Below are 144179 nucleotides of genomic sequence, written 5' to 3' on the forward strand. Positions count from 1 at the left end.
ATCAATTTACCTGCCTTTCACTTAATAAAGTCCCGTTCTTTGTCCGGACCTGTCATGCTTCCTGTCTTGTGTATATAAGGTAGCAGACGGGAGGGGGAGTGCTGAAATCTTACAGAAGGGGAGGTGTAATATCGCTGGATGGCTCTGTGATGGGGAATATATAATGGGAGGATCTGTAATGGGAGGCTCTGTGATTGGAGGCTTTGTGATGGGGGTATCTGTAATGGGGGGCTTTGTGATGGGGGGTATCTGTAATGGGGGGCTTTGTGATGCGGGGTATCTGTAATGGGGGGCTCTGTGATGGGGAGTTTTGTGATGGGGGCTCTGTAATAGGGCATCTATGATTGAGGGGATCTGTTATGGGTGATCTGTGATGGGGGTATCTGCAATTGGGGGATCTTGGATGGGGGCTTTGTGATGGGGGGTATCTGTAATGGGGGCTCTGTGATGGGGGGGTCTGCAATGGGGGGGCTTTGTGATGGGGATCTGTGATGGGGGTATCTGTAATGGGGGCCCTGTGATGGGGGTCTGTAATGGGGGATCTGTGATGGGGTATCTGCAATTGGAGGATCTTGGATGGGGGCTTTGTGATGGGGTATCTGTAATGGGGGTCTGTGATGGGGGACTTTGTGATGAGGGATCTGTGATGGGGGTATCTTTAATAGGGGAGCCTTGTAATAGGGGATCTATGATTGGGGGTATCTGTAATGGGAGTCTGTGATGGGGGGCTCTATGATTTCGGGGATCCATGATGGGGTATCTGCAATTGAGGGCTCTGTGATGGGGATCTGTAATGGGGGGCTCTGTGATGGGGGCTATATGATGGGGGGCTCTGTGATAGAGAGGAGTCTGTGATTCAGGCTCTGTGATGGAGAGATCTGTGATGGGGGATTTGTGATAAGGGGTTTTGTGATGGGGCTGTGAGATTGGGGGAGTCTGTGATGGGGGCTCTGTGATGGAGAGGAGTCTGTGACAGGGGATCAGTGATGGAGATGGATTTGTGATGGTGAAGAGTCTAATGGGGGGATTTGTGATGGGGGACTCTGTGATAGAGAGGCATCTGTGATGAGGACTCTGTGATTGGGGCTTTGTGGGGCTTTGTGATAGGGGGATCTGTGATGGGGGCTTTGTGATGGCGGGATCTGTGATGGGGACTTTGTGATTGGGGGGAGTCTGTGATGGGGGGATCTGTGATGGGGAAGTCTGTGATGGAGAGAAGTCTGTGATGGGGGGAGTCTGTGATGGGAGGCTCTGTAATGGGGGGGGGGGGGGATCTGTGGTGGAGAGGAGCCTGTGAAGGGAAGGAGGGGTTCTGTGATGAGGGGAGTCTGTGATGAGGGGATTCTGTGAAATACTAATATGTTGATTAACATTGTTATTTATTTTATATATTGTATTGTTTTTTTTTCCTTTTTTTTTTGCACTAGAAATAAGAAGTGCAGTGTGCATAGGCATTTGTGCATATTTTTTTCAAACTATAGTCTGCCCCCCCAATAGTCTAAAGAGACCGTGAACTGGCCCCCTGTTTACAAAGTTTGAGGACCCCTACACTAGATGCATGGGATATCCATAAATATATATGGAAGGCTGCCTCAGAAACAGTGTGGAATCTAAAGTCCAGCCAACAAAACTGCACTACCTATGAGTAGGGATGAGCCGAACAACCCCCCCCCCCCCCCCCCTCGGTTCGCACGAGAACATCTGAACATGCAAAGTCTATGAGACACGAATGTGAAAAATCAAAAGTGCTAATTTTAAAGGCTTATATGCAAGTTTTTCCCTAAAAAGTGTTTGGAGACCTAGGTCCTGCCCCAGGGGACCTGTATCAATGCAAAAAAAAGTCCCCCCCCCCAGTCCATTACCAGGCTTTTTTGGTCTGGTATGGGTATTAAGGGTAACCCCGCATCCGAATTTTAAAAAAATGGTGTGGGGTGGCCCCCAGGCACTAAATACTCTGAAAAAAAGTATATATACTATACAGCCTGCCCTAAATACTCTGCAGAAAATTGGGCATTAGGTGTTGGTGGTGCCAGAACACTGTAACCCTTCACAATTACTCTTGTTGTGCGCAGGAACAGGCCCTGCTGTTAAATATTATTTCAAAAATTGTAATTACATGCCCCAGTTAAACAGGGGCAGAAACATTTGGCCTTGGGTGGTAGTGGTGGTGGTGCCACAACACTGCAAGCCCTCACAGTTACTCTTGGTGAGCACAGGAACGGGCCCTGCTGTGAAATATTTGAACAAAATTGTAATTACATGCCCCCATTAACCATTTAAGCCCCAGACCATTTTGCTGGCCAAAGACCAGAGCACTTTTTGTGATTCGGCACAGCGTCGCTTTAACTGACAAAATTGATGTCCTTTTTTTCCCCACAAATAGAGCTTTCTTTTGGTGGTATTTGATTATCCATGCAAATTTTTATTTTTTGCGCTATAAAAAAAGAGCGACAATTTTGAAAAAAAACTCAAAAATATATAAAAAAATTATTTTTTTCCTCAGTTTAGGCCGAAACATATTCTTCTACATATTTTTGGTAAAAAAAACGCAATAAGCGTTTATTGATTGGTTTGCGCAAAAGTTTACAAAATAGGGGATAGTTTTATGGCATTTTTATTAATAATTAATAATACTAGTAATGGCAGCGATCAGCGATTTTTATCATGACTACAACATTATGGCGGACACATCGGACATTTTTGACACATTTTTGGGACCATTGTCATTTATACCGGAATCAGTGCTATACAAATGCACTGATTCCTATGTAAATGAAACTGGCAGTGAAGGGGTTAACCACTCGGGGCCGGGTAGGGGTTAAGTATGTCCTGGGGAGTGATTCTAACTGTGGGGGGCGTGGCTACGTGTGATACGTCACTGATCTCTGCTCCCTGTCTGCTCCCGATCACAGGGAGCAGAGATCAGTGACACTGTCACTAGGCAGAATGGTAAGATGCTTGTTTACATTAGCATCTCCCTGTTCTTCCTCTCCGTGAGACAATCGTGGGCATCCGGCGATCAAATCCAAAGGGACCCTCGACCTGACTCACGGTGCTTTCTGCAGGCACGCGCCCGCAGGCCGCCTTTTAAAGGGCAACATACAGGTACGTTAGTTTGCCTGTACCAGCCCTTCTGCCGACGTATATCGGCGTGAGGCAGGCGGCAAGTGAGTGTGCTTGCATAGGCAGGAGGAGAAATCTGAAGAAGAGGTCACAGAGGAAGAAGAAGAGGAGGAGGTGGAGAAGAGAGCTGTGGCAGAATAACCACTAGCATTTTGAAGGCGTGGTGGCGGAACAAGCTCCAACAACACTGAACCCTGTCCTGCATCCTTCCCAGCTGCCAGCAGAGTTACCCAGTGTGCCGTGAATGAAAGGTAACGTCCCTGCCCATGCCTGCTAGACCATGACTCAGCGGTAATATGCACCTTACTGCTGACCACCCTGTCCAACAAGGCCAAAACATTGCCTTCCACATGTCGGTAGAGAGCCGGAATGGCCTGCCGTGAAAAGAAATGGCGTTTTGGAACCTGACACTGGAGGTACAGCAAATTGCACAAATTCACGAAAGGGGGCAGAGTCTACCAGCTGAAAAGGCAGCATTTGCAGTGCTAGCAATTTGGCCAAGCTAGCATTCAGATGCTAAGCATGTGGATGGCTGGGACTGAATTTCTTTTTTACGGTTTAGCAACTGGGGTAGGGAAATTTGCATGCTAAAATCAGATGGAGGTGAACTGATAGCAGATTGGCTGCAAGTACTTGGGACACCTATTGCTATACCTTCATTCCTGAGGATGAGGAGCAAGGAGAAGTCTGCCTTTTTCTTTGATGTGGGTCTTTCAAGTGCTGTTGCCAATAGACTGCATGGGAGGTCGTCATATGTCTGGTCAAGCATGTGGTGCCCAAGCGGCGGCTGTTCTGGCCACACTTGATCCACTTCAGACATAGGTTTTAACCACTTACCGCCCGCCCTATAGGGAATTGACGGCGGCAAAGTGGTTTCATAATCCTAACCGGACGTCATATGACGTGATTAGGATTATGAGCCGCTGCGCGCCCCCGGGGGCGCGCATCGCGGCGATCGTTGTTGCGGGGTGTCAGTCTGACACCCGGCAACTACGATCTCGGTAAAGAGTCTCCGACGGAGACTCTTTACCATGTGATCAGCCGTGTCCAATCACGGCTGATCACAGTGTAAATGGGAAGAGCCGGTGATCGGCTTTCCCTCACTCGCGTCTGTCAGACGCGAGTAGAGGAGAGCCGATCGGCTGCTCCTCTGACAGGGGGGGTCTGTGCTGATCGATTATCAGCACAGTCCCCCCGAGGATGCCCACACTGGACCACCAGGGACACCACTAGACCACCAGGGAAAAGGTAATAAAATCCATAATCCTCCCTAGACCACCAGGGATGCCAGTCAGCACAATGGGTGCCAATCAGTGCCCATAATGGATGCCAATCAGTGCCCACAATGGGTATCACTGATTGGCATGCATTATTGTTTGGCACTGATTGGCATCCATTACTATAACACCGATGCCGCCTATGAGTGCCCACCTGTGCCGCCTATGAGTGCCCACCTGTGCCGCCTGAGTGCCCACCTGTGTCGCCTATGAGTGCCCACCTGTGCCGCCTATGAGTGCCCACCTGTGCCGCCTATCCATGCCCACCTGTGCCACCTATCCATGCCCATCCGTGCCGCCCATCCATGCCGCCCATCCGTGCCAGCTATCAGTGCCAATTTGTGCCACCTATCAGTGTCCGTCCGTGTTGCCCATCCGTGTCGCCCATCCGTGTCGCCCATCAGTGCCGCCTATCAGTGCCACTTCATTGGTGCCACATTGGTGCCCATCAGTGCCACCTTATCAGTGCCCATCAGTGTAGCCCCATCAGTGCCCATCAGTGAAGGAGAAAACGTACTTATTTACAAAGTTTTGAAACTGAAACAAAAAAAAACATTTTTTTTTCAAAATTTTCAGTATTTTTTTATTTGTAGCGCAAAAAATAAAAACCGTAGAGGTGATCAAATACCACCAAAAGAAAGCTCTATTTGTGGGAAAAAATGATAAAAATTTCATTTGGGTACAGTGTAGCATGACCGCGCACTTGTCATTCAAAGTGCGACAGCGCTGAAAGCTCAAAATTGGTCTGGGCAGGAAGGTGTTTAAGTGCCCTGTATTGAAGTGGTTAAACAGCAACAGTGCGATCTTCTGCACACATGTCAAAAAAGGCCTTTTCAAAATCAGCGGGGAGTCAGCAACACCCTGCACCTGCGGAGCTCTGCGGTGTGAAGCAGTAGGGTGACTGCCCTTAAGCTGCCCCCTGGAGGACGTTCTGCCTTGTTGGAGTTGTGCCTCCTCCTCCTCTCTTCTATCAGGCACCCAAGTAGAGTCAGTGACCTCATCATCCCCTCCCTCCTCGTCACTGGAACAAACTTGGCAGTATGCTGCAGCTGAGGGAACATGATTGCCAGTTTCTTGTCCTTCTTGGTCACCCCCTCGCTCTATACTCACGTTACTCTCTTCCTCAACCTGGAAACCAACATCGGAGCCTTCTAATCACTGTGCATCCTCCATCAGCATGTACCCGACACTGTGGTCGAATAGTTCGAGGAACTCCTCCGTGCATGATGTTAGGGCTACGGAAGGAGTGACTGTGGACAAGGAGCCGGTGGAATAGGCCGCTTTGGCAGCTGCATTGGAAGGCAAACTACTCTGAGCTTGGGTGACAGGGGATGAGGAGGATGAGGACGGCTTTGTTATCCACTCCACCAACTCTTCTGCATGTTCTGGCTCAATAAAACAATAAAATAACCAGCAGCAGAATAAAAGGACAACCGTGCCCCACGGCCACCTGCAGCTTTTACTTTAAGCCCACATACAGTAAGTATCCTTTTATCTTAGCTGATGTTTTATATTTAAATTATATATCTATACTGTATATATATATAAAGCACCCTCTACCAATAGGTAGGTGCTAGTACGGTTTATTTTTATTAAGTTACCCAGCACAGGCAAATTTAGGCAGGCCTATGCTGCAAGCTAGGCCTGTCTGTTTTGATTTGGGGGCTGGGCGTGGTTAGAGTAGCAGTGGGTGTGAACACCTGCACTTCAGTTCTGAGGCGCCTCCCCTGCTTCCAGGGAGAATATTCTGGAAGAGGGGCTGGGCCTGGAAATGGAGTGGCAGGCAGCTAGTGTGTGACAACACTAAAGAAATTACACTTTGCTACAATAAAATGGCTGTGTGTTGAGTTATTATGAGGGGACAGCAAATTTACACTGTTATACAAGCTGTACACTCAATACTTTACATTGTAGCAAAGTGTCATTTCTTCAGTGTTGTCACACGAAAAGATATACCGTATATACTCGAGTATAAGCCGAGATTTTCAGCCTCTTTTTTGAGGCTGAAAGTGCCCCCTCGGCTTATACTCGAGTCACCGCTGTCTGACTGCTCGATCAGCGTATCGAGCAGACAGACGGCGGACATTAAAATTTAAAAGCCGCGCCTCCTTCTCCGCCTCCGCCTGTGATAGGCGGAACACTGAATTTCCCAGCAGTCAGTGTTCCACCTATCACGGACATCCGCTCATTCTCATACTACGGACGAGTATGAGAGGATGTCCGTGATAGGCGGAACACAGGCTGCTGGGAAAATGAGTGTTCCGCCTATCACAGGCGGAGGCGGAATTTTGAATTGTAGAATGGCCGCCGAGAAGAGCGGCGATCCATCGGCACGGCACGGGATGGAGGAGGCACGGGACGGAGGAGGCACGGCACGGGACGGAGGAGGCACGGGAAGGAGGAGGCACGGCACGGGACGGAGGAGGCACGGGACGGAGGAGGCACGGCACGGGTCGGAGGAGGCTCGGGACGACGGCGGCTCGGGACGGAGGCTTGGGACACAGGTAGGCTGGACACACACACAAGGCTGCACGGACACACACACACACACACACACACACACACACACACACACACACACACACACACACACAAGGCTGCACGGACACACACACACACACACACACACACAGGGATGGATGGATGGATGGATACACACACACACACACAGGGATGGATGGATGGATGGATACACACACACACACACACACACAGGGATGGATGGATGGATGAATACACACACACACACACACACACACAGGGATGGATGGATGGATGGATGGATACACACACAGGGATGGATGGACACACAGGGATGGACGGACACACACACAGGGATGGACAGCCATGTCTCACCCTCGGCTTATACACGAGTCAATAAGTTTTCCAGTTTTTTGGGGGTAAATTGGGGGCCTCGGCTTATATTCGGGTCGGCCTATACTCGAGTATATACGGTAATAAAATATTTACAAAAATGTGAGGGTATACTCACTTTTGTGAGATACTGTGTATGTATGTATGTATATATATATATATATATATATATATATATATATATATATATATATATATATATATATATATATATATATTGTGGCAGCAGGCAGGTAAAGTCACCTGGTTGTATCCAGGATGGTAAATATGTGTGTCCTAGATTCAGGCTTTATGCAGACTTTTACAATTAGAGGGGAAGAGTTAATGAGCCCAGCTGAAGTAAGTGGGCTCATTAAGACCTCTACAAAAAACCCCAGCATGCTTAGGGAGATGCTCCATCCTGGAACCAGTTTTGTGTGTATAGACTGGGGAGTCTGAGATCTGTTCTGTTCTGTGCGGTGAGTTAACGCCTGTGTGGCAAACCCCTACAATAGAGACAGGGATTGGGGCAGCACAAGGCTGCACCCAGTTGTTAGACAGGGAGTCTACGTGTGTAGTTAGAGGTCAAGCTGACCAGGATTTATTTTCTTGTTTTATTTTGTTTGGCTTTTATATGTATCACTGCATGTAGCCTAAATAAACCGGATCTTTTGTTTTTTGAACCTACACCGCTGTCTGCTGTGCCTGACTTTGTGTTGTGAACCCATCCAGGGGGTCACACACACCCGCTGCCGAGCTAACCCCTCACAGTTGGTGGAGAATGCGGGCACTTTTTTTTTTTTGTTAAGGCCAGCATGGAGGAGATACTGAGACAGCTGGCTCTAGCAAATGCAAACCAGCAACAAGCAAATGCAAATCAGCAGCAAAAAAATGCAGGTTTACAAAAGAGCCTTGCAGCCCAGCAGCAGATAAATGCAACTTTGCAGCAGAGTTTGGAAAATCAGCAGAAGGCTCACCAGCAGAGTTTGGAAGCTCAGCAACAAGCCCAGCAGCGATCTGAAGCCCGCTTCATAGACCTGTTGCAGAAGCAAGAGCAGAATTTTCAACAGAAAATAGAGACATTAATACAGCAACGTCCGCAGACCAATGAAGCAAGTGGTTACAATAATACCGCATCCTTTGGTGTGAGCCGTTTACTGACAAAAATGACTGGAGAGGATGATCCGGAGGTGTTTTTGACCACATTTGAAAGGACTGCTGAAAGGGAAAAGTGGCCTAAGGAGCAATGGGCTGGACTGGTGGCCCCTCTGTTAACTGGGGAATCGCAGAAAGCTTATTATGACCTAGAGCCTGACCAAGCAAAAGACTATGTGGTGCTAAAAGCAGAAATATTGGCACGGCTGGGTGTCACCCTGGCCGTCCGGGCTCAGCGTGTGCATAACTGGACTTTTCAGGTTGGAAAACCTCCCAGGTCTCAAATGTTTGATCTCATTCACCTGAGCAGGAAGTGGCTGCAGCCAGAGACTTTGACTGCACCAAACATTGTGGAACGTGTGGTTATGGATCGTTTCCTGAGAGCTCTTCCTACTGCCATCCAAAAATGGGTAAGCCATGGAGACCCAGAAAATGCAGATAAACTTGTGGATCTGGTTGAGAGGTACTTGGCTACAGAGAACCTGACCACCTCTTCCAGGGACTCACGGACTTTCCCCCCTAAGACCAGATCATCCCCAGTGACGGGTAAGATGACTCCAAGGGGTGAGGGTGGAGAGAGTGAGAGGGTGGGAGTTCTACCTAAGGTCTGGCGGGAGCAGCCCAGGAAGCCCATGCTGCAAGAGGCAGCGAAAAAGATTATTTGCTACCGCTGCCGGCAAGAGGGACATATTGCAGCCAATTGCCCAGTTGTGGATGAGCCTATGCAATGTGACTTTATAAGGGAGAGACGTCAGTCGCTGTTTGCGACAGTTGCATGCACTGCCATTCGGGGACCTGAGAGACATTTATGTAAAATGTGTATTAATGGTAGGCATGTTGATGTGTTGCTAGATTCAGGTAGCCTGGTAACATTGATAAAAGCTGAATTAGTTACTACAGAGGTCTCTGGGAAGAACAGGGTGGCTGTTATTTGTGTGCATGGGGACACCCGAGAGTATCCTGTAACTTCAGTGTTTTTTGAGACCCCCAAAGGTAACCTCTCTCATCAGGTGGGGTTAGTGTCTCACTTACCACATGATGCTATTGTGGGAAGGGATTTTCCAAAATTCTGGGAACTCTGGGATTGTCCTGAGCCCCCCACTGGTGCCCCTATAGACCAGGAAGATGACCAGAATTCCTCTGGGAGTGGTGAGGACTCTCCTGAATTTCCCTTGTCGGTATTGGCGGGGGAAACTCGAGAAACTGGGGAGGAGCCAACATCCTCAGTTGAAAACATGCCGTCTGTGGAGTTTTCGGACCTTGAGGTTCACAGGGAAAATTTTGCCACAGAACAGTTAAAAGACCCCACCCTAATAAAGGCACGGGAAAATGTGGTGAAAATAGATGGTGAGTTAGTGAACCCAGATAAGACTTGCACTTACCCGTACTTCACTGTGGGAAGGGACCTGCTGTATCGAGTGGCTCAAAGGGCAGAAGAAACCATTGAGCAACTTGTGGTGCCCAAACCTTACAGGAAGTTGGTGTTAGAATTGGCCCATGGGCACATTCTGGGAGGTCATCTGGGGACCGAAAAAAACAGAGAGAGGGTACTGCAGAGATTCTATTGGCCTGGGGTCATGAAGGAAACAGAAAATTATTGTTCCTCCTGCCCTATGTGTCAGAAGTCGGCACCTATGCCACATTTCCGTAACCCGCTGGTACCTCTTCCTATCATTGAGGTCCCCTTTGAAAGGATCGCAATGGATTTGGTAGGTCCGATAATGAAGTCCGCTAGGGGGCATCAGTACATTTTGGTTATATTGGACTATGCCACCCGTTATCCGTAAGCAATTCCTCTTCGAAATACCTCGGCCAAAACCATAGCCAAAGAGCTATCTATTGTTTTTAGCCGCGTGGGTATTTGTAAGGAACTGCTTACGGACCAAGGTACACCCTTTATGTCCCGGGTTATGAAAGAATTATGCAAGTTGTACAAAGTGAAGCAATTGCGTACATCTGTGTATCACCCCCAAACAGATGGGTTGGTTGAAAGATTCAACAAAACCCTAAAACAAATGTTAAAGAAGGTGGTGGATAGAGATGGAAAGAATTGGGATTGTCTAATACCCTATCTGATGTTTGCCATTAGGGAGGTACCCCAATCCTCTACGGGTTTCTCACCCTTCGAGTTGCTCTATGGGAGACACCCAAGAGGGCTGCTGGATATCGCCAAGGAAACTTGGGAAAATGAGAGTTCTCCTCACAGGAGTGTGATTGAGCATGTTGCCCTGATGCAAGATAGAATTGCACAGGTAATGCCAATTGTAAAGGAACATTTAACCAAAGCGCAGTTAGCACAGCAGAGAGTGTACAACCGTGGGGCCAAGACACGTACTTTTTCCCCGGGGGATAGGGTCTTGGTGCTAGTCCCTACGGTTGAAAGCAAATTTCTGGCCAAATGGCAAGGTCCATATGAAGTAATTGAAAAAATTTGTGAGGTGAACTACAGGGTTAGACAGCCAGGAAGGCGAAAGCCGGAGCAGATCTATCACGTCAATCTGCTGAAAGCCTGGAGGGATAGGGAATCCCTAGTCGCAGAGACTTTGTCACAAGTACAGCCTGATTGCTTAGTTCCTGAGGTTGGAATAGCAGACACCTTATCGAAACCCCAACAACAGGAGGTTAAAGAGTTTGTACTTCGTAACAAAGAGATTTTCTCTGAGCTTCCGGGACAAACATCTGGCGTAGAGCATGACATTATCACCCCGCCAGGAGAAAGGGTAAAACTAAAACCTTATAGAATACCAGAGGCCCGACGGGAGGCAATACGTGGGGAGGTTCAAAGGATGTTGGATTTGGGTGTGATAGAGGAGTCCCAGAGTGACTGGTCCAGTCCTATCGTACTAGTGCCCAAACCTGATGGGAGCTGGCGGTTTTGTAACGATTTTCGACAATTAAATAAAGTTACAAAATTTGACACCTACCCCATGCCGCGTATAGATGAGTTGATTGACCGGCTGGGAACAGCCCGATATATGACAACTCTTGATCTCACCAAAGGGTATTGGCAAATTCCCCTGGCCGAGTCGGCCAAGGAGAAAACTGCGTTTGTAACCCCAGATGGGGCATTCCAATATAAGAGAATGCCGTTTGGGTTACAGAATGCACCGGCAACATTCCAGCAGAAAATGGATAAGATTCTGAGGCCCCATCAGAAATATGCTGCAGCTTACCTGGATGATGTGATTATCCATAGCACAGACTGGGTCTCACATTTGCCAAAAGTACAAGCAGTCCTAGACTCTATCCGGGAAGCTGGGTTTACGGCCAATCCAAAGAAGTGTACCATTGGACAGGAGGAGGCCAAATATCTTGGGTACACTATTGGGAGGGGGGTGATAAAACCCCAAGTCAATAAAGTCGAGGCCATACAGAGTTGGCCACGTCCCAACAGCAAGAAACAGGTACGAGCCTTTCTGGGAATCGCTGGCTATTATCGACGATTCATTCCCCATTTTGCTTCTCAGGCTGTGCCCCTCACCAACCTGACAAAAGGGAAAGAGTCGGTTATGGTTAAATGGTCCCCAGAGGCTGAGGAAGCATTTCAGTCCTTAAAAACAGCCTTATGTAGCCAGCCAGTGTTGTACTCACCAGACTTCTCTAAGGACTTTGTTGTACAAACTGATGCATCAGACGTTGGGTTAGGAGCAGTGTTATCCCAGGTCTGGAACGGGGAAGAGCACCCAGTCATTTACCTCGGCAGGAAGTTAAAGTCCCATGAGGTAAATTACTCCACGATTGAGAAGGAATGTTTAGCAGTGAAGTGGGCTCTAGATTCCCTTCGGTACTATCTGCTAGGTAGGCACTTTGACCTGGTGACTGATCACGCTCCTTTAAAGTGGATGGCTCAGAACAAGGAGACCAATAGAAGGGTAAATAGGTGGTTCCTGGCCCTACAAGAATTTAACTTTACAGTTAAGCATCGCCCTGGTGTTAAAATGGGGAATGTGGATGCTTTGTCTCGGATGCATGCGTGTCTGACTGCTGGTGTTACAACCCCAAGGTTGAAACAAGAGGGGGGGGGGTATGTGGCAGCAGGCAGGTAAAGTCACCTGGTTGTATCCAGGATGGTAAATATGTGTGTCCTAGATTCAGGCTTTATGCAGACTTTTACAATTAGAGGGGAAGAGTTAATGAGCCCAGCTGAAGTAAGTGGGCTCATTAAGACCTCTACAAAAAACCCCAGCATGCTTAGGGAGATGCTCCATCCTGGAACCAGTTTTGTGTGTATAGACTGGGGAGTCTGAGATCTGTTCTGTTCTGTGCAGTGAGTTAATGCCTGTGTGGCAAACCCCTACAATAGAGACAGGGATTGGGGCAGCACAAGGCTGCACCCAGTTGTTAGACAGGGAGTCTACGTGTGTAGTTAGAGGTCAAGCTGACCAGGATTTATTTTCTTGTTTTATTTTGTTTGGCTTTTATATGTATCACTGCATGTAGCCTAAATAAACCGGATCTTTTGTTTTTTGAACCTACACCGCTGTCTGCTGTGCCTGACTTTGTGTTGTGAACCCATCCAGGGGGTCACACACCCGCTGCCGAGCTAACCCCTCACAATATATATATATATATATATATATACACACATATACATATATATATATATATATATATATATATATATATATATATATATATATATATATTGTGACAGTGCAGTTAGCAGTGAGCTGTTATGTCGCCCAGGATTGTCAATCAGGCAGGTTGAGCGGATCCAGGACGATTATATAGTTTTGGAGGAAAATGTGTGTGTCAGTTTTCTCTGAGGTTTGTAAAGTCCAGTTGGGGACCTGGAGACTGGAGATTTCGCAGCAATCTGGTTGGGAGGAAATCTCAAATCCTGGGACGAGGATTTAGGGCTAGCTGGGACAACATTATTTTTTTCAAGTGTGCGTGGGCATGATAGTAGAGTCAGGACCGGGGTTCTGGGCTCCACCCTCCCAAAGGGGTCCAGGCATGCAAGGGAGAAGTATGAATAGCTGCATGGTATATTTAGACAGAGGGCCCAAGCCTGTGGGCTGAGTAGCACAAAAGCTGAAAAAAAGGTACAGGGTTTGTACAGGAACTCTGTTATATGGCAAAGAGGGCTGAAGCCTAGAACCCGAGCAGCAGTTCTGCTAAAGAGCCAGGAGGCTCTGTATTTTCCATGTGTAGTACTGTGAAGTTGAAACCCCTGCGTTGGCAATCCTGGATGGATTTGATTTTCTTTATATTCAATAAAAGTGGTCTAAAAAGCCTTTAAACTGCATACCTGGCGCTATTACTCTTATATATATATATATATATATATATATATATATATATATATATATATATAGCATTTTTTCTCAGAGAATAGGTTCAGGAACTCCCCCTTTTGGGAGTTACCCATTGTCTTTGCCCCTACCTACCTCTGAGCACCAGTCCTTGGTTCCACCCCCTACCCACCTCCCAGTACTGCCCCTTTTAGAGAATACAGAACATTTGTGGTACTAAGTAATTTGTATGGAATTTGTAATTGATAATAAGAAAAGCAGTAAAATAACCCCCCCCTACAGCCAACAACAATAGATGCACCAGCAACAATAGATCCCCCCTGCAACAATGGATCACCTACAACAAAATGCCACCCAGCAACAATAGAACATCTAGCGGCCAGCTATAATAGACTGCTCGCTCAACAGTAAATCCCTCCCAGCGACAACTGACCCCCCAGCAACATAAGACCCACCCCAGCAACAATAGACCCCCCACCAGCAACATTAGACCTCCCCAGCAGCAATCAACCCTTCTGCAGAAATAGATCCCCTCCAGCAACAATAGATCCATCAGCAGCCAGCATCAATAGACACTGTAACACAACCCAGCACTCCTTGTCATTACATACATTCAGTGGTGGAGGTGCCGGAACTGTGTTCCCCTGCGTTCCCATTGAAAAAAGCCCTGTGTATGTATATATATATATATATATATATATATATATATATATATATATATATATATATATATATAAACTTTTCTGGCCCCAGGATCACCCCTAGTAAGGTCTTTATTTTGCTCCCTCCTAAACTCTTGGTCCTTTGCCACCAATTCTTAAATCAGTAGTGGTCACTTTAATGAATATAGGGGGCCTCAAGTTCAGGGGGCAACATAATAGTTATCATTTCCATGAATTTGTGTTGTAAAACAAATATCCAACCAAGCTTTACCATCAGCACAAGGTAACTTGTGCACTGCTGTGCGTGGATTGTGGTGCCATTCACTGTTACAGTGGCGAGCAATGCATCCGCACTGCACCATTACACCCTAGAGGAGGTTCTGCAGTATATGGCCAGTTGAAGAAAATTTGATAGAAAGGATTGCAATGTTTGTGTCCAGTAGTAAAATGTACTTATATCCAATGAACACATTTGCAACCACATTTTCATACAGCCTCATGCAATTGTTATAGATACAACTTGTGTGATCTTGCACATGTTCAACTTCCAGCTTTCTTGCATCTTGAGTGGTGATGGTAAACTGTAACGTTCCATGGATTATGTACAGAAAAATATGAACTAATGGGAAGGTGTTTAGGTACATTTCAGGGTGACACTTCTTTCAGATCCTGGAAATCATGATCAATCCTGAAAACTGAAATATTTGAATGTGACCTCATGTATGTATGGCCTGTAACAATGGACCAGACATGTCCTGAATTAAAGAGATATGGTGCTAATCTATTCAGCTCCAAGCGTTTGTGGTGGGCTGTGGCTGTCAATGATACCTGACGATTCCAGCCCTAAAGCCTGCCAGAGCTGCAGTCACTCAGCATGCTGGGATTCAGACCTGATTAGAGACTTGTAGCACAGAGGGCAGCTGTCAGTGTCAGGTCTAGCAGGGAGCAGAGCAATGCTCATTTCAGCACATCTTACTATTTATTTTTTTTAAGCTTTTTTCAACTTTATTTGTAGTGACACATAATGACACTTCATTCATGTGTCCACACAGCAATGCAGTGCATTATCCTGCAGTACGGTGACATGCAGTTCCATCCAGTGAAGTGAGGAGAAATGCAGACATGCTGCAATTTCAGAACTACACATCATGCAGTTCTCCTCTTCTCTTACGATCGAAGACTTTCTTACTGTCTGCTTGGGCCTTGGATACCGCCTCTTGTAAAACCTGGTTGTTATGACTGAGGAAGGTCACGGTGTCCTGGACTGCTGGAACTGGTGATTCTGGAAGAAAGTCAGTAAGAAAGGTTAAGTGAAACCTGTAATTGGCAAAAAAACGGGGACTGTACTGTGGCTGAGTGACTGGCGTTGTTGTATGCAAACTCCACAAGGGGCAGCAGAGACACCCAATCATCCTGGACAAAGGACGTGAAACATTTGATGTACTGCTCCAGGGTCTGATTGGTACGTTCAGTCTGTCCATTGGTCTGGGGGTGATAGGCAGATGACAGAGCCAGCTTGATCTTCAAACTCTCACACAGGGCCCTCCTGTTAGGTATCTGGTGGTGAGCCTGACTTGACGGAAGAAGACCTCTCTTACAGCTCTGGTTCAGGGACCACTGGAATGGAGACAGTGGTCCCGTGAGCGCAGCGGGGTAGGAGTGTGTGACTGGAAGCAGCAGCTGGGTCCTCCTGGATACTGGAACTGCAAGGCAGATGGTGGATAAGCAGACAGCGATCAGCAGACACAGGAGCAGCGGCAGCAGGAACAGGGTGCAGCACACTTGGACAGAATAGTCAGACAGGCCGGGTCACAACGGGTAATGCAGTCAGATATGTTCAGCAGGCAGAAGCAAGGTACAGGCAGGCAGGGGTTCTGCAACAGAGGTACAATCCAAAGCAAGGTCAAGCAGGCCGGGGTCAGGGCAGGAGAGGTCAAAAAGGTCAGTCGGAAGCCGGATCAGAGATACAAACAGCAGGCAGATTGCAGGAGATTCAGATACAGAGCTGCAGACAAACAGCACTGGGCAAGTGCAGCAGCCTTCCTTAAATAGGGCCACTGGCTAACGTGCACATGTGAGGATGGAGGAGATGCTGGCCCTTGATAATGATACATATGTTAAATTTACAACGCTATGGTCTGTCTGGCTCTGCTTCTCCACCTTTGACACCCTAATGAATAAGCTGTCGAGCCCGAAGAAAACTTCTTAATGCTCCCCAGCTCCCTCCCAACCCTTCCCACCATTCCCCCTTACCTTATGTCTAAATGTTCCCTCCTGACTAACTCCATTACCCCCCCCCCCATCTATTCCCTATTCTTCCCCCCTTTTCCACCTTTTTTTTTCTACTAGTCTTTCTTATGTTTATCGATTTTATGAATGGATGAGTGTGTCTATGCATTTGCATTGTTAATGATGTTGTATTATATTCTGTAGAATAACTGTATATTTAAACAAATGTATTTAAATAATTTTACCATAGTAAATTGTGTCCTGTATCCCAGATTGACACTTTTCATGATGTGATTTGTACTTAATAAACAATTTTAATCAAAGTATCTATTCAGTAACATGCCTCACTCAAAGTCCCACTTCCCTCTCTTTTTAAATGTTCAACACATATTAGGGATGGAGGCTTGCCACTGCTACTAAAGGTTGTATCATGTCGCATGTATACTCTAGTCTTTCCTTTTTTTTTCTTTTACTCAATACAACTTACAAGTATTAAATTTAAGTTGTAAACTCCGAGAACCGTTAACTACAATCATTTAATATACCAGAAGACGGCCTTTCTCCCAGGCTTTACCATACCAGACTCCTTGTATATATGAACCTGTAACCATCTATGGATTATGTTCTTCTCATGTTGTTCACTGTCTTTTATATGAAAACGTTAATAAACATATTTTCAACACTAAATCTCAAACAAATTGTGTCAGTGAGATATAATATACCCTGAATTGAGAACGTCAGTGGGATATAATAAACCTTGAATCGATGGTGTCCGTGGGATAAAATAAGTCCTGAATCAATGGTATAAGTGGGATAAAAAGAACCCGGAATTGATGGTGTCTGCAGGATATAATGAACCCTGAATTGATGGTGTCATTGGGATATAATGAACCCCAAATTGATGGTGTCAGTGGGATAAAAAGAACCCTGAATTTATGGTGTCTGCAGGATATAATGAACCCTGAATTTATGGTGTCTGCAGGATATAATGAACCTTGAATTCCTGGTGTCAGTGGGATATAATGAACCCCAAATTGATGGTATCAGTGGGATATAATGAACTTTGAATCAATGGTGTCAGTCAGATATAATAAACTCTGAATCAATGGTATCAGTGGGATATAATGAACCCTGAATTGATGCTGTCAGTAGTATATAATAAACATTGAATCCATGGTGTCAGTTAGATATAATAAATCCTGAATCTATGGTGTCAGTGGGATATTATGAACCCTGAATCTATGATATCAGTGGGATATAATGAACTCCGAATTTATGGTGTCTGTAGGATTGAATGAACCCTGAATTGATGGTGTCAGTGGGATATAATGAACCCCGAATTGATGGTATCAGTGGGATATAATGAACCCCGAATTGATGGTATCAGTGGGATCTAATAAACCCTGAATTGATGGTGTCAGTGGGATATAATAAACCCTGAATTGATGGTGTCAGTGGGATTTAATAAACCCTGAATTGATGGTGTCAGTGGGATATAATAAACTGGTGTCAGTGGGATAAAAGAAAATGTAACCCTGAATTGTTGCTGCTGCTCCTACTGACACCAAACGATTCTGGTGTCAATGGGGGTAATATGAACCCCAAATCGTTGTTGAGTTAGGCAAGTACACCATAGCTCCCAACTGTCCCTGATTTTAAGGGACTGTCCCTGATTTGGAGAAATGTCCCTCTGTCCCTCATCCCTCCTCATTTTGGTCTGATCTATATAGATGTATATAAAATGCATTTCTTGTCGCATCATGGCAGCATACACTGCTGTGACTCCGTCCCCACAACCTGATAGGACCACATAGCTATAAGATGACAATATGCCCCCCGCCCCGGAATTCTCTTACTTTTCCTCACCTAATGGGACCGCATGGATCATCACCCTCTTACCGCTTCGTCCCAGCCAGGTTCTAGCCTCTCCTGGGTGGAAGTCCTTACCGCCACAGCCTCTAAAGGAAGCTTAATGGAAGGAACCCCACTCTGGTGATCTCAGGGGTATGAATACTTTTTTCTCTGCAGCAGAACAAGAGCATTGCCTCTACAGCCATTGGAAGTAAGCCTTAAATAGGCTGAAGGCATACAATAAAAACTTGATCTATAAGCCTTAAATAGGCTTAGTACCTGCGGTGGTCTCCAGCTATTCCTCCTCTCCGTATCACTCTGTCTTCCATTGTCTGCCTCTTTAGGTGCCTTTAATGTTTTTTGCCTCATTAAGTTGTTTTTTTCTATGTTTTTCTCCTCTCCTGCTGGGCTCTGTAGTCCCACAGAGCGCCGGTGCTGTATCCTGGATGTTCTGCCGCTCTGCACATGCTCAGTGTGCAGTTTGGGCAGCCTGTGGCTCTCTTTCCAATTTCCAAGATGGCGCGAGCGGGACGTGACAGCGGCGACAATTTTAAAAGGGGAAAATGCCTTTTTTCACTGCTAATGCCTTTTTGCTTTAGCTAAAGTTTCTTTGACTGCTGCATCTGCAAATATCTACCCCAGTGTTGCTTCTCTGCCTTGGTAAGTATCTTCCCCTTTTTTTCCTTCTCTCTTAGGCTTCCTCTGTTCCCTATCTATGGAGACCACTGCTCCAGCAGACCACCGCCAGTCTAATAGGTAAGAGGGGAGGAGTTTGGTAAGTAGAGAAGATCGAAAAAGAGAGCAGGACACCACTAATGCTACCTAAATGGTTAGCCCCATCAGATCCGCAAGATCATCTGGATCGGGATGCAGAGATTCCTCGCATAGAAGAAGCCACTCTGGCCATAGGCGGGGCCATTCAGGCGGAAGAAGTCGCTCAGGGAAAGGGAGTCACAGGAGAAGTCGCTCCAGGTCTCGATCAAGGCGCAGCCATTCCTGCCGAAGGAGATCCCCTGACCAGAGGCGCCATTCGTCAGCATGCCACTCCCATCTATCCGAAAAATGCCTGCTGGGTATGCGGGGCCATAGCTCTTCCAGACAGATTGGCATGCCGCAGATGCTTTGAGGAAGCCACCAGGGAGAAAGGGCAAGAACACATAGAGCTCACGGAGTCCTCTGCCCCACGTATCGCTCCGGACACGGAATTATCTCTACAGGGTGCTTCGCCACCCCCCCCCCCCCCCCAAGTATTTCCAGAGAGCATGATTCCCCTTCAGATAAGGAAGAACTAGAGGCATCAGCGTGCTTTGACTTCTCCTTAATAGAGCCCTTCATTAAGTCAGTGAAGGAGGCCATCAACTGTGAGGAACCCAGGAGGCCCAACAAAAAGGGAGAAAATATTTCCCGAATCTGAAAAGAGAACCCGAAGCGTTCCCCTTCATTGATGAGCTAGAGGAGCTTATCAAGGACAAGTGGCAGAGACCCGAGAGGAAAGCAAGTCTTAACAACCGGCTTGTCAAGTAATATCCCCTAAAAGAGCCTAAAATTAAATCTCTAGTTTCTCCGCCAGTTGTGGATGCATCCCTCATGCATCTAGCCAGGCACGTTACGCTCCCTATGGAGGATGCTGTGTCATTCAAGGACGTCCTAGATAGGAAGATTGATACAGATCTCAAGAGAGCTTACCTAGCAGCAGGAGGCGCATGCAGGCCGGCAGTGGTACTTGCAGCTGTGGGTAAGGCTACTGCCAGTTGGTCAGTAAGCACGGAAAAGCTTGTGTCCGAGGGCGCAGACCAAGACCAGATAGTTAGGGCCCTGCAGGAGCTAAGCCTTGCAGGGGATTTTGTAGCAGAGGCGTCTGTGGATGCAATTAAGTCCGCATCCAGAGCTATGTTGTCCTCGGTGATGGCCAGACGAGCTCTCAAAACCTTGGAGGCACACCCTGCTTCCATGTCTAATTGTTGCCGCATCCCGTATGATGGCGAAAACCTCTTCGGCGCCAAATTGAACTCTGCTATTTCAAAGGTTACTGGCGGAAAATCAGGGCTTATACCCTCGGATAGAAGCCAAAGCTTCAGAGGCCTCCTCCCTTTAAGCGTAACTTCCTGGATAGGTACAGGGATGCCAAGTCCTACGGGCCTGGTAGGGAGTACAGGAGGAAATGGAAGGCCCCTCAGATGCCCTTCCTAAAATTCCAGAAGCCCAGGACCCGGCATCTACTGACCAGAAGTCCTTTTGAAGGTGCGTCCGCCCAGCCAGCAGTGGTGGGGGCAAGACTCTCAAGGTTCACGCTGGTCTGGGCGGAAATGATGAGACCCCTAGACTTTAGCCACCGTTCGTGTCGGGCACAGATGGTCATTCAGGGGACATCCCACGGGGACCATTTTTGCCCAACGAACCTCCCATCATCCCAGCAAAAGAGGTTAGCCTTGACCCAATATGTCCAGGATCTGCTCCAAAAGGATGCAATTATGGAGGTACCCCTATCTCAAAGTGGTCAGGAATCCTATCCTACTCTATTCCTAGTAAAGAAAAAATCAGGGGACCTGCGTCCGGTCCTGGATCTAAAAAACCTAAACCACTCTATCCGGGTAGAAGCATTCAAGATGGAGAGCCTCCAGTCTATCCTCCAGGCCATAAACCTGGGGGACTGGATGCTTTCCATAGATCTACAGGACGCTTACCTTCACATTCCTATCCATTCAGAATTCCAAAAGTTCCTCAGTTTTTCGGTAAACCACAAACACTTCCAATTCCGAAGCCTCCCGTTTGGAATTTCTACGGCTCCCAGGACCTTTACAAAGGTCCTTCTTCCCATCATCGCGCATCTGAGGGAGAGGGAGCTGCGAGTCCACCATTATTTGGATGACATTCTCCTCCTCTCAGACAGCCAGGAGTCGCTGTTACAACACCAGAAAATCCTTGTCTCCACTCTGCAGAGGGGACAGCTTGCCTCCAGCATCCCTGGAACTTCCACCTCGGGTATATCTTCCCTCTGACTCCCCTAATAGCGAGATTTCTCTTAAGACTCAAGAGATCGACAGCGTTGGTGATAGCAGTGATTCCCTTTTGGCCCAGGAGGCCATGGTTCACCACCCTTCTGAGCACGGTAGACCCACTTCCTCTGCCTCTGTCAGCTGACTTGCTCTCCCAGGGCCAGCTACTACATCCAGATCCGGGGAAGCTGCACTTGATGGCCTGGAGGCTGAGAGGGCTAGGTATATAGGTCAGGGCTGCTCCCAGAAGGTAATTGATACCCTGCTCCAAGCCAGAAAACCTACCACCAACTGCACCTACCGCAGGGTCTGGGAAAAGTTTGTGGCCTTTGCTCAGGACCTTGGCTGGGATCTATCCTCCCTTTTGGCTCCACTGATCCTAGAGTTCTTGCAGTCAGGCTTAGACAAAGGTCTTAGTTCTAGTACTCTGAAGGTTCAGGTGTCAGCTCTATCCGTCCTGACAGGGGTTAAATGGGCTTATGATCCCCTTGTCATGCAATTTCAGAAAGCCTGCCTTAAACTAAGACCTCCTAGGAAGCCTTCCTTTCCGACATGGGACCTATCGGTCATCTGAGAGCCCTTCTTTCCGTTGGAAAACATCTCCCTCTGGCACCTGACACTAAAAGTCGCTTTTCTGGTTGCAATTACATCAGCGAAAAGAGTTTCAGAGATGCAAGCATTACTGATTAAAGAGCCATATCTGATCATACACCCGGACAGGGTAGTTCTAAGCCTCTCGGATCGCTATATCCCAAAGATAGCATCCTCTTTCCACTTCAACCAGGAAATTAACTTGCCCGCTCTTAACACAGACCAGGGCGACCCTCATCCCCTGGATGTAAAAGGCAACATCCTAAAGTACCTTTCAGCGTCTGAATCTTTTAGAAGATCGGAGAACCTCTTCATCATTCCCTACGGCCTTAGGAGAGGTCAAGCAGCGTTAGCCCGAACCATTGCCTCCTTGTTGGTGAAGACCATTAGAAAAGCCTACTTGCTGAGTGAGCTGCAAATTCCTGAGGACTTGAGGGCTCATTCCACTAGAGCAGTGGCCACCTCCTGGGCAGCGTATTGTAGGGTCTCAGCGGAAACCATCTGCAGGGCGGCCACCTGGTCCTCCAGGAACACCTTTATCTCTCACTACAAGGTGGACTCGGCTCGGCTATCAACAGTAGAGTTTGGAAAGTCCATTATTCAAGCCAACTCTTCTATTCCTTGCTAATAAATGTTTACCTTTGCATCTCCCGCCCAGTATGCGAGTTAATCCCCAGAGTGTATGCTGCCATGATGGGACAGGAAACTGGAAAATTGTATACTTACCTTTCCGTAATTTTCCTTTCCTGTTGCATCTTCATGGCAGCATACAATATCCCACCCGCAAAGGTGATTCATATATAGAGAAAATACCGGGGCAGGGAGCGTATCCTCATCTTATAGCTATGTGGTCCTATCAGGTTGTGGGGGCAGAGTCACAACCCAGAGTGTATGCTGCCATGAAGATGCGACAGGAAAGGAAAATTACAGAAAGGTAAGTATACAATTTTCCGTTTTTTATTGTCTATCAAAAAGTGTTTTCCAGCACTAAACCTTTTATCTGCTTCGAAAATTGCTGCATTTGTAAATTTCAAAAGCCAATATAAAGGAATAGTAGTCATAAAAAAAGCACTTGTGGGTTTAACCAATCTTTTTTTTTTTCTTTGGTACAATTCCCCTTTAAGGGGGCGTGGCAGGGGTGTGTCCTATGTCTACATACTTTTGCTGATAGGTGTCACTCATTCCCATCTCAAAAAGTTGGGAGGTAGGTGTATACATTGCTGTGCTGATCTGGGGTGTATGATGACTGCTGGGTAGGTAATGACTCCAGTCAGCAGTGCAGAGGGGAGCACACTTTGGCACTCATCTCATACTCTGTACAGTGACTTGCTCATGATTCCAAGTCCTCATAAAGTTTGTTAAAGGAAAAAAAAAAAAAAAAAAAAAAAGACTTCCTCTGAATTCTTTGGAAAGTGTGTGACGTAGTCGGTAGCGCCGCCCCTTTCACCGCCAGTCTGCTCCCGGCCTGTGCAGCTTCAGTCGCTGTATGTATGCTCGGTTCGGGAGAGTGCCAGCGTAGCGGCGGCCGCAGCTCCTCGTACGCCTGGTCCCCGGTGTGTGGGTGTGAGAGCCGGGCCGTGCAGTGGGGGTGGCTCGGACGGTGCAGGGCCGGGGCCGCCAGTAAAGTCCAAGTGTACGGTGGCCCCGGACCTTCCAGTCCCTGTCTGCTGTCAGCCTCTGCCCGGGGCCCCCATTCGTTAGGTGAAGGCGCGGCATGTCTGCCTCCTCCGCTGACATGATTGAAACCCCTCCAGTGCTCAACTTCGAGGAGATCGACTACAAGGAGATCGAGGTGGAAGAGGTGAGATGGAGACACCGAAGTGCTATGGGGGACACTGAGCCTCTTCAAGTCACTTGTCACCACACTGTCATTGTACACTTCTATTAGTACGGTCATTATACACTTCCATGGATATTGTCATTGGAGACTTGCGCGCCCGTGGTCGTTGTCGCTGTAGACTTGCGCGCCCGTGGTCGCTGTAGACTTGCGCGCCCGTGGTCGCTGTAGACTTGCGCGGACATCGTTTTTAGACTTGGGCGGCCGTGGTCACTCCGAGGCTTGCGCGGACAATGTTTTTAGACTTGCGCGCCCGTGGTCGTTCCTAGACTTGCGCGCCCGTGGTCGTTCCTAGACTTGCGCGCCCGTGGTCGTTCCTAGACTTGCGCGGACATTGTTTTTAGACTTGCGCGCCCGTGGTCGCTCCTAGACTTGTTCAGCCGTTGTTTTTAGACTTGTGCAGACATTGTTTTTTAGACTTGCGCGGACATTGTTTTTAGACTTGTGCGCCCGTGGTCGCTCCTAGACTTGCGCGGACATTGTTTTTAGACTTGTGCGCCCGTGGTCGCTCCTAGACTTGCGCGGACATTTTTTTTAGACTTGTGCGCCCGTGGTCGCTCCTAGACTTGCGCGGACATTGTTTTTAGACTTGTGCGCCCGTGGTCGCTCCTAGACTTGCGCGCCCGTGGTCGCTCCAAGACTTGCGCGGACCTTGTTTTTAGACTTGGACAGCTGTTGGCGCTCTGGACTTGGGCGGCCGTCATTGCAGACTTCTATAAGTCGGAAAACTCGGCAAGGAGTTCAGTGTGAGCCTTGCTGGGCTTTGTGAACCAAGTAGGAACAGAACAACAGGCAGTTTGTCTCCTGTGCATTGCTGATTTGAGCTCTTTTGAAGTGTCTCTGGAGGAATAGTGGAATTTGAGCCTGTAATTTTACTTTGTATTGTGAGTAGAATTTATTGGTGTATAATAATAAAAAAAAAAAAAAAAAGGGTGGTGATTGTATTAGATTATGTGAGCCTCTTTCTATCCATCCATCCATGCGGGATCTTTTTGGAGCTGTGGAGGATTGTTGCAGTTTTAGGGGCTGTCTTGGTGGATTGTCCTAATAAGCTAGGCAAATATTGTTAATGAGTGAGATTCCAAATAATGGGTGAAGAGTGAACTCACCATTTACTGAAGACTCACAGTGTTTCTTGGAATTAGATTCAACTATACCTGCTTTTGGATTTTGTCGAAATTCCAGTATTTTTTTTTGTTTTTTTTTTCTCGTCTTTACAATTTTTTTCTATTTTTTTTTTGTTTTTTTTAATGTTTTAATCGCATGACTAGTGTGGATAGGACACTTGGGTTATTTATGAAAGGCAACTCCATTTTGCACTGCAAGTGCACTTGGAAGTGCAGTCGCTCTAAGATGGCCTTCACACTGCTGTGCCCATAGCGTCGGCGGTAAAACGCAGCTAAAAATACTGTCAGATTTGTGTCGCATTTCAGCCGCTAGCAGGACGCTTTTACCGCTTGCTAGCGGACGAGAAAGGGTTAAGACCTCCGGCAATAAGCCTCAATAGGGGCGTTTTGCAGGTGGTATAGCCACGCTGCCGCATTGATTTCAATGGGGAGCAGTGGTGGAGGGTGTAGGGTCACACCAATACTGATACTATTATCGGTGTCAACATCAAACATTTGCACGTGTACTTGTACTCCTGCAAATACTCCGATGCTTGACCCGATACCTCGACATTCAAGAACAATCAATGTGGAGGTGAGGAAGATCACTGATCTCCCTGCTGACAGCAGCTTCCCTTCTCCCTCCTGTGGCTTTCAGCTGCTTTATTGAAAGCCATACAGGCAGATTGGCGATTGTAACTTCCCCAATCTCCGCACCGATCAATCCTGACTGTCCACTGTGTCCTCTCCTGGTCTCCACCATTTTCATACACTCAAATTTCCCGTAAACGCCCTGGAATTTGTCAAACTTATGTATAACTCGAACCGTGGGCTCATCCATATATGCTAGTATGATATATGTATTTTGGAGAATTTGAAATACACCACCACTGCCTATGTTTGTGAGATATACAACTGATTCAATGGTTGCACTTTGGATATGTACTTATGGATGGATAACACCTGGTACGCACAATCAGGTTGTTTGTGGGGTTTTTTGTTTTTTATTTCGGGCTGAATGAAAAAACAGAAGAGCTTGGGAGGAACCACTATGCAATGTTAGTACAATCATCTTCCTGCTGAACTATTGTGTTCTGTCAGAGGGACAGCCCCCACCAAAACACACTGGTCAGCGCTCGCAGCCATTGGCTGATCGGCAGATGATTTTTCTGGCATGCCCCTTTGACAGAAGCTGGACACACAGGCCGAATGTCATCCGTTTTCTGTTGAATAGGCTGATATTCGGCCTGTGTGTACCTGGCTTAAAGGGGTTGTAAACCCTCAATGTTTTTCACCTTAATTCATTCTATGCATTAACCACTTAAGCCCTGGATCAATTTGCAGCCAAAGGACCAGGCCCCTTTTTGCGATTCGGCACTGCGTCGCTTTAACTGACAATTGCACGGTTGTGGGACAAAAAAATTGGCGTCCTTTTTTTTTTCCCCACAAATAGAGCTTTCTTTTGGTGGTATTTGATCACCTCTGCAGTTTTTTATTTTTTGCACTATAAACAAAGATAGAGCGGCAATTTTGAAAAAATGCAATATTTACTTTTTGCTATAATAAATATCCCCAAAAAATATATATATAAAAAAAAAAAATTTACTTAGTTTAGGCTGATACGTATTCTTCTACATGTTTTTGGTAAAAAAAAATAATAATCGCAATTAGTTTTCGTAAAAGTTATAGCGTTTACAACAGGGCTCGACAAACCCCAGGCACCAGGTCGCATTTGCAACAAGAATTAGCGACCTGGGGCAGCACGGCTGGGGTGTCCTGTCTCCGTGTGCACCCCCCGGCACGCGATTGCGTCGGGCTGTGCCGGCCGATAATTGAGGCCGCGACTTTGCTGCCTTCTGCAGTCCTGGAATCTGGCGCCCTCTGGTGGTGGCCGTTTTGCAATGGCCAGGAGCCCTTGCAAAGATTATGCTTCCTCACAACTTCCAGGTCTGTGTACGGATGGTTTCAAGTGTACAGAAATGCACACCAGTGACCGTGGGTGGTGTGGCAGAGGATGACGTTACACAAGACAGATAAGTGCACATGGGACGGCAGCAGTGAGGAGGCCGATAGTGGGGTCTTAAAAAAAACAAAAAAAAGATAAAAAAAAATACATTAAGTGTGAAGGTGGAGATACCCTATAAAATCTAAAAACAATAAAGAAAAAAAAAACTTAGCTCTGCTGCTCACCCGCAGCAGAGCTAAAGCTTTTTTTTTTTCTTCTTCATATACTTGGGGGGGGGGGGGGGGGCGGAGAAATTTGTAAAGAGTAGGGGGAAGGGAACAACTTATGAAGAGGTGAGAGCTGTGGAGGAAGTGGCGAGGGGGAAGATATGTGAAAATTGCTGGGAGGGCAATCGGCATAATACTGAGTTTCCACATAACAGGTTTTTGTCATTCTTTTCAGTCAACCTATAACCCTGATGGCATTACGTCAGGGTTATTTGCTGGCTGCTCTGCTGTAAGTTGGGGTTGGGGGGGTTAGATGGCTCAAATTACTTGCCTTGCCCTGGGCATTTCCAGCCCACGCTAGCCAAAAAAAAGACACCTAACTTTTTTAGCTGGCTCCTAGATTTAAAGTAAATTTGTCAAGCCCTGGTTTACAAAATAGGGGATAGTTTTATAGCATTTTTGTTAATATATATATATATTTTTTTTTACTAGTAATGATGCTGATCAGCGATTTTTTTATTGTGACTGCGACATTATGGCGGACACATCGGACATTTTTGACACGTTTTTGGGACCATTGTCATTTATACGGCAATCGGTGCTATGTAAATGACAGTGAAGGGGTTAACCACTAGGGGGCAGTGTAGGTGTTATGACATTATGTGTGTTTTTTTATTGTATGGGGGCGAGGCCTTGCATGTGACGTCACTGATCGTCCTTCCCTATAACAGGGAACAGTTTATCGGTGACTGCCACACAGGGAAGCACGGGGAGAGGTTTGTTTACACAGACCTCTCCTCGTTCTTCAGCTCTGTGACCCGATCGTGGGATAACAGCGGCGATCGGGTCCGCTGGTACCATGGTCACGGAGTACAGGACCGGGTTGGGAGCATGCCGTTGGTGGTGCGCTCCCGACCCACGGCTGGGCACTTTAAAAGCAACGTACAGGTACGTGCTTGTGCCCAGCCGTGCCATTCTGCCGACGTACATTGGCGTGGAGGAAGTGGTTAAGGTGAAAAACCTGTAGTGCAGAGGCCCCCCTTTTACTTGCCTGCACCCCGTTTGTTCCAGTGACAGGGGCGAGCACACCAGCTCCGGCCCCTGTCTCGGGTCCTCATTTGATAGATAGCGGGAGCCATTGTCAAATTCCGTGACATGGGGGGCGGGGCAGTCATGCTGTCTGTGTCAATCGACACAGCAGCAGGACTCGGGAGTGCACCTGCATGAGTGCCTCCATGGAAACCCTTGCACATAGGAGGCAAGTATAACATGTTTGTTTAAAAAAAACAAAAAAAACATGTCCTTTTACAACCACTTTAATGCAGAGATTGCTTCCTGTTGATTTACATATACGGTAAAGACTCACACATATATATGTTGTGATTACTGGATTTTCTGTATAATAGAGCAATATACTGCACATGCACCAGCTTAGGGGAAGATGACATTTCATGTGGTTTGTCACTATATCATTTAATAGTGATTGCAGATAATTCATGTAAATAAAAATGCTGAGCAGAAAGAGCAGTTCCTGGGGCCATTCCTCTGGGTAATGTTTTTATAATTTTTTTATATACATTTATTTTCCAAGGTTCATTGAGTCTACTTAAACAGGTTCTTTCCAATATTTATTTCTTAGTGAGAAGTAACTGTAGCTGTACATGGAGATATTCTATGCTTTCCTGTAGAAAAATAATTAATGGAAATGTTGCAGAGAAGAATAATTCATTACCTTGTGCCCTGGTATCTGCATAAAACAAGGCATCCCAGTGTCCCTGCGGAGTGATCAGAGCAAACAAATGTCAGATTTCTCTGACAGGGTTACCAGAACAGTTCATCGGGGAGGTGCAATTGAAGTGGTTTATTTCGGTTTCAGTTACTCTTTTGATGCTGTTGCATTCACAGACCTGAAGACAAACGGAGTATCTGGGGAGTGAATCCTAGAACGGTCAGGTTGATGACAGATTGTCACTAGTGTTGCAGTACAAGCGCTCTCACATAGGCTAGTTATTCATGGTCTCTATGGAACCCTCTGCAGATTTGGTGTGTCCATTGTAGGTTTCCTTAAAAAAGCCACATCTGCCTTTTGACATGTTATTTCCTGATACCCTCTGCATCAAGAGTGTTTGTATATTGGTAAACTTTTGATATACCTACTGTGTTTTATTAAAAACGTGCTGTGCATATGAATGTTATGGGTGTAATTTTACGTTAAATTTAGGAGGTAGTCAGTACCACTTCAGTGGAAGATTAAAATGTATCCATCATTGCAAGTCACTTTGAAGGAAACCATGTGAGTGAAATATGTAGGCAACCACTGCCACAGCATTTCTTACTGAAAATGCTGGTTGCTTGGCTGTCATGCATATTTAATAGTTTGAATTATCAAAACAGAGCATCTGTTTAGGATCATAACAAATATTTCGCTCAGTATTCCTCGCTTGACTGACTGCTTTTTTCAGTTCTGCGACTGTGTTGCAGCCAGAGACAACCAGATCGGTAGCACTGGCAGCCCATGACCTATTTATTTTAATCCTTAGATCATTTTTTTTTTTCTAGTTAGGGATCCTTTTTAATACTAGGCAAATTTTGTATATATGCCCCAGTTGGAGAAGAGTGCTGCCTGAACATTCAACAGCCAAATAGATCATATACTAGGATCAGAGGCTCTTGCACTGAACTTTTGAACATAAGTGGTGAAGGGGTATAAATTATTTCGTAGACGGGGTGTATCTATGTTCAGATTGTGGAATTTTAAAAGATTTTTTATTTTTTTTTGTACTGGGGGAGGGTGTGTGTATCGCATAAGTACAATATATACAATGTATATGTTGTATCTTCTGTGGTTTACTCCATTCTGACAGGAAAGAAATTTGCATGATTCCCCCATCAACAGTTCTGATAGGGGAATCCCTCCTGCCAAGACATTGTATTCTTAGAAAATGGTTATTGCTAGCGGCTCGATCGATCGATTTTTAACTTGGTACATTCTGCCTGCCCATACACAACAGGAATCTGCCGAGATTAGCTCTAGTTTTGAGTTTTTTTACCTTTTGTGGATTAAGTTGAAAAGTGTAAAGCTCTGTTATTAACAACATTTTTTCTCTTTACTAACAGGTAGTTGGAAGGGGAACCTTCGGTGTGGTCTGCAAAGCAAAATGGAGAGGAAAAGATGTGGCTATAAAGCAAATAGAAAGTGAATCTGAAAGAAAGGCCTTTATTGTAGAGGTAATGCACATGACAAATCATTTTATGTGAATCGGGAATTAAATGCAAAAATAAACCATTGATTTCTTCTGGGAATAAAAGTCTTTTTTGTGAATAGTGACTGTTCTTTTCAATGTTAAAGAGAAATTGGACCAATGTCACTATACATATACAATACCTGGCCAAGCTCCTGGAAGCTTGAAATGGCTGAAGTAGACACTGCTACTCCAGTGATCTCAATCTGCTTCCAGGTCCCACACCTAGCAGCTGCCCTGCTTACGTTCTGTACACAGGAAGTCGGCTTTCTCTGATTGTACCAGGTGAGGGGGACAGGGCAGTGATGTCATGCTCTCCACCTCGTCCCTTTAAAAAATGCTTTGCATTAATTCAGAGAATGCAATGTGATCTCTGAATAGTGCCTGTGCTGAGTGTCCAACCTCCTGTGTTCAGGACACAGCAGGGAAGAATGTGGAGGTCACTGGAGTAGCTAGTGTCTAGCTTCTAGGGACATCGGTCAGGTATGGTATGTGGATGGACCATGTAGCGATGTATAAAAATATGCATTACCTGAATAATGTTTTTGAACAACAATTTGTGTGTGTATAATACAAGCAATTTAGAAGCAGTATATGGCTCTGGTGGATCATGGGTGCATTGTCAGTCTCTCCTGCAGAATAGCTCTAGAGCTCTTTCAGCTCATACCTTGGTACAGGCTGTCGGTTTGAAAGTTGCAGGGTTTGTCAATGAACTACAAGGGAGCTCATCGTTGCTCTTGCATTTCATCGAACTACAAGCCACCTGCCACAGTGCAGACGAGACGTGTAGTTTTGTTCATTCACAGATTTCTGTGAATCAATGACATGGCTGTGTGTGGCTGTTTTCAAAATTTGACAGTGGGTGCAATGTCCATTATCATGTGAGGAGGACATGTGCTGTAGTGTGTTACACCCTAAATATGGGTGTGATGTGTAACATGCTCCAAAAAAGTGAACTTATTCTTTAAAACTTTGTGTGATTATTTTTCATTTACTTTTAGGCCTCTTTCACATGGAAGGCTGCTCTGCTGCTGTTAAAAGCATGTTTTGTTATTTTGAAATTCCAAGACTCCAGGCACAGCGATCACTTGCAGTTGTACATTGTGATTAGCTGCGTTTACATGTGGTTGCGCTGGAACATTCTTGCCATTTCTGATGTGCTTCCTGTTTTTTTTTTTCTTTCCTTTTGTTGCTTCTATCTGCAGGAGAAATAGTACACTGCGATTACCTGCCATTATGTACAGATGGCTGCAATAAATCGGTCCTGGGTGCAGTCAAATAGAATTTTTTTTTCTAACTGCCGGCAACTGCATTGTTTGGGTTTAGCTGAGGTAGATAACTTCATCTATCCACAGCCAAAAGCCCATGTGAAAGGGCCTTACACCTCTAGTGTACTTGTAGAATTTAAGATTTCATAAGTACAATGTTTCACTGAGTGTGTTTTTGTCTTTTAACCACTTCAGCCCCAGAAGGATTTGCCCCTCTTAGTGACCAGGCCATTGTTTCACGATAATGGCACTGCTTCAATTTTGTGGTCATGCAACGCTGTACCCAAACAAAATTGACACCTTTTTTGGCAGCTTTTGATCACCTCTGCCGTTGTGTTTTTTTTTTTTTTTTTTTTTTTGCACTATAAACAAAAAAAACGAAAATTAAAAAAAATACATTTTTTTTTAACTTTTTGCTATAATAAATAGCCTAAACTGAGGAAGAATTTTTTTTTTTTTTTATATATATATATATATTTTCGGATAATATATATTCTTCTAAATATTTTTGGTTACAAAAAATGCAATAAGCATATATTGATTGGTTTGCGCAAAAGTTGTAGAGTCTACAAAATAAGGAATCGATTTATAGAATTTTATTTATTTTACTAGTGATGCTGGTGATCTGCAATTTTTTGTGGGATTACGGCGGACAGATCGGACACTTTTGACACATTTTTGTGACCATTGACACTGATTACTGTGTAAATGTCACTAGTGGGGAAGGGGTTAACACTAGGGGGCAATCAAGGGGTTTAAATGTGTTCCCTTGTGACCGACTAGAGTAGGCGCCAGATCGCTGTTCCTAACTAGTAGGAACGGACGATCTGTCGGTCCTCTCAGAACACACACATCCCCATTCTGGTGCGCGTGGCTGGTGGACATCGCGCCCGCTATAGCTGTTTAAAGGGCCAATGTACAGATTTGCCCAGGAGAGTCGACCTGCCGCAGTATGATGGTGGCTGGTCAGCTAGTGGTTAAGAATGGTGTGGCTTTGCTATTTAGCACTTTTTACCATTTTTTCCATAACTTAAATTTTTGTTTCATTTCAGCTTCGACAGTTGTCACGTGTGAATCACCCAAATATTGTGAAGTTGTATGGAGCCTGCCTAAATCCTGTAAGTAATATTTATTTAAGGCTGTCTTCTTAAAATACTGCTATTGTTATAAGTGGACTTATGTGAGGTTTATGTCCCTCATCACCTTGGCTCCGGCCAAATGCACATATGCAGCCTTTCGCCAGGTGGGCCTTGGCACAGAGCTGCTGCATATTTGCGTTCATTAGTGTTTATAAATGACACAGTTACCGGCGGTTAACCGAAAGCTCTCGGTACTTGCGATCAGGAGCTTTCCAATCCTGTGACTGCCATGGCAGCAGATCACAGCGGTCACGTGATTGTAAACCCCACCCCACAATCCTAAACACCTTTTAAAGGGCCGGGAGGCAGCGGTTCCAAGGGGTTAAAGTGGTTGTAAACCTACCTACACCACTTTTACCTACAGGTAAACCTATAATAATGTTTACCAATAGGTACTGGAAATATCTCCTAAACTGTGCAGGTTTAGGAAATATTTGCCATATACAATTACGCAGACGTCATCAGTGCATGCGCACTGAAATCGCGGCTCGTGCCGTGACTGGCAGCTCTGACGCACATGCGACTCCAGCCAGTCACAGAGCCAGAGTCCACTGCCCTGGAAGGAAGAGGGGTGGAGATGGATGCAGCCACCACCAGGGACATCGCTGGATTTGTTTGCAGGTAAGTGGCACATAATGGGCTACTAGCCCATTATTTTACTTTGCAGGGGAAAAAAGAGGAACTAAAAACCCATCAGGGTTTATTTCCTCTTTAAGGGAGTTTCTGATAATGTATCTTCATTTCCTAGTCTAATGGGGCTTGTGTTGAGGGGCTTTTTATTTCCAAAGTTTCTTCATACAAGTCTATAAAAACACAAAATCCTCCCAAAGTAGGTCCAATACAGAGCATCATAAGGTAAATTGCAAAACAAATGCACCTGTCTATGAATTTTGCATCTCAGAATGGTCTCACTGATGTCAAATGCAAGATTGTGGATACAGCCAAATGCTTGTCAATACAGGCCTTTGTACCATTTATATACAGCTGCAGCCATGATATCATTTTCTTGATTGGGCAGTGAGCTTTCTTGTAAAAGTGAGCAGCTTTACAGATACCAGATCAGTTTTACAGGGGGGCAGAAGGGGCTCCCTGTCTCCAGTCTGGTGAGCCCTGTACTAATGCAACCAGTTGCATCAGATGCACTACACAGAGCGCAAGGAACTTTGTATTCCCCCTCTGTGACATCAAAAACCGGAAGCGGCAAGGATTTCATCACTTCTAGTTTTGGCTTGTAAAAGCATCTGAAAAAACCATCTGAGTTTGATCAGACGCTTTGGAGTCCAGAGCAGAGATATGGGATTTTAAAGATCCCAGATCTCTCCAAAAAGAGGACCTACTATCGCAAGGGATGTTGTTCATCCTTTGTGAAGCAATAAAGGTCATTAAAAAAAAAATTTAAGGTACAGAGTTAAAAATATAAATTATATTAAAACTTTTTTTTTAAAGTGCCACTATCCCCCTGTACTCGCAAATGCTGACGCACATGTAGGTCCCACATGTGAACAATGATCGCACCACACATGTGGTATCGTCGCAGACATCCGAGTGAGAGCAATAATTATAGCGCCAGTTCTCTAGCTCAAAACTGTTAACCTGTAAAGGCTTTTAAAGTGTCATCTATGCAAAACTTTAGGTACCATAGTTTGTGGCCATTCCACAAGCATACACAACTTTAAAGTATGACATTTTATTTATCTGTTTACTTGGCGTAACATCATCTTTAATATCTTGCCAAAAAATATTGGGTATTGTTTTCTATGCACTAAAATGAAAGAGTACTTTTTCTTGCAAACTGTGATAAACTGCTGTACAAATATTGTGCAACATAAAAAATTGCAACATATTCTTCCAGGCAGCTAGATCACACGGTCTCTGGCCATATTCATTATAGTAGTGAATCTGATTTTATTATCTTTTTTTTTTTTTTTTTTTTAAGCATTGCTGTTTAAAACACTGCTCTAGTGTACATAGAAACAAGGGCATTTATACGCATTGTAGAAATGTGTTTATTTTAAATGTAATCTTTTAAATACAAGTCTGAAAACATTAATACGATTATGGTTCCTGTTTACTTTAAAGTGGATGTAAACCCTCACATATACCCAGTGAAGTGAACAGCCTCAGATGTATCATCTCCCTACATAGGTTTTACATGTATATCTGCTGTCTTCAGCTTTATATATCCTCATAGGTAGAGACTTTCAGCTCAGTGCTAATCTATTTATAGTATCCTCTCAGGCTGATAACAGAAGAACAGAGCAGGAGAAAGCTATGGGACATAGTGCTTTGAAGAGAGATAACAAAACACTGCAGATATATGTGCCCAGCTCAAATTTCATGAATTTGGGTTTACATCCACTTTAACCACTTCCCGACCAGCGCACGACGATGTACGTCGACAGAATGGCACGGGCAGGCATATTGGCGTACATGTACATCCAATATTCGTTGCCGCCGTGCCATCGGGAGCGCGCCGCCGGCGGTGCGCTTCCGCGCTGGTCGGGACCCCCGTGAGTCCGGTCGCGGGACCCGCGGACTCGATCGCCGCGGGCATCCCCGCGATCGTCTCACGGAGCGGCCGAATGGAGGAAATGCTGTATAAACAACATTTTTCCATTCTGCCTAGCAACTAGTGACGCTGATCTCTGCTCCATGTGATTGGAGCAGAGATCAGTGTACACTAAATGAAAGCCCAACCCCCCCACAGTTAGTAACACACCCCTAGGAACACTTAACCCCTACACTGCCACCCACTGGTTAACCCTTTCACTGCCAGTGTCATTTACACAGGAATCACTGCATTTATATAGCAGTGATTACTGTATAAATGACAATGGTCCCAAAAATGTGTCAGAAATGTCCGATGGGTCCCCCACAATGTCGCAGTCACAATAAAAATCGCAGATCGCCGCCATTACTTTAAAAAAAAAAATAATAAAAAATTATTAATAAAAATGCTATAAAACTATCCATATTTTGTAAACGCTATAACTTTTGCGCAAACCAATCAATAATCGCTTATTGCGATTTTTTTTTTACCAAAAATATGTAGAAGAATACGTATCGGCCTAAACTGAGGGAAAAAAATGTTTTTTTATATATTTTTGGGGGATATTTATTATTACAAAAAGTAAAAAATAATGCGTTTTTTTTTCAAATTTATCGCTCTATTTTTGTTTATAGCGCAAAAAATAAAAACCGCAGGGGTGATCAAATACCACCAAAAGAAAGCTCTATTTGTGGGAAAAAAAGGACGTTAATTTTGTTTGGGAGCCACGTCGCACGACCGCGCAATTGTCAGTTAAAGCGACGCAGTGCCGAATCGCAAAAAGTGGTCTGGTCTTTGACCAGCAAATTGGTCCGGTCTGAAAGTGGTTAATGTACTAGCATATCTATTGCAGATCTTTCTATGTTTTAATCGCATTTTAATTGGGATGGTTTTGCTTGCCTACAGATTAACTCGGCCAATCGTGTGTGTGTGTGTCTGTCTGTTTTTTTTTTTCTTTTTTTTTTTTTTTTTTTTTTGTATTGCTGCATCCCTATATTTTTATCTCGCATGCTTGCGTTAATGTCCAGTATATTCCTATTTAGGTATATACTACAGTGTGTATATATAATAGCTATGTTCCAAGTATTTGGTTGTCAAGGCAACTTTAATGCATGCACTTTGAAAGCAATAAATAGGATTGGTTTCTGTCACCTGTTTTTTCAAAGCACTTGTAATATTTCATCTTTTTATATGTGAATTTTTATATATTCCAGATTATTGTAGAATGTGTACAAATAATGTACTTCTATGTTTTAGGTATGTCTTGTTATGGAATATGCTGAAGGGGGCTCACTGTATAATGGTGAGTAATGTGTGATTTAATTTTTTTTTCCCGCTTGACTAGAACATGTTACATTCGCTGGCATTTAATATAAAACTTTGGATGTACTTGGATATGATACATTTTCTCCAGATATGTTCTTGTAATTTATCATTTTAATATATACACTTTAAACTCTAGTGTACAGCCATGGCCAAAAGTTTTGAGAATTACACAAATATTAATTTTCATAAAGTCTGCTGCCTGAGTTATGATGGCAATTTGCATATACTCCAGAATGTTATGAAGAGTGATCAGATGAATTGCAATTAATTACAAAGTCCCTCTTTGCCATGAAAAATAACTTAATCCCATAAAATACATATTCACTGCATTTGTGAAGAAGGCTTCAGGGCACCCAAGAATGTTCAGCAAGCGCCAGGACTGTCTCCTACAGTTGATTCGGCTATGGCAGTGGTTCTCAACCCTGTCCTCAAGTACCCCCAACAGGCCATGTTTGCAGGTTTTCATTTATCTCGCACAGGTGCTTTAAATCCGAGTCAATGGCTTGGTATTTTGGACAGCTATTTTATCTAAGAAAACTCCCAAAACACGGCCTATTGGGAGTACTTGAGGACAGGGTTGAGAACCACTGAGCTATGGGATCAGGGCACCACCAGTGTAGTAGTAAACCACTGAAAAATAAAAACAAAAAAAAACAAAAAACTGCAAGACACTAGCATAATGTGCTTGTGTGCTTTGTATACTAGCACATTATAAAATACGAAGCCCCCCTAGTGGGACCCGGTCACCGCTGGGGGGAGGCTGACATGTTCCCTCTGCGTTTCTTCAAGGAGCTCTGAAGTTCCGTCGTGATATGCCAGGCTAACATGTAGGGTGATTATCTCCTAAACTAGGCAGGTTTAGGAGATATTCATTTTACCTACAGGTAAGTCTTTTGTAGGTAAAAATCTCCAAGTGGTTTAATGAGCCATAATTATACCAGGGCTCAAAATTTCAAGCCCTGGGCTACTAGCCGGGCTTCAAGAGTTACTCGCCACCGGTGAGCCATCCCAACCCCTACCCTGTCCCTAAACACGCCATTATAAAAATAAATATTAAAAACTTCTTTATCAATGCAGCCTCACCTGTGCCCCTCAACGCAGCCTGGGCAGAGGAATGCATGACTGGAGGATGAAGAGAGCCACAGAATCACAGAGCAGGATAGCACACTGTTACAGCTTGCATTACAATTGTCTCCACCCTGCTCGACACAGCCCCGCATCCCAGCATTGGAACGGCATTCTGTCACAGGCCCACGGGGTCAGGAGGAGGCGGGCTGTGTCAAGCAGAGTGGGGACAATTGCAATATATGTTGTAACAGCATGCTATCCTGCTCTGATCGCGCGGCTCTCCTCTTCCTCCATGCTGTCTTTACCCAAGGAGATCGCTGGGAGAACAGCCCTGCCTTGCAAGCCCTCATTTTCCACTCACAAAATACAAGTAGGCGAGTGGAAAATTTGAGGGCTGAGTATACCATGCTCTTTGACTTTATCGTAATATCTTGCATACTTATTTTGAGTGTGGTTTATTCTCTCGATTGATTATATTTAAAGCTGTATATTTAAAACCTTCCTATGACATATGGTAATCGTATACCTGGGAATCCCACCAGCAGAGTGGTTACTTGCCTACCTCTCCAGATTTCTTAAAGTGGAAGGCAAATCCAAACCTAACTAAGCTAAATCTACTCTCACCCCATTCTATGTTATCTACCCTGTAAAAGGAAAGATTTGTATACTTCTAAAGTCACTCTGGTTTGCCCTGAGATCTTCCAGCGTTGGCTTTAGTGAAGAGAAGAGATCGCTGACAACAGTTGCAGAGCCCGTGCAATGAAGTTACCCTTAGGCTTACTATTGAGCATCAGTTGTTGGGTTTGCCTCCTCTACACTGAAGCTGGTGCAGGAAACCATTCATATGACTGGACTGTAGCGACTTCAGAATAGGTAGGTATGGTCCCCTTTCCTTTACTGGTTAGGTAGAATAGGCTAAAATGGGTGAGAGTACATTTTAAGCTTAGTTAGGTTTGGACTTGCCTTCCACTTTATGCAGACTAATTCATATAGCATTTTTTTTTTAATTTTTATACATTTTGTGGGTGCTTTTACTGCAGCAAATGCACTGATAAGTGATCAAATTTACCACTATTTTACTGTTCATGGTATACCAAAATCACTGTTAGGTGAAGTAGTTTGCTTATCCACCCATGTCAAGGTTTAATCTGCTTGTGCAGTTACTTTCTGACCAGTTTGGTGCCAGTCTTAACTCTAACATTTAGCTGCAAAGAGGACTGTTACTGTCTGTCTTGAAGTACATAGCGTCAAGGTCATAGCTGTGCAGTCAGCAATTTTTAAGCTTCTTGCCGATTACATAGCTCTAGCTGTGTCTAAGCATAGGGTGTCAGACTGCTACACTGAGGCTGCTGCTTCCACACGGAATGCAACAGTCCTCTCTGCAGCTAAATGCCATGGGGAGTGGAGTTTGGACTAATGGAGAAGAGAAGTTTAACTACTTACAACAGTGTGACATTTAAATTTTAGCTTCTGTAAAAAAAAATAAAGAAGTGTTCATTGTATCTGGTTCCCTTTTTTTATTTTTTTAAACTGCAATAGGGTTTTTACAGATTATTCTGCCACTTGAAGCCTCAGACGGTCATTTAATAGAATCCCCTATAAATGAAGCTGTACTTGCTTAACCTGACACTTAGCAACTACTAGCATCACAGTCAACCTATGAAGCTTAACCACTTATTGACTGAAAGGTTTTTTCCCTTAATGACCAGGCCATTTTTTTGCGATACGGCACTGCTTCGCTGTAACTGACAATTGTGTGGCTGTGGGACGTGGTACCCAATGAATTTGTGTCCTTTTTTTTTCCCCACAAATAGAGCTTTCTATTGGTGGTATTTGATCAGCCCTGTGGTTTTTTATTTTTTACGCTATAAACAAAAAAAGAGCGTCAAAAAACGATATTTTTTACTTTTTGCTACAATAAATATTTCTTCCTTAGTTTAGGCCAATATGTATTCTTCTACATATATTTGGTAAAAAAAAAATAGCGCATGTTGATTGGTTTGCACAAAAGTTATAGCGTCTACAAAATAGGGGATAGATTTATGGCATTTTATTTTTTTTTTTTTTTACTAGTAATGGTGATGATCAGTGATTTTTAGCGGGACTGTGACATTGCGGCGGCCGTTTTGACACTTTTTTGGAACCAGTGACATTTTATGCAGTGATGAGTGCTATAAAAATGCACTGGTTGCTGTATAAATAACACTGGCAGGGAAGGGATTAACACTAGTGGTGATCAAGAGGTTAAATGTGTTTCTAACTGGTGGGGATGGACTGACTGGAGGAGGAGATCACTGTTCCTAATCACTAGGAACAGCAGATATCTCTCTACTCCCCTGTCAGAACAGGGATCTGTTTGTTTACATTGACAGATCCCTGTTCTGGCTCTCTGTGGAGTGATTGCGGGTGGCCGCTGTATCTTTTACACAAATCGAGGTACAGCTATGGCAAATTGCATAATAGAGCGAACCTGCCACAGTGTAATGATGGCGGCTGCTCGACAAGTGGTTCATTTGTTAAAATCTAAGTTCACATGTAGTACAGCAGGTAAATTTGTAGGTAGCATTTTTTACACTGCAGCCTGCAAAGCACTGCACCCGCGATCAGTGGATCGTGGGTGCAATGCCAGGCTCCAGTAGACACTCAGTACAGCTCTCTGCCTGTACCTCTCATATGGGCAGACAGAGACACAGGAAAAGTCGATGAACTATGAGGATGCTCATCAGCACTCTTGTAGTGCATTGAAAACTTCAAGCTGTCTGCCATGGTGTCAGACTGGACTTGTAGTTCATTTTTATGAATGACGCAGGTGTGTGCGCAGAACCGCGCAGTTTTTTAAATGTGACAGCAGGTGCAAGGAAAAGAACTCTGACAGCGGTTGGGGGTTCTGGGATGAGGGGGTAGAGATCAGCTGCTGCATAGTAACATGTTGCATGTTAAACCCTAAATGTGCGTGTAAACTGTTACAAGAGATAAACTTATCCTTTAAACACTACACCCTTTGAAAACATGTTACTTCAGTAATTCTCTGCTCTATAAGACAACTTTTTATAGCTTATCTGTGTATTGCAGTTAGGAAAGAGAACTGTTTAGTTGCTAATCAGTGCTGGATTAAATGCTTCAACACTGTCCCATGGCTTTGATAGTGCAACTCTTGAGTTATTGGGTTTTGTTGGATCAATAATCAGCATTGCATTATATGTTTCCTCTAGTATTTGATTGGTGCATGTAATTGAATAAACAAAGAAAAGTAGGCTTATACCAGTCACAGGTATTGCATATATTCTCTACAACTGATTTCTTACCCGTTTCTGCTTTACCATGCCTTGTTCTGCACTATGCCTTGTTGTGAGAGTAGCCATCCCTGCCAGTGACATTTATAGGGTTATCAATGGCTATTTGCTCTGACCGCTGTATAAATGTCAGTCGTCCCAAAATAGTGTCAAAAGTGTCCGATCTGTCCGCTGCAATGTCGCAGTCCTGTTAAAAATCACAGATCGCTGGCATTACTAATACATTTTTTTTAATAAAAATTACATAAATCATCCCCTATTTTGTAGACGCTATAACTTTTGCGCACACCAATCAATATACACTTATTACAATTTAACCAAAAATATATAGGAGAATACATATCGGCCTGAACTTTTTTTTTTTTTTTTTCTTTTATGGGATATTTATTATAGCAAAAACTACAAAATATTGTTTGGTTTTTTGTTTGTTTTTTGTTTTTTCAAAATTGTTAGCTTTTTTTTTTTTTTTTTTTGTTTATAGTGCAAAAAATGTAAATTGCAGAGGTGATCAAATGCCACTAAAAGAAAGTTCTATTTGTGGGGAAAAAAGGACATCATTTTTGTTTCGGTACAACATCGCACGACCACACAATTGTCGGTTAATGCGGCGCAGTGCCATACCATAAAAAAAAAAATGGCCTGGTTTGGAAGGGGGCAAATCTTTCCGGGGCTGAAGTGGTTAAGGAGACGAGACAATTCCAGACGAGAGGTAGATTTTTCAGGGTAACACTTAAAGCGGTGTTCTGGACGAAATATTACTTTTAAGATAAAAATACCCCTAGAATACTCATGTCTCGTGCAATGTAAGAAAGGTATGCTGTAAACTATGCCCAGTTTTCTATTTGTGCAGCATCGTTTACTTTGTGAAGTTCCTGCAGAGTGTGGCTATCTCCAGTGTGGGCATCTGAAGCTACAGTGTCCTCCTTCCTGGATTTCATGCACCCTGGCTACCCAGCATGCACCCACTGATCTTGTTCATGCACAGTGTGGTGCAAGCAATTACAGCTTGACATGGCACTGCTCCCGTAACATTTAACATTGGCATCTATGGGAAATCATGGTTAGCTTGACATGGCAATGCTCCCAAACCATATGTGACGGGAAACTTGTGGAGCCCCAAGAGGGGACCCAGGGCTACGAGGATACCATTGAGCAGAGTGCTGGGGGTGCAGTCAGGCAGGAATATGACGCAGACTCTGTCAGAAGATGAGTTCCAGCGGATGCAGATAAGGAGCCCCAGGGGGTGCAGCTATAGGGTGATGTCACTCCTAGCAGTGTAGCTGACATCATTTTGCGCCTGCAGACTTAGGTTGGAGAATGCAAATGACATCTTCTGTCTGTCATCCCCTTCTTGATATCGCATGCTGTACAGAGCCATGACGTACGGTGGCTCTGTATGGCATGCCATGACACTGTACAGCATGTTGAATGAAGAAATGGCTGCACACCACGACCAATTCTAAGATCCTTTTATTGGACATCCCAGAAGTGACACCACAGGACACCACAAGTTGCCTGGAAGATGCGTTTCACACAATACAAATTAGCTTAGTCATTACTGTACGGCATGCAATATCAGGAAGGGGATGACAGAAGATGTTTACATTCTCCATCCTCAGTCTGCACAAAATGTCAGCTACACTGCTAAGAGTGACACCACCCTATAGCTGCATTCCCCCCTCCCCCCTTGGCACTCCCCTGATCAGCGCTGATGGGGGGGGGGGGGCACTGGTGGGCAGCGCTGACAGGGTAGAGGGGGGAATTTCACTTGTAGCAGATGTTGAGGCATGCAAGAGCCGTTCAGTGTGTGAAACTGTCAGATAATCTTTACTCTTTACTAGGAGAAAGACCAGCTGTTGTAACTCAGCCGCGATGTCTGGGATGGACGGGACTGAGCATCTATCAAACACCAGCCAATGATTGGGCTGCTTAAAGTCAAAGTCATAAATGTAGCGGCCTGCCCAAAGCCCATCACATTGGCTGGTGTTTGATAGCTGTTCAATCCTGCCCGCCCATGACATCACTGCTGAGTTTTGACAGCTGGCCTTTCTCCCTGCAAGCAGTGACATTACCTTACAGTTTCACTTACTGAGTGGCTCTGGCAAGCCTCACGATCTCAATGCGAATTGGGCCCAGGCCACCCCGTGCACTCGCCTATGCTCTTAGTCGTGGGTCCACTTATGGTTCAGGAGCAGTGTCATGTCAAGCTGACCAAGATTTCCCATAGATGCCAATGTTAAGTTGTTGCGGGAGTGGTGCCATGTCAAGCTAAACAAGATTTTGTCCATTGCTTTCTGGGATTGAAGACGCACATCTCCCAGGAGCCAATGCAAACTGGAAATGACTTGCATTGCTACGGCCACTAAAGGAAGTGAAATTAGATATAGGCATAAATTAGGTAGGTTAAAGAGGGATTTCACTGGGAAAGAAAATTATTAAAAGCCAGCAGCTATAAATACTACAGCTGCTGACTTTTAATAAATGGACACTCACCTGTCCCAGGGTCCAGCGATGTCGGCAGCCAAGGCCGATCGATCTCTCGGCTGCTGCCGCCGCCGCCATTCTAGGTGAGGGAATCAGGAAGTGAAGCTTTGCGGCTTCACTTCCTGGTTAATATCAGTAATTAAGGGGCGCTCTGTTTCAGAGCGCCCTTAATTACTGATATTATCCAATAGGTGTTTTTTTTTTTTTTTTTTTCACTTTCTCAGGGAGCAGCTTTTTTGTTTGTATTTTTGTTTTTCTCACATGGCGCGGAATTTGCGCAATTGAAGTTTAACTGTTTTGTTCACTTCCCGGTTCCCTACTGCGCAGTCGCGCAGCGCAATAGGAATAATCCGTGCTGTCTCTTGGACCCATGTGTGTCCCAGCAGACATTGCGCCGGGACAGGAAGAGGCATAGACTCCCATGGGAGTCTATGCCCAGAAGTGGGTGCAAATACCTGTCTTAGACAGGTATCTGCACCCCCCTCCCCCCTGAAAGGTGCCAACTGTGTCACCAGAGGGGGGGAGGGTTCCGATGAGCGGGAGTTCCACTTTAGGGTGGAACCCCACTTTAACAGAGAAAAAAAAATTATAAATTGCCCTTACATTTTAAAGATGCATATCAGTGCTGTATGGCGAGGAGTGAAAAATGTGGGTGGAACTCCGCTTTAAGCACAATTGACATTTCTGAATCTTCCCTATAGCATATCTTCACTTTTTTTAAATTCAGGTCCTTCTGTAATTCGAGGTTCACGTCTGTGCGTGTGCTGTAGGTTTGTTTGCGTAGGCACAGCAACCTATTCATTTGAATGGGCTGCTGTACCTGCAGTAAACGCAGGGAAAAGGTTTCTGTGGTCACACAAACACATGGTGCGATTTTGCACATGAGAAAACTTGCTGCTCTTTCTAATGCATGGGAATGCGGTTAAGAATTGATAGAACCTCCTGTGCATCTGCTAAATAGCAGCATGTTTTGGCTGCCAGTGCTGGAACGCATGCAACTTACACACATTCCCCCACCTGCAGTCGTGTATATCTTGTTTAAATGGGCACTATTTGTTATAGTGTAATGTGCTGGTCTGTTCTTATGTTTCCATTTTGTTTTGCAGTTCTGCATGGTGCTGAGCCCCTGCCTTGCTACACAGCTGCTCATGCAATGAGTTGGTGTTTACAGTGTGCCCAAGGAGTGGCATATTTACATAGCATGAAGCCAAAGGCTCTTATTCACAGGGACCTTAAACCACCAAAGTAAGTTCATATTTGATTTTTGGCAACATTTTAGTTTTTTATATTGTATATTTAATAAATTTTAACTTTTAATGTGAACAATAAATAGAATAAAGCAAGGGGTTTGCTAGTTTTTGCTTCACGCACAGCGCACTTTAAAGTGTGTTCTTTCAGGTGTGTCTTGTCAAGAATAGAGCTGTGATTAGAGATCGGCAATCTCTGCGTGGCCTTTATTCTCTCATTTTGGTCCTGAAGCAAAAACCGAATAGGGTACAGCAGTGTTTCTCAACCGGGGTTCCTCGAATACCCAGGAGTTCTGCGGCAATCTACCCGTCAATCAGACAGCTGACGGGTAGCCAAAATGCAGAGTAGTGCAGGAAGCGGCTGTAATAAGACCCCTCTCATAATGCGATCCTTCCTGCCGGCCCCTCCTTTCCTCTCACCCACCCCAGGTGATGTCACATACAAGCACCTGGGGTGGACGGAAGGAAAGGAGGGGCTGACGGAAAAGATCGCGTTGAGAGGTCTTATTACAGCCGCTTCCCACGCTACTCTGCAATTGAAACTGCTGCTGCTGCCGCCCGTGCCCTACTGTGTGCCCGTGTCCTGTGCCCTGCTGTATACTGTGTCCTGTACCCTGCTGAATGCCAGTGCCCTGCTGTGTTCCCATGTCCTGTGCCCTGCTGTGTAGCTTGTGCCCTGCACCAGGTACCATGCTGTGTGCCCTGTACCATATTGCGTGTCCTGTACCCTGCTCTGTGCCCTGTAGATATTGTGTACCCTGCTATGTGCCCTGCTGTGCCTTTTTACCATGTTGTGTACTCTGTGTGCCCTGTAGCATGCTATGTGCCCTATACCCTGCTGTGTGCCCTGCACCACCCTGTATCATGTTGTGCGTCCTATACCCTGACTTGTACCATGTTTTTGGCCCTGTTGTTTGCCCTGTATAATGCAGGCCCTATGCCCTGCTGAATGAATGAAATACTTGTATAGCGCACAATGCGAACTGTATCGCCTCTAGGCGCTGTGGCGAGCTTTGATGAATGTCCCGTGTTCTGCTGTGTGCCCTATGATGTGCCCAATGTTCTGCTGTGTCCCCCAAAATGTGCCCTGCTGTCCTCCCTGTATTGTGTCCTGACCTCTGTACACTGCTTATCTCAAGTTAAACCCAGACTTGAGCATTTGTGCAGAAGAAAAACAGCACAAGTCTCACATAAAATAGGTAAGTTCTAATATTTCTATAATTTAATGCTATTCCTTAAAATAATTGTTGTCATATCACAGCTCGCTAATCACAGCAATGTTCCGGAGCTGTAGACCTGAACGCTATATTAGGGGTTCCCCTGAGATCTCAAACCTTTTGCCAGGGGTTCCTCGATGGTAAAAAGGTTGAGAAACACTGGGGTACAGGATGGAGAAAATCCATCTACATAAATCTTAAAGAGGAAGTAAACCCTGATGGGTTTACTTCCTCTATCATTCCCTGCAAAGCATAATGGACTACTATGCAGCGCATAGTAGCCCATTATGTGTCACTTACCTGACACAGGAGCCAGCGAAGTCACCGCTATCCCCTGTAGTCTGGCGCATCCATCTTCTCGGTGGGGTCTCGCAGCTCCGCCGCTGTCATTCGGCGAATCTGTCACTCCCGCGCATGGGAGCCGACACGCGCGGCATCTTCGTCATTGACGATGCGTTGCTGTCTACGGCGCATGCGCTGTAGACAGCGGTGCCTGTCTTCGGGCAAATGTCTCCTAAACCGTATAGGTTTAGGAGATATTTCTTGGACCTACAGGTAAGCCTTATTCTAGGCTTACCTGTAGGTCAAAGTGGTTTGTAGGGGTTTACAACCACTTTAAGTAAAATAACCATTTGTTTTGTTTTCTTAGTAATACGTTATGTTTTGTGACATACACAAGTTATAAACCTGTCGGCAGTATATATATTACTCAACATTGCACTATCCTGGCAATTATTTTTTTTCTCAATATATATCTTTTGCTCTGTGTGCCCACTGGGAAGTTTCGCACCCTCTACTTATCCTTGGGATCATTAGGCAGACCTAAAGGCAATCTTAAGTATACTTGCCTTGCCCTCAACCGTTTCCGTCTCTCATTTGACATCGTTACCTGTGAGCTAGTCATTGGCTGTTTTCATTTTTCAGCACGTGATGATGTCACTCCTACGCATGTGCAGGAGGCAATTATTCCAGCACATAGGGATAGCGCTGGCACTGTAAGCTGAGCTACACATACACAGCTCGGTTTACATTGTGAGCAATGACTAGACAGGTGCATTTTATTGCAGAAGAAACATTGTTTATCTCTTCTGTAATAAAAAGCCTATCTGCTCGCTATTTGCTACAGCATAACATTAGTCCAGCTTTAACATTGTGACATAAAAAAGAGGTAAGAGAGAAAGGGATGTGACCCCTGAGAGGGGGAAAAGCAGATCCCTCCACCTAGACAAAAGGGGGCATTTTAACCGTGCCAAACCAATGGGAGGACAGACAGAAAAAAACTAAACTCCATAAAAGATCATTTTTTATTCTTAAATTCCTTAAAAATCTAGTACCATCTTAAAAACAGATCAACAGAATATCCTGATTCAAATGCTGTGGCATAAACTAATGAACAGTCTGAAGTTGCCTATGCTTTACTAGAAGAGGGGTGAGGGGAAGTTTTCCAATGAGGACACGTGATCTGATTGCAGTTGTCCAAGAGGGCACTTCCCCTCAATTCTAGGGCATTTTCATATACTTTCTGTGGTGTCTCCAGGGCAGGAATTAACTGGTTTTGCCAAAAAACTAAATATTATAGGGACTTTACCTTTTCACACTAGTGTGTTGCAGTAATGTGCTTATTGTGTGTTGGTGCTTTGCAGTGCTATTCACTTTGAATGGCACCTCCATAAAGCACCTGTGTTGCAGCGTAAGGTAACATATCATGTGGTGGTGCACTCTGATCAAAAAAATGCTGCAGGTTTGATGTGCATTATTCAGCCCATTGAAATTACATAAATGTTACGTTTCAATGGGAAGCCTGAGCCTGGGATGATTCACAAAACTGCCTTAATGAAATTAACTTTATATGAGAGTTGGCTTCCCCTCCCTCCCCCCCTCAATCACACAGTCTCTGCTTCACATCAAAGCCCTACCTTTTGGCTCAAGCATCGGCAGTGAGCAAGAGGTGGAGAAGGTCTGGGGGAGCCGGAATGCCATCCTCTCCTGAATCCTGGGGGGTGGCCCTGAATGCCACCTGCCCTGGATCACTGCCATGAGTTGCCATTGTGCAAGTGGGCTGGCCACCAACACAATGAATGACGCCTCACATACTACCCTAGAGTGTCATTGGTTGGTATGATACTGGTGGCTGACCCACCCACAACTTAGCAACTCATAACACTGTTTCATGGCAAATTAAGCCCTATGTTTGCAGCATCCCAGGGCAACCCAGACGACGCCTCAATTAAGAAGCATTGCCCTAACATAATGTGCATTAATCGCGTCACAACTCAACTGATTGTGAAAGGCCCAATATGGGTTTTCGCTAAATACACTTGAATCTTGCTCTTCTATTGTGGCAAGTACATTTTAACTGTGCATTTTCAAACGACAGAAAATAAGAATTGTAAGTGAGAATTATTACAATAATGAGTTTATCTAAAGTACCGTTTTCAATACTGCAGTTTGCTCTTGGTGGCTGGAGGTACAGTTTTGAAGATATGTGACTTTGGTACAGCGTGTGATATTCAAACCCATATGACTAACAACAAAGGGAGTGCTGCATGGATGGCTCCTGAAGTCTTTGAAGGTAAAACATTGTTTGAATTTCCCACTACTGTGGATTTATTTGCAATGTGTTAGACTTGTTACATAAGTAGATTACCTTTTTTAAATGGTCAGATAAATATGCATAAATATTTACCACTTTGCAACCAGTAGTAAGGCTAGCCATAGATGTCTCGTTTTTGCAGATTCCCCCATCTACACATGGTAGATGGATGGAGGCATCCTCCTCGCTGTGCCAACGCTTTCCCTGTGCACACTTCTGTGTCCCTCTCAGACCTTTTTCATGTGCTCTTTCCCACACAGTGCCCTCCCCTTGTGTTCATGGGGGTTTCTTCCATAACCACCTCCCACCTGGCTAATGCACATTTAAAGCCGAATGGGAGCAGCACCGATGCAGATGGACATTCCACATCAGAGGCTTGTGCACAGTTCCTAGAGTGCACACCTGAAAGCCTGGTGATTAGATTCTGAGCATGAGAGAAGAGGGGAACTTTTACTGTTTGGCTTGGATTCTGAATATGAACCCGTGGACAGCAACAGTTCAGTAACTGGTCCGGAGGTGGAAAGGGCCCCAACAAAAAAAATGTGTTCTGAGGATCAGCAGGATCATAGCCCCAACAGTGCAGTACACTTTGATGAAAGACCATCCTGACAAACGTGTTGATGAGTCCCTCATCCAGTTTTGCTAGCAGGCCGGGCATAAATATTCCAAGTAAACTGGCCAGGTACGGTGTGAAGTTATACAAACTTTGTGAGAGGGCCACAGGGTACACATGTAACTTACGGGTTTATGAAGGACAGCCAGCTGGAGCCATCCCCCCGGAAACCCAACCTATATGGGAAGCAGTGGAACCTTGTATTAACCCTATTCCATCAGGGGAACCACCTCTGCATGGACAACCTTTACACCAGCTCGCTGAAAAGGGGGGAGTCGGACAGTTTAAGGGGGCATGTATGTCCATTCATTCATTCATTCATTCATTCATTCATGAAGACACATTAGTAGAAATCCAAGGAATGCAGTCTGGTCCAAAAACCTAATGCTATACCACGACTACAATCATTTCTTTTTCAGTGTAAAACTCCTGTATCCTCTCTCGTAGAGCTGCACAATTAATCATTAAAAAAAATTGTGATCTCGATTCACCCCCTCTGACGATCTCTCCTGCAGAGGTTGCCGATTCTTTCATATAAACAAGTGGGGAAACTATCTGCTGAAAAGAAAACATCTGGGCAGTCTGCAAAGTTTTTTTTTTTTTATTTTTTTTTTTTAACTTGCAACATTGTAACTAAGCTTCCTTAGATCAAAGGGATAGAACTTCTGTGTAAATAATCTGGGCAGACTGCCAAGTTTTCAACAACCTGTAAATGCAGGAAGTTTAACCACATAAAGTCTAAATCTTTTTCTGAAATTTCTTTAAGTTGAAATCAATATTTTTTTGCTAGAAAATTACTTGGAACCCCCAAACATTTATATATATTTTAGCAGAGACCCTAGGGAATAAAATGGCAATTGCTGCAATATTTTGTCGCACTGTATTTGCCCAGTGGTCTTTCAAATTTTTGGGGAAAAACTTCACTTCAATAAATAAAAACTAAACTAAAACGAAGTGGTAAAGTTAGCCCAATTATATTTGTTTTAATGTGAAAGATGATGTTTAGCCAGAATCGTGCAGCTCTAATCTATCGTCCACAAAAGGACTCATCGCCTTCCAACACTATCAAGAGGAGATTTTATAGCCCTTTTATATCAGGAAGGTCCTGCACATGCGCACATTCATTCTGGTTCAGAGAGCAGGCTGTATGAAAGGCACTTCCTCAATGTCACTGTTCCCAGTGTCCCTCCCAACCTGGGCTCTATATAGGAGACTGCTTCCATCACTACCTTACATACCTCGCTATGAGATTAGTGAAGGTATGGTGAAGATATTTCTTATGTGACTACCTGCTATTTCCCTGTATCCAGTGTCGCGTGTATGGAACATTTACATGTTGTGTTTTTTTTTTTTTTTTTTTTTTTTTTTTTTTTTCCAACTTCCTGGTCCAACCATTTTACCTGCATACTGGCCGTGCCTGCTGCCTGAACTGACCCTGGCCTGTTAATCGACCATGTTTTATGCTTGCCACCTGGGGGTGAGGCCCTGCCACTGTAGTAGTGGGGTTGAAGACAACACATGGTTCACACTTACACAGCGCAAGGGGCTCGAGAGTAGTGTTTCCAAGTGGGATAAAAGCTTTTGGTTTTCTTGAGGTTCTAATTCCTGAATCTGGTCTGGAGTCCAGCAGGTTCAAAGAACTTCAGGGGCTAAAGGTGTCCTTACCCCTGTGTCCAGTCTTACCTGACCGAGGTCCTAAGCCTGATTTTTCTGCCTCAACCAACCCTTTGGTTATGTGCTGACCATGTCACTACCTGTACTGACACTGACCTGTTTATGGACCATGACTCTGCCTGCTGCCTGGACCACTTCTTCTTTGCTTGCTTGCTGACCACCTCTGCCTGGCATTAGTACTGGTCCATCTGCACATTCCACTGTCTTTTGTCTATTTGCTGACCATGTCTCTGGCTGCTCCCTGTACTGACTCTGGTCTGTTTATGGACCATGTTCCTGCTCTCTACCTGGACCACCTCTGCCTGGCACCAGTACTGGCCCATCTGCACAGCCCACTAACTACATTCCTGCGAGACACCAATGCCACCCATGCTTTGCAGACAACTGCATTACTAAAACCACAGCTTACCCTTTGTTCAGCCTCCTGTGGCCAGTAAACATAGAATTTTGCTGTGGGGGCAGTCAGGTACCAGTTGGTTAGGCCTGTTTGGCTTTCAGGGACTGCTATAGGTGAAGTTGCACTGTGCTATTTTCACTGACCACCTGTACAGAGGCGCCTATTACAGTACAATAATTTCTGTACAGTGTAAGCTGATTTTTGTGATACAGAGGCTGCAATGTTAGATATGTAATCTGTCCAAATTTTAAAAAGGTCCTACACATGTGGTATCCCCATACTCAGTAGGGTTAGTAGAATGTGTTTTAGAGATGTAATTCTATGTATGTCCCTGATGTGTGTTAGAAATATAATATGAATTGACAACTTTGTGTTAAAAATGTTCATTTTCTTTGCATTTTTTTGCCACAAGTTTTTGGAAAATGTGGAATTTCTAAGACTCCCCATGTCCTTTAGAAAATACATTGGGTCTATTGCTTTCCAAAATATGGTCATTTTATGGGTGATTCCACTGTCCTGGTGCTCTAGGGCCTCCAAAATTGTCATACGAAGTCGGAAAATTTAATTTGTTTTTTTTCATCATACGCACCTCATATTTAAATTGCCCAGATTTGTAACTGGGGTGGCTTAGCAGTTTAATTTTAATGAATATCTTCATTAAATATAAATATTTAAATTAAATAAAACGAAATATTGGTGTGAGCTCGAACCTGAGCATTACCAATATAGCAGTAGGAACGTTTGAAAGCAACGGCAAAATTATTATTTTACTTTATGTGTATTAGATTCTTGGAACAACATAGCAGAATTGAGCTAATCAGCAGTAAGTGGTTTTAGACTTGCCTGGGATAAATATAGCTCCATACTCAGACAAAAAGTAAAGATTAGATGGACCACTGGATCCTTTTCTACTGTTAGCCTTCTATAGTTCTACGTCCATTAATCATGAATGTTGTGTGCTCAGTTGCTTTAATCTATCCACTGGCTAATGGCAGTTTTTTGGCTTTGTTTTGAATGCAATATGGCATACATTTTAAATCGCACAACTCCTAGTTAGTGCCTTTCCCCACTTGATTCTCTCTTTCAAGTGTCCCAGGTCAAGCAAAACCTAAAATGTTGTGCTGAATTATATGCTTTTCTTTTAGGTAGCAACTACAGTGAGAAATGTGATGTTTTTAGCTGGGGCATTATCCTTTGGGAAGTCATTACCAGGAGAAAACCTTTTGATGAAATTGGTGGCCCTGCCTTCCGTATTATGTGGGCAGTTCACAATGGTGAGTTGTATATATTATTCCCTTAAATATGGTACATGTTAAATAATTAGCTCTTATTATTGCTAGTTATTAAGATACATGAGAGATGTATGAGTTTCCAAAATTAACACCAGAATAAAATTGAACCTGTCGTGTGCACCGCAGTGTATAAACTGATACTGTTAAGGCCCCTTTCAGAAGGGGCAGACTCAGTCAAGCGGGTCCGCCTGCTTGGCAGGGGATCTGTCTGCTGACCCTGTTAAACAGGCAGACAGGTCCGTGGAATGCTTTGCTATGCAGAGTGGACATGGGCACAGCCTGCTCTTCTCTATGGGGCAGTCAGATGTAAATGGACCGCCTGCTGTTTCCATCCAACTATCATCTGATCCGCTGGATGGATGGCAAACCTATCCCCATCCTAAAACTCATGCAGTGTGTGGTAACTGCAAATGCATATATTGTTCCTTTGTGCCCGGGGTAGATACTGGATCTTGGTCCCAAATATTATAGAGACCAGAATCCATCCTTCTCTGTCATTCAGCCATTGAATAGTCTGTCACCAGGAAAAAGCTTTGGCAGCCCACAATTGAATGACTTGGTAGGCTTGGGAGCAAGGGTTGGTTCTACCTCAACTTGGTGGGAAGTCAAGCTGATGTATACAGCCTGGATTTAGGATCAAGATCTTCCCTAGGTGAAAAAAAACGTTTTTCCTAAAAAAAAAAAAAAAACTGAAATATGAAGTTTTGCTGCTTCTTCATCCCTCAAGGGCTAATCATTTGCTCTGTCCAAGGAAGTTGGGAGTTTTTCTGGAAAGGCGAGCAGTCAGTTGCTCCTAAAACTAAGTACACATCTATGTGTGCCAGGAACTCAAAGTCACGTGCTTCCTTGACGTTCCGCTCTTTTGCAGACACACGGCAGTGCCAATAAAAATTACGTCTTCAAGCACACAACAAACCATATGGTGCCATAGCACCATGTGGTTCGGTGTATTTTTGGAGAAGAGCCAGGGACTTTCTGTGTTTATTACATGCAGGGAACCTGCACTTTGGTCACATCTGTGAGCAAAAGAGAGGAAAATAATTTTCAGTGATTTCACAATGTACATTTTTTATCTGTTATTTTTTTAACTGTCTGCCTTTTTTTGTACATCACTCGGGGCACAAATGCTGCTGACTTTTATAGTTTGAACCATTAAGTTTACAGCTAATAGCAGTACTGTAGTCCCTTCTAGAACAAGGAGGTTTTATAAATTTGACAGGAAGGTAAACATCCTAAAAATTATATTATCTTGATAAAGTGTAAGCATATAGTAAACCATCCTCCCTAGCCCTCCTGAGCTAAATACACTAAGACTGGGTTCACACCTACAGGTGTGACCAAGCACAGGTTTGTTTTAGCGCAGGGCAATCTATTCATTTCAGTTGGATGCCATATGGGCAAGAAACACAAAAAAAAGTTCCTACTCCAAGCTGTGGCTTTTGTTTTAATCCACTTTGGCTGAAATCCTTTTCACTGTTGGCAGCACCTTCACAGTGAGCCCTCAGACTTATGAAAACTGTCTCAAGCGTCTGTCTAGTGAGGCAGCTCTATACAAGTCTGTGAGCATTGGGGCCAAAGGGGATAGAAACCTGCCTCAAACAGCAGATTTTTTTTTTTTTTTACAATTACTGATTGTGCTTTTACCCTTTCTCAGTTACAAATCAGTCTGGAAATATCGAAAACTATACACTCTGTGTTGCCTTTTCATTAGCCAATTGCATCTGGGCAATTTGGCAATGTTGACTCTATAGCATGGTATGCAAATAGCCACTAGTGGAAGATATACAACTAGGGGAAATTACAAATCAAGGTTTAAAACATGTTTCAGGTATATGTAATAGCTCAATGTACACTTACTGTCGTACTATATGATTTATTTTTAATGTAACGGCGATAGTACCATTTTGTTTTTTGTAGGTTGCCCATTACTGATATCTGAAGCCTGTGTTATTACCTGAAAAACACCTTCTTGTTACTGAAAGTACATTTATGCTTAAGAATCCTTTCACACCGGTGTCGTCGGTTCAGTTGCGTTTATTGCCAAGAAAAAAAAACTGATTACTGATTCTGGTTACTTCACTTTGCACATCGATCTTCAGTTCACTTTTTTTAAATGGAAAGACAACATCCGTTTACATACAATGGACCTGAACGGATGTGGATGTAGGCTGATGTAGTTGTATGATTACCCCTATACATCTGCAAGCCCATAGAAATGGCATAGCCTCCATTCACTTTTGGGTGTTTTTCTGCTCCTTTTTCCCTGTGCCTGACTACTCCTTACTGCACCTGACTACACAAAATCCCATTCTTTCCAATTGTCCCTTGTATGCTCTGTTGACCTATGCTATATGCCTTATGATTAAAAACTACATGAGCATATTTAAGTGTTTTTGATCCTATACGCTTTAATAGGAACGCCTGTTAAACATGCGATACGTACATTTTCACGCCCGAAGAATTGCTCTCCTCCTAAAGAATTGCTCTCCCCCTTGCCCAGCCCATATAAAGGATATATATCTTGATTGATATATTTGCAAAAATGCCTGTAATATGTCTGAAAGTCATGAATGCAGACTTGCCTGACTTTTTTTTTTTTTTTTTTTATCTGAAGAGGGCCAGATGAAAAACAGACCACCAGTGTGAAAAGGTCGTAAGCTTAGTTTGACTTTCAGTTCGATAAATATTTTCCAGGTGCATCAAACAAGTCAAGGTCTTTTTCTTTAAAGAGCATCCTAGGGCTGAGTTGAACAACCTGTCCCTGGTCCAGCATAGTGTAGAGAAAGCCCTTTGTTCTCTGTAAGAAAGCAGTGCTCTCTCTGAAGAGGTCTGAGCTAGAGCTCTCCAGTCAGCAAGGAAAATAATCTATCAATGGTGGGAGATGGACCTGGGTGGCGTGACAGACTAGAATTGGGGGGAGGTGTTGGCTACCTCTAAATCGGTATCCATCAAGCTGTCTGACCGCCTTACCCAGCTTTACATCCTGCACAGATTCTGCGTGACACCCATTCACCTCTCCAGGTACAGACCGGAACACAGTTCAGCATGTCCTAGGTGTGGGGACCCCAGGGGCACCTTCTATCACTTGCTATGGTCCTGCCCATCTATCTAAGGATACTGGTCACAGGTGGTCAAATTCCTTCATGATCGCATGGGCTCCCCTCTGAATTTTGTCCCCCCGCTAGTGTGTATTGAGCCTCCTCTGTACCTTTTGAGGAGAATAAATACCCAAACCTATTCCTACAAGAGTCATTATTTTTAGCCAGAATGCAAAAGCCAGGACCTGGATGAGAGACAGTGTCCAACAGTGGATCAGGGCTATCAACACCACCCTTCCCTATAGAAAAGTACTTTACTAGCACAGGGGCTGCCCAAAATAAATATCACTAAATTTGGGGCAGGTGGTTAGAAGATGCTTCCACCTGCACTGCTGAGGAATGATCCCCAATCTCATTTAGAAAATGTCTTCATTTAGTGTGTTCTGCAAGCTCTATGTCCCCCCAAGTGTGTTTTGCAGTCTCGTATGTTCAAACCGGTGGTACTTGTCAACTTGACCCTCAATGTTTTACATCCAGTATTTATATGTCAATGTTCTTGCTTTATGAATAGTGCCTGTTACATATGTATGGTTTATCTTTATTTTATGCTCAATAAAACTTTCTTTGATAAATTAAAGAAAAAAATACTATCAAAATGGCAGAGTTATAGGTCTGCCTCAGCATGTCGAACCTAAGCAAGAGACCATTACTTTCATACAGAGAATAAGGGTCATTCTCTGTAACATGCTGGCAGGAAATAGGCTTGTCTACTGTCAATGCTTTCTAATGAAAACTAACTGTAGGAATATGCACACTGTTGTTTTTGTTGCTGCACCTAGAAGGTATTTAACTCCTTTTAACTGAAAATTCAGTTGGGCTTTAAATGTGTTTTAATCCATTTGTTTAATTACTTTCATATGAATTCCCAGGTACTCGGCCACCTCTAATTAAAAATTTACCTAAGTCTATTGAAAGCTTAATGACTCGATGCTGGTCAAAAGATCCATCTCAGCGACCTTCAATGGAGGAGATTGTCAAGATAATGACACATCTTATGCAGGCAAGCTTTTCAGTCTACATTTTCTAGAAAAACAATCTGTGCAAGATCCATGTGGCCTCATTAAACCTTCCAGTTCAAGCCTAAAACTGTGTGCCATTAGGACACTAGTTTGAAGGGAAAGTATTTTCGGTGTTTGGATGAGCATATAAAAGAGGTTGGCGTGATGTAAATGTGTTTTTGTATTCCTGTGTATAAATTGTTAAAACAAAATGTGTTTGCTTGTGCGTGCTTGGGGGTAGCCACATTTTCTGATTTTACATATGTAGGTTCTCTTTTATGCTAAGAGTCAGTTTATTCAATCCAAGCAGTACATTTCCCATGCAGCTGATATTCTTTTTTTCAACAGTTGTAAAATTATATCTGAATATACGATACAGGAGGGACCGCAATAATATTAATCTTGGAAAACTTAAAATACACGACTTTTTCCGAAGCTACAACTTTACCAGTTATGCCCTGTACACACGGTCGGACATTCCGACTGCAAAATCCGTTGGATTTTTTTCTGCCGGATTTTGGCACAAACTTGTCTTGCGCACACACACGGTCGCACAAAGTTGCCGGAAAATACAATCGTTCAGAACGAGGTGACTTAGAACACATACGACAGGACTATAAAGAGGGCAGTAGCCAATAGCTTTTGTTTCGTAATTTATTCTGAGCATGCGTGGCACCGTTGGAATTGTCTACACACGATCGGAATTTAAACGATCTGATTTTGTTGTTGGAAAATGTTAGATCCTGCTCTCAAACTGTGTGTCGTAAATTCCGTCTGAGAAAGTCTCATGGAGCCCACACACAATCAAATTTTCCAACAATATCCAATCGCACATTTTCCGTCAAAATTACTTGTTTACAGAGTATGACAATGTAAAAATGGCTCAAACTAACAACATGGAAACTGGCAGATGTCAGGTTATGGTTTGTTGGAGCGTTTTAAGGCCAGTAAAAGAGTTCTTGAGTTCTACAAACTCAAACACTTTTAATACAACAGTTATGTATACTTGATCCCAGATCTTGATTTTTTATGTATGTGCTGTGAACTTGATCAAGGGTGGGAATGCACTAAACTGTCTTCATGTACTTGCTGATGTGTAATTTTTCAATAGAATAAAGAACATCATGAATATTTAAGTGACACACATGTCAGTTTTATACAATTACGTGGCAGAGTGGAATCTGCTAATAACATGCCCCTATTCTAGTGTGTACTGGGAGAACTACGCAGCTCGCCTATCCTAGTGTATATAAATGTTTGTCTTTGAATGTCAGTACATTTTGCACACAGGTAAGACTGTAAATGATACTAAGAGAAAGGGAGCAGAGGAGCAATGAATTTCTTTTGCTTTTCAACTTAAAAAGACTCTACTACTAGTATACAAGGGGTGAACACATAAGAATCCCTTCAACACAGGCTTATGCACAAAGTCAAGAAATCAATGTTCTACTACAAAAGGGACAACAAGACTTATTCATTGCTGACTAAAAACAGAAGCTGCCTCCTAAAAAATTCAGTTGTGTGAGACTCTGCTGTGTTGTACACCAGCATCTGTCAAAAATGGTGATTTTATTTAATGGCTATTATGAAAGGCCTTCTCTACTAGAATTTTGCAATATCTAAACTAATGTAACATTCTTAACATATCCACCAAAGCCCTTACTGCTATAAACACACTTCTAACTCTTAAACCTTGCGTCTTCCTGGGGCCCCAGGAAGACGTAAGGTATTATGAAACATGTAGGATGGTGCTTTGTGCTGATGCGATCACGCCACATGAGACCTCGATTCAAGGGTGTTTGACTGCTTTTTAGCTTTTTTTTGTACTTTTACCGTGTAGATGTATAATCGTGGTTGCTACTGCTTGTTTTATTAGCATTAAAGGCTTTCTGAATAAAAGTCTAACTCAAGTGCTGAAGGATCCAACAGATAAGAGATTGGAATTCCTGTTAAAATTCTCTTTTGCAGGTGCAGTGACTCAGCCTGCTGTCGCTGCAATAGGGTTTTGTCAATCCCTAAGGGACCAGTTTAAGCAGGCTCTTAAGCAGATCCCTGTTCAACAGGCCTGGTAATTGGCTGAGCTGCCAAGGGTGTTATGTTTTGCCATTGCTGCCATTCAGGATTCTATTCACCAAGCATCCCGCCTCACGCTTGTGCTAGTGCGCATGCGTAGGATCCTGTGGTTGAAAAATTGGTCAGCTGAGATACCTTGCAAGAGGCTCCTGACTGGATTTCCTTTTCATGGAGGTTGGCTATTTTGAAGATGATTTGGACAAATGCATCCAAAAAATATTCTGGTGGGAAAAGTACGCTTTTGCCAGTTAAGGGAAGGAATAAACGTCCTTCATTTAAACAGGCTCCTTCTCCTGGGCCAGGAGCATCCGCCTCTAGGCGGTTGCAACAGCCTCCGTTGTCAGGGTCAGGTCCAAGGACAGAAGAGGTCCTCAGTGCCATAAGATGGCTAGTACAAGTGGTCAGGTCAAAGAGAGATCCCTCCATTTTGCCTTTGCATGAGCCTGTTAGGGAAGATGGTGGCTTCATTCGAAGCTGTTCCCTATGCCCAGTTCCTTTCAAGACTGTTACAAAACAGTATCCTTGTTTGCTTGGAACAAAAAAGTCCAAGCTCTAGATTTGCCAATGTGGTTGTCCCCAAAGTTGTCCCAGAGCCTCAGTTGGTGGCTGGTAACTCGGAATCTGCTGAAAGGAAAGTCTATTTCATACCAGTTATCTGGAAAGTGGTAACCTCAGATGCCAGCCTTTGAGGTTGGGGAGCAATGCTAGAAGGGAAAACGGTGGTCCAAGACCCGAAAGTCTTGCACATCAACATCCTAGAGATTCAGGCAGCTCGCCTGGCTCTGAGGGCCTGGTCACCCAGGTTACAGGATTGTCCTGTCAGAATCCAATCCGACAATGCCAAAGCTGTGGCATATCTCAATCACCAAGGGGGCACCAAGAGTCATGCAGATCAGAGAGAAATTAATCATATTCTGCTTTGGGCAGAAAGAAATGTTCCATGACGATCGGCAGTTTTCATTCCGGGAGTAGAGAATTGGTAGGCAGACTACTTGAGTCACCAACAGTTGTTCCCGGGGGAATTGTCCTTGCACCCCGATATTTTTTGGGCTGTTTGCCAAGGATGGGGGATCCCGGACGTAGATCTTTTGGCATCCAGGTTCTACATGAAGTTATTCAACTTTGTGACCAGGACAAGGGATCCTCTCGCATGCGGGATAGATGCGTTGGTAAGCCCATAGGATCAGTTCTCACTGATTTATGCATTTCCCCCTATTCAGTTACTGCCATGACTTCTTTGCAGGATCAAGCTGGAAAAGAAGGCAGTAATTCTTGTAGCCCCAGCATGGCCCAGAAGGGTCTGGTATGCAGAGATTGTAAAGATGGCGGGGATCTGTTGACCATTCCACTACGTCCAGACCTATATTTGCAGGGTCCAATATTCCATCCTACCTTACAAACTCTAAATTTAACGGCTTGGCTATTGAAACCCACATTCTGAAGAAATGTGGACTATCCGGGTCGGTTATCACTACCTTGATTAACGCAAGGAAGCCTGCCTCCAGAGTCCTATACTAGAGTCTGGAAAGCTTATGTTTCCTGGTGTAAGTCCAAGGGTTGGCACCCTCGAAAATATAGCATAGGCAGAATTCTTGCCTTTCTACAATTAGGGGTAGAGATGAAGCTGGCCTTAAGTACTATTAGGGGACGAGTATCTTATCTGTCTTATTTATAAAACCACTTGCTTCATTCTTTGGTCTTTATACAAGGGGTAATGTGGATTAACCCGCCAGTTAAATCTCTCTTGAACCCTTGGGACTTAAACTTGGTTTTGTCAGTGTTGCAAAAACAGCCTTTTGAACCGATTTAGCGTACTCCCTTAGTCTTTCTGACATGAAAATTGTTTTTTCTAGTTGCTATATCCTCAGCAAGGAGGGTTTCGGAGTTGGGTGCTCTTTCCTGTAAAGAACCATATTTGATTATTCATGAGGATCGAGTTGTGTTGTGTCCTCATCCAGGTTTTCTGTCTAAGGTGGTCTCAGGTTTTCATCTAAACCAAGATGTTGTTCTTCCATCGTTTTTTCCAAAATCATGTTCTAAAGAAGAAAAGTCACTACATTGCTCTGATGTAGTGAGAGCAGTCAAAGTCTATTTAAAGACAACTGCTCCAGTTGCAAAGACTGACGTCTTGTTTGTGCTGACAGGCAGCGTCTAAATCCACTATTTCTAGGTAGATTAGGCAAGTTATAATTCAGGCCTATGGTTTAAAGGGTAGAATTCCACCTTTTCAAGTCGAGGCGCACTCTACCAGAGCGGTTAGTGCTTCTTGGGCAGTGCATGACCAGGCCTCCAGTGCTCAGATCTGTAAGGCCGCAACCTGGTCTTCAGTATATACGTTCACCAGATTTTATCAAGTGGATGTAAAAAGGCATGAGGATATCGCCTTTGGGCGCAGTGTGCTGCAGGCAGCAGTATAGGTTCTCAAGTCTGTTGGCACCCTTCGGGTTATTTTTTTGACCCCAGATCTCACATTAAAGAGGTTCTGTCCTGCTTTTTCCATTACAAGGGATGTTTTCATTTTTTGTAATAGGAATAAAAGTGATCCAAATTTTTATTTAAAAAAGTGTATTTTTTTCCAAAACAAATTGTGTTTGTAAGACCGCTGCACAAATATGGTGTGACATAGTATTGCGTCAACCACCATTTTATTCTCTAGGGTGTCTGAAATTTTTTTTGGGGGGGGGGGGGGGGGGGGGGTTCGAAGTCATTTTCTAGCAAAAAAAATTATTTTGACAGAGTGTCAAAAATAGGCTTGGTCCTTAAGTGTTAAAGGGAATGCTCCTAATCTCGGTTTGTTACCTGTATAAGACACCTGTCTATAAAAGCAATCAGATTACAATTTCTCCACCATGGCCAAACCAAAGAGCTGTCCAAGTATGTCAGGGACAAGATTGTAGACCTACACAAGGCTGGAATGGGCTACAAGAGCATTGCCAAGCAGCTTGGTGAGAGTGACAACAGTCGGTGGGATTATTCACAAATGGAAGAAACACAAAATAACTGTCAATCTCCCTCGGTCTTGGGCTCCATGCAAGATTTCACCTCGTGGAGTTACAATGGTCATGAGAACGGCGGGGGAATCGGCCTAGAACTACACAAGAGAATCTTGTCAATTATCTCAAGGCAGCTGGGACCATAGTCACCAAGAAAACAATTGGTAACACTACGCCATGAAGGACTAAAATCCTGCAGCACCCGCAAGATCCCTCTGCTCAAGAAAGCACATGTATAGGCCCCTCTAAAGTTTGCTAATGAACATCTGAATGAATTGCAGCTCAGAGGGGCCAAAAGACAGACTCGGGACAAATGTTCCCTCAATCGATAACATGCAATGTCAAGCTGCAGTTCCTAAAGCAGGCAGACTATTGGCATGCATAAAAAAAGGGATATACTCCAGGGATAAAACTCTAATTATGCCACTTTATATGTGGTTAGGTCACATCTGGAGTATGCTGTCCCGTTCTGGTTACTGGTCCTCAGAAGGGATGTGCTGGAGAGAGTCCAAAGAAAGGCAACAAAATTAGTAAGAGTACCTCGATTATGAGGGCTGGCTGCAGACACTAAATTTATTCTCGCTGGAGAAGCAACGTTTAAGGGGGGACATGATGGCAATCTACAAATACCTCAATGGGGATCTCAGAATAGAAAAAACTATTCAGTCTGAGGGAGTGTATGAGGGCATGGGGCCTCGCAGGCAGTGGTTTAACCTTAAACTGCACAGGGGGTTCTTCACTGTCAGGGCAACAAGGATGTGGAACTCTCTCCCACTATTGGTGGTGGCTGTGGGGAGTATGAATATTTTTAAAGACTCTTGGATGTAAATCTTAAAAAGCACAACATACAGGGATATGGGAAATTATTATAGACACTGACACAGGTTGAACTGTATGGACTAATGTCTTTTTTCAGCCTTACCTACTATGTAACTATGTATGATTTGGAGGAGAACTGGGTGAAAGTGTAGTGGTCAAATGAGACAAAAATCAAGCTCTTTGGCATCAACTTAATTTGCTGTGTTTAGAGGAGGAGAAATGCTGCCTATGACCTCAAGAACACCATCCCCACCGTAAAACATGGAGGTGGAAACATTAGAAAAAACGATCAAAAACAGCGCATCAAAGGGACTAGTAGATTGATGTGAAAAAGACTTTAAAATGTCATTTATTAAATGTAAAAAATAAACACAGACATCTGATCCCTGCAGGATCTCAAACACATAAAAAACACCAATCATAAAACGGACAGATGTTTGATAATGAAAAGCTCCTCAGATCTCTCAATTATAACTTTGGAAAGGTCAAGACCAAAGACCAATGTGCACAGCTTTCGAATGCCTAATGAATGCAATCAATCATCTGAAAGAACCCAAAAAGTCAGTGTAAACGAATGGAACAACGTTTCTAGGGACACTCACTTCATAGGTGTTCAATGGGCTGCAGAGCTGATGAGTCCAGTCTGATGACCGAGGGGGAGGTGTTTATTTCAGCTCCATCTGAAGCGTTCGGCTTGGAGGCAGAGGTGTAATGCTGCACGCTAGGTGGTAAGGATCAAGCTTAGTCACCAGATGATATCAGCTGTACACATAGGCAGCTTGGAGAACGCTGCACTGCCTGCAGTGCCGCTTGTCCGAGCGGCTGTGGATCACATGAGAGGCTTGTCACGTGGAAGGCTGTGAAGGGGAAGGTTGCTATGCCGACTCTCCTGCTTACAAAGCGCAGGAGCGCGAAACATGTAAGCAGGAGAGTCGGCATAGCAACCTTCCCCTTCACAGCCTTCCACGTGACAAGCCTCTCATGTGATCCACAGCCGCTCGGACAAGCGGCACTGCAGGCAGTGCAGCGTTCTCCAAGCTGCCTATGTGTACAGCTGATATCATCTGGTGACTAAGCTTGATCCTTACCACCTAGCGTGCAGCATTACACCTCTGCCTCCAAGCCGAACGCTTCAGATGGAGCTGAAATAAACACCTCCCCCTCGGTCATCAGACTGGACTCATCAGCTCTGCAGCCCATTGAACACCTATGAAGTGAGTGTCCCTAGAAACGTTGTTCCATTCGTTTACACTGACTTTTTGGGTTCTTTCAGATGATTGATTGCATTCATTAGGCATTCGAAAGCTGTGCACATTGGTCTTTGGTCTTGACCTTTCCAAAGTTATAATTGAGAGATCTGAGGAGCTTTTCATTATCAAACATCTGTCCGTTTTATGATTGGTGTTTTTTATGTGTTTGAGATCCTGCAGGGATCAGATGTCTGTGTTTATTTTTTACATTTAATAAATGACATTTTAAAGTCTTTTTCACATCAATCTACTAGTCCCTTTGATGCGCTGTTTTTGATCGTTTTTTCTGCTGCATCCATTTTTTGCCAAGTCCATAATGGGTTAACAGCCGCACATTGAGACCATCTACAGGACATTTATTTAAATAAACAAACATCCCACGAGATAGTCAAACGCTCTTAAAGAGACCATTCATTTGTGCGCCAACTTTATCTTGTTTTGTTTTAAGGTGGAAACATTATGCTTTGGGGATGTTTTTCTGCTAATGGGACAGGACAACTTTGCCGCACCAAAGGGACGATGGATTGGGCCATGTACCATCAAATCTTGGGAGAGAACCTCCTTTCTTCAGCCAGGGCATTAAAAATGGGTGGTGGATGGGTATTCCAGCATGACAATTACTCAAAACGCATGGCCAAGGCAACAAAAGAGGGGCTCAAAAAGAAACTCATTAAGGTCCTGGAGTGGCCTAGCCAGTCTCTAGACCTTAATCCTGTAGAAAATATGTGGAGGAAGTTGAAGGTTCAAATTACCAAATGTCAGCCTCTAAACTTGACTTGGAGATGATCTGCAAAGAGGAGTGGGACAAAATCCCCTCCTGAGATGTGTGCAAACCTGGTGGCCAATTTCAAGAAACGTCTGACCTCTGTGATCGCCAACAATGGTTTTGCCACCAAGTACCAAGTCATGTTTTGTGAAGGCTTCCAATCCTTTTTGAAATGCGTTTATCTGGAATTTTTTTGTTATTCAGTCTCACTGTTAAAATAAACCTACCATTAAAATTATAGACTGATCTTTTCTTTGTCAGTGGGCAAATGTACGAAATCAGCAGGGGGGGTCAAATACTTTTTCCCTCACTGTATTGGATTTTTTCTAATGTTCGTTCTTTTTTCCATTTTAGTATTTTCCTGGTGCTGATGAAGCTTTACAGTATCGATGCCAATATTCTGATGGTGGGCAGAGCAATTCTGCCACAAGTACAGGTTAGTGCTTTCTCCTCCTTACTACATCAGGTCATAAATAACAATTGAAAGGTTATTTTAAAACATGTAGACAACATGAATGTTAATGTGCATAGCAGTTAGAGATGTTTTCCCTGATGTTCTAACTTGACCTTAAATCCTAATGATGAGGCCCAATTGAACCAATATGTGGACATTTTAAGTAAGGTGCAACAGGACTGTTGGTATTTGGCATGAAAGTATTCCATTTGTTAAAATGTTTTCCACATACGTATGTGTTTAGAGAGTCTATGATGGTGCCCACTGTTACAAACATTAGGCTGAGACATTGAAAATCATGTCATTCTGAGCTGCAAGAGCCAACACTTCATATTAGGCTTACTAAAAGGCATATTTTAGTTTCAGCTGTTAGTGAAATAAACAAACTTTTTTTTTTTTTTTCTTCTATTAGAGATGATGTATTTATCTTTGTACTTCTCCACAGGGTCCTGCATTGATAATTCTACAAATACAAGCAATAAAAGTGATATTGACGACTTGCAGGTTAGTGCAAGCAATGATACAATTAAAAGAATAGAGTCCAAATTGGCATACTGGAACAATCAGTCCAAGCAAGGTGTAAGTATATCTGTTCACAGTATGTCTGCTTTATTTTTATGGAATATTTAACATGTTATCTCACTAAAACGTCTTCTTGAGAGCTCCTCCCAAGTGTACATGCACTGATTCGGACTAAATTTCATGTGTACATATTTTTCCTATGTGGTTAAGGACCTTTAAAAGGGTTAGTTCATCTTTGTCACTGAAAAGCTTATTTTTAGCAGCTCTTATTACCCCATTTTTCTGCCATCTTGCATTTTGTGACTCTTTAAAAAAAAAATACAGCTTGCAGAGCTTCTTTGTGCTTCCATGTCATCTGGGATTGTCGTTTTAGTGCCCTGATATGAAACTACATGTCCCAGAATTCAATGCATTTTTGTATTCTTGTATGGGAGGTACGTGAGGAGTGTGGAAGCTTCTTACTGTTAGGAAAAGATGAATGCTTTGATCCTGTGAAAGAGGGAGAAATAGTCTGAGTAGGCACAAACGGGGCCAGTGCAAGGATTTAGATCTATACAGGCAAAGGTTAATTTTGCCATCCTGCGAAAGCGCTGATCTTCGTACTGACCTCGCTCTTACCCCACTATTAGCTTGGAGGCTGTGTGTGCAAAAATAGCAAAACTGCACCTTCCAAGACCTCCTTACTAGGCCTCATGCACATTGGGGCTCCTGAGCAGGCATTTTATTACAGGCATATGACACACACACAGGTGTTTACAGGAGTATAAAGGCAGAAAAAATACTCCATCCCCTGTGTTCAGGGGAAGCGTGTCTAAATGCACCTAATGTACTAGGCACATTTTAGCACTTTAGTTTTAATAGGCAAAGTAAATGTAATATTCTGGCCAAAATGGATAGATGCCCAAGCGCTTGATGTGCATAAATGTGCCTGAACGCGTTTACAAAAATGCGGCTTAAGCATGTTTTTGAAGCTGCTTTACTACCAGGGGAAAAGTGTTTAGAAAAGCCCCAGTGTGTATAAAGCCTAAGTTCTTCTCCAGGCTTCCCATGTCTGGCTGGGAGGATGCTGCTGTCACTGAGAGCTCCTTAGATATAAAGGGGCTGTGCATGAAGCAGGTGTCCCCCCCCCCCCCTTGGGGAAAGAATGGAGCAGTTGCTCCAGGCAACCAATCAATAAATAATGTTGGTTGCTAGGGGCAACAGGTGCCCCCCTTCAGTCTTCCCAGCTCTGCACCAGGCTGATGCATATCCAGGCTAATTCCACCCTCTCTTGACTTGGGTCTGTGCACTGCTGCACAGGAAGCACCCCCTGCTTATCTGCATGCAGCCCCCAATCTCGGGCCAAAACTTGCTTGCCCCCCCCCCCCCGTGGAGTTTGTTAGGTAATGGTGCTGGTAGTCACATCCCTGGGCCTAGCTTAGGGAAATCATTCTGTATGGCTCAGCAGCTGCTGTCTCACGGAACCAGATTCCCTGGTGGATCTAGTGTGGGAGGAGCCCCGGGGGGCCTCTGGCTGCCCCACATCTACCCAAGACACATCAAGGAGAAAAAGTGGAGAGGATAGGGGTGGTGTAGCCGCCTAAATGCTCGCTGGTCGGTGGATGTCGTGCCTGGTAGGAGAGAGGGCACAGACACCATTGGGGAACCAAAGACTCCTATTTAAAAAATTTGAATCCCCAGCAAGTAGCTGGGGATTTGTTATTTTAAGGCTTCCTCCTCATACTGTTGCCCTAAGTAATCAGCAGGCAGGGTTAACATCCAAAGAGCATGTGCCGGGAAGAGGAGATGGCAGAGGTGCAAGATGGGTGGGGAAAGGCATAATAAGTTTTATGCAAGAAACATTCCATTGGTCCTAGCCATTAGCTGGGATAGAGCCAAATACACTGAGGGCATTTTTGAACTGCTATGCACTGAAAGTTTCTCTAATGCCTATGAAGGGGGATACATTTCTTCTAACCTAAAGGAGCCCCTTCATTAAAGTGCATTTTTTAGTTTAAATGTGAACTAACCCTTAAAGGCCCCCTTGACGAGAGCAGTCCAATCGGGTCTGCCTGTCTGTTTTTCAAGCGGACCCGATCGAACCCTCCATTCTCTTCTTTGGTGTGCCAGATGTAAACGGACTTGTGCCTGTTTACAGCCACCTACCTCCAATCAGATCCAGCAAAAACAAATGAAAGAGAATCTGTTCCCCTCTATCTGGCTGGACCAGAGGGCAGTCAGGTGTAAACACAGTCGATCCATTTACATCTGACTACCTATAGAGTAGAGTGGGCTGTGCCCATGTCCTCTCAGTATAAGCATCAGTGGACACAGCGGTGTCATCTGCCCACCCTGCTCAGCAGGGGATCAGCGGACACTGCTGATAACTGATCTGGCCCATGTGAAAGGAGCCTAAAAGTCAATCCAAGCTGGTTGGCGTTTAATAATATGAGTAAAGTCTTCCCTAAAAAAAAAAAAATTCAGGGGTCTTTTATGTCGCATCTATTTACTGTATTTTTTAAATTATTATTTATTAAATATCTTGTATTCTTTATCTTGTATTTTATATTGTATTCTTTCTCACTTGCCTAGCTAACTTGGGGTTTCTCTCCAAACATTTTCTCACAATAATTCCTATTTAGGGAGAACCAGGTCGCTTGAGTCTGCCACCCTCTCGAGGTAGCAGCGTTGAAAGTCTTTCTGATACTCGAGTTAAGCCACCTTCAATACTTACACCTGAGAGTAAAAGGAAGAGTCCGGACATGTCCGAATCGGAGCCAAGGATTTCTGCAGGCACAGGTAAATAGACAAGCAAATAAATACTAGATTCATAGCTTTGACTACTTTACGCAGGAAGAGTCTTTGCTTTTATATAGTAAAATCGTGCTTTGCTGTTGTGCTATGGTATCCATAACTTAGTAATGCTAGACATGTTATGCAACCATTTGACAGATACAGGGAAAGGTGCATTATTATATAAGGTTTAGTTGTAATTTGTTAGTATAGGAGGAAAGTGTTCCCAGTCATTTAGATCAGCTATGGCTGTTGCTTAGATCTCTACCTAAGTAGTAGCTAAGTACCTTTAGTAGCGAATATGAAATATTCAAATACATTTTATATTTACCAGATGAAAAAAGTAAATATTTTGTAACTATTTTTTTTAGCAGTAATTATAAAAAAGGAAAATGTAAACCTTTTCAGATTCCCATTCGATAAAGTAGTCAGTTTTCAAGCCAAATTGTATAATTAATACAATTTTATTTCTTGCAAAAGCATCTTTGCCCCCTGCTTCATTTGTTTTACATAGTCTGGTTTGAAAAAAAAGACACAAGTCCATCTAGTTCAACCAATAAAAGGAAAAAATTAGAATTTTTACAATCCCATATACACAATCCCATACCCTTAGTTGATCCTGAGGAAGGAAAAAAAACAGCAAAGCATTATCGAATTTGCTACAGCAGGGGATGAAATCCCCTCCTGATCCCTAAAAGGCAATCAGATATTCCCTGAATCAACTTTACCTATAAATGTTAATATACATGTGACGTAATTAGTTAAGTAACAGTAAAAATTGCTTGACTGAGCAACTGGAAATTTTAATCATCATGGATGTTTGGTTGACCAATGCTATATTTTAGTCTGAGGAATTCTTCGTAATGATGTGATGACCTTATCATCCTATTGTAAAATAGAGTGCTCTTTTTGTAACAGCTGTAATACCATCTTGTCCGTGTGCAGCAATATTTAACTAAACAGTCTGGAAACCTCTGGTTAAATGAAATGTGGTTATTTCAACCAGGGAAACAATGATAACACCCAGGTGTAATACAGCAGTGGGTTTGTATGGTTGGATGGTAGAACAGAACAAAACAAGTACTAAGCAAACTGTTTTATTATGGTACATGAAAAACATCTAATGAAAACTCACAAATAGAACACATAAAAGAGGAATAAAAATCGCAGTTAAAAACAGTGTGTCTAAGGCACATAACGACAATAATGGCAACCAACTAACTCTTAAGTGCCATTAATTTGCTATAAAAGATAAACCAACAGAGAAAAGCATTGGTGTAATAGCCGCATAATATCATGGCATAAATTCTGCAAAGTTCATAGAGAGGTGAAAATGGCAGCAGTGCAATGCTGCAAATAGCAGATATTTGCCAAGGTTTATACAACGGAGGAGTTGTACACAAAACTGGCAGCCTTATTCTTAGGAAAGTCTCAGGTTCTGTGGACCCTTTATCTTTTTCTACTGTGGATTATACATGTCTCACTATCAGAGTCCCTAATATAAAAAAAATCCCAGAGGTTGACTCGAACGCCTTTCGATATCTGAAATATTCATTCTGAGGGCTTGACCCATATTGTGTAAAGCAGTAGTCATCAGCCCTGTCCTCGGGGCCCACTAACAGGCCAGGTTTGCAAGATAACTGAAATAAATCACAGGTGTTATAATTTGCTGCTCAGTGATTGCAGTATTCTAGTCTGCATCTCCCTAAGGTTACACATAAAACCTGGCCTGTTAGTGGGCCCTGAGGACAGAGTTTGACCACTGATGTAAAGCAATTGCACAGTAAAAAAATTGCATTTTTAGAATACATTTATAAAATAAACTGTCAAACGCAGTCTATCAAAACTGAACATCTGATGAGAAAATAAGAGCGAAGGTTACCTTTAGTAAAGAAAAAAATAATTCTGAATTAGGATGTGTTGCTTAGTTCTTGGAAACTTAATTCAACTGCCAAAAACAAAAAGTGAAGGAGGTATCACCTCCTGAAATCTTGTTGTGAATGGGCAGGTATAAAAACTTTAACTTTTTATAAAAATTTTACTTTGTTGTTTTTGTGACTTTTGAAGTTTTATTCATATACATCACATCTTCCAGTTAAGGTAGTCCATAGATAACCATTCCAGGTAGCCTTTGTCTGGATTTACTATATATTTGTGTGTCCCGTCATGGCCTATTTTGCATGGTCATCTGTTTTTCTTCTTCTTCTTTTTTTTTTTTTCTTTTTTTTTTCTTTCTCTTTTATTAAAAGCAGATACTTAGCATGTTTCTTTTTTGCACGCACCTTCATTGTGTAACATTGTGCTGTACACTTCCATGCTTTTGTTAATTGTGTTTTGTACCACTTGTAGTTGTCTGCATGTGTATTGTGTATATGTTTTTGCAGTATATACCAAGTCTAAACGAGGCCACCGTAAAACTGCTTCATTTGGCAATATTCTGGATGTCCCTGAGATCATCATAACAGGTACTACAGAATGGTAGTTACACATCAAGCCTAAAATAATGAACAACTAAATGCCTTTTGCTCCAACTTGTGTGTCCAGTCTGCCCATTTTAGTTCTTGACCATGACTTCATCAAAGCACTTTTGATATACTATAAGTAAGGTAGAATACTTGCTGTTTCTGCTTTATATGTTTATGGATCTGTGAATTTCCTACACTTATCTCTTCCTCTGTAGTCTGCCATAGTTAAAACTGAGCTCCAAGCAAATACAAATAACAGGGACAGGAGGTATATGACAATAATTAATGCGCACACCCAATAATGAACAAATAACATATTTAGAAAAAAAATAGTGATAATTAAATGAAAGCCCCCAAGGGCTAAAGGTGCAAATGATCACCCCAAAAAAAATTTCACACCAAAAAAAATATATATGTTGGAAAAAAAGGTATAGTATTCATTAACATAAAAATTTACACAAGACCATATAGATATCTAGTTCATATGAATTCCGATGGGAGCTAAAAGGAAACAGTATAAAACAATGTGTTCTTCCAATGCTCTTGTGTCACAAAGTAATAAAATCGGTGCCGCTTACCAGATCCCTAGGATCTCAAATTTTAGAGATCAAACATGTCTGTGCAAAAGCCTGCCAGCAGGGATATTCTCCTGATTCCTCTCAGGGGAAAAGAAAACCTCTTAGGTGCAGCAGAATGTCCAATAGGTTTGGAAAACTCAGAGAAAAAGATCATTCTAACCCCCGAAAATCCTAGATGATCTCGTTGCCAGAGGATGAAAGCGGAGGACTTCATAGTGTAATATTTCCAGAAAATGTATTGAAAAATATAGCAACACTTACAGCTTAGAAATCTTTTCAAAACAGCCGCAGCTCTCTGATCAGCTGACTGATACGTGGCGACGTCAAAGATTAGTGCTCCATTCAACACATTTCCACATACAAGGCATCGACTTGGCCTCCGTTCCCACTCGATAATTGATGAAATGGAATCCAGTGTCACGAGACAAAGATTTTTACAATAATACCTTGACACCGTGTACATACCGTGACAAAACAGACTAAAGCTGCCCATACATGCGTCAGTTTTTTCTTTAGTGCATGAATGGGGAAAAAAATGAACGGATTCCCCCATCCACATATTTGGTGTGGATGCAGGAATTCTGTCCACTGTGTCATTGTATTGTGACAGCAGGGAGACTCCCTCATCTCCTTGCTATTTAGAATACACAAACTGAAATTTTTTCGGCTGGCCTGTTCGTGAGAATTCTGTTGACATATGAACGGGAGCAGCCATATATGAATCGAAATTTGCCCAGTTCCTGCTGAACCAGATGACTTTTAATCTATGGCCAGTCTAATATCATCTATGCATTATGCACCACTTGCTCCTTCCCTCCCTCAGTATCACAATAGAAGACCTAAAGCTGGGCATACATAGTTCCATTTTTTTTTTTGTTTTGTTCAGCCAGCTGGTTGAATGAAAAAACTGCTTCACCCATCCACACATTTGTTATGAATGCGGGAATCTCCTTGCTCTGTCATTGTATTCTGACATCGGGTCTACGGCGCCAAGTCCAAGTGGGGTATTGGCACTTCTATAATTACTGCAGTCCCTAGATCAGTGATGGCGAACCTTGGCACCCCAGATGTTTTGGAACTACATTTCCCATGATGCTCCACTACACTGCAGAGTGCTAGAGCATCATGGGAAATGTAGTTCCAAAACATCTGGGGTGCCAAGGTTCGCCATCACTGCCCTAGATCCTGTGCTAGGAAAACCTAGGTGGAAGTGGGCTAGGTCTGCTGATGCTTCTTCCAGTGACTAAGCCTCCTAGGAAAGGTGTGAATTGCAGAAGACAATTTTAGGAGCTTTCTTACACTGCAAGCCCATCCATTCTGTAATCAATTCGGAAGCAGACAGCATCAACAGGGGTTACAGGTGCCTATGGCGCTAGTGAAGTTGCAGGAAAGCTTATAATAAGTATTTCTTTAGTCTTGCATCACGGGACACCGAGCCATAGTAATTACTATGTGAGTTATAGTCCACTTTCAGGTACTGGCACACCCTAAACAGAAAGTTGCCTCCCTATATAACCCATCCCACTACTGGGAGTATCTGTTTTTTCACCAGTGTCGATCACGAATGAAGATGTGCTGAGCTCCTCTGGAGCAATCCTTGCTGGGGCTTGCTATGCAGCCTGTTCCATTCAGAGTGTCTTTTAGGCCGAATTGAATGGTACCCGGGCCTCCTATCCGAAGAAACAAGGTTTTGTCTGTAGCGCTTCTCTATTTAGAGGGGTTGGCCCCCGGGATCCAGTACTTTTGGTATTAAGACCATAAAGTTTTACTGGCGGGGTGTTTTTTACAGGTCCAGGATTGTGGGTTCCCTGAGGATACCCGGTTCCTGAAGGTTTGTTAAATGAACCCATCGTGAATGGTGAAGATTGGGTCTGTTGGTTTTACCACAGAAAACCCTGCGGCGGGAAAGGTAAGTGGAGTTTTTCTAAGGAATTTTTAAATTTTCTTATGAAATGTCTCCTTTAAAGTAAATGTTGTCATGCCACTGCGGGCTGTATGGAGCACGTACCTTCTCATGCTTTGCTCAGAGATCACACTGTGTCACAGAAGCAGCAAACTTTTTTTCCTCTGGCTAGCAGGCAGACCTCAGGTAAGTTTGGGGGGTTTTGCTTCCTCCAGACACCCCCACCTGAGCTGAACTCTTCCCCTCTTCAAGAGGCTGATTATAAGGAAGAACTAAAAACGAACGGCAATGCCGTTTTCTTTCACTGCCCCTACACGGCGGCTTGCAGGTCTTCTCCACGCCATCCCTCCCTCACTCAGCTGATCCCATCGCATTGGAGGTCCGTGCTTGCGCAGGGAGCCCGATGTGGGGGTGGGGCTTATTGTGGCATTGGTGTCCTCCAACGCAGTAGTGCGTTTTAAAAAATAAATAAAAACTTAATTTATGCTGGCTGTAAAATTGTCAGAGACACATAAGAGCAAAGAAGAGCATGAAAGAGGTTTTGGTGGTACAGGCATTTCCTATGTGCATCAGGCAGAGCATTAATAGCAGCGGCAGTAGCTGAACTATTGCTCAAGCAGTGGATGCGATTTCTTATGGTAGTACCTCGGCTTTGTGCATCCGGCTATGGTCAGAAGGGGGGCTTGAAACACCCCCAAAAAAGCGCTAAGTGTCTGTCAAGCTCTGGAAAGCCTACTCATCTATACAAATGGCACCCTCCCCTGAGAGGGGGTGGCTGGTCAGAGGGAGCATCAGGACCATGAAATGTCTGCAACTGTTTTTAACACTGCAGCTCGTGTGTATTTTATGATTAAAAAAAAAAAGTTTAGCGACTTTAATCGCATCCCAGTGTGGGTCCAAATGCAACAGATTCTCTTCCATTACCCAGGACCCTCAAACTGAGGAGCTAGGGGCAGGAGAAGACTAATTCCCTCAGGGGACTGTTGTAAGGCTGATGACTCCTCTTCTGATGTGTCGAATGCGGGAGAATTAGCTGTTCCAGTCCTAAGATTGTGCAATTTCTTGCCGAATGATCGCTCCACATTTATGTACCCTTAACTGAGTGTTTTGGGTTCACTAAAGCCTCCTCAAGCTGTGCGTGCCTTTTCCTGTCCATTCATTGCTGGAAAAGCATTTTTGTATCTGAGAGGATCACCCAGATAAGCATTTTTTCCCCTCCTAAAAAGTTTTCACACTTTATCCTATGGTGGCGGAAATTCACTAAGTAGGGTATGCCAGCATTTAACGCTGCTATATCCTCTGTGAATAAGTTTGAGTTGTCCGGCAGACAATGCTTAAATGCTTAGGGATCCAACGGATAAAAAGGCCCAGGATCTGGCAGCTTTGTTTGCAATAGTTGCTATGAGAGATTCTATCCTTCAAGCCTTGCATCCTTCGCTAAGCTCCTGGCTAGTCTTCCTTTTTGCAGTGAAACAGCTATTTGGGGATGTTTTGGATAATACACCATGTTCAGTCGAATAGGGGGAATTCTTCAGCAGCTCTCAATGATCTGGCAGGAAGAGTGTCGAGACGAATTGGGGGACTTCTTCAATAGCTCCAGGGTACAAACTGGAATTCCAAAAGTTCCCGTTTCCTCGTTTTCTCAGATCAAACATTTCTAAGGATCCAGAGAAAAAGAAAGTGATCATGGGGGTCTCCATGTAAGAACAGAGGTTCGGGTTTGATTCAAACCTCTTTTTCACAGTGCCAAATCCGAATGGACATTCTGTATCTCAAAAATCTAAATTCAATTCCTGAATATATCCACTCTTTTTTTTTTTTTTCCCCCGTATGGAGTCAATCCAAATCAGTTATCTCCATCCTATAAGGAGGAGAATTTCTAGTGTCAATTGACATCAAAGATGCATACTTCCATATGCCTATTTACTCGCTCACTAATATCTACTTTTCAAGGTGAAAAATCTTAATTTTCAGTGTGTAGCTCTGCTTTCTGGTCCAGCTACTGCACCTTGAGTGTTTACAAAGGTTCTGGCCCTTCTTCTAGCCATATTAAGGGCCCAAAGTGTAACAATTATGGTTTACCTAGTCTATCTGTTCTTGATAGACCAGTCGTAGCCCGCTTAGACCAAAGTATGGTCACCACATTCAACTACCTGGAATATCTAGGTCGGAGTCTCAACCTAAGAGAAATCCTAAAACCACGAAGAAAGCTTAAATACTTGGGTCCGATCATAGGTACACCCAGAAAAGGGTATTCTTACTCAGGGGCAGAAATCCGTGCCATAAAGGAACTGATTTAGGTGGTCAAAGCAAGGTGAATTTCTTCTATTCAACTTTTCATGAGGTTGTTCCTTATGCTCAGTTTCATTCGAGACTGCTGAAAAACTCTATCCGATCTGCTTGGAACAAAGGGTTCAAGCTCTACATTCCCAATGTGTCTGACTCCAAAGCCTACGGCCACATCACCCTGATAGCGCACAATCTGGTCTGATCTTGGAGGCTAAGCACGGTCGGGCCTGGTTAGTACCCAGATGAGACCACCTGGAAATACCAGGTGCTGTAGGCTGGGTGCGCCGGAGCCTCAGTTGATGGTTGATATCCAAAAATCTACTAAGGGAAAGTCCTTCCTTCAGTTACCTGAGAAGTGGTAACATGTGCCAACCTTTTTTGTTTAGGTTGGGGAATAGTCCTGGAAGAGGCAACTGTCCAAGAGAACTGGCCAATATCAGAAATGGCCTTGTCCATTAACATTTTTGAATTTCAGGCAGAGCTCTTGGTCCTGAGGGTCTGAACGTTCAGTTTACGGTATTGTCCTGCCAGGATTCAATCCGACAATGCCACAGCAATGGCCTATATTAATCACAACTTTGTGTCTAGCACAAAGGATCCCCTAGCATGCGGAACAGATGCCTTGCTATTCCCGTGGAATAGTTTCTCACTGATTTATGCATTCCCTCCTGTTCTACCTGTGTCCATGACTTCTTTGCAGGATCAAGCAGGAAGGGAAGTCGTTGATTCTTGTGACCCCCAGCGGGGGCCAAGAAATTTTGGTATGCAGAAATGGTAAAGATGGCAGTAGGGGACCCATGGTCCCTACCATCACGGCCAGACCTTCTCTCGCAAGGTCCAGTGTTCCATCCTACTTTACATACACTAAATTTAACAGTCTGGCTATGAAGACCCACATTCTGAAGAAACGTGGGCTGTCAGGATCAGTAGTTTCTACCTTGGTTAATGCAAGGAAGCCAGCCTCCATAATTATATATTATGGAGTCTAGGAAATGTATGTCTCCTGGTGTGAAACCAGGAGTTGCACCCCAGAAAATAGCTCAAAGGTAGAATCCTTGACTTTCTGCAGATGGGGTGAGAAATAAGGCCGGCCTTGAGTGCTTTCTAAGGACAGGTCTCGGCCTTATAGGTATTCAGCGACCACTTGCTTCGCATTCTTTGGTTCATGACTTTATGCAGGGGGTAACGCAGCTTAATCTCCGGTTGATTTTAGTTTTGTCGGCATTACAAAACAGCCTTTTTTTTTTGGGCTGATACGACATATTCCCTTGGTCCTTTTTTGACAAGGAAACAATTTTTTCCGGTAACCATATCTGCTGCAAGAAGGATATCAGAATTGGCTGCTCTTTCTTGTAAAGAGCCACATTTTTATTGTTCGCAAGGATAAAGGTAGTATTGCATCCTCGTCCTAACTTTTTACCAAAGGTAATATCAGGTTTTTGTCTAAACCAGGATATTGTTCTACCTTCATTTTTCCAGAACCCTGTTCTATGGAAGAAAAATCACTACATTCTCGTGATGTGAGAGCAGTCAAAGTGTACTTAAAAGCGACTGCTCAGATTTGGAAAACAAATGTTTTCTATGCTGCCTGTCCTCTTTTAGGGCCTTCAGGCAACACGAAGAAATCTACTATTTCTAAATGGATTTGACAAGTAATCTTTCAAGCTTGTGGCTTAAAGATGTAGTTCTACCCTCTCAAATCAAAGTGTACGCCTCTAGGGCTGTTAGTGCTTCGTGGGCAGTGCATCACCAAGCCTCCATGGCTCAATTCTGCAAGGCCGCAACTCAGTCTTCAATCCATACATTTATCAGATTATATCTGGTGGATGTTAGAAGACATGAGGATGTCACCTTTGGGTGCAGTGTACTGCAGGCAGCAGTATAAATCCTCTGATCTCATGGTGCGCTACTTTGGTTGTGTCTCCCTCCTCTCAGTTGGCATTGCTCTGGGACATCCCACATAGTAATTACTATGGCTCTGTGTCCCGTGATGTACAATTAAAGAAAATATATATTTTTTTATAATAGCTTACCTGTAACTTTCTTTTCTTTTGAAGTACATCACGGGACACAGAGGCCCCGCCTCTCTTTCTAGTATACGTGTGTATTGCTTTGCTACAAAACTGATACTCCCAGTAGTGGGAGGGGTTATATAGGGAGGCAACTTCCTGTTTAGGGTGTGCCAGTGTCCAGCACCTGAAGGTGGACTATAACACACATAGTAATTACTATGGCTCTGTGTCCTGTGATGTACTTCAAAAGAAAAGGATTTTACAGGTAAGCTGTTATAAAAATCCTATTTTTGTATTCCTGCTGCCTGTAGTCTATGGTTTGTACATTTCTATATTGTTTCCTCTGGGGCCTGTCTGTTTGTGGCTTGTATAAGAGCAGTGTAAACAGCTTTTTACAAAGCAGTGGCACAGCTTTCAGCTGTCTTTGTTGAAATCTTATCATTTGTCTTACTTCTGTTTGGGAATGTTGTTTGGGAATGTTAAAGACGGATCCTAATAGAAATGCTGTCAATTAAACAGTCTGCTGAAAGATTTGTTGAAGGCCTAATGATGCTTGCTACAACTTTTAATTATCACGCCTACAGAGGTCTCTATTTAAAATTCCCAAACTGAAACTGACGTTTTCTAAGGCCCCATTCCCACCTGAGCGTAGCATTTTCAGGCAGAAAGTCGTGTGATTCTGCTGCAATTTTGTACATGTCAAAAAGTCACCAAAAAAAGTAAAAAGCCTAAAAAAAAAAAAAAAGTTCCGGAACTTGTTTGAGCTTCAGGTGTTTTCGAGCTTCTGGCTTAAGGCGTTTGAGTGGAGATGTGAACCTTCTCCATTGAGAATAATTGATTTTTTTTTCCCCTCCAGCATTTTATAGCTTCAGGCTTCAAGCTACAAAACGCTCAGGTGTGAATGGGGCCTTAAGGCTTCAACAAAGCTTGATGTAAGCCTCAAAAATGCTATTCAAAGATTGCTGAAAGCTTTACAAAACTTGCTGTACACACAGCTGTTTCGTGAGCTGAAGAAATACCAGGGGACCAGTGTCATATAGTCTGTGCTGTTACACAACTAAGAATATATATATTGGGACTCGTTCACAGGACTGACCAGAGAATTGTAAAGCCAGATCGTTCAGCCATGGTTTTACGGCCTCTTGATCACATGTCGGAACAAGCGCATACAGCTGCTCAGCACTGTACACAGCGCAGCTTGCACATATGAATGAGCTGGTTATTGTACAGCGCACGACACAGGACTTTTATTCTTAGATCATAGGTTATATGCCACTAACTTCAGAGAATTGGACACTGGCAAAGCTTTGCAGGATCACTCCCTAGTGCAGTGATGACCCTTGTCACCCCAGATGTTGTGGAACTACATTTCCCATGTTCCAAAACATTTGGGGTGCTAAGGTTTGCCATCATTGCCCGAGTGTATCCATATAACCTTTGCCTACTCCACGAGGCTCCAGTTTTTAATCAGTGTTTTTGCATGACGCATTTCTTCTGTGAGATCATTTTTTCCTATTCTTTAGCAGTTTATTTTCTAACCTTTTGAATGAGAGGTTTATGTAGATCTGACTGCTTATTACCTCATGGCTTACTAGCAGTCTCCAGATTTTTTTTTTTTTTGTATTGAAATATTTCACAAGAAAGAATACAAAAATGATGACACAGAATGTGTTTCTTCCACAATATAAAATACGTACTGAATGGGTAAAAGGTCCAAATAGTTTTAAACATTTAAAGAACATATAAAAAGGGGCGTTCTTCCAATTAAGAAGCGTGTTTATTTTCTTTCTTTTTTTTTTTTTTTTAATAAACCATTAGCCTTTACAACCACTTTTAGGGACAGCTGCTTATCTGGTTAATTAAGAATGTTACTGGTAATCTAAAACTCCTTTTATTTAGTGACAATAATAACCTTTGAGATAACCAGTCATCCTTTTAATGCCACACTTTCTTTCTTTCTTGCTTTTTATTTTTTTATTTTTTTCAAAGCAATTCAGAAAATTCTTTTTTTTTTTTCTCTCTCTGAGATGAACACTTGGGACAAACACATAATTGGAGCAAAAAGTATTTGATTCTGATTGTTAATGTTTCTGTTATTAGTGGGTTTAAGCAGTGTTTAAAATAACATGCATGCCATGTTCAAAATAAACGTCCTCCACTAAACATGTTAATTAATTGCATAGCATGCGCTTACTGTTGTCACTTGCTATTCTTTGACCCCCACCTCCCTAATAATTGTGACTTCATTTCTCATTCCTTTCCAGCATGTGCATCTTGAGATTCACAAGTGCTTCTGTATCAAATTAGGAATGAGAAATATTTCTGTCATGTTTATTTCCTACTAATTTTAGAGCAGTGCTGTTGGTTGAGGTTTATGTACTGAGTGAATACTAGCATGTTTTGATTTTTTTTTTTTATGGCAAACGCTTAAAGTGTCCACACATTTAACTAGGACTGCAGATATCTATAATGCACCATAAGTGCCGCAGCATACCTTTATTGTACATATAACAGTGCTTGAGACCTTTATTGCAGGATTGCAGAGAATGTTTTTCTAAAGTTTAACTAAAACACAAAAATATAATATATTGCAGCTTACCAGTCCTTAGACGCTGGGCTGTATTTTTCTGTAACATTTGTTCTTCTTTTTTTCATCTGGTAGTCCTGCTAGCAGCACATACATTTCCTGCCCTAGATCAAGTTGGTGAACATATATAATGAAATGGTTTTTAATGGTATTTAGAACAGAGAAAACTGATCAAATACGAGAAATCAGTTATGTTGGAGTTTACATACACTTAAAGAAGATGCAATAATGGGTTTCAAAATGTTTGTATTCTCTTATGAATATTGGACAGGTGACAGTCTGGGCATGTTGTTGTTTTTTACAGTACAGGTATGTTGTGACACCTATAGTATCATCTAACTACTTGCAGCTTTATTTACTGTGTATAATTACATTGATTAAATGTGATCCCCAGCTTAATAATGTAAGCTAGAGGGCCTCTTTAGACTAGAAACAGGAATCACAAACTTGACTAAGAAAATCAACTGTGTTTATTTCACTCATTTAAAAAAATAAATATATATATATATATATATATATATATATATATATATATATATATATATATATATATATATATATATATATATATATATATATATATATATATATATATATATATATATAATTTTGCATTGTATGCTTGACAGATTTAACTTTTCTGCACTTTGTGTTAGATACCGATTCACACAAAATTTGAAGAAGTCCCCCTGGTCTGAATGCGTAGATGTGATGGTCATTAAAGTAATGCTTGAAAGTTACTGAATTGATATGGTTTCCTAAACATTATTTTCAGCACGCGCACACACACACACACACAGTTCGAATCTTGCCCAGTTGCTGCTGAACCAGCTGAGATTCGAGCAGTCTATGCCCGGCTTTAGGCTGGCCATACTTCATACAATTTTCTTATGCAATTCTTTAGATTTACCTTCAACTTGCCTTCAAGTAGTGAAAGGGAAATTGAAAGTATTTAGGTTTGACCATGTTATATGGTTTTGGTAAATCTAAAGGAAAATTCTATAATGTATGGTCAGCCTTGGTTATACAGTTGCAATACCCTTGAAAGGAAACTGCCACGGCAGAGTAGCAGCCTCTGAACCACTTGTCCAACAGCAGAACAAGTGTAAGCAGGTGTAAGGGTCAAAAAGTACAGGATTTGTGAGGGGTTTTTTTTAGGACAAACAAAAACGTATTTACAAATTTGATTTGAATTTTAAAATGCGTAAGTTAGTGACTTGGCACATCAGCTGCTACAGAGTAACAAAAAATACCAGTCCTAAGCATAGATGTGCAAAATTCTGTAGATTACAGAATGAATGCAATTGGGGGGGGGGGGGAGTATACTGCTCACCATTCTGACGTAATTAAAAACCTTGATTGGCAAGAGATTAATGATTTTTATACAGCAAACTACTTTATTGCAGCCCTAGAAAGCATGTAATCAAAATCAGTGGTTATCTCCCCAGTTAAGTTGGATTTAAGTTCATTCAAAGTAACCTTGGCTATCCAACTGCAAGAGAACCTTCAGAATCGGGCACATCCCAATGGATGTGGAAATCAAAAAGGCCAAACACTGTAAATAACACACCTATACACTCTCTGTGATGTTTCACAGAGAGCTCAAATATTTTTTTTTATGAAGAAATAAACGCAGTTGTTGGTGATGGATTTAAGCCTTTGACCTATCACTGACTGATTTATTCTATTTTATATTCTAATTGTAAAAGAATATCCTTTTGTTGCAATCATATTTCAAAATATGGCCTTCTGCTTTGCAAGATTGGACTGCATTTGGTTTTTCCACTATAATGTTTAGAATAAGGATGTTATTGTAGAGGGTAAACTGATGAGACAGATTTGTGGTCATTCTAAAAACTGTCAGCGCCTGGGGTGGGATCTACAGCAACTGTTTGTCCTACTGCTACTATGAAACATCATGCAGTTGTGTGCATTGTGAAGAAAGAATTCAGAGCATTGTCTCAGCTGTTGCTTGAAACCATCCAGGATTCCCTTCTGCTTACTGATTACCCTCCTTGCACAAAACACAAACATTACGTAATGCTTTCTGAAAAGAAAAAAAATGCTTGTAAATGTCCTTGGTGGTTTACACATTCTCTTCCCTTAGGCATATGTTGTGTTAAAATCTCCCTTTTATTGTAAGCATAGATGGCAGAAGTTTGAGTGCTGCTAGCAGATGATGAGCAGACAGAAGTGGATGAATACTATATTCTCTAACATACGGACAGCAAGATGTGATTTTTACACTGTAGTGCCAGTGGGGTTAAAGCTATTTTTGCTACAGGATGAAAGGAGACCTATGTTTGGCATTTATTCACGAAGGTAAAATGAAAGCAGAAATCTTTGAGGTTTGCTGTAGACACATTAGGTCAGCAGCCTTATCACGTAAGGTCCTGGAAATAGATGCCGTCATCAGCCCTGGACAGCAAATGCACAAAAGATGGTGGAAGAGAGAAGTGCCTGTTTGTGTGATAGGAGTGGTTATTGTCTAGTAATATAGTCTGTTCGCCAGTGCTTCTCAATTTGAAATGTTGCAGCTGTCATTCGTGCCTTGTGTCGATCCCTCGATTTCCTTCGGCCTCTGGACATGTACAGATTTCAGGCTTCCACATTTGCAACCCCACATTTGCATGTGAGGGCAGCATTTGGTAATTCATTTTTTGTTTGCTATCCAGCAGGCAACGGGCAGCAAAGGCGCAGATCTGTTCAAGACGTCAGCATTCTTGGAACTGAGTCAAGTCAGGTGAGGAACACTGTGATACCCTAGATGAATATGTTAATGCTTTTTCCTTTGTTCACCAATTATTTCATATTAATGTGTACAATTTAAGCTTTATATTTGTATGTCCTTTTTATGAAATGGTGTAAGGGGCAATTCACACCATGAATGCGCAGTGCTTTCCTGTGTGATTCACATGTGATTTGGGTGCAGTGCGATTTCAGTCCATTCATTTGAATGAGCTGAAATTGTGCTGGGACCGCATTTTAAAAAACTCACAGCAACTGAATCGGATGGTACTGCTGTACCTTGGAATCCGGTGTAGGCAAACACTCTGCATTTGGGGTGTCGTTGGGTTAACACTGACACCGTCTTCAGATCACAAATGCAATGCTCTTCGAAGGCATTATGCTGTGAACTGTCCCTAAAAGAAGTACTGATCATGTTCTTTTATGTAATCTGAAATTGTATGACAATGATGTTGGGCTTCCATAGGTTTCTAATTGGCCATTAAAATGTATTGTAAAGTCTTAAAAATTTGTATAACTATCCCAACGTAACCTAAGGCTATAGAGGCAGTTAGTCATAGACTGACCATCCTAGTATGTAAACATTTACCATCCCTGCAATACGTTTAGGTAAGCCTTTCCTCTGTTTTACATGTGTAAATTTTACAATATGGATAAGTAGCAGATAACAAATGGTATAATATACACAACAACATGTTTTCTTGCATCATGAAAATGTATTTAGGATTAGAGAACATATAGTTCTATATGGTTCTCTTGTATGGTTTACTGTTGGAACTTTTTTCTTTCTTTTCCTCCACATACAAACCTTATGTATAGCCATTTTGACATACATACCCTAACCATCTTCCTCTTCCTGTGTTTAATTCTTTTTTAATTCAACATTAAAAAATAATATTCAAATTATTTTTTAAAAATAATCTTTCTTCAGTAGGGTGAGAAAAGGAAGGGGTGAAAAGGAAACCAGCACAAGAACAGAACATAACAAATAGTACAGTTTACGGTTTCTGGACAGTTTAGCAGGTCTCCATGAGAAAAGCCAGTGTGAATGCAGGAAAAAACTTGTGCAACCCAGATGGCATCCAAAGAAAAGAATAAAAAATCTATAAAGATGCCAATGGTAGGCGTGTCTAGGGGATCGACGGAGTTGCCACAGAACTTATTTAATTCAAATTGATCTGCATTTCCCTATATTTTATCACAATTTTATCTTGCCATATGATTGCCATTAATGCCGGTTTGAATGTCATTGGCACTTTCATACCTATTTAAATGGTTATGTTTAAAATTGCTGTAAGCTGTAACCTTGTAATGATATATTTTACTCTTCCTTTGTGCGTTTTAGGAGAGTAGAAGTAGCAGCCGATCCTCAAGTCCTAGTGTGAGGATGATTACTACCTCAGGACCAACCCCTGACAAGCCTCCACGTGGTATTCCTTGGGGTCCCGAAGATTCAGGTAAGCAGATACCTTTACAGTCTGCTCTCTTGTATATCTGTTGTACTTATGGTCAGGAAAACGGCCCAATTTGTATTTAGGAAAAAGTGCAAATATACAGGGTCAAAAGCAAATACAAAGAAGTTTTAAAGGACAGCTGTAGTTTCCCCACAGTCAACTTAAATGTACTCACAGGTTATTTGTATATAACATTCCAATTACATATGGTTTGTTTTGCAGCCATTCACATTCTTCTCCCAGCTGAATAGCAGTGTTAACCATTAGCCAGGTTTACAGCAGGCTTCTATCAACAGCAGTTAGAGGGGAGACAAACCTTCATCTCTGAGGACACACTTCCTGTTGTACTCCACTACACTTCCGCCTTCACACTACCATGTCCCCATTCCTTCCTAGCCAAGTGGGTCCAAGATATCTGCATGAAATGTAAAGGTTCTCAGCAGATACCTTTCCTCTTCTGTCTTTCTCTCTCCTGTGCAGAATCATGGAACCAGCCAGCATTGATAATACAAGTGGATGGGAACGTAGTCTGGAAACGGAAGTATGATTGTTTAACCCAGCCTAAACCACACCTGGTTTCTGAATCTATTAAGGGGGGTTATGTGGACACAGAGAGAATTTATTGCCCTAGAAATTACTATGGGTGCAGTGCACATTCTGCATGCCAATTTGCTGACAGTACATAACTGTACACTTTTTTTTTTTTTTTTTTTTTTTTTTTTTTTGTTTCTTCTTCTTTTACAATGTAAGTTTTTTGGCCAGGTAATCATGTTGGATTTGTGGTACTGTTTTTTTATTACACTGAACCTGACTCAATGTACATGAGGTACTTTGCTGCAAATATAGAAAATGTGGTATTCAGAGCTAGTGAAGTAATGCCTTCTACCCCTCCTCCAGTCCAGTTTACTGATTTTAATTCTCCGTCCACCCAAATTGTGTTCTAGTTAATAAGAACCAATTTATTTGTGTTTGTTAAAAACGTTGCAACTGTTCTTGCAGTATGGGGGATATCCTCACCCATACATTTATTTGCTTAATGTTGTTAATCCCTTCCCGACCAGCCATCACAGTTGTACTGCGGCAGGTTGGCTCCCCTGGGTGAAACGACATTATCTTACGTTGGTTTACCTTTTGACCACTAGGGGACACGACGCTGGAGTCGATGCACATGCCCGGCAGTTGCGATGCCCGCCGGGCACCCGCGATCGAGCCACACAGACAGAACGGAGATCTGTCAATGTAAACAGACAGATCTCTGTGCTGTCAGGGGTGAGGAGAGCGATCTGTTGTTCATACGAAGTATGAACAGCGATCGGTCTCCTCACTCAGTCAGTCATCCCCCCACAGAATCCACTCCCTAGGAGACACAACCCCTTGATTGCCCCCTACTGTTAACCCCTTCCCTGCCATTGATATTTACACAGTAATCAGTGCATTTTTATAGCACTGATCACTGTATAAATGCCAATGGTCCCAAAAATGTGCCAAGTGTCCGATCTGTCCGCCATAATGTTGCAGTCCCGATAAAAATCACTGATCACCACCATTACTAGTAAAAAAAAAATAACTAATAATAAAAATGCCATAAATCTTTCCCCTATTTTGTAGATGCTATAACTTTTGCGCAAACCAATCAATATACGCTTTATTGTGATTTTTATTACCAAAAATATGTAGAAGAATATGGCCTAAACTGAGGAAAGATTACGAAAGTACAAAATATTGTGTTTTTTTTTTTTTTCATAATTGTCGATCTTTTTATGTTTATAGCCCAAAAAAAAACTGCAAAGATGATGAAATGCCACCAAAAGAAAGCTTTTTTTGATAGTGTAAGGGAGGGTTATAACCCATCGGTTCCCCCCCAGCCAAAACAGGAAGTGAGAGAAACCCCCTGCAAATTAAGGAAATCCCTTGGGGACGGCCCCCTAGGTCAGTTTCCCTCTGTTACATTTCTGGGGACAACCCAAAGTTTGTGATTTTTCTTTTACTGTCAATGATAATAGTAAACAGGACAAATGGAAAGGATGAGTCTCCCTAACAAGGACACAGACAGCAATAATCTACCATTCTAATCGACAGTTCTAATCTACCTCCACTCTATCCAAGCCAAAAAAAAAAAAGTTTTGCCTTTTAATTATACTTCAATACTTGTGCAGAGACATAAGTGTAAGGTCGTTTTTACAATAGACCAGGTTAATCCTTTCTGCTTTTGCTTAAATTGGTTGTAAAGTCAGAAGGTTTTTTCTCTTAATGCATTCTATGCATTAAAAGAAAAAAATCTTCTGTGTGCAGCAACCACCCCAGTACTCCCTAATACTTGAGCCCTATTCCTCTCAAGCAATGTCCTTGAGTTCCTCGGCCGTCCGGGACTCTCCTCCTGATTCCAACTGACCTTGATTAACAGCAGGGGCCTAGAACGCCAAAGAGACCCGAGAAGAGGAGGATACAAGCTGCTCTGTGCAAATCCAAATGTTATTTTTGGATTAAAAAAAAGACTTTACAATCACAATTTTTGGGGGAAAAATGATGTTGGGCTATGTTTTTTCTGGACTTTTCTTCTACCCAGTTGTACAGCATGAAACTGTTCAGCCCATGATATGAAAAAAAAAAAAACTGTTAACTTGCTTTTTGATGTATGCTTGGCTTACTGCATAGTTCCAATACCTACATTTACGTTTCAGATACCAATGGATCAGATAACTCTATACCAATGGCATATCTTACACTTGACCATCAATTGCAGGTTTGTAAATATCTTCAATTTTTAGATGTTATAATTTATGTAAGTAAAGGTAAATATTTCCAAAAGACAAACTAGTAGGTTAATTGACACTGTTTAAATTTGGCGCTAGTATGTACGTGCATGCATGTAAATTAGACCCCAGATTGTAAAATCCTTGAAGGCGGTGACTGTGAATTTGTGTATGTACAGTATGTAAATTACTGAATAAATTGTGCTACATAAATTCTGTTTATCTGTGTAATAACTGTGCATACAGTTTTGGTGGTTTACTCTGACCAGGAAAGTCACATGTGTGTGTGTGTGTATGTATGTATATATGTGTGTGTGTGTGTATGTGTGTGTGTGTATGTGTATATATGTGTATATATGTGTATATATGTGTATATATATATATATATATTTATGGTATGGAGCCCTCTGACCGATACGGTTAAGGATGACAAACAAGGTTAACATAAACTCGCTTACTTGAAATGGACCTGAAAGTGTGCCCTGGTCTGACGTACGGTATACCAAAATAAGGGGGCATACCTTAGATAGAAAGTGGGTGATAAATGAAATGAATATGAATGGGGAGAAAAGAGTACTCTCATGAGGAGTATGATGCTTGAGAAATGCCCTGAAAAGGGGGATGGGTGGGTGGGTATCGCGCACCGGAACCGACGAGGAGGACAGGCGAATGGGCTGGTTATATATTCCACCGGGCTCCTCCCATAATTTCAGGCCAGCATACTGGCCTTTCTATTTATGGTATGGAGCCCTCTGACCGATACGGTTAAGGATGACAAACAAGGTTAACATAAACTCGCTTACTTGAAATGGACCTGAAAGTGTGCCCTGGTCTGACGTACGGTATACCAAAATAAGGGGGCAAAATCATTCAGGTAGGGGTTGCATTTTATTGATCCAAGTTTGTTACTGGGTGAGCTCGACGAAGGCCTGGGACATCTCCGCTTACGGATTGGGTATGTAGCGGGCGAAACAGGTGGACCTCCATCTGCCCAACTTCTTGATAATGTGAGTAGGACAGAGGTAGAGGATACCCGGGAGTATCCTGACACGTTCCACCGGGCAGCGTTCAGAGGTTTAGTGAGAAATAGCAGAAGAGGACTAACTCCTGGTTGATCAGCCAAAAAGGGCCGACAGGCACGCGAGAATGGCGACCGGGTACCAGCGGTAGTTGGACTTATAGCGGTGTATGTCCGAACCCGAGCCAAGCTGCTGCGTCTTGGAGACTGCTAAGTGTAAGACGAAATGGTCTTCGTATCGGACCAGGTGGTGCTCGTACAGCATGCGTGCTGTGAGGCTACAACAAGTAAACTCGCTTGGCCGTAAGAAGCCGTAGAAGGCCAGGTGTATGGCTGCTTGTAAATGACACCAATGTGGAGACCGAAAAGGTGAAGTAGCCAGGAAATCTGACATATTTCTAAACGTCTCCTGTGATAGGCAGTCGTTTTGGTGCCGGTCATCGGCTGGCGCTTCCTGGATACCGCGCATAACAGCCCGAACGGCGTGGTAAAATAGGAAGGGTACGGTAGGGTCCTGGAGGGACGTAAAATGTTGTACACCGGTCAGGTATAGCCGGATCGTATTTAAAGGATAGCGCCAACTGCGAGTGGCAGTAGGAAATGAAGGCTGTGACTTGCTTGACACGGGACGTCTCTGTACTGTGATACGTGACGAAGTTGGTTAAAGGCCCTCCAGGCTGATTGATAGGCCTTGAGGGTATTGCGGGAAAGGGAGTGATCAAATGAGTTGGGTAGCCGCTAGGAGGTGAGGGGCTAATCCAGGGTCAGTTGAGACCAGTCCGGGATAGCTGCTGATGTTGGTCCGGCTCCGGGTACCTGAACGAAACGCGACAAGGTTAAAAGCGGGAGAGGGCGTCCGCTGCCTGATTGAATTTACTGGGGATAAAGGAAGAATGGATGTTGAACTGAAACAACAACAAGAGCTGGACCAGTCGACGTAGGAAGTACATAACCAACGGAGAGGGTGCCTTGGCGCAGCCAGGAATTGCCAGTAACTGGGGAGGCCAGGGAGCTGCGAGCCAGAGGTGGCCAAAAACCAACCGCAAGCCCGTGGAGGCCGCTGCGTCGGTCATCACCTGGGGAGAAAGGGAAGACGCGAAGGGAATGAACAGAGAGACGTCATTCCCAGACGATAGGAATTCCTCCCGCATAGCAAGGACCGCTATTGCCGCGGGGACCCGGCTGAGGACTTGCTCTGGATCCTGTGAGAGAGACAGCAAGACCAATCGGCGTGACACAAAGGCGCGACCCCTGAGGGATGATGTGCATAGGGACGCTCGACATGCCGTGAAGGGACTGTAGGTGTCCTCCGGATGACTAAACTGGGGAATATGCGAGGGTATTATATGTCCGTAAAGATGGCAGCCGCAATGGGCGAGCACCGGCCGACGACCATGGGCCGATGCCTCCGGACGCATCGCAGTGGGGATCTTGCTGTATGGGCTGTAACAACAGATGGCTCTCCGAGCATTGTGAGGATAAGAAATGTTGAACGCTGGCTAGAAATAGCCTGGGCGTGCTACAGGAAGAAGCCAGTCGCGTATGTCAACACGATCCTGGTGCGGACGGAGGTTGAACTCAACTGTCCCGAGGAAGAGACTGACAGACAGGCAACAGTGAGTGGCTTGTAAGAAAGGCCACAGGAGACGAGTGGCCAATTAAGTGCTCCAGTTAGCGTACCACTGAGAACGTGCTTGCAACAAATGATTGCAAGAAGTTATGCTAAGTCGCGAGCCTTGGCATGACTAAAGGTTGTGTTTGCACGTGTGCTTGCGACAATTGCCCGAGAGTTAGTCGGAGGAGATGTGTACGTGGTGACTGTGAGCAATTCGTGTTACCGCATGTGCACTGCGAAGACTGCGGGAGTTGTGCTTGCATGTATGTTAGGACGCGTGCTTGCGACGGTAGCAAGATGTTACTCAGTATGCGTGCTTGCCATGATTGCAAGATGTTATGCTAGGACGCGTGCCTGCAGCGATTGCAAGGATTTACAGTAGGCTTCGTGGGTAGCCAGGCCGGGAAAGACAGAAGTTCATCCGGTCCAACCACAAATCGAAATAATAAGGTATCACACCACCCGACACCCCAATTCTACGCCCGCAGCTGATCCAGAGGAAGGCAAAAAACCCCAACAGAGCATGGCCAATTTTGCTACAGTAGGGGAAAAAATTCCTTCCTGACCCCTCGAGAGGCAATCGGATTTTCCCTGGATCAACTATGCCTATAAGTATAAGTACCCTGTAATACAACGAACATTTAGGAAGGTATCCAGGCTTTCCCCAAAGCAACCTATTGAGCAGGCAGAAGTGCCTGCCAGCAATGATTGCCATAAGTTGTGCCCGGACATCAGCTTGCAATGATTGCAAGAGGCCTATGCTTGAATGCGTGCTTGCCATGATTGCAAAAGGTCTACGCTCGAATGCGTGCTTGCACTGATCGCTAGAGGTGTATGCTCGAATGCGTGCTTGCAACGATTGAAAGAGGTCTATGCTCGAATGCGTGCTTGCAACGATTGCAAGAGGTTTATGCTCGAATGCGTGCTTGCAACGACCGCAAGAGGTTTATGCTCGAATGCGTGCTTGCAACGACTGCAAGAGGTCTATGCACGAACGCGTGTTTGTAATGAGTGCCAGAGGTCTATGCTCGAATGCGTGCTTGTAACGAGTGCAAGAGGTCTAGGCTCGAATGCGTGCTTGCAACGACTGCAAGAGGTCTCCGCTCGTATGCGTGCTTGCACTGAGTGCGAGAGGTCTACCATGAATGCGATTAGTCTATCTCTGGATGCGTGCTTGTAACGATTGCAAGAAGTCTACGCTTGGATGTGTATTTACGACGATTGCACGAAGTCTACGCTTGAATGTGGAGAAAAACAACGAAACACGCCTAAACGAAGCTGTGTTTTTCCCTTTTGAGGCAACTTTATAATGAAATAAGGCCGAGGAGCAAGGCCCCCCTGGTAGGCATCCAAACCTTGAAAAATCAACTGGACCCAAACCGGGGAGCGGCATGTGACAGTGAGATGAGAGAAGCTGCCATGACAGAGATCCGGATCGCCATGCCACAAGTTGCGACTGAGCACGAAACGGATTCTGGAGCATGTACTGAAATGAGGCCGTTCCTGGGGCACGCCGAGACGAATTTGGTACACCGATGTGACTATTCGTACCGGAACGTGATAGGTGAAATGAAATGAAAACCCATGACAAAGACAAGAATCAGAGGACGAGGCCCTTGAACCAAACGGATGAATCCTGTCCTTGGAGCATGTACTGAAATGAGGCCATTCCTGGGGCACGCCGGGATGAATTTGGTACACAGATGTGACTATTCGTACCGGAACGTGATAGGTGAAATGAAATGAAACCCATGACAAAGACAAGAATCAGAGGACGAGCCCTTGAACCAAACAGATGAATCCTGTCCTTGGAGCATGTACTGAAATGAGGCGTAACAGCTGGGCGCACCGGAACGAATCGGTGCATAAATAAATGCGACAGGATTCGAATCGGAGCGTAATAAGTGACCGAAATGATATGCCATGACAGAGATAAGATTCAACGACTGGACTGATGGTTACAACAAAGAATCCGACTCTGGAGCATGTACTGAAATGAGGCGTAGCAGCTGGGCACACCAGAACAAATCGGTGCATAAAAGAATGCGACAGGATTCGAATTGGAGTGTAATAAGTGACAGAAATGATATCCCATGACAGAGACAAGATTCAACGACTGGACTGATGGTAACAATAAAGAATCCGTCTCTGGAGCATGTACTGAAATGAGGCGTAGCAGCTGGGCACACCAGAACGAATCGGTGCATAAAAGAATGCGACAGGATTCGAATTGGAGTGTAATAAGTGACAGAAATGATATCCCATGACAGAGACAGGATTCAACGACTGGACTGTAGGTTACAAAGAATCCGTCTCTGGAGCATGTACCGAAATGAGGCGTAGCAGCTGGGCACACCAAGACGAATCGGTGCATAAAAGAATGCGACAGGATTCGAATTGGAGCGTAATAAGTGACAGAAATGATATGCCATGACAAAGACAAGAATCAGGGATCGTGCGTGAACCTGCGAGTGATTCAGTCTCTGGAGCATGTACAGAAATGAGGCCAAACCCTGGGGGCACTTCAAAGCGAATCGGTGCACCAGAGGTGCAACAGGATTCGCGCCGGAGCGCGACTAGTGACAGAAATGATTCGAAATGGAAGAAATGACTGGGACGGAAATAAATTGGAATGAGATAGAATGAAATACATAACATAACTGCATGAATGAAGGGATATTCGAATTGAAGCAGGGCAAGCGAAACGTGCGGACTGCTTGCCTTGTCGTAACAAGCAGTCGGCTGTGAGTCGAACGATTCGACCGATACTAATAGAAATGCTCGGGCAGTCGAACGGTTTCGAATGCCGTACCTGCGAATGAATCGCCTGACGTGGCGTAATCGAACGTGTCGAAAAAGTGATAACGACTGCATCGAAAGTAGAAAACAGCGACATGCGTACGAGGGCCACAGAAAACATTCGATTTGAAAGCAGCGAGCGGCTCGTGAGTACAGGGAATGCTGACGGTACATCGAATACATGGATTGAAAAAGGGGGTGCCGAAGCCCTACCTGCGACAGCCAGCCCGACGTGCAACGACAAATTCGATGGGTACGGCGACACTCCGACGGCGAAACCGACGGACGCTGCTGAACGAGAAGACGAGCTGTCAAGACGGGGACGAAAAATGCGGGAACTGACGAACGGGCTCACTGCGTCTGGTCTGAATAGCCGGCGCTTGATACCTGACGTATCGGGTATCGCGCACCGGAACCGACGAGGAGGACAGGCGAATGGGCTGGTTATATATTCCACCGGGCTCCTCCCATAATTTCAGGCCAGCATACTGGCCTTTCTATATATATATATATATATATATATATATATATATATATATATATATATATATAGTATTTACGTACCTGGCCAGGGGTCCTCTGGGGGGGTCTAGGTCCTGGCAGGGGGCTGTGTTGGGGGTCCGCTTGTCCTCCTCCCTGTTTCTGGGCCACAGGGGGGTGTTTGTGCTGTGTTTGACATGTGGGGAGGCCACCGCGCACTCCGCTGCATTTTTTTCTGGGGCTGTGGCCATTTTTTTTTGTAGGCACAGACAGTTTTTTGCCTTTCAGCCATTTTCAGGAAGTTCGGTGGCCATTTTATCGGCGCCCTCAGACGTTTTTGCTGAGGCGGGCATTTTCTAGTAGCCTCAGGTAATTTTGCCTCTAGCGCTGGGTGCTTGTTCCTTCTAGAACAACACGCTTTTCACAGACACCTCGTGGATGACACAGGAGAGAGCGGATAGCAGCAGCACAGAGCAGTACCTGGGTCAGGGTGGTGAGTCCTGCGGGGGGCCCCACAGTCTGCGACAGCTAGGAGGAGGGTGGACATTTAGTGTGACTTGCCTTAGGTCCCTAAGTGGTGACAGGCAAATGTGGGTTAGCATGGCGTCAGAAGCTGGGGCTTCTTCCCCAGACATCCCTGTTATTGCTTCTGGTTCCCCTGCAGTGCCTATGGGCACTCTGTCAGCGGTCCTGGAGGCCAGGGTGGAAGCAGCGGGTGCAAGGGGGGTAAAAAAAATGCCCCTTCCCCCACTGTCTTCTAGGGAAAAGCTCAGATTCAGGCTCGTGTGACAGGTGGCCCCTATTCTGACGTGTCAGAGGATGCAGACCAGGACCGTGAGGACAACTCTGTGTCCGGGTCAGCGCAGGAAAAGGCGCTTGTAGGAGCACTTATTACAGCAGTGCGGGACACCCTAAAGATGGAGGATACGGCAGGGGCATCTGCAGAGGTGTTGGTCCCTTTAGGGTTCCCACAAGCTGGCCCGCACGACTAAGATGTTTCCTTACCCAACTTATTTTGATAAGTTTATTTACAAGGAGTGGGGAAAACCGCAGCGTGCCTTTTCAGTCCCGAAACGCATGGCGGTGCGTTACCCCTTTGAGAGTTTCCTGGAGAAATGACCAACTCCGATTTGTTGACCCCCCCGGTATCCAGGTTAAATGAGGTAACCATGATTCCTGTGGAAGGGACTCCTGCTTTCAATGACCCTGTCGACAGGGCTGAGGCGGTTGCCCGGTCCATGTTTACGGTGGTGGGGTCAGCATTGCAGCCAGTGTTAGCCACGTCCCTGGTGTCAGACGCTGAATGGGCAAAATTTGTTGCACCGTGATTTGGAGAAGCAACAGGCTTCCCTGGTCTGCGTGGAGCTGACGGACCAGTTGGTTCAAGGCCTTAAGTATGTCTGTGATGCGGCCTTAGATACGGCCCCGTTGCTCTCTAGAGCCCCTGTATCAGCAGTAGTGCTAGGTCGCCTGATTTGGCTGAAATGCTGGTGGACTTGCCCTTCCAGGGAGAGAGGCTATTTGGAGCCTCGCTGGATGACATTAAGAATGTTACTGGGGGTAAGAGTACTTTGCTCCCACTGTCCAGAAAAGGCAAGGGCCCTCCTTTTCCACTCAGAAGTGTATTTTTCGTCCGCCCGAGTCAGCAGGTAAGCGTTCCCAGTCCGAGAAGGCGCCTGCTGAGGGATAAAAGCGCCCCTGGTTTTGCAAGCCAAACAAGCCTGCGAGCAAATCTGTTACAGCATGAAGGTTTGCCCTGCCCGACTCTCGCCTTTGGGATTTTAAAGCCTGGTGGACCTCCCTACTTTCCGACCAGTGGGTCGGCGAACTGGTTTCATCAGGATACAAGATAGTTTCTTGTCCGCCAAACAGACTTTATCTCTCCAACCTTCATTTTCTTCCAGCTTGTCGGGAAGCCCTGCTAGGGGCAGTACAGGACCTGCTGCTGCGTGGGGTGATGGTACCTGTACCGAGGCCGGAAAGGTTTCAGGGATTCTACTCCAATCTGTAGTCCCAAAGAAGGAAGGTGTCCGTCTGCTCCTGGACCTCAAGGCCCTCAACAACTTTGTGAAGGTACAAAGGTTCAGGATGAAGTCGGCTCGCTCAGTGGTCGCTGCACTCCGTCTGGGATTTTCTGGCATCCCTGGACATCAAGGACGCATACTTGCATGTCCCCATATGCATCAAGCATCAGAGGTTTCTGCGATTTGCGATAGGGGGCGAGCACTACCAATTTGTAGCTCTCCCTTTTGGCCTGGCGTCAGCACCGAGGGTAATCACCAAGGTGCTAGCCCCGTTTTTGGCTTTGCTAAGGCAGCGAGGGATCGCAATGGTGGGTTACCTGGACGACCTCCTGAGAGCAGCTTCCACCTCAGAATTAAGGGAGGATGTGACAATCGCTATGCACTCTTCAGGAGTTTGGTTGGGTACTGAACCTACAGAAGTCAGTGTTGGTGTTGAATCAACACCTGGAGTACCTGGAATTGCTTCTGGACTCCTCCAGAGGTGAGAGTCTTTCTCCCTTCGGACAAGCTGCGGTAAAGTTGTTGGTGTCCCGCAGGTGGTCTTCGCATTTTTGTATGCGAGTCCTGGGTCTCATGGTAGCCACTTTTTCAAGGCAGTACGATATGCTCAATTCCACATTTGAGTCTTGCAAAAGGAGATCCTGTCCAAATGGGACAAATCTCCGTTGTCCCTGGATTGTCAAATTCAGATGAGCCAGCTAGTCAGAGATTCCCTGCTCTGGTGGCTGAGGTCACTGGCCCTTCGGTCCGAGAAGTCGTTCCTTCCTCTTCATTGGACGGTGATCACATGAGACGCCAGCCTGACTGGTTGGGGGGGAGTTTGGGGCATACAGTCAGCCCAGGGTCGCTGGACCCAGGAAGAATCCCGCCTGCCCATCAATGTGTTGGAACTTCCGGCGATCAGGAGGTGCCTCCCCAAATAGTCAGAGGCAGCAAGGGCGTCCGATCAGGATCCAGTCAGACAATGCCACAGCAGGGGCATATGTCAACCATCAAGGAGGAACAAGGAGCTTGGCTGCAGCACTAGAGGTTGCTCGCATCCTGAGGTGGGCAGAGCTCTCTCGGCCGTGTACATTCCGTGCATAGAAAACTGGCAAGTGGACTACCTAAGTCGTCAGATGCTGGACCAAGGGGAATGGTCGCTACATCCGGATGTGTTTTGGCTCCTTTGCCTAAGGTGTAGCATGCCAGATGTGGATCTCCTGGCTTCTCGACTCAAACGGAAGGAACAGAGGTTTGTGACCAGGTCAAAGGATCCCTGGGCGGACGTGGCAAATGCGTTGGTTTCATGGGGGAATTATCAGCTGATTTATGCTTTTCCCCCACTCAAACTTCTACCACGTCTGCTTCGCAGAGTGGAGGCAGAGGGGATTCCGGTAATTCTGATTGCCCCAGATTGGCCTCGGCGTCCATGGTACACCGACATAGTACGAATGGTGGCGGATGTTCCTTTGCCGGTGCGAGAGGGGACCTTCTGTTGCAAGGTCAATACTTAATCCTGCTTTACCGTCACTGGCTTTAACAGCATGGCTGTTGAAAGCCAGGTGTTAAGGGACCAAGGTCTGTCAGATTCAGCAATATCCATTATGCTGAGGGCACAGAAGTCATCTTCTATGAAGACTTATCATCGTACATGGAAGGCCTACATCTCCATGTGCAAGGAGATGGAGTGGCGTCCGCGCACATACTTGAGTTCCAGGATCCTGCTGTTTTTGCAGTGAGGAGTGGATCAGAAACTTGCCTTAAGCACCATCAAGGGGCAGATATCAGCTTTGGCTGTCTTTTTTTTTTTTTTTTTTTTTTTCCAGTGACCCTTGGCGACTCATTCATTGGTGAGTACGTTTGTTCAGGGGTTTCAACATGTGGCCCCTCCAGTTTGACCACCGCTGCCTCCATGGGATTTGAATCTGGTGCTTCAGAAACGGATGTTTGAAAACTTAAGGGAGAACCCCTTATTGACACACTCAGAAAGTAGTCTTTCTAGTGGGGATTACATCTGCCAGGAGGGTTTCTGAGTTGGTGGCCTTGTCTTGCGTCCACAGCCTTCGTTTCTGTCAAAGGTTGTTTCGGCCTTTCATCTAAATGAGGACATTGTGCTTCCATCCTTATGTCTTCAACCGTCACACCCCAAAGAGGTGGCTTTGCATGCCTTGGACGTGATCCGGGCGTATCTGTCTACTACGGGTCCTTTTCGGAGGTCGGACTCTCCAAAGGGACTGGCGGTCTCATTGGCCACCATTTCTCGGTGGATCAGACAGATTGTGGTTCAGGCTTATGCCATAAGGGGGCAGGCGCCTCCCTTTCCTGTCACGGCACATTCTACCAGGGCAATTGGTGCCTCTTGGGCTTTCGGACATCAAGCACCGGTTTCCCAGGTGTGTAAGGCACCGACCTGGTCATCCATTCACAAGGTTGGGCACATCTTCGGATGCTTGCTTCGGCCGCAAAGTTTTGCAGGCGGCTGTTTAAGGTTGCAACTCCTCCATTGAGGAGCTCTGGTTGTTATGGGTGGCATTATTTATTTGCTGTTCCCACCCCTCGTTTCTTTGACACTGCTTGGGGACATCCCTAAGGTAAAGATGAATATGCTGTATCCGTCAATGAACGAAAGAAATAGGATTTTTGTACTCACCGTAAAATCCTTTTCTCTGAAGTTCATTGTTGGACACAGCACCCACCCCTCCTGTTTGTACTGCTTTTGACGAACTGAGCTGCTGGATGCAGTGTGAGGGGTTATAGCCAGTAGGACCGCCCCCTGGGCGGTACTGTGCAAGTGTTGCTGTTTTTAACACTTTCTGCCTAGTCCTCTCCTAAAGGGGTGATATAACCCTAAGGTCCAGATGAAGATGCTGTGTCTGTCAATGAACTTCAGAGAAAAGGATTTTACGGAGAGTACAAAAATCCTTCTCCTTCTCCTTCTTCTCCTCCTTCTCCTTCTCCTTCTCCTTCTCCTTCTCCTTCTTCTCCTCCTTCTCCTTCTCCTTCTCCTTCTCCTTCTCCTTCTCCTTCTCCTTCTCCTTCTCCTTCTCCTTCTCCTTCTCCTTCTCCTTCTCCTTCTCCTTCTCCTTCTCCTTCTTCTTCTTCTTCAGTTTTTATTGCAGTCTGTCCCTTTTTTAGGTAGCTTTATTCTCTCCATTTGTCCTGTTTATCATTATCCTTGAAAGTGAAAGAAAATCCCAAATTTTGGGTTGTCCCCAGAAAAGTAATAGAAGGCAATTCTTCCAATGGGGACACCAATTCTGGTGACCTGGGGGTTCCCAGAAAATTTCTTTAATTTGCTGGGATTTCCTCTCACTTCCTGTTTGGCTATGGGACAGGAAGTGAAGGTAAATCTCACCAATGGGACAAAAATAAACTTTACAGGGGTTATAACCCTTCTTTGCTCTATCCTTGCCCGGAGGATTTGGCTGGACAATTGTGCGGCCGTGCGACGTGGCTCCCAAACAAAATTTACGTCCTTTTTTTCCCCACAAATAGCTTTCTTTTGATAGTATTTGATCACCTAATTTTTTACTTTTTGCTATAATCTCCCCAAAAAATATATAAAAAATCATTTTTTTCCCTCAGTTTAGGCCGATATGTATTCTTCTACATATTTTTGGTTAAAAAAAAAATCACAATAAGCGCTTGTTGATTTGTTTGCGCAAAAGTTATAGCGTCTACAAAATAGGGGATAGTTTTTATGGCATTTTTATTTTATTTTTTTACTAGTAATGGTGGCGATCAGTGATTTTTATCGTGTTATCGTGATTGCAACATTATGGCAGACACATCGGACACTTTTGGTGCTTTTTTTTGGACCATTCACATTTTTACAGTGATCAGTGCGATTAAAAATGCACTGATTACTGTGTAAATGTGACTGGCAGTGAAGGGGTTAACACTAGGTGGCGCTGTAGGGGTAAGTGTGCCCTAGGGAGTGATTCTAACTGTGGGGTGCTGGATTGTGTGTGACTCATCTCACCGATCAGCGCTCCCGATCACAGGGAGAGCGGATCAGTGACACTTGTTTACATTAGCCTCCCCCCATTCTTCCTCTCCGTGAAGCGATCGTGGGTATGCCCGCGGACATCGAGTCAGCGGGACCCGCTGTGGGACTCGTAGAGCTCGTGGCGGGCACGCGCTTGCTAGCCAAGGCTCGCAAGATCACGTACAGTAACGTGATTTCGCGGAGCCAGCCTGCCGCAGTAAAACTGTGGTGGCTGGTCCGCAAGCGGTCAAGGCTTGCTTGAATAAGATCAGTACAGGAATTTGAACTAATTCCTAAAATGTTCAGTTCCAGTTTTTCCTTTTGAGTTAATAGATATAGCCATTTTTTTCTTTTTTTTCTTTTTACTCATTACTAAATTTAATCTTCTTTGGTTTACCACCATTCAGGATGGTTAAAGCCAGTGTTAAAGAGGAACTGCAGTCTGCTCACATAATTTGTAATAAAAACATCTTTGCCGTTCTGAAGCTTCTCTCCAACCACTTTGCACATTTTATATATACTGAGATTCTCTACTTGCCAAATATGCTGCAGAAATCTCCCCCCTAAGTCTGGCTGCATCCATTTTAACTGTGGGTGGCTGAAGCTGCTGCCTGTTCACTTGGATTTGCACAGACACACAGAGGAACACCTGCAGCTTTCATTGGCCCTCTTATGACACCTCCCCCTCCCTTCCTGGCAAACTCTGAGTGAGAGAGAGCTGTGTATGATGTTATAAGCCTAGGCTTTTTACCAGAAAAGAAACAGGAAGTGGGCTGTATAAGGTTTTTTCATAGGTTAAGCAGGATAGGTAGGAAGATGGTCTGTAAACAAATCAGCATGCTTACCTGTGTTTTTTTTTGTTTTTTAGACCAATCTGGTCATGTGATCCCACAGCCCTGGCTCCTCTGCCAGAGAGCACTCAGCAAGGGCTGGAAATTCGGGGGCCACATCACTCAGACTTCCATGTTCCAGCCTAGAGCTGCACAATTCTGGCTAAAATGAGAATCTAAATTTTTTTTTGCTTAGACTAAAGATCACGATTCTCGCAGCGTAACATCTTTCACATTATACAAAAAATTAGGCTAACTTTACTGTTTAGTTTAGTTTTTTTTTGGTTTTTGTTTTGTTTAATTCATTGAAGTGTATTTTTTCCCCCAAAAATACTTTGAAAGACCACAGTGCAAATACAGTGTGACATAAAATATTGCAACAATCGCTAATTTAATCCCTATGGTCTCTGCTAAAAAAAAATATATATATATATATATATATATATATATATATATATATACACATTTGGGGTTCTAAGTAATTTTCTAGCAAAAAATACTGATTTTAACTTTGTAAAAAACAAGTGTCAGAAAAAGGTTTAGACTTTAAGGCTTCATGTACATGGGACGTTTTTACAACCTCTCCTGAATGATTTAACTTGACAGATGGTAACCAACATTTAAACTGTACGTTTTTTTTTTTTAGAAGCGTGTGTGTGTATGTATGTGTGTGTTAAATTTCAGTAACGTTAGCGGTAACCCCGAGCCACACGGGATTGCATTGCAGGATCCTGCGATGCCCCCCCCCCACCCCCCCCCCCGCTGTCTCTGTGAGCTCTGTCCTCCACCTGATGATGCTGTGTGCTGGGCTCCGTTCCCTGCGAGCATTGTGACGCATGGGGGTGGAGCCTGGCGGCAAATTCTAAATATTAAAAATTCATAATGCAGTACAGTGTAATCTTACAGATTACATTACTGTGTGAAATTATTTCACAACCCTTTTGTCCCTAGTGCTTTGTCCAATGCCCTGCATGCAGTTTTATATATACTGTTCTTTCTGTTCTTTTATAGTTATAATTTATGATTTGTGTTTCAAACTTTATCATACCGGTATGTCTACTAGATGCTTGCTTGGACAGATTTAAGTGTGTTATTGCTAAGAATTACAGGCCTACAATATAAAACGCCAAATTTCTGTGCAAAACAATTGTACCACTTTGAGACGCAAAAATTTGACATAATCATACCGCCAGGGAGGCTACGGGTTGGTTTCCTCCTTTCCCTGTCATGGCATATTCTACTTGAGCACTTAGTACTTCTTGGGCCTTCCCTTGTCAAGTGTAAATATCACGCAAAACAACAAAATCCTGCGAGCCTTAAAGAACCCTTTATCTATCTGGCACTAACAAGCTGCAAACGTTAAACGCGTCTCATATGTTCACGCACATTAAAACCAAAATTGAATATACGCTGCGCTGGAATGGCTATGCACTGAATAATCTGTATCTTGATCTATAGTTATAGATCCACAAGAATATAATAATGTGCATAAAATAGTAAACATACAACTGGTGTAAAGTGCAAAATATAGCAAAGCAAATAAACGCACAACTAAATCGCACAACTAAATATAAAATGCACAAGTGCCAATAAAACTCTGTGAGGTTATATGGACCCCTTAGAGTTACAAGGTGCACAATAACACACCAGTAAATAAAATATCAATAATAGATGAAAAAAGTGCTAAATGCATGCATCTGTGATGGCAAACATATATAAATAAACTTATAAAAAGGTGAAAGTGCATAGACCATACAAGTGTGTCTATATTTTTAAAAAACAGTTCTGGCAGCCTGTCTTGGGCTGTGGTAAGAAACACAAAATGTTGATTGATGTGAGACTAGATGCAGGTGATGTGATCTCCAGTGATCATACTATTGACATGCTTGTTACATCCAACCGTGGCTCTGAATCATGCATAGGTGATATCTAGGAACCCCTTATTGTAATAAGCTCACCTCAGCGTGTGACCAGCTTTTACATGGAGTCAAAACACGCATATGAACCACTATAAGCTGTTACACGGGTTCAGTAGTATCCTCAATGCAATGATCCCAGATGCGCATAAAGAAAAAAGACTAATAGTGCAATACTGTTTTTCAAAATTTAATAGACAAGTTAAAAAAAAACTTCCCCCGCCGGGGTACTCACATGTGTAAGGTGCGTCAGTGCACCGTACTTCATAAGGCTCAATAAAATACTGTAAACAGTATAGGTATGGTTTGTATCTCCTCTAGGCAGGTGTACTGTTTCTCGCTCTGTCCTGGCCCCTCCCCTGGGTGTGGTGTATCTTCCTCAGTTTATCGACGGACACAGCACCCACCCCTCTGACGTTTTTTTATACTTCTATTACTGCTTGCTACCAAACTGAATACCTAGAGCAAGGGAGGGGGTTATATACTGACTGAGGACAGCCTATGAGCGTAGCCAGGTGTTTTTTGTTCTGCCTAGTCCTACTCCTGCGGATGCAATATAACCCAAGGGTCAAGATTAAGGAGGTGCTGTGTGTGTGTGTGTGTGTGTGTATATATGTATGTATATATGTGTATATATATATATATATATATATATATATATATATATATATATATATATATATATATATTACAAAAAGCGGCTAAACTGCGAGTTGCCATGTTTACAAGCTGTTACAGGCATTTGGCTGAACGCATTATTTTGCATTCCAAAAAATGCTTCTAAACACAACTGTCTAGAAATGACTATAAACGACCCTGTGTACATGTACTGATACGATAACACAGAGGAGCGTTCAGGGGCAGCTGAAAAAAAACGCCCAACTGCTCCTAAACATCCATTTACTGGCAGCCATGTACATATGAGGCCTTAGTGGTTAAACTTCCTTCATTTAGATACCAAAGTTCATCCCTTTGATCTAAGAAGGAAAAGTTACAATGTTTATAGCTCTCTACTAGCGCAGACAATGTTGTGAAAAACTTGGCAGACTGTTTTGGTTTTTTTTTGTTTTGTTTTGTTTTTTGTTTTGTTTTTGACAGCTGAGTGAGCAGAGAACTCTCTACGCTTGTTAAATGAATGAATCGGGAAATTTTGCATAGAGAGCGTGATTTTATTTATTTATTTTTTTTTTTAAACGATTAATTATGCAGCTCTATTCTAGCCTTTGTTCCACGCTCCCTCCTTTCCCTGCATCAGCCCATTACTGACACAGGAAAGCCAGAGCTGCAAGGGATCACATGACCAACAAGCTCCACAACATGCTCCACAAGTACCGTGTGACACAGCACTAAGGGTTTGGAGTGGGTAGGGGGCTGTAGTCCAATTCCAGTTTAGCTACAAAGTATTTTAGAACAGCAGCACTTGGGTCTGTTAAGTTTAGAAAACATGGACTAATATTTTCCAGGACAAGACACAGCTTATTTTTAAGGGCTTACATGCATAAAATATTTTAGCAAGATGTACTGTATATTCAGGAATGAGTTGATTGGTTTTTATCACATCTGATTTATTTTCAGCCTCTCGCACCATGTCCAAATTCCAAGGAATCTATGGCTGTGTTTGAGCAGCACTGCAAAATGGCACAAGAGTATATGAAGGTTCAGACTGAAATAGCATTATTGTTACAGCGAAAGTAAGTAGCCATTTCTTGTAGATATTGTAGCAGATTTTACTTTTTAAATGTTACTAAAATAATATTGTTAACCACTTCAGCCTTGGAAGGTTTTACCCCCCTTACCAGGGCACTTTTATACAATTTGTCACTGTGCTGCTTTAACTGGTCATTGTGCAGTCATACAATGCTGTACCCAAATTAAATTTGCATCTTTTTTTTCCCCCACAAATGGCTTTCTTTTGGTGGTATTTGATCACCTTATTTTTTTTTCTAATTTTAGCTATAAACAAAATATGCAACAAATGAAATTTTAGTCATACGTTTAGGCCAAAAAGCATTCAGCTACATGTCTCAGGTAAAAAAAAATTCAATAAGCATATATTGGTTTGCGCAAAATTTATAGCGTTTGCAAACTAGGGTACGTTTTCTGGAATTTACACAGCTTTTAGTTTCACAGCCTATCTCAATTCTTGAAGTGTTAACTGGCAGTACAACCCCCCCCCCCCCCCCCCCCTAATTGCCCCATTTTGAAAGTAGACACCCAAAGGAATTTGCTGAGAGGCTTGTTGAGCACATTTTATTTTTTTGTCACAACATTTTTTCACTGAAATTATATATTGCTATATAAGTACCTGAAATAAAAATAAAATAAAAATAAAATATTGCTCAAACATGCCATAGGCTTATATGAAATTACTCCCCAAAATAAAAAATCCCCTTCCACTGCTTGTAAAAGTAGTCTAGCAGCTAACTAGCTGCTAGGATTACTATTACATGAAAGCCGACCGCTGACTGAAAAGAACGATACCAAGATGATACCTAAACCTGTAGGCATCATTCCAGAATAACTACTCAAAGTCCAGCAACATTCCAGTACGTTGCTGCTCCTTGTTGGGTATCTATTGTAGTGTTCTTTTTTTTCATACAGCCTGTCGGCTAAACGAAAAAAGATTGATCAGTGGGTGTGCCCAACATTAGAATACCGCCTTGCATCCACCCACTTCTAATGGTGGGCATACATGCAATGTTTTTTTTTTGTTTTGTTTTTTTAACTGTGGTGATGAAATCATCTACAGCACTGCAGTTGCTGATCTGCGTATCGTGAGAGCAAACACTGTTGCTGTCAAGATAAATCAGTGCTGCAGCTGAATGGCGTACCTAAAAAGAAAATAATGGTTAACAATAAAATACAGTAAACAGGAAAGAATTGCATACCTGAAAAGCAAATATGATAAAGCATAGTAACAATAAAACATTGCAATTATAAAATACAGTAAAACAGCAGAATAGAGAGAGAATAGACAAAACAACAATAAAATGACAACTAATTTTTTAATATATATTTTTTATTTTATGTGTAACTGTAACAGTTTGGTTCCAGATTTGGGTCTCTCAAAATTTCGATAGCATCTTTGGAGACCCTGTGAAAATGTGTCCTAGTCTGTGCAGTGCTGTACCCTACGCTAATACTTCACTAGTGTGTGGTAACATTCGAAACATTCACTGATGCAAAGACCAGGTTGGTTAGGACAGGAGCTTTTTCTACAGACATGAAATCTTCTTTGTGGTGCTCTTTGGGTTAGGGGTACCAGTGAGGACATACTGAAAATGCCTCCCATGCAGCCGGCTCACTGCATTTGCGTTGGGAAGTTGGACCACAGCACCATCTGGAAACAGAAGGGCTTTGATGAATTCTTCCTGGAATCTTTAAAGAGGGATTCTACCAAAAAAAAAAATATTAAAAGCCAGCAGCTATAAATACTACAGCTGCTGGCTTTTAATAAATGGACACTCACCTGTCCCAGGTTCCAGCGATGCCGGCAGCCGAGGCCGATCGATCTCTCGGCTGCTGTCGCCACCATTCTAGGTGAGGGAGCGAATCGGCTTCACTTCCCGGTTCCCTACTGCGCAATAGGAAATCTCTGCGCTGTCACTGGGACCCGTGTGTGTCCCAGCAGACAGCGCGGCAGGGCAGGAAATGGCGTAGACTCCCACGGGAGTCTATGCCCGGAAGTGGGTGAAAATACCTGTCTTTGACAGGTATCTCCACCCCCCTCCCCCCTGAAAGGTGTCAATTGTGACACTGGAGGGGGGGAGGGATCCGATCAGCGGAGGTTCCACTTTAGGGTGGAATCCCGCTTTAAGCAAGGATCCAGTTTGAACTGACGCCTTGTATAGCACATAAGCGTTCGGCAGAGCCAGTTAGAATAAGTATACAGACATTTTTTGTACCAGCGTCTGGCCTTATGGACAGTTAAGTATGGCGCCATCAATGACAAGCAGCCAGAAAACTTAATCAGGGACTCATCAACGCAGACAACTTAATCAGGAGTAGACAAGGCTGCAAATTGTTTATTTAAGTGGTTTAAGAGGGGCCGAATTTTGTAGAGCCAATCGTATCAAGGGTCACCCCAAGGATGACAGTTCATTGTCATTAAAATGCATGAACCACAAGATCTGCTCGTATTGTGTCCTGGTCATGGAGGCAGAGTACACGGCCATATGGTGAATTGGGTCATTGGACCAATATGAACGCAACTCACTTTTTTTGGTTATACTCATGAGGGATAGGCTCAGGATGGTCTTAAATGCGGAAACTGTAATAGGTTTACAATCTCTGGTAAGGGTCAACTGGGGATTAGTGGCGAAGAATTGACCAGCATACAAATTGCTTTGGTCCACAATAGATCTATAGAGATCGTCTGTGAAAAACAGTGAATAAAAATCAAGTGGCCTTTTCCACCTGAATTCTTGGTTTGGATAGTGAATGGGGGAAGTACGGGTGCTGCAGAAGTGGTGGGCTACCAATTCAAATTGGCAGATGCAGCAGGAAGGGCACTATGGGCTCGACGGGCCTGTTTTTGTCGTCTTGGTGGCTGTGGGACACTACTTGTGCTAGCCACATCACCAGCTTGAACTGCACTTATGGGACTCACCACGTCACTACGTGATACTGCAGTGCTAGATGTACGACCAGGATGTACTATGCCACTGGTGCTTGCCATTTCACCAGAAGGATGAGCACCGCTAGTACTGGCTCTCTGCTCCATACGAGAGCCCTGCAGTTCTTGCACCTCAACAACAGCAGAACGTGGTCGGGTACGCCTGACCTTGGCAGGGACCACTACTCCGTCATCAGAGCTATCTGTCAGGGTGACGCTGCTGTTTACAGGTTGGTATTCTGAGCCTGAATCTGACAGATGGGTGACTTCCTCTTCACTCTCGTCTGTCATGTTTAGAAACTTGTAGGCCTCTTCACTAGTTTACCTTTGATTGGGCAATGTAGGGTGGGCAGAGCGGAGAGGCTATAAGCGTAGGTGCTTGCAGGTATCTGGGCTTATCCCGCTAATGCTGCATTTTTGGAAACCCTAAACTACTGGGGATGCTAGTATAGAGCTGATCAGATCAAAGATATTGATCCGTTCAGACACTATACTAAGTGAGGTGTATGGTGCGTGAGTATTGGTGCTTTTTGGCACTAATCTGACGCTGCCTGGGGCGTTGCAGGCCCTGGCACTCTAAAACCTAACTGATGTCACCTGTCTGATCAGGGGGGTTAAACCTTTATTTAGGTAATATATGGCGCGTGCGCTGACACTATAAAAAATAACTAACCAGTGTCACCCATGACACTAATACGGTGATCACTGGTGATCAAGGGGTTAAACCTTAGTGAGGGTTAGTGGGGTACCCTAAAGCTACCTGGGCCTACTACTAAATACCTTTATGCTGGGTGGGATCTTACCGGGGTACGGAGGCGTTAATAGCATGGCTCATCACTGTTTTTCTCCATGTTGAAATTATGATTCATAGTTGGAACCAGACTGGTGTTAACTGCCGACCCCGCTGGGTAGTTGCAATGGACGCTGGACTGTACTGTAGAAATTGCAATGTTACCGAAAGAGTGTCTTAAGGAAATGACCGGTGAATAACTGATTTGTGCACTGTACTAGTTGCAATAATGTACTGCACAGATAAGAATTTTGTTTTTTTTGTATTGTAAACCCTCAATAAAAACGATTGAAACATAAATACCCTAATGCTGATTAGTGTCATAAATGACACCAGTACAGTGATCCAGTGACAAATCTGACAACTGCACTGGGTGGCACTGACAGGGAGTGGAGGGGATGACGGGGAGGGCGATCGGGGGGGGGGGGGGGGGGTGACAAGTGTACCTACGTGTACTGGTGTTAGTGTAGTGTTGGTGCAACTTACTATGAGATGTTCTCTCTCCTCTCTCTGGAATGAAAAGAGTTCCATGACGAGAGATGACATCACTTCCCCTGCCTGTGTTTACACTTGCAGGCAGAGGAAGCATTTCATTAGTCAGAACCGATCAGCAGGTCCAGGCTAGAAATCAATGGCCTGGGCCCGAAGATTGGTCGGTTCTGTAACGGATCCGATTGGTGGGGGTGCACCCATGGCACCTTACGGGTATGGTGATTCGCGCAGCAGTGTCATTCTGCCGCCGTATATCGGCGTGAGCCGGTTAATGTGTTTTCTAAGATAAAGTGGGGAAAAAAACTTTTTCCATCCAAGGTTTCACAGCAACACTCCAGGTACTTTTTTTTTTTTTTATATATATATATTTAAATATTTTATTGTAAAAAAATTCACATGCATTATTAGTCACTACTTTGTGAGACAAACCAGTGTTCTTTCTTCCCTTTATATATTTGCCTATTTTTTCTAATGAAATTATATTTAAAAATGGTTTTCTAATACAAGACTTAAAGTTGAGAAGCTGTTCGTCAGAGCAGTGTCCCAATTGTTTCATGAATTATGATATATAGTATATGTTTTAAAGGAGGCAAATGTTAACCACCTCAGCTCCTCAAGATTTTACCTCCTTCATGACCTTGCTATTCAGCACTGCACTAATTTAACTGGTAATTTTGTAGTCATGCAGCCTTTACTCAAACAAAATTGATATCATTTTTTTTCAACAAATGGCACTTACTTTTGGTGGTATTTGATCACCACTGGGTTTTGATTTCTTAGATAAATTCATCAAATTTCTTCCTTAAATTTAGGCCAAAATGTCTTTGGTAAAAAAAAAAAAAAATTATATAGATCCAGATAGAGATAGATAGATAGATGTTTACTGTCTGTACCGTGTGCTGTTTTTACTAAGCAGTGTGACGATTTTTGCAAGAACGAAAAAACAGCACATCACTGTCATTCACTCAGCCAATTCCTGTCCAGATCTGCTGACTGGCTTGTGTTGTAGCACGTATATTCTACATGATCCTGCGCAGCCGGGCCGCACTGTATCAATAAAGCTACAGAGGCATTCCAAAAGTGGTTAATGACAACAGTGTCCACTAGTAATATCGGCCTCCTTTTACCAAGTGGATTTGTGAACATTGGTCGTATTGAAATTTCAAGCTTTAACCACTTGCCGACTGCTGTCGCATATTTATATATACGTCGGCAGAATGGCATGGCTGGGCAAAGTAACGTACTCGTACGTTACTTTGAAATTCCTGCCTTGCGCGCACCTGCCGCGAGCCCCGTGCCCGTGGCACCCGAGGACTCGATCGGCCCAGGTATCCCCGCGATTGTGTCACGGAGCTCAAGAACGGTGAGATGCCGATGTAAACATCATCTCCCCATTCTGCCTAATGACAGGACACTGACCGTCTGCTCCCTGTCATCGGGAGCAGCGATCATTGTCCACGTCACACAAGCCCATACCCCAGTCAGTTCGAATCACTCCCCTAGGACACGTGTAACCCCTCCCCGCCCCCTAGTGATTAACCCCTTCACTGGCAGTGAAATTTTTACAGTAATCAATGCAATTTTAAAGCATTGATCGCTGTATTAATGGCAATGGTCCAAAAAATGTGTCATAATGTCGCAGTCACGATAAAAATCGCTAATCGCTGCCATTACTAGTAAAAAAAATTTTATAAAAATACCATAAAACTATCCCATATATTGTAAAGGCTATAATTTTTCCGCAAACCAATCAATATACGCTTATTGTGATTTTTTTTTTTTTTTTTTTTTTTACCAAAAATATGTAAAAATACGTATCGGCCTAAAATGAGGGAAATATATATATATATATATATATATATATATATATATATATATGAAATACTTATATAGCGCACAATGCGAACTGAATCGCCTCTAGGCATATATATATATATACTCTCTACTATTTTATTTATTTATTTTTTTTTTGGGGGGGGGGGGATATTTATTATAGCAAAAAGTAAAGAAAATGCGTGTTTTCTTCAAATTTGTAATTATTTTTTTGTTTATAGGGCAAAAAATAAAAACCGCAGGGATGATCAAATACCACCAAAAGAACGTGCTATTTGTGGGAAATAAAGGATGCCAATTTTTTTTGGGAGCCACATCGCACGTCCGCAATTGTCAGTTAAAGCGGCGCAGTGCAAAATCTCAAAGTGCTCTGTCAGGAAGGGGGTAAATCCTTCCGGGGCTGAAATGGTTAATACTGGCTCAGCTCTGGTCTCTTCAAAAATACGTTTAAGTACCCCATTTGAAGATTCTTTGTATTTTCTTTCTGTTTTTTATATTATTCTGGGAGGTTTTAGTAGTTGACTACAGAAAGTAGCTAGTTTTTGAATGAACATGTGTAATGGGTTTTAACATTTTTAAAATGTTGACAATTAATCTTTTGTGCTACGTTATAGACAAGAGCTAATAGCTGAACTAGACCAGGATGAAAAAGACCAACAAAATACATCTCGTCTGGTCCAGGAACACAAAAAGCTGCTAGATGAAAACAAAAGTCTTTCTACATATTATCAGCAATGCAAGAAACAGCTGGATGTCATTAGAAGTCAGCAGCAAAAAAGACAAGGAACTTCCTGATCATCCAAGGGCTGTTTACCTCTTGGTGTGCCGCCATTATGGACATCTTGCAAACTTTCCTTCTTTATTTTGAGCATGAAGATGGATCTATTCTTTTAAAACCAACACATGAAGCTGCTGGACAAACACGGCGAATAATGGATTTTTGTGAACTATTGATGTGTGCATGTTTCATGCCTATGGGAAGTCCTATTATATTATATATAAATAGTTTTTTTTTTTTTGCTTTTTTTTTTTTATGCTGAACTTTGCTTCTAAAAGAGAACCTCAGATCTTGCTTTTAAACAGTTTATTTTTCTGTTAACGAAGTTCATTTTAGTAAGCTGGCTAACACAGTTGAAGAAAAGAAGTCTTCAGGTCATTTCACATGCTCAGTGTTTCAATGTATTCCTTCAGTTCAGTAATTTATATTTTACTGTCAGCGTGCTGAAACAACGTTGGGGTAAAGGTTGTACAATTAAATAAAGGCAGTTTTATTATATAAAAAAAGAAATACACGTTTAATTTTTCCTGCGCAGTGTGCATTTGGTGGTGATAATTGAACTACAGTAAAGGAATATCATGCTGTTAAGATAATCATTCCCTTCTTGTTGGGTCATGGGATATTTTTAAATTAATTATTGAAATTCTAGAAGAGCATGCAACTATCTGTAAGTCTCTAAAAGGAATAAAACTCATGAGCTGGTAGATTGCTCATCATAAAAATAAATACAATTATTCACTGGGAGTGAACTGGCTATTGTAGTCAAAAGGAAAATTGAATTCCGCTAAGTCAGCAGTTTCTAAATGCTAGAATGACTCAAGTTTTTAATAGGGGTTGGTCGTGTGTTTTCAAGCTGAAAAATATTTCTTTGTACCACTTTGGGCATTTTATGTTAAGTATGGTATAAGGGAGCACTAATGGTATCTTCTGTTTTAAGAATCCTACAGTAGTCTGATTAAAGGTTTGCTTATCCTTTTTGCCCATTGTATGTATGGAATTCCATTCCCTAGTATCTCCAAAGTCCTGAACTCCTGTCTGGGCCCCAGCTGGGCAGACTTCACCTTCTGTTTGTGCTGGGGACTGTTACAAAGACTAAAAGAGAGGGGCAAATGTAGTTGTCATTTGAACAGAAATTGAGAGGACCCCTTTCAATGGGGACATTTGGTTGCTGACCATTGTCCAGAGGGATCATTTACATCTGCTTGGAGAGATTTCCTCTTGTCTGCAGATCTTAACCATTCCCTGCTCTAAAATGAGGATGAGGGGTGGGGAGTATTTTGGCCTTAAATATACTTTAGGTATCTGTTACGGGCCATGTTTTCCAGTTGATGAAGACACGCATTCTATTTTCATCAGAATCACTGTTAACCACTTTCAGACCGGACCATTTTGCTGGTCAATGACCAGAGGTCTTTTTACAATTTGGCACTGCGCTGCTTTAACTGGTAATTGCGCGGTCATGCAATGTTGTACCCAAACAAAATTTGCGTCCTTTTTTTTCCCACAAATAGAGCTTTCTTTTAAAGGTATTTGACTGACTCTGCGATTTTTATTTTTTGCGATATAAACGTAAAAAGACCGCAAATTTTGAAAAAAAATGATATTTTCTACCCTAAGGAAATTGATAAGAGGCATGTTGAGCCCATTGAATATTTTATTTTTTTGCCTCAAGCGATTGAATAATGACAAAAAAAAAAATTTTTTTTTTTTTTTTTACACAAAGTTGTCACTAAATGATATATTGCTCCCACATGCCATGGTTATATGTGGAATTGTACCCCAAAATACATTCTGCTGCTTCTCCTGAGTACGGGGATACCACATGTGGTCGACTTTTTGGAAGCCTAGCCGCTTACGGGGCCCCGAAAGCCAAGCACCGCCTTCAGGATTTCTAAGGGCATACATTTGTAATTTCACTCCTCACTACCTATCACAGTTTTGAAGGCCATAAAATGCCAAGATGGCACAAAAGCCCCACAAATGACCCAATTTTAGAAAGTAGACACCCCAAGCTATTTGCTGAGAGGCATGTTGAGTCCATGGAATATTTTATATTTTGCCACAAGTTGCGGGAAAATTACAAACTTTTTTTTTTTTTTTCACAAAGTTGTCACTAAATGATATATTGCTCACGCATGCCATGGGCATATGTGAAATGACACCCCAAAATAAATTTTGCTGCTTCTCCTGAGTACGGAGATACCACATGTGTGGGATTTTTTGGGAGCCTAGCCGCGTACGGGGCCCCGAAAACCAAGCACCGCCTTCAGGCTTTCTAAGGGCGTAAATTTTTGACTTAACTCCTCACTACCTATTAGTTTTGAAGGCCATAAAATGCCAAGATGGCACAAAACCCCCACAAATGACCCCATTTTGGAAAGTACACACCCCTAAATTTAGGGGTACACTAGTGAGACTCGCAGGTAAAAAAGCACCTAGGCTGTCAGCGACTGTATCAAAACGCTACAAGAAAAACTGTTAGCGATCGCAGGGATCAGGCCTGACTCTGCAAACGCTGCAGTTATGTGTGTTGTGTTTTGTAAGTGACAGTGATCGATCGATACTGCACTTGGGTGGGCTGGTCTGGGCTTGGCGGAGGGGCTAAACGCAGGTGCTAGCAGGTATCTGGGCTGATCCCGCTAACGATGCGTTTTGGGAAACCTAAACTACTGGCGACGCTAATATAGATCTGATCGGATACTATATTACTAAGGGAGGTGTATGCTTTGTGCGTGGGTGTTAGCGGTACTGGCACTAACCTGACGCTGCCTGGGGCAACGCAGACCTTATCTGACCCTCAAACTTATATCACCCGCCGGGTGATCAGGGGGTTAAACCTTTATTAGGTAATAAATGGCGGGTGCCCTGAAACTATAAAAAAATAACTAACCAACCAGCGTCACCTGTAACAGTTATATGGTGATCACTGGTGAAAGGGTTAACTAGGGGGCAATCAGGGGGCTTTATGCGGTAGTATATGGGGGTCCCTGGCGCTATAAAAAGCTGCGGCGAACCTAAATACCTACCTGCCTAACTAGCGTCACCTGTGACACTAATACAGCGATCAGAAAAACGATCGCTTATTAGGCTGGGTTCACACTGGAGCGATGCGGGAACTCCACGAATCCGCGGTGGGTTCCCGCATCGCATGCCTCCCGGCGGCAGTTCACACTGCCCTATGCGAACTGTTGGGAGTGTCAGTGAAATGTTAATGACACCCCCAGATCAGTTTGCATATCGCAGTGCGATCTGCAAACTCGGATCGCATGGTGTGAACACCCATGCGATCCGATTCTGCTGCGGACCAAAAAAAGGGTCCCGTGCGAGTTTGCGGCGGGTGCGACGCGAATTCAGCCATACTATCTGTATGGCTGAACTCGAATCGCACAGAGATCGGATGTGATTTGCACTGCAGTGCGGTGCGAATCACATCCGTTCTCATAAACCGCTGCAATGTGAACCCAGCCTTAGTGACACCTGGCGACGGGGGGTGATCACGGGGTTAAACCTTTATTGGGGGGGTTAGGGGGGTACCTTTAGAACTAAAGGGGGCTAACCCTAACTGCCCTAACAGTTATTACAGTCACAAATGACACCAATGCAAAAAAAAATAAAAAATGCAATTGGTGTCACTGTGACTGGGGGGGGGCAGGGGTGATTGGGGGGGTGAAGGGGGGGTGAGAGTGTGCCTGGCATGTTCTACTGTGTAGTGTCGTGTTGGTGCAACTCACCGATCCTCTCTCCTCGGTGCCGGAACGAAAAATACCGACACGGAGGAGAGATTACATCACTTTCTCTGCCTGTGTTTACATTACAGGAGAGGAAGTGATGTCATGCTTCACTTCCATTCGTCAGGAGCGATCGCGAGGGGGTGGCCATGAATGAATGGCCGCCCCCTCATCCCGGATCGCTCCTGAATGGATACCGACCGCCGCTGGCACCAGGGGGGCCCGATCGGGCCCCCCACCCGCGGGAAGGCAGAGACGTACAGGTACGCCCATATGCCTGCCCGTGCCATTCTGTCGACATACATTGTCGTGCGGCGGTCGGCAAGTGGTTAAAAACATATTTTCTGAAAATTAAACGCATGCCTTTACTTTCTGCTTGTAAGGAAAAAACTGTTACCAGTCATATGATGTAGGCTTGTTTGTTTTCCATATCAACATTGCTACGATTAGTTTTCTTATTACATACTGTAGATCCACATTATTATCTGAATGAGCAGCTGCCTCTTGTAAGAAAGCCATTCCTGATCCTTTACAAAGACAAAGTAGTCATACGTCCAAGACCTACCTTTCTGCCTAAGATGTTATCTACTTAAGCCTAGTACACACAGGCCAAATGTCAGACGGCATCAGCCGGTTCAATAAAAACTGGCCCTCATTCGGCCCATGGATACAGCAGCCAGCTTCTGTAGTAGGGTCATGACCGAAAAAGGTCTGCAGATCGGCATCCGATCATCGCTTTCAACCATTGGCTGAGCAGTGTGTTCTGGCGGAGGGGGATGTCCCTCCTGTCAGAGCACAATAGCTCAATGGGGGAGATTGCTGTACTAATATTGCATAGTTAGTACAGCGGCTCCTCCTGAACTGTCAGGTTTTTTTGTTTTGTTCAGCCCACGAAAAAAGTTTGTAGCGTGTACTAGGCTTTACACTTCAAGTCCTTCCCTCTGTGTTCTTCTAACCACCCTAACAAGATTATTCTTCATTGTCTGAATGTTTTCAGAGCCATTTTCTAAAAGCCACAGCTTCTTTAATGATTTCAGCCCTGGAAGGTTTTAACGGGAATTTTTTTGCGATACGGCACTGCGTTGCTTTAACTGACAATTGTGCGGTCCTGCGATAATGTACCCAAATAAGCGTATATTGATTGGTTTGCACAAAACTATGGGATATATTTATGGATTTTTTTTTTACTAGTAATGGTGGCGATCTGCAATTTTTAGAGTGACTGCAACATTGTGGTGCACAAATCTTACACCAAGTGACACTTTTTGGGGACCAGTGACACCAATACAGTGATCAGTGCTAAAAAAAAAAAAAAAAAATGCATGGTCACTGTACAAATGACACTGGCAAAGAAGGGGTTAACAGGGGCAATCAAAGGGTTAAATGTGTCCCTACGGGGTGCTTTCTAACTGGGGGATGTGCTTTGACTAGGGGAAAACAAATATCTGTGTTTAGCAGAAACACAAGATCTCCATTTTCTCCTCTGGTAGAATGGTGGTCTGCCTTGTTTACCACCATTCTGCCTCTTCTCAGAACAATCTGGGGGTCCCGGCAGGCATCAAGTTCAATCGCACAGCGGGAGTGAGTCGCCAACGGCACATGTGCCCCAGACCCCGTGCACAAAATTGCATACAAGGTATGGTATTTTGCGCAGGACTGCTATAATATATTTGCGTTTGGCGCTCCAGAAGTGGTTAAGAAGGACTCTCTTTGTCATGTCTTGAAAAGGACATCCTGCAACAAAAAAACAGCACTCTTATGTGCTCACCACACTAGATTGGTGGGTATTTGAGAATTCAGACATCCAGTCTCTGCCCAGCTTTGTAATGGCCAACACCTGGTCTTCTGTTCATACCTTTTCCAAGTTATACCAGGTGTGGATGACCAAGCTTCTGTGAATGCATCTTTCAGCTGGAGGGATCTTGCAGCAGCTTTCTGCATTGGGTCTTTGACCCCTTGTTATTGTTTGGGTCTGTTACCACAGTTCTGTTTGCTTTGTTGTTGCCCACCTTTCTTATTCTTTACTTCAGGTCATCTTTAGGAATTTAGTTACCTATAAATTTCATATTTAGGAGTATAGTATATACAATGCTTTACATTGCCTAAAATCGTGGATCTTACAGAATGGTATAAGGTAATATAGGGGTATGTCCAGGGGGAGCGTGTCCAGGAAAACTTTCCCAGTGTTTAATAACATGAAGGTGCTAGCGTATAACCCAGGATCTATGAAAGCCCAGCATGTGTCCTCTACTGTACTTCAAGATATGAAATTTGCAAGTCAAAATTCTTCTTTTTTTAAAATGAGTGATACTTACATTCAAAGTGGAGTGTTACCTGTGCTGAGGTGGAAATGTTTGTTGAAATTCATAGTCCTCTTTTATGGCTGCGGGACCCGTCACATGCACTCATCAAGAGTGCTGACTATGCCAACTTTTTCCTTCTGCCTCCTCATTCTGTACTACCATTAAAATAAAAAGCACTCTATGAATGGAGGATGGGCAGCTGAATGAAAAGGCTCATTTCCTTTTTATTTTTTTCAGTAGGTCACTTTTTATTGATGGAAGCCATGGTACAGCTTCTATGAATGGAGACAGGGCAGGCATAGTCGGCACTCTTGCTGAGTACCTGTGACAGGTCGGGCACTCAAATTAATCCACCAGTAGATTATGCCTGGGGAGATATTGGAAGTGAAAGCTGAAGATTTTGGATTTCAACTAAGAGACCAGCCAGCATCACAGCACATCGGACCCTTTATATTGAATGTATGTCACATATTTCAGCTTTGGCACATTCTGGATGTGGAAGATTAGCAAGCAGACTTTCTCAGCCACCAGCAGGTGGGATAGGGAGAGTGTTCCCTCCACGAGGTGTTTTGGGATGTTTGTCAAAGATGAGGGTGCTGGAAATGGATCTTCTAGTGTCACGATTCAAGCACAAGGTGGAGAGGTTTGTGTCTTGATCGTGGGATCCAAAGGCCTTAAGGGTGGATTCTCTGATAACTTCATAGAAACAAATTCTTAATATATGCTTCCTCCCTTACCATCTCCGCTGAATCGAGCCTGAAGGCAACCCAGTAATATTAGTTTCTTCAAAATGGCCAAGAACATGGTATGCAGATATACTCCAACTTTTGGCAGACTTTCCTTAACTGTTAACAGACTATGCAGGTCTACGGTCCCAGGGTCCAGTGTTCCGTCCCACTTCTGATCACTGGCTTTGACAGCCTAGCTGTTAAAGACCATGCCCTGAGAAATAGGGTCTGGCTGGCTCATCACCCTCAAACATTGGCTTCTCAAAGTCTGTTACCACACCTGGAAGGCTTATATTTCCTGGTGGGAACAGCAGAAGGTTAGCCCTCATCTTACTCCATGGAACGTGCTTTGGCTTTCCTTCAATTGGGGATGTATCAAGAGCAAAATAGTAACCTTGTTATTATTTTTTTCAATGGCAATTAGCATCTCACTTACCCGGTAAATGTTTTTTATGAGAGTGGCTCATATTTTTCCCCCCAGATGCTCTCTAGTGGCAACACAGGACTTGAACCTGATGCTTTTGCCACTGCAGGCTTCTCCATTTGAGTCCATTAGGAATATATATTCTTGTTTGAACTTACCAAATGGTTACCCTGATGGTCACCTCTTCCAGGAGGGTATCAGAACTGGCTGCCTTATCTCATTGGAAGCACTTACTGATGGTTCACAAGGATAACATTGTCCTTTCTGCCCAAGTTGGTTTATTCCTTAACAGTACTGCCTTTTGTTCTGCTCTGAAACACCCACAGGACATGTGGATCCCTCGGGTTGTGATTTGGACCGATTTAGCCAAGGATAGATTCATTTCTGCAGACGATTCCTTCTACTAGACTGGTGCATTCTTGACTTTTCAGCATCAATCTTCTGTGTTGTAGAGCTGTATGTCTTCCTAGTCTTCAGTTTATACATTTTACCAGGTGGATGTTCAGGCCTCGGCTGATACTGCCTTTGGATCACAAGGTGCCTCAGGCTGCTGTTTGAGTACTAGATCCTTTTTGGATGTTGTAAGGGACTGTTGGCTGCTTTTATTGCCATTATACCCTCCCCTCATTTGTATTGCTTTGGGATGTCCCAGTCGTCTCTGAATCTGCCTATGTCCTGCATTTAAAGAACAGAAATATTTGGATATTTAACTTGCCTGTAAAATCCATTTCTTGGTGTACAGTACATGACACAGGACGCCCATCCCTCTGTGGTTCCTCGTATTGCTTGCTAAAGCACAGAGGTCTTCGCAGTTTTTTTTTTTTTTTTTTTTTTGTGGCCGGTCACCTGAAGATATCTGGCTATAACCCAGTCATCTCTGAATCTGCCTGTGTCCTGTACTGCACTCCAATAAATTAGTTTTACTGGTAAGTATAAAATACCTTCCCCCCCCCCCCCACATTAGTTGTGTTCCAAACAAAAGGCAAGTTACTCAGATAAAATTGAAATGCCTTCAATGTGTTTTTTTGTCTCGTCCACCTTACTCTAGGCTGAGTTATAACAATGAAAAAGAGCTGGCACACGGGCATTGATTCTTCAGCAAAAGTTATAGTGCCCTGCTAAAATGCAGTCATGACAATTTGTGGCCTAATTATAACTTTATAGCCTCTTTCACATGGGCAGTTGTCTTGCTGCTGTTAAAAGTATGTTTTGTTATTTTGAAATTTCAAGACTCCATGCACAGCAGTCACTTGCAGTTGTACATTAAGATTACGTGTGTTTACATGCGGCTGCATTTTAACTTCATCTATCTGCAGCTAATAGCTTAATTCTAGCTGCCCGTGTGAAATTTGTTATGCTTGGAATGTAGGCGATATAGGTTTTACAGCTACTCTTATGTAAACAGATGTATTTATCATCCATTAAAGGACAAAGCAAGTCATCCACTGGCAGGTTATATTGCTGCTTACATGAGGATTAGACCCCGACAAACTAAAAAAATTAATTTGTAGGCCAGCACAGGATAACCTTGTCCTCCCAGCATGTTTAGTTTTTTTGCTAGTGTCCTCCCTAGGCGTCACTTTCTACATTGCCGAGAAAAGTCTAAATATGTATTGCTAGCGTTTGTCCGACTTATTTTCAACTTTTTCTTTATTCAAGATTTATTGCTCTGACTCTGCTTCCACAGGTCTCTATAGGGCTGCTGTCAGCGGATCAGCATTTCCTCCTAGCTCCTAGCTTTGAAGTGACGCATATTGTGGCGCTAACCTAAAAATGGTTCTGAATTCTGGTTTTCTGATACCATTCTGCTAACAAGTTAGTCCAGAGCCACTGGCATTGCCTTTACGTTTTATCAGGCTAAACAAAGAGAGCTACCTTGCTATAGCATAGCTTAGCACCTTTAAATTTCCTGCTTACTGCAATAGGGTGAACGCTAAGGGATCGCTGTTGTCGTCCAGTGGGTGGAGTGTCAAGTGTGTGCTTCATGCTCTTTCCCATCATTTGGCATCTGCTGATGCTGCTTTGCAAGAGAGTCATTCCTTCTACCTATATACTGTGACTTTGATTACCTCCGGCCACCAAACTCTCATTGACTACCAGCTGCCTGGGATTGAGAGTACCTAAGACCTTGCTTCCTACCCTGTCGTAAGGGGTCTCTGCTGCAGTTACCCAAGGGTTTATGGCCAATTCACCCAATTTCTTTGTGGGTGTTGACCACAGTGTTACTACTCCAAATGTTTTGACTGAAGAGTCAGTTTTCCCACAGCCCTAGAAGCGGCCAAGCCACCTGTCAGTGACCTTCTTTGAGCACAGTTTTTCCCATGATCTTTTTATTTTATTTTTATTTTTTTGAGGCATCAGTCTCCTGTAATTAGCTCAGATTTACAAGAGACCTTTATTGATGAGGTACATACACCACATCTGAAGAATCTTCCTGTTCTCTCTAGTCATGGGTCTTTATTGAGCATCTACAGCTGCAAATAAATTCCCACTAACCCTGCTATTGCGGTATTTCACCATGCCGACTGAAAGCACCCTTTCTTTGTAGATCATGTCAGGTTGTGTTTTTTTTTTTTTTGTTTTTTTTTTCTTTTCCTAACAGAAATTTGATATTTGCTCCACCCCTTTTGGTAAGTTCAAGTTGACTAACTTATCGCTTGGTCCATTACCCTCAGTGTTATATCATTCTATTCTGATTAGTGACCATTTTTCTCTTGGCCTTGGGCATTAGGTTAACGTCTGTTTCGTCCTCCTGGTCATGTTGGCGTGTTCCCCTATCGGGTGTAGGGTTTAGCCTCATCTAGAATCAGACTTGGACTTTCAGATGACATACAAGATAGAAAATGTGATGTGTGTGTTTTTTTTTAATTTTTTTTTGTACTCCTTGTAAAATCATTTTCTTGGCGTCCATTCTCTCTATGGTTATGATCATGCTATTAGTACTGCTTGCTAACACACTGAGGCGTTCTGGATAGAGGAGGGGTTATCCTGGACTTGACAACCTTTTTTTTTCCCCCTATGAGGTTGTCCTTGTAGCACCTAATGTAACACATCAGGGGCGGAGCCACGAAACTTCATTACGCCAAAAAGTTGGAGATCGGCCATCTTTACATATCCTCTTCATAGATGTCCTTGCTTAAGGGGGCAATATGCATGTTATTTAAATAAGCAATCCTATCTAGTGCACTGGATATATTGGTGCACTTATTTTGTGAGTAATATTTTAATCTTCTGGTTGATAAAGTATTTTAATGAGTTCATACTGCACTATGGAGGTTTTTATTTTGTAATCTTTCCTGCTGAGTCCTGTTCTATATGCTTTTGGAGGATTGCTGAAGCAACTTGACTTGGGTGTCTGGGGAAGCTTTGGTTTACTTTACCATTGTGTGGGCCGACCTTTGTGATGAACTTTTCTTGCTTTTTTTTGTAGCATTCAAGTATAAACATTTTATTTAAATTGTGATGCTGCACAGTTTTAAAAGGAAGATTGTGGGCTATGATTCTAATAAGACTACTGGTGCCCAGTGATGATTTGTGATTTTAAAATAATTTTTAGGCACGTTTATGTATATATGAAATTTGCTTTAAACTTAATACACATTGTTTCCATCACTTTTTCCCCTGATGATTCTCGCCATGATGGTTCAGAGTCCACTGGGGGGACTGTAAAGCAACAGGTGGACTTCATTGTTAAAATTCAACTGGTGTTTGTGCAACTTAACAATACAAAAAGGTGTGCTCAGCTGCAAAAAAAGGTGAGCTCAAAAAACTGCTGCAATCAAACACTCCTTGAATAGTGAGGAGAACATTTATTTTACATTTGTGCAACTTTGCACATGGTACAAATACACTTATAATGAACTTCTGCAGGATATTTTATTTTTTCATTGGGAGGCCATAGTTATTCTCAATGGAAGCTTCAGGGTTTAAATGTGTTCTCAGAGTGTGGAGCTCCATGCAGAAAAGCCCCAGCACAGAGAATTAATATATGCACATTATTGTTATCCCAACGTTGTTCTCAGCCCACATTAACAGTTCATGTTGGATATGTTCTTAGTCTTCCATTTTGCTGGAACACTTATTTTTATACTTGTGCATGTACTGTATAAGGTTACTTGCAAAATATGCATTGATTTAAAGAAAGCTTTTGGAAAAGTGCATTGTACTAGCAGCCTATCTTCAGAAATGACATTAAAAATGTATTCTGGTTACTTATGCACTTGCATTGTATGGCAGTTTTTAGGTGCATCTATGATGCACTTTATGATATGGGGATATGCTTTGCCAATCCTATTCAAAGCCCCTATAATGCACAACGGATTAAAAAATATATTGCCTTTTTATGGGCCACCATGTGTCAATACACTGCATATATGTGAATTAGCACAATTAAAAATGGCAAACCTCTGAACGTGTGTTAATTCCCCCTAAAACGCATACATGTGAATGGACATTTTATTATATTTTCTCGTGCTGTGGAAAGCAGCATTTGTTTTTTAAGCTATTTTTTTGCAAGAAAAGACTGTCCAAATCATTTTCTGAGAATTTATATAAAGTTACTTTTGTTAAAACTGTCCAGTCTGATCCTTTATGTCCGTAAAGTTTATAGGATGCCAGTTCTACAATAATTGCCTGTACAATCAAGTCACACGGTACCTTTAAATAAATTATTTACATAACTAATGTATTTTATGTCTTACCAATAATTAATGTAGTTATTATGATGACATTTAGCTCTCCTTTGACATTAAAAGAGTCAAACTGGTTTCACACATGCAGTTTTTTGTTAATGATTTTTCCAGTACATAGTTTCTAACTAAAAATGTCATGTTGATTCTAATATAACTGCATCATGGTCTCTTGTGTCATGTTAATTAGCATGTTCACAAGGATCAAGTTTACAAGTTAATAGTTTTAAAACTAGGATCCAGATTTTTGACTGCTACAAAGACTAGAACAATCCTATGCAAATTGAATAATGTAAGAATGAGGTTGGATGGATTCTGTATAAACTAGCCACATATCTCCATTCTTTGATTACCTAATGTACACATGTATATTCTTGTCCTGGGGTAAAAGGATACTCTTACCTCTGTGATTTCATTAATGCACTATTCTAGAGGCACACCAAAGAGGCATCCATGATCATAGTGCATGCACAGCAAATACATCTTGCAAAACTGTTCTATAGCTTCAAACTTGAGCCAAAAGGTCTTTACCATGTGAACCAAAATTAGTTCCATGTGGGAAACTAGACACATGACATCCGCTAATAAAAGCAGAGCTGATGGCATGAGGACCAATTATTCAAGAACCAATGATTTCAAAAGGATGGAATAAAAATCTGTCCATTTTTCTAGCCAACATGCTAAGGCTAGGTTCACGTGTGTGGGTTGGTCACCCATGCATAATCACACACATTTACAACCCTCAGGTAAGTGTGCTGCTCTTTAGCAGATGCTCTGGGGTGCCTACAGCACCATGCAGTTTCGTGCAACCGCACTTTAAAAAAAGGGTCAGACATTCCCATTCAAATGAATGGGCTTCTGTGCCTGTGCAAACGCAGGACCCACAAACTGTTCAACCTAGATTTAAGGTCTGACGGAGGACTGCAATAGTGATAATAAACAGGGGGCTTGGACAAGATGACAAGCTGAACGGACACTTCTCCTGGAACTCTGCTAGAGACTGGTCTTTTGTCCTGTGCTGGGATTTTCCTGCCCCCCCCAGTAGTGTGCCTGCTCTGGATGCCTCACAATTCCTCTAGAAGACCTAAGAGGGTGGGAAGCTCTGTTCATGCTGCAGCTCTGGACTACTCAGTTTGCAGATATGAAACAAATCTCCCTACATAAGTTTTGCATGCATATCAGCCTACTCTATTCTTTAGAAAGTGCACATTGTGTTAGAAATGTTCTCTTCCTGTTCAGCACTGGTAGTGAAGTCTTGGCATATACTGTGTGACAGCTGATTGGAGGAAAGGCACACCCCCCCCCCCCACTCCACATAGGCAGAAGCCTATGCATAGTGCATAGCTGTGAATAGACCAGCTCTCTGCTAATCTAATTATAGCACCCACCCCACCACAAATTTCAGGCTAGTTTTATCTCAGTTGTGTCAGGGCTGGGCTTTCAGTCCTTCCTTCTCTGTGCTTAGGTTGCTCAGCTGTTAATTGCCAGAACCCATTGTTCCACAGTGGCTCACCTGTTGATGTCCTGCTCGTCAGTGAAGCCCACAACCAGCCCTTCCTGGCTATTTAAACTGCCTGGTTAATTTCCTCAATTGCTTTTGCCTTGGTAAAAAATATCTAGAAACTCTCGATTCCTCTTGCCTGGCTGACTTCCCTTCTGGATTCTGTCTGCTGCCTCTGACTACGCTGATTTCTGGCTCCCAGATTTCCTGGCTTGTTCTGACTACTCGATTTGGCTACTGAACCCTGGATATGTTTTGGCTACATTTACCAGTTGTACCATTTTTCTGTCTCCATTTGTTTCATGGTTCCTGACAGTAGGCAAAGGCCATAAATTCAGAAGATGGAGGCAATCCACCTAGTTTTAATATTTTTTCCAGGCTGAGAAGGATCACGGCATGGATAAAGTTTGCTATAGTGTTACAGATGCTCCTGGATCCTCCCATGGTGGCTGTTCCTGTATAACCTGTGTTGCAGGCCATCCCCGCTGCTGCTCCAGTCTCTGCAGGCACACGCCTCAAATATTACCTCTGTAAGAGGTATGTTTGGTTCCGCTCCGCTTTCTCAATGATTTAGGGGCTATCCAGGTCAATGCAGAGGGTTTCTGAACCAGGTTGGGATATACTTTGAGATGCTGTCCCAGGCGTTCCCCACGGACAGAACTGAAGTAGGCTTCATTTCTTTGCTTTCTGATAGAGCCTTGGCCTGGGAAAACCCTCTATGGGAGACGCAAAAACCTTTTGTCCTGAGTAGGGATAAGCTTCGAGTTAGTCAAACTCATGTTCGACTCGAACATTGCCTGTTCGCCTGTTCACCGAACAGCAAACAATTTGAGGTGTTTGCGGCAAATTCGAAAAGCCGTGGAACACCCTGTACAAGTCTATGGGAGAAATCTAAAGTGCTAATATTAAAGGCTTATATGCAAGTTATTATCATAAAAAGTGTTTGGGGACATGGGTCCTGCCCCAGGGGACATGTATCAATGCAAAAAAAAGTTTTAAAAACTGCAGTTTTTTCGGGAGCAGTGATTTTAATAATGCTTAAAGTGAAACAATAAAAGTGTAATATTCCTTAAAATTTCGTACCTGGGGGATGTCTATAGTATGCCTGTAAAGGAGCGCACATTTCCCGTGCTTAGAACTGTCCCTGCACAAAGTGTCATTTCTGCAGGAAAAAGTCATTTAAAAGCACTCACGGCTATAATGAATTGTCGGCTCCTCATAATATAGATAAGTCATTGATGAAAAAAATAAAAAGCGTTGGGTTCTCCCATATTCAATTACCAGGCCCTTTAGATCTGGTATGGATATTAAGGGGAACCCTGCGTCAAATAAAAAAAAGACGTGGGGTTCCCCCCAAATATCCATAAAGGGGCCTGGTATGGATTTTAAGGGGAACTCCACGCCAATATTTTTTTTAAAAAATGGCCTGGAGTTCCCCACAAAAATCCGTACCAGACCTTTTATCCGAGCACGCAACCTGGCAGGCCGCAGGAAGAGGGGGGGACGAGAGAGCGCCCCCCTGAACCGTGCCAGGCCACATGCCCTCAACATTGGGAGGATGCTTTGGGGTCCCCCCAAAACATCTTGTCCTCACGTTGAGGAGGATAAGGGCCTCCTCCCCACAACCCTGACTGGTGGTTGTGGGGGTCTGCAGGCGGGGGGCTTATCAGAATCTGGAAGCCCCCTTTAACAAGGGGACCCCCAGATCCTGCCCCCCTGTTTGAAATTGTAAGGGGGTACAAAAGTACCCCTACCATTTCACAAAAAGTGTAAAAAAAATGTTAAACACACACAGTTGGGAAAAGTCCTTTATTAAAATTAAAGACCCTGTGAACGGTGGCCATCTTGCTACACCCACCGCGGCTCAGGCGCTTACTCCTGGCCTCCCGGACCCCCCTTAGTTCGGCTCTTCCTTCTTTTTTTTCTTTTTTTTTTGCCACATCAGTGTTTCTATACCAGAGACTAGGTTCAGCTTGTCGCTCACTCGTGTCTCATTCTCAATTCCACATCATCGTGGCGTATTTAGTTGTACAAATATTTGACTTAGTGTAATCACATAAAGATTTTGTGTCATTTAATTTAAATACAGAGGTAATAAAAGATCCCCTAGTGTTTGTAGTCTACCCATCATGACGATATCTATTGTTCTGGTACCTCATATCTAATACAAATTTCCCTCTCCCTACTCCCCTCCTCCACCCCCCCCCCTATCCCCAGCTCATAAGAAGACATACTAAGCAATAAAATACATAATAAGAATAGGTGGTAGAGATGTACAAGCTAAAGAGCACTTGTTCTATCACAGTTACTTATAGGGGGATCCCTAGTTTTCCCAATCCAGAGCCCCATATCTTTTTGAACTCCTTACCATTACCCTGCTTAAAAAAGAAAACCCTTTCATTACCAATATTTTTTCTTATATTGGCCAACCATATTTCTGGTAGTGGGCTAGCGTGTGCTTGCCAATTCTGGGCAATTAACTTCCTTGCCTGGAAAAGGCATCTAGTAACTGGTGCAAATATATTTTTAGAGATATTATATCCCTCCGGTATAGCCAACAAGCAAGTCCTCACTGTTGCCTCTAATGTCAACCCGAAAATCTCATTCACCTGATCTATAACTCGTGTCCAGTATCTAAAAAGTTTCGGGCACCTCCAGAACATATGAATGAAATCTCCAACCTGTCCGCATCTGGGGCACTGATCATTATCCCTCCATCCCATTTTAAACATTTTCCTAGGTGTATAATATACCCGGTGAAAAAAGAAGAGTTGAGAAGCTTTCTGTGCCGGAGAAATAGAAACCTTGGTTCCCTGTTCCATTATCCAATCCCAATCGGGTATGGACACTGGACCCACATCACTCTCCCATTTCATTTTACTTTTAATCATACCGCTTCGATCTAACAATTTGTCCCCCAGCCTAGCGTATATAAGCGTAATCAAGCCTTTGAGCGTATCTCGAGACATGATTTGAGATATCACCGGGACCTGGATCAACTGTATCTCCTGCGATCTAAATTGGGCCTGAATTGCGTGTCTGATCTGGAGATATTTGTAGAATGAGCGGTTTGATAGAGAGAATTCAGATCTTAGGTCAGAAAATGATCTAATAGCTGAACCCTGGACAATTTGCTCTAGCCTATGTCCCCCTCTGTCCCCCACTACAAATCTGACCAGTAAACCATGTATATGCATAACTCTATAAACGATTTATTTAATCAAGCACACTGACCTTTTTTTTCTACCTTTGGCTCACTTCCTTGTACAAAAAGAGCACACTGTACTATATGTCCGTACCCTTCTGTTTGAAGAGGTTGAGCGGTGTCATATTTTTGGGTCCCGTAGCGAGTTGCTTGTATCAGTGCTGCTGTCAGTGCTCTCTATCTCTGTGCTGGTGTGGTGTCAGTGCTCTCTATCACGGTGCTGGTGTGGTGTCAGTGCTCTCTATCTCGGTACAAAAGCAAAACTGCGCTATTCATTATACCCCCCCAGTGAGCAGCAGCTCAAATCATTATACCACGACACACAAACAATAAACCATAAGGACCATATAAAAATATTAATTTAGTAAATATTGATGAAAAAATTGAATGATCAAAAAAAATTAAATAAATAGTGCCCTAGGGTACAGTGCAAACCAAAATTAATTTAAATAAATAAAAATAAAAATGAATGTTTGAATTAAATGCAAAATGTCAAACTCCTAAGATTATTATAAATATACCTAAATTCATATACAGCACATAATATTCAATGATAATTAATGACAAAATATTAGTGACAAATTTTAGATTAACAGTCCATAAAGAAGTCCCAGCGAATTCCTCGTGCACAAAAATCACAGAAAATCCAGTGCAAAGTCGAAACAATCACTGATGGGAAAAAGTGCTGTGACGAGCAAAGGTTGCCACCACCAATAGCTACTCTGGCTGCTTACCAGAATGTTAGATCCCTATAGATGGGATTAAGAGGCGCATGGATAAGTCATTGGGATGGACCCTTCTGGATAACCAGGCAGGAAATCTCTCTTCCATAACATTCAGGATGTTAAGCCGCAATCTTGATTAGAGTTTGAACACTGCTGATTGGCATTCTCAATTCCTTGGATATCTTTTTATAGCCCTTTCCTGTTTTATACAGTTCAACTACCTTTTCCGCAGATCCTTTGACAATTCTTTTGCTTTCCCAATGACTCCAGAAACGTCAGTGCAGCACTGGATGAAAGATGCAAATGTCTGTCAGGAGTCCAAAAACTCACTGACCTTTTATATACACAAACTAATTACAACAGATCACAGGTGAGGATGGTTAACTTTAATAGTCATTCAAAACCCTTTGTGTCAACTTGTGTGCATGTTATCAGGCCAAAATCACCAGGGTATGTAAACTTTTGATCAGGGTCATTTGGGTAGTTTCTTTTGTGAGGATTTAAAAGTAGTAAACACAGTTGATAAATAATAAATGGCTTCATCCAAACACTAACCATGAGTGAAAGAAAAGTTTTTGTGTTATTTATATTTTCTGAAATATGGCCAAGAAATCATAAATTCTGCCAGGGTATGTAAACGTATGAGCACAACTGTATATTTAGTTCAGCAGAAATAAGAGTTCTCCAGCTACATTTTAAAGGGTCGGTCAACTGAAGAGCAGATTCTGAAGAGTTTAATTACGTAAATGGTTTCCTATATATCTCGCAATGTGATTGTGACATTTCTGTACTATACCTGTACTCAGTAGAAAAATAATAAGGCTGCTTTCACACTGGAGCAAGTGGGTGTTGATGGTAAACGCTACTAGTTTTATTGGCACTATTCGGCCGCTAGTGGAGCGCTTTTAACCCCTTGCTAGCAGCTGAAGGGTTAAATGCACCCCTGTAGCGCCGCTGTGCTGTGCAGTTGCTTCGGCAGCAGTGCCCATTCATTTCAATGGGCAGGAGCGGTGTATACACCCCTCCGCCACCACCCCAAAGATGCTGCTTGCCGGATTATTTTTACTGTCCTGTCAGCGCAGCACCCCAATGTGAAAGCACTCTGGCTTTCACACTGGGACTGCAGGGGAGGTGTTTTACAGGCGCTATTTTTAGCCCAAAAGCACCTGAAAAACGCTCCAATGTGAAAGGATTCTAACCCTCAAGTTTTGCATCTGGTACTTTGTGGCCCTTTTCCTACTCTTAGATCACCTCCCACAGAAGGAGCAGTTGAAAACACAAGTTTCTTTTAAAAGGATAATGTGCTTTGCCCATGCAGGGCGATTTAACAGGTTCACCCTAATGCCAGCTTGCAGAAGCTACAGATGTTCCCTCTTTGACGGTTGTCACTAGAACAAGATTTCCCGTCTATTCCTATTCTGGGGACAACTAAGAATTTTAGAATAGTTACAGTTCAATTGACAATGGTCGTCAGGACAAATAAAGGACAGCAATAAATATGGTGGTGTATAAAACCCCTCACCACAACTAAAAAAAAAAGACTTTCGACGCACTTCAAGTACAAAAAAATGAAATAAATTATAGATCCACGGAGAAAGCATCAGCAGAAACTACATGCTTAATAAAACTTTTAATGTACTTTTTTTTTCTTTTTCACTTTAATAGGTCTTTCTAATATCTTTACATGTGTGCCGAAGAGGATTAAAAAAAATGTGCTTTTATATAGAGGTTACTTGTGTTTTAAGTATAATTGTCCTTTTATATGAACAAGCAAATGTGCAACTCCGTGATTAGCCCACAGTGTAATCTCTAGATTTATTAATGTCTTCAAATTTACATCTGTTTGCTCAGTATGAGATCAGAATACAGTGATTAAAATTAATTAGGTTAAGTAAAGTTTATTCCCTCTGAGGGCTGCTGTTTGAAGACTGAGTTAAAAAACTTTAGGTAATGTTAGCTCTTAATAGAGCAATATCTTTAGCCTGGGCAAGGAAAATAGACTGTGGAAGCCGATTAAAAAACACATTTCATAGGCAGTAAAACTATCAACTATCCTAGCCCCCTTAATGGATGTATGCTATCTATTATGCAATTTATGCTTGATTGACAACTGCAGGCATAAAATATTGAGTTTTGTTGGAAGCATAAAAAATCTTTCTTTTTTTTTTTCATTTTGGATAGAGCGACGGTTTTGTCACATTTTGTTTCGCCATATATGTCCCATTGAGATTTCACTTCACTTCCTGTCCAATTGCCAAATAGGAGAGGAAATCCCTACAAATTAAGGGAATTCCTTGGGGACCCCCAGGTCACCAGAACTAGTGTCCCCATTGGAAGATTTCCCCTCTACTACTTTTCTGGGGACATTTGGGATTTTCTTTTATTTTCACTTTAAATGATAATGATAAACAGGACAAATAGAGAGTGTTAATCTCCCTAACGGGGATACAGTCAGCAATAAAAACCTGACAATCGTTCAAATCCCTCTTCACTCTGTCCAAAACAAAAAAATAAAAAATTTGCCATTAGGATTCATGTACACAGGGTGTCTCTCCTGAACTATGGAACTTGACAGCTAGTAACTGACATTTAAAAACATCCATCGTGCTATGTTTACATGCCGCTGAAATGCAAATGCATCTAGATGAGTTACAGTGTTTACAAGAATATACCTTATTTCCAAAAAATGCTTCTAACCTCAAATGCCTAGAAACGACTATAAACGACTCAGTGTACACGTGCTGATAAGATAACATAGAGGGGAAAAAAAAAACGATTGCTCCTAAACATCCATTTACCAGCAGCAGTGTACATGAGGCCTTAGTTATACTTTAAGTTTTAACAAAAACTCTATAGGGCAAGGCCCTAAATAACAGTGCTTTGTCTTCATATGCAATCACATAGACCTTCTTGCAATATATAGTATAGTTGTTGGTAAATGTGTTTATTTAACAGATGAAATCTAAAGCCGCGTACACACGTAGCCGTCTGTCCGACGTACTTAGTCTGGCGGACTTCCCGCCAGACTGTCCGTCGGACTTTCCGAACGGGCTACTTGCCCACACACGGCACTTTTTGAGCGGACTAATACGGCGTACTAAGTCCGCCGTAGTATCCGCCCTACTTTTGAAATGAACGGACTCGCCCACACACGCGGAGGAGAGCCGTACCAGGCCGCGTGCCCTCAACATGGGGTGTGCCTTGGTTAAGGGGGGCCGCGCGGCCCCCCCACCCCAAAGCACCTTGTCCCCATGTTGATGAGGACAAGGGCCTCTTCCCAACAACCCTGGCCGTTGGTTGTCGGGGTCTGCGGGCGGGGGGCTTATCGGAATCCGGGGGCACCCGGATACCGGCCCCCCACCCTATGTGAATGAGTATGGGGTACAATGTACCCCTACCCATTCACCTGTAAAATAAAAGTACAAAAAAACACAACACACGAGATAAAATACTTTATTGCACAGATCCGGGGGTCTTCCGTCTTCGGGGGTCTTCTCGCCGGACTCCTCCGCTACCTTCTTGTAGCTCTTTTGCTAGCGGAGGAGTCCGGCTTTCTTCCTTGCCGCCGGCCTCTTCTTCCGACTTCGGGGGTCTTGTCCCCCTCTTCGGTTCTTCTGCCGGGCCACCGCGCCTTCTTCTAGCTCTTTTACAGGCGGTGGCCTGGTCTTCTGTCGCCGCCGCCGCCGCCTTCCGTTCTTCTGTTCTTCTCTTCTTCTTCTTCTTCAGATGTTGCCTCGCCGAGTCCTCCGCTCACAATGACAGGGAACGGGCACGCGGCGACTTATATAGGGACAAGGGGCAGGGTCTTGTCTGCCGAAATGCGAGTCCGGCGGGAAGATTGGAGTGTAACACGGCATTCTAAGTCCGCCGTACTTTCGGGTCAAAAAAGTATGGCGGAGGCTACACACGGGGGGATTGTTCGGCGGACTTGAGTTTGCCGGACTTTTCCACCCGCTTGTTTGATGGTGTGTACGCGGCATAAGGGAAATTTGATTGTGTAGCCAATATAACCTCCTTTGTGAATGCATTAACACATCCAAAATTGTAGCAAAGTGTAATTTCTTCAGTGTTGTCACATGAAAAGATATAATGAAATATTTACAAAAATATGAGGGTGTACTCACTTTTGTGAGATACCGTACATACTCTTCAATAAAATACATATATATTATTCCATATTTCAGTAGACATATGGACATGCTGAACATGTAATTCAATCAGACAACCACTATGGTGCAGATCTCAGGTATGGGTTAAGAGCTATAAGCGAAAAGTTTTGCACTCATTATATGGGTTATAAGCACATGTATTAAAGATGTAGTACATATAATAGATCACGTAATGAACCAATCACATTGTAGGGCCATAGCAACCTAATATCCGAGTAATCAAGTAGTCTAATAAACACGACAGTCAGTATGTTTTCTGGTCATATTCGTGTATATGAGAACTAAGGTATCCAATATGTATGTTGTTATGCTGTACAATTACTGTGAATATAAAGTTAAAGCAATATCTTTTTGGGATATGGATAATGACCTGAGAAAAGTAGAGGCAAGAAATGAATGATACATAAAAAAAAAAACTGGTTATTCAGATAACACTACATGATTAGAATATAGTACTGATTTCCAAATCTTCATTGAGCCCTCCTGGAGATAGTACATCTAGGGCATAGATCCAGTATGTTTCTCTTTGACAAAGGGGTTGTATCCTTTCTGCCATAGACATGCCACCATGTACAGACTCAATCACCCATACTTTAAGACCTTCTGTAGATTTGGCATGGTATTCAGAAAAATGTTGAGGGACTATGCTTGTGCTTGCGCTCTTCAATTAACCGGCGATGCTCTCTGAACCGCTGCCAAAGGGTATGGATAGTTTTTCCTGACATACTATAGGCCACAGGGGCAGGTCAAGCAGTAAACTACAATTCAGACGAACATGTATGGAAATCTTTGATGTTATATGTATTACCTTTAGCGGTAAAGTTCTTCTGCCCATGATGAACAAATTTACAAGTCTTACAGAGTAGCTTGTGGCACTGATACATACCAGTGATGGGAAGGAGTGTCAGACTGGGAGAGGGAGATGATTTGGATTTAAGTTTGCTAGGAGCTTTTCTGTATGAAAAGGTTGGTTTCTTAGGTATGTGTTCATTAACATGGGGTCTTGTAACAGTATGGTCCAGTGTTTATGTATTATGTGTTTCATCTGTGAGTGGCGGCTGTGGAATTGTGTGGTGAATCTGATCTCGTGTAGTTCTTCAATGGATTACACAGTAGAGGTCGTGGGACCAGTCATATAGCTTGAGTGGGCCTCAACTAAAGAGAGCGGGTATCCTTTTTCAATTAATTTTTGTTTGAGACTCTCCCTGTATCTAGTTATCACTCTGCTTGGAGCAATTATGTCTCAGCCTGCAAAATTGGCTTTTTTGGGATGTTATTGAGCCAGTGTGGGTGGTGGCAGCTTTTGTAATGGAGGAAGGGGTTACCAGCTGTGGACTTAGTATCATTTTTAGCATGTATCCGTCCTTCCTCATGGCACATTTCTAAATGAAGGAAGGCTAGATGATCTTTGTCTACTACTGATGTGAAAGTTAAGCCCATGCTGTTATCATTGCAATGAGACACACAATCCTCTATATGTTGGACCTCACATCCCAGATGATTATTATTTATTCTTTAATTTAAGCATCTGACTTCACAAGGCGTAACCAAACCTGTGATATGTTCAAAATGGGCAACTTAATGCAGTATTAAACCAAAACACAACAATGTTATATAATGCAGCTTAGCAGTCTTTATATGAAATGGATACATTTTTTTTCAGGCTTTTTTCCCTTTTTCACCTGGTGGTGATCCTGCAGGAAACAAGCTGTCTTAGCGTATCTCCACTCTGAATGAAGGCGCAATGGAGACACCTTTGGACTGCAGAATTATCGGTCTGGGGAGAGGGTAGTGTAATGCTGCTTACACACGACAGGACTTTCCAGCAGACTAGGTCCGAAGGGGTTAGTCCGTCGGACAATTTGATCGTATGTAGGCTAGTCCGATCATTTTTTGGGGAAAAAAATCTGACAGACCTAGAAATAGAACATGTTTCAAATCTATCCATTCTGACGGACTAAAATCGGGAAAACCATTAGTCTGTGTGCTGGTCCGATGGACCAAATACGACGCAAGGGAAGCTATTGGCTACAGGCTATTGAACTTCCTTGTATAGTCCCATCTTACGTCATCATGTTCATGTGGCCCCTACATCTAGGAAGTGGTAAGCTGCATTATAATACATTTTTGTTTTGGGATTTAATGCCAACACAATATACTTTGCCCACATTGGACTCAAGAAAATTAGATAAAATGGTTCAGAAAACGAAAAATGTTACAAGATGCATAACAGAGATTAAGAACAACCCACATCTATGCACAAATGTCATCAGCTGAACTTGTGACCATATGCCCAATCACAAAGTATCATGAGATTTTGGGTTATTTGAAGGGGTATTGCTAGGACTGTAAAAGATCTGGGGCGTCTAAAAAGAGGAAAGTGAATGATATGTGTGGCAATTATGTGTGTGTGTATATTAAAGTGTTTTCTACTCACAAAATACAGACACAGAGCTAACATTGTATCTAAAGTTTACTTTAAAGAAGACCTTTAGGGTTGAGCGAACCCGAACTGTAAAGTTCGGGTTTGTAACCAGACTTTTAGGTTTTTGGGTCCTGGACCCGAACCCGAACAATTTACTGTATGTTTGGGTTTGGTAATGTAATGGCACTTTTTTAACAGCTGCAGGGCAGGACAGCCAATTAACATACATTTAACTTGTGTGCCCTTAGAAGCCATCACAGCCATGCCTACTAATGGCATGGCTGTGATTGGCCAGTGCAGCATGTGACCCAGCCTCAATATATGCTAGAGGCACATAGCACAGCACGTCACTCTGCTGTAGTGTAGGGAAAGGTTGCTGCTGCTGCTTTGAGGGAAAGAATTAGATAGGAGTCCTGCTTCAGAAATCAAATTACTCAGCGATCTACCTTGATTTTCTTGTGTGGGTGCAGTGCACAATCTTTTTACACTGTCCTGAGCCCAGTGTCAGAGAAAATATAACTTTTATGTGTCTGTTAGGTTGGCATTGGCAGGTAATTTATGCAAGCTCAGTGCACCAGCACTGCATATGTTACTTGTAGATACACCTTTTAGATACTGTTGCTCTATTCTGCTATTCTAAAAAAAAAAAAACATTTAGGGCAAAAAAAAATATTTTACAGTGTTTTCTGCATATCTGTACGTGTGAGATACACACTTTACATATTGTTCTTCTATTCTGCTATTCAAAAAAATTATAATTTAGGGCAAAAAAAATTTTTTTGGAATGCCATTTTCTGCATATCTGTACCTGTGAGATACACCGTTTAGATACTGTTGCTCTATTCTGCTATTCTAAAAACACCCATTTAGGGCAAAAAATATATTTTGCAGTGTTTCCTGCATATCTGTGCGTGTGAGATACACGCTTTCTGTTCTTCTATTCTGCTTTCCCCAAAAAATTATTTAGGGCAAAAATATTTTTTTTTAATAGTATTTACTTCATATCTGTACATGTGAGATACACGGTTTAGATACTGTTGCTCTATTCTGCTATTCTAAAAACACCCATTTAGGGCTAAAACAAATATTTTGCGGTGTTTCCTGCATATCTGCACGTGTGAGATGCAAACTTTAGATTCTGTTCTATTCTGCTATTCAAAAAACACCAATTTAGGGCAAGAGAGGACATGGTCGATCTGTGCCAGCTACACGCACAAGTGAAACACCTTCCTCAAGTGCGAGTAGGCGACAGAGCCTGCAGCGGTATTTGGTCGGGACTAATGCGGCTCTACGAATGTTGAGCCCAGGACAAGTACAGGCGATAGTAGATAGGGTTGCTGACAGTGCCTCCAGTTCCTTCACATTGTCTTCCACCCAGTCTACTGCTGAAAGATCAGAGTTGGCACCTGCAGCCGATGTCCATCAGTCTTTCACCTCACCCCCTTGCAAATCAGCCAAGCAGTCTGAGCCCCAAATCATGCAGCAGTCTCTTCTGCTTTTTGATGTCTCTGTTAGCAGGGTTTCCCAGGGCCATCCACCTAGCCCTGCCCCAGAAGTGGAAGAGATTGAGTGCACTGATGCCCAACCACTTATGTTTTTAGATAAGTACATGGGAGGACCATCGCAGCATGTCTAGGATGATGACAAAACACAGGTGCCAACTGCTGCTGCTTTCGCAATTGTGCGGACCGACAAGGAGGGCAGGGGTGAAGACTGGGTGGAAGATGATGTGGAGGACGATGAGGTCCTCGACCCCACATGGAATCAACGTCATGCAGGTGACCTGTGTAGTTCGGAGAAAGAGACGGTGATCGCACAGAGCCACCAGCACAGAGGAAGAGGGAGCAGGGTGCAAAAGCGGAGCGTCCGTTCCCTAGACAGTACACCTGCTATGGCCCAATGAAGCAATGAAGTGTTCTGCGATAATGGGCAAAATCTCTTAGCAGCTCTGGGCCTATCCGATTTGACGCACATCCCTTGCCTGGCGCATGTGCTGAACTTGGTGGTCCAGAAGTTCCTTAAAAACGACCCCCATATGCCAGAGCTGCTGCAGAAAGTGTGGGCCGTCTGTGCGCACTTATCGGCGTTCTCACCCTGCTGCTGCCTGCCTGTCAGCGCTGCAGCGTAAATTCGGCCTTCCCGCTCACCGCCTCATATGTGATGTGCCCACAAGGTGGAACCCCACCTTGCACATACTGGCCAGACTGTGCGAGCAGCAGCAGACAGATTTTTGTTGCCTCTGGGCAGCCTGGCACACATGAGCAATTACATGCTGCAGTGTCTCTGCAACGACCGCCAAGTTGCCCACATTCTAACTGGTGCTGATTACTGGGTGGCCATGCTGCTGGATCCCTGTTACAAGGACAATGTACCATCCTTAATTCCCTTACTGGAGCGGGATCGTAAGATGCGCAAGTACAAGCGCACGTTGGTAGACGTGCTGCTGGTGGCATTCCCACCTGACAGGGGGGGCACAGTGGAAGCACAAGGCGAAGGCAGAGAAGGAGGAAGAGGTTGCCAACGCAGCCGGGGCACCGCCAGCACCTCAGAAGGCAGGGATAGCATGGCCAAAATGTGGAAAAGCTTTGTCAGCACCCCACAAGAACCAGCACCACCAGCTGATATGGAACGTGTTAGCAGGAGGCAGCATTTCACCAACATGGTGGAGCAGTATGTGTGCACACGCCTACACGTACTGAATGACGGGTCTGCCCCCTTAAACTTCTGGGTCTCCAAATTGGGCACATGGCCTGAGCTTGCCCTTTATGCCTTGGAGGTGCTGGCCTTTTTCCCTAAGATGGGAATCCGTGACTAGGCATCAGTGTTTGTCGTCTGCAAAACAGGCCACATTTGTGAACCTGAGAGCCACATTGAATGCCTTGTATGTTGGGGTCCCAGCGAATGAAGATGGCAAGTGTCTCAATTGCTATTGCAAAGATTAATGGAGATAAAGGACAGCCTTGCAAGTCTAGTGCTTTTGGCTGTATGTATTGGTTTTGAGTAGTGGCATTGAAGCCTAATATAGGCTTTAGGATTTTAATAAAGAGCTCGGATCAGGCCCATAAACTTGTCGCCAAAGCCCAACGTTCAAGGATTGTAAAGATGTATGGCCAGGAGACCGAATCGAAAGCCTTTTGAAGGTCCAGTGGTAAAAGCATGCCTAATTGTTTTGGACCTCCTGGCCAGTTTGTGGAGTCAGGGTGGTGGTAAATGTCTTGTAATAGGGGTTAGGGAGACCACCAGGGCCTGCAGCAGAACCTGATTTGAGATACTTAATGACTTCCTATACCTTTTCTGAGAAGGGGGCCTCCAGCATATTATTTTTTATTTTTATGTATTTTAAGTTATTTCCCTATCCACATTTGATTGCAGATCACTTGCCATGCTCTTAACAACATGTTGCTGCCATTTGCAGCCCTCTAGCCTTTTCCATTACTTTTTTAGAGCCATTTTAGTCCTCAAAAGTTCGGGTTACATTGACTTCAATGGAGTTCGGGTTCAGGGTCAAGTTCAGGTCCCGAACTCGAACTTTTTTGCGAAGTTCTGCCAAATCCATCGAACCCGAACATCCAGGTGTCCGCTCAACCCTAGAGACCTTAATTAAATTGAAGGGCTACTTAGCAATCAGCAGACACTGAACACTATAAACAGGACTATATCATGTACAGCACAGCTTATGGAGTATAGAAATCGGCAGTATATAACATATAGCATAGCTTTCAGAGAGTAGTGGTCAGGAGGAATATGTCTCACATATGCAATGAGCAAAGTGGTCAGTGTGGTGTACCTTGCTGGTCAGTGTAGACGTGCCCCTTCAATTGTTGGTCAATAGAAAAGCCCCCTCACTGGCTCCGGGGTGCTGCTGTGTGATATGACATTGGAAATATGCTGGCACTTTCAGGTTCAAAATCACTCTGCCCTACAGCCAGTGCTGGGACGAGGTCCCCTAGAGCCCAGGGTAAGCATGCCAAACTGTGCCCCCTGCTCCCAAGATGTATGAGCATTATGTGTCAGCACAAATCCCCCCCCAAAAAATGAGTACTTATCTGCATGACTGCCCCCTTACCATATATTTCCCCTCCTCCCAGTACAAATCTGCCCCCTGCTGAAATCCCCTCTCCCAGCACAAATTCTTGCCCCCTCTATCCCCCAAATACCCCCAGCATAAATACTCCCCTCCCCAAACAAAACACCCCTCCTAGCAAAAATCCTCCACTCCTTAAACTTCCCCTACAAATACACCCCCCACCACTCCAAAGCCCGCTTCTAGCACAAATACCCCCCCCCCCTCCAAGCACAAACACTCTTCAATCATCCCTACTAGCACAAATCCCTCCCCCTCTACCATATCACCTCTTCTAGCTCGCTCAAACCCCCCAAATCCCGCCTCCTAGCACAAATCCTCTTCTCCCATCCCCCTCCTAACACAAATCCCCCTTAATCACCACTACTAGCACACACACCCCTAAATTTCACCTCAATTCTTAACCCCTTCTTTCCCCCAAATTTCTCCTCCCAAAACAAACCCCCTCCCCCATCAATCTTCTTACAGTGCCCCTCAGCTCACATGATACCACAGTGCCCAGAGCAGCCACTCCCCCTGCCCACCTCTTGTCCCGGCCATGCCTGCAGTACCTGGGTATTAGTAGACTTAGGACACCCAGCAGCAGACCCAGGGGATGTGCCCCAGCTGCAGAGGTGAACCCCATAGTTAATTCAAGTCTTCATCCAGGCCTGCTCAGGAAATTGCAACCAAATAACAGCACTAGATTAAGCTTTATCTTCAGAAGCTTACTGTTGATTTCCAGATGCTAATAAACACTTCCTGGAATTCATAAAGGGTATCGTAGACACTCATTAGAACTATTATAACTATTGGTAAAGTGTATATGAATCTGTTGTAGATTTGTCTCACATAGAATTAACTTCAACATGGAGGAGGTTTTTTTTTCTTTTTTTATCACCACTTTTCTTATAACCAATATTGCAGGATTTCTTAGTGAATTTGTTGCAGCAGTAGTGGCAGGATGTAAAGGTGTCACACATTAGAACTGCCTTAATTTGTTGCACAGGTTGGAAATAGCTAGAAAACACGTTTTCCATGAATTTAGTGCAGCACCTTCCAATTTGGACATAATGCCAGAAAAGTGTCCCTGCAAATATGTACACATTAAGCCCAACAGACTGTTGCCACCTTTAATAATACCCTCCTGCTAAGATCCCGACTTTGACAAAGAATATTTACTGATTTTCCTGATACCAACCTGTGAAACATTGTAAATAAGCTTATATGAAATGACTATTTGTACTGAAAATGGTAAAAAAAAAAAGTGTGGCAATTACTGAAAAAATAGAATGGCCTCTTTGTCTTTGCTATCTTTAGGAAACAGAGGACTGGGATGGGGCATTTGCTCCCCTGGGCAGTAATGATAATGTACACTAGGCTAGTGGACCTTTACCATTTAGACACCTGTCATAGTGGAACCATATATCTACCCGTTCCCCTCAAAGCATCAGGCAGAGGAAGATCTTCTGGCACCATATTCCTTTGCAGATGTGAAGTGCCACATGCATAAATGCAAAGAAAGCTGATGTTGGAAGATTCAAAACGATTTGACAATAAACCATATCTTTAGGAACAACTACCTTTCACCATACCCCCCAATCAATAATGGACATCGGGGCACACTTTGCATGGTTAACATTTCATAGCTCAGATAAAACTGTCCCTACCATGAAAGAAAAAGAGTTGATTGTGTTTGCACCTCAGGTCAAAGGTTCCTTCTCTTCTCTTGTCTACTGGTGAATCCAATTCTGATGGTAACAGTATATCAAATACATGTGTTTCCACTGCACTCCACCATCTCCAAAAATGTGGTGAAGTTCTCTGGATGTGAAGCCCTGACCCTTTGATTAACTTCCTCTGATTCCTTTGATTAACTTCCCTTCACTTCTGATCACAGCTTATGAAAAAGTATCACCTCAATTTCACACGTGGAGAAAACATGATTCATATAATGCTGAAAATTTTCAGCAAGTGTTTGTTAGCAGGAATCAACGTCTACCAATGTTTTGCGTAGAGTGTACTTTTATCATTTTGTTTTGCCTAATTTAAGCATACTGCAGCAATTAATTGCCACTAGATGACCGTATCATTCATTTAATTATTTAGACTGATGCACTAGAATATAAAGTAAAAAGCAGCTGCTGGAAAACTTGTACAATTAAAAGTAATTTTCTTCATATTTATGTAACTGATTTATGTCTTAGAAGTAATTTTCTTCAAATTTACTGTATGTAACTATTTCACACATCATAAACTAAATAAAGTAAAACCAATATATAACACTTGAGCAGTACATGTTTTAAGCCTTGTACACACGGTCGGAGAATTCGTCGGAATGCGTCTTATCGGACCGTGTCGTCAGATAATCCGACTGTGTGTGGTATGCATCGGACTGATTCCGTCCGAATCTCCGTCGGACCCAATTTTCCAACATGTTGGAAATATTTCCCGACCAACTGGTTTGATCGGACATACTCCGATCATGTGTAGCGGATTTTGATCGGACCATGTGCCACGCATGCTCAGATCAAATTCCTACATCAAAGCTATTGGCTACTAGCCTGAATGTAGTCCCATCGTAACGAAATTACGTCATCACGTTCTGAAAGATCGGACTTTTCGACAACTTAGTCCGACCGTGTGTATGCAACAGTTTCGGATACAATCCGTCGGACTAAATCCGACGGGCAAAATCCGACGGATTTGGTTGCCAAAATCTCCGACCATGTGTACCTGGGCTAAAAGAATTTGAGAAAAGTAAGCTAAAAGTAGAGATCCATGGTGATATTTATTTTTTATATGGGGGAGGGGGCTGATTCTTAACATTCTGCAATAGCTCCTGTAGGCACAGACTTTGGAATAAATAACAGGTGGAAATCACATGACCAATGAATTGGCATTGATCATGTGACTGGTTTGGGATGAGCTTTGAATTTTGTGGTCACAGTAGTGTTTTCTTTAGCACTTTATAGGATTTCAGTCTGCTTTAAATAAGCCTATTTGTGTACACATCACAATGCATATATACATATCCAAATTGTCATTATAAAGAAAAATGTGGGAATGGGAGTTTTGAGGTGCAAAATGACTTTACTTAACACATAATCAAAATGTATAGAATTTTATTGTACAAACATTAAAAATGTTAAAAATAACATATGAAAATTCATACGATCGTGGTACAAAGGATTTATATAAAAATGGTGAAATATCAATTTCAATTTTTTCATTATCAAAAGAGCTAAAGGACTCAACAGAACTATTTAACAACAAAACTAGTCGGTAATTTAAAAAAATGAATCACGTGCTAGCAAAAAGCAGCCACTGCTTAACATATACAAATGTAAATACATACGAACGTATAAAATAGTTTGATTTCAAAATGCATTATTTCAGTGTACACAGTTCAGCCTTTAACTGGTATATGCATTTTTTTTTTTTACGTGCGATTGTGACCGAGGAAACACATCTGTCTAACAAAAAAATGTATTAAGAATAAAATGTCTTTGTTACACATTAAACTACCACAGTGTGGCACTGTAACCTTGTTTAATTTGTAGCAATTGTTTCACAAATGTAGTCTGTATGCAGAAACCAAAAAAAATAAAATAAATGCAAATGAACCTATTAGTAGAACAAATGTTACACACAACGCATTTAATTATTTGGGTATTGTAGGTCACATAAGAGAATGTTAAAAGAAACTGTAATAATTGGGATAAGAGTACACGTACACCAAGTCATACGTTCTAGAAGTGTCCAATGGTTCGATTCTTGCTCTGAGCATAACTGGATGGAAACAAGTTGATGGAACATAAGTGGTCTTTAACCACTTGACCACTGGGCACTTAAACACCCAGATAACCAGATAACCACAAATAACCAGACCAATTTTCAGCTTTTGGTGCTCTCACATTTTGAATGACAATTACTCAGTCATGCAACACTGTACCCATATGTCATTTTTGTACTTTTTTTTCACACAAATAGAGCTTTCTTTTGGTGGTATTTAATCACCTCTCGGTTTTTTTATTTTTTGTGCTATAAAAGAAAAAAATACGGAAAATTCTGTAAAAAAATGAATTTTTCTTCGTTTCTGTTATAAAATTTAGCAGATTAGTAATTTTTCTTCATAAATTTTGGCCAAAATTTATACCACTACATATCTTTGGTAAAAATAAGTACAAATTGGTGGATATTATTTGGTCTTTGTGAAAGTTAGAGTCCACAAGCTATGGTGCCAATATCTGAAAATTGATCACACCTGAAGTACTGACGGCCTATTTCAATTCTTAAGACCCTAACATGCCATAAAATTACAAATACCCCCCAAATGACCCCTTTTTGGAAAGAAGACATTCCAAGGTATTTAGTAAGAGGCATGATGAGTTTTTTAAAGTTGTCATTTTTCCCACAATTCTTTGCAATATCAAGATTTTTTTTCCTTTTTTTTTTCCCACAAAATAGTCATATTATCAGTTTATTTCTCACACACAGCATATGCATACCACAAATTACACCCCATAACACATTCTGCTATTACTCCCGAGTACGGCGATACCACTTGTGTGAGCTTTTTACACAACGTGGTCACATACAGAGGCCCAAAATGCAGGGAGCGCCATCAGGCGTTCTGGAGCACCCAGGACAATTCTGACATTTCTCTCCTACATGTAAAAATCATCATTTATTTGCTAGAAAATTACATAGATCCATAAAACATTATATATTTTTTTTAGCAAAGACCCTAGAGAATACAATGGTGGTCATTGAAAATTTTTATCTCACACGGTATTTGCGCAGCAATTTTTCGAACGCGCTTTTTTGGGGGAAAAAACTGTTTTGTGCTTAAAAAAAAAAAAAAGTAAAGTTAGCCCAATTTTTGCATAAAGTGAAAGATGAAGTTATGCTGAGTAAATAGATATCGAACATGTCACTCTTCCAAATTGCACATGCCTGTGGAATGGCGCCAAACGTCGCTACTTAAAAATCCCCATAGGCGACGCTTTAAATTTTTTTTACTGGTTACATGTTTTGAGTTACAGAGGAGGTCTAGGGCTAGAATTATTGCTATTGCTCTAACGTTCACGGCTATACCTCACATGTGTGGTTTGAACACCGTTTTCATATGTGGGCGGGGCTTACGTATGTGTTCGCTTCTGCATGCGAGCACATGGGGACAGGGGCGCTTTAAATTATTTTATTTTTTTATTGTTCATTTTACTTTATTTTAGTTTGACATTTTTTTCCCCAAAAATAAATTTTTGATCACTTTTATTCCTATTACAAGGAATGGAAACATCCCTTGTAATAGGAATATGGGATGACAGGTCCTCTTTACAGTGAGATCTGGGGGTCAATAAGACCCCACATCTAAACCTCTAGGCTGGGAAGCCTGAAATAAAAAAATAAAAAAAATAAAAAGATTCTGGCTTTGATCGTATTGGCGAGTTGGTAGAAGCACCGGAGGGCGGTGAGGGGCGTCTATGGCTGGGTTTTGCAGGGTATCACCGAGTATGGCTGGGTATCTCCTTGTATGGCTGGGTATTGCAGGGTATCTCCAAGTATGGCTGGGTATGGCAATTTATGGCAGGGTATTGCAGAGTATTGGCAGGGTATTGCAGAGTATTGGCAGGTATTGCAGAGTATTGGTGGGGTATTGCAGAGTATTGGCGGGTATTGCAGAGTATTGGGGGGTATTGCAGAGTATTGGCGGGTATTGCAGAGTATTGGGGTGTATTGCAGAGTATTGGCGGGTATTGCAGAGTATTGGCGGGTATTGGAGAGTATTGGCGGGTATTGCAGAGTATTGGCTAGTATTGCAGAGTATTAGGGGGTATTGCAGAGTATTGAGGGGTATTGCAGAGTATTGGCGGGTATTGCAGAGTATTGGGGGGTATTGCAGAGTATTTGGGGGTATTGCAGAGTATTGGGGGGGTATTGCAGAGTATTGGGGGGTATTTCAGAGTATTAGCTGGTATTACAGAGTATTGCCAGGGTATGGAGGGGTTAAAT

The 144179-nt window shown here is 43.2% G+C and overlaps 1 protein-coding gene and 1 pseudogene across 5 annotated transcripts; both read left to right on the top strand.

Annotated features, from left to right (window-relative positions):
• The first annotated feature begins 23414 nt into the window (after window positions 1-23414).
• Window positions 23415-110712, top strand: MAP3K7 (mitogen-activated protein kinase kinase kinase 7). Of its 5 annotated transcripts, none has more exons than XM_077487238.1 (17): window positions 23415-23793; window positions 30225-30335; window positions 32670-32735; window positions 36562-36607; window positions 44582-44720; window positions 48387-48511; window positions 52362-52490; window positions 56476-56606; window positions 64860-64941; window positions 65405-65538; window positions 68103-68259; window positions 70638-70718; window positions 82763-82830; window positions 84181-84292; window positions 86971-87032; window positions 103270-103385; window positions 110039-110712. In XM_077487238.1, the coding sequence occupies exons 1-17, from the start codon at window positions 23707-23709 to the stop codon at window positions 110217-110219; spliced, it is 1827 nt and encodes a 608-aa protein (XP_077343364.1). In that variant the 5' UTR covers window positions 23415-23706; the 3' UTR covers window positions 110220-110712. The 5 variants fall into 5 exon arrangements, with proteins under 5 accessions (XP_077343364.1, XP_077343365.1, XP_077343366.1 ...); XM_077487239.1 differs by having other exon boundaries at window positions 82766-82830; XM_077487240.1 differs by having other exon boundaries at window positions 65405-65463.
• On the top strand, window positions 75649-75765 carry LOC143990924 (5S ribosomal RNA; annotated as a pseudogene).
• Window positions 110713-144179: the final 33467 nt, after the last annotated feature.

This window comes from Lithobates pipiens, unplaced genomic scaffold (genome assembly GCF_037356315.1).
Source record: "Lithobates pipiens isolate NorthernLeopardFrog02 unplaced genomic scaffold, aLitPip1_a1.2 Scaffold_18, whole genome shotgun sequence".
Classification (NCBI taxonomy): domain Eukaryota; kingdom Metazoa; phylum Chordata; class Amphibia; order Anura; family Ranidae; genus Lithobates; species Lithobates pipiens.

Coding starts and splice junctions, on each gene's coding strand:
- MAP3K7 (XM_077487238.1), top strand. CDS start 23,707: ATGTCTGCCTCCTCCGCTGACATGATTGAAACCCCTCCAGTGCTCAAC. Junction 64,942..65,404: donor CAATTCTGCCACAAGTACAG/GTTAGTGCTTTC, acceptor ACTTCTCCACAG/GGTCCTGCATTGATAATTCT. Junction 82,831..84,180: donor TTGGAACTGAGTCAAGTCAG/GTGAGGAACACT, acceptor TGTGCGTTTTAG/GAGAGTAGAAGTAGCAGCCG.